This window comes from Rhinatrema bivittatum, chromosome 2 (genome assembly GCF_901001135.1).
Source record: "Rhinatrema bivittatum chromosome 2, aRhiBiv1.1, whole genome shotgun sequence".
Classification (NCBI taxonomy): Eukaryota; Metazoa; Chordata; class Amphibia; order Gymnophiona; family Rhinatrematidae; genus Rhinatrema; species Rhinatrema bivittatum.
In genome coordinates, this window is record NC_042616.1 from 500,789,597 (window position 1) to 500,921,879 (window position 132,283).

At 43.5% G+C, this 132,283-nt stretch overlaps 1 protein-coding gene across 1 annotated transcript; it reads right to left on the reverse strand.

Moving 5' to 3' along the window:
- Positions 1 to 63,287: 63,287 nt before the first annotated feature.
- Positions 63,288 to 119,030, reverse strand: GCM2 (glial cells missing transcription factor 2). Its single transcript, XM_029592679.1, has 5 exons — positions 118,932 to 119,030; positions 82,306 to 82,558; positions 81,345 to 81,457; positions 73,541 to 73,666; positions 63,288 to 64,581 (listed from the first exon to the last, which is right to left on the reverse strand). Exons 1-5 carry the CDS (start codon positions 119,028 to 119,030, stop codon positions 63,691 to 63,693), a joined length of 1,482 nt encoding a protein of 493 aa, XP_029448539.1. The 3' UTR covers positions 63,288 to 63,690.
- Between the last annotated feature and the right edge of the window lie 13,253 nt (positions 119,031 to 132,283).

The following is a 132,283-nucleotide window of genomic DNA, read 5'->3' on the forward strand; positions in this document are numbered from 1 at the left end:
GCACAGCGAAAAGGGCCTCTGGCAGAGTTCTTATCAATAACAATGAGCAATATCCTGACTATAAGATGTTTATCTGGAGCAGGAGCTGAACCAGCAGCTTCATGCCTCTTTAGGAAGACAGTATGTTTTAACTTTTCGTTCCTTAATAAGATAAGAGTTCTCACGAAAGGGTTTCTCTTCAAACCTTATCACCTGTGCGAATCGGCAGAACTACACCAAATGGACTGTAATAGGCTCTGTGTTTCAGAACTGTGCATAGTTTAGGGATGGGCCTGAATTCACATGATTGCTGATTAAGCTTGTTGGGCTTAAGGAATTTAGTTCTGTTCTTTTTCCATTAGTTTTCCATTTGATTCAGACAAATGCTGAATACAGAAAAATGGAAAATACAGGGTTATCAAGTAAGGCGAGCTGAGAGCTACCATAATTTCTTGAAAATGAATACTGTATTATTTTTTTAAATTCCAAAATTATACATCTCTGTTTTTATTTTCTTTTGACCAAATATGTATTTGTGCACCACTATCACAACTAACCTCCAACTTGGAATGTGTGAATACCTGAATGGATGGAACTGAGGAAAAGCAAAAAATGTACTCAGTTCACTCAGATTCTCTGATATTTGACAGGCAAATATTGGAACACAGAAATCAAGCAGGTAAAGAAAGCAGAGGTATGGCTTCAGGAATGCTTTCCAAGATGGATTTGTAGAAGAGCTGTGTGTAGGGAGGTTTTGTTGCAGGGTGTGTTAGAGGAGAACAAAGGTGTTGTTTGTGGGGGGTTGTGCTTGTTTGGGGTGGGGGGCATAAAGATATGTAGGTCTGTGGGGGTAGGTGTGTGTGTGTGGGGAGATGGAGGTGTGTGGGATATGTGTGTATTTTTGGGGTGGGCGTGGGGTTGCATGTGTGTGTGTGTAGGGGTGGGGGCTGTATGTGTAGAGAAGTTTGCTGGGTGTGTGTTTATTTTTACAATTTTTACCCATCTTTTCTCAACATCTCAAGAAAAAGAACAAGCAACACTGGGTCCATGTGTGTGTAGATAAGAGATAGAGTTGTGAGGGTGTGTGAGCATGTGAGACTGTGGGTGGGTAGTGGGTTACGTGCATGGGTGAGTGTGTATTTAGGGATGTTGAAGATGTTGGAGGTGTGTTTGTGAAGTATATAAGGTATGGTGGGTGAAGGTGAGTGTGTGTGTGGGAGATGGATGTGTGTGTAGTATAGTGAGTAGGGTTTATCTATGTGGGTAAGAGTTGTGTGTGTGTGTGGATCTATGTGGCACAATTATGTGTGTAGGGGATCGTGGGATGCATATTTTGGGGAATTTGCATGTATGTAGGTGGGGGTGTGTGTGCTTGCCGGGGGTTGCATGTGTGGATTAGTTGAAGCAGTGTTTAGATATTGTAGTATTGGGGATGTATGTAGGAGGTATATTTTTTGGGGTGAATGGCTGAGTGTGTAGATAGGGTGTGTGGTTGTGAGGGTATGCTTGTGAGATGTGTGTGGGTTATGTATTTGGAATATGTGCATGTGGTGACCTTGGCTAAATTGGTCCTTGGCAAATGACTCACAAGTTTTAATGGTGACTTTTGGAACAATGATGTAAGCAATAGCAAGGCTCAAGGTGCAGTGGGCCTTATGGTAAGCACCATTCCTCACAGGGAAAGCACAAATGGCTTACCAAGCATTTTCGGATATAAAACCCTGATATTATTAGATGTGTGTTGATAAAACTTTTATTTTGTTTTGTTCTCCCCCTCCATTTTCTATTTGTTTTATTAAGTTTTCTTTCATTTTTAAAAATTTAACTTTTAGTGTGCAATGTTTTGATTTAGTGCACACTATGGGGTAATTTTCAAAAGGATTAACACATGTAAATGTAACTATTATTGTAGCAATTTTCAAAAGCCATTTACTTTCATAAAGTGCAAATATGTGCGTAAAATATATTAACTGTTGTGCCAAGAGGTGGACCCTTGGCCTAGTGCAGGATTGGTAGGCTCCCTGGTCGGACCCAGAGAGCGCCTGCCACCAGGTGGCGGAGCACAAGAGGAGACAGAGGCTAGCTGGAGCTTCGCCACTAGCGACCCTAGATATCCCCGGGTTGAGCCCTTGGGTACCCAGGCCGCCTGGTCTTAGGTGTGCTTCACAGGATCTCCTTGATAGGAAGTTCAGGGGTGTGCCCACCATGATCAAGGGAGCACGGTCAATACTCAGGCCAGAAGTCCTGGGTGCCTGAGGAGGCCAGAAGAGAGCCTCTGAATGTATAGCAAGGATCAAGGCCAGATTCAAGGAAGCGTGGTCAGCCAATGCAAGAGTCAGATCCAGTAATCAGTCCATGGATAGTCAGGCAAAGCAGGGGTCCGTTACCAGTAGTCAGTCCATGGGTAGTCAGCCAAAGCAGAGGTCAAGTTCCAGAAGACAGTCAGACATGGTCGAGTTCAGGCAGAGGTCAGTTCCAGGCAGAGTGCAGACATGGTTGGTAATCAGGCAGAAGGTCAGAGGCAGGCAGTGATCAACGTAGTCAAAGGGAAGCCGAGGTCAGTACCGAGAAGACAGTCCGAAAGGTACTACCTGGGGAGACGAGGAGACAGAAGGACGCTGGAACAGAAGGACACTGGAACAAGATTGGAATGAGACTGGAACAAAGGCTGGAACAAGGCTGGAACACAGACTGGAACGCAGAGGCAAACTAGAAATCACTAGGATCGACCCGATTGCCAAAGGCAAGGAAGTGAGGGTAGGAGCTTCCTGTTATACTGTGTTCAATCAGGGTGCTCCGCGGAGCTGGGATCTGCCCCATGCCCTTTATGGTGCCAGGTGGGGCTGATGCCAAGGAGGACGCCGAGCCCTGCTGTGAGGCCTGGCTGGAAGATGAAGGCCCGGCGACTGATGCTGCGGGACGCCGAGGCCTAACTGTGCTTGCCACCGCTGCAGGGGAAGACAACCCGGGACCCTTGGAGGTGCTGGAAAGGTGAATAGGCCTGGGCGCAGGCCGAGCGCAGATGGGACACGCAACATTAACAATTCAATGGCATATATTATAGGAATTTTCAAAAGCCCATTTACACAGGTAAAACCCATTTTACCTGATTTTGAAAATCAGGCCTATTTTGAGTTAGTGTACACTAAGGGGTGAATTTTTAAAACCTGGCACACACCAAAACTGGGAGATACGTGAGTATGTCTGGCTGGGACGCACTGAGCAGATTTTAAAAGCCACCGGCGTATGCATGTATCTCCCGGTACGTGCACAAATAAGTTGCATAAAGGAGGCAGGGCATGAGCATAGTCTGGGCAGGCCATGAGCAGGACATGGGTATTCTGGGACTTTAACATGAAATGTGCGCCAATGTCCCCTGTCGCGTAACTTTACTGCTGCTATAGATGGCGTGTAAGTAATAAAATAAAAGGCTAGTCAGAGGGGTTTATAGGGTTGGTGCTTACAGGGTAAAAGGGAGACTATTTAACTAGGGGAATCAGGAAGTCCTATCTCTTACCTGGGGAAACTGCTAATTGCGTCAGTGTGCATGTCTACTAAAATCCCTCCACTTATATGGTAGAGGTGGCATTTGCGCGCATCCATATAAAATTATGCGCACATGTTCGCATGTACAGCCTATTTTATGCCATGCACCATATACGTACATATGTATTAAAATGGCCGCCTCCTTTCGTGCGAGCCAGCAAACATGTACACCCGTGCGCCGGTATCAAAGTTACCATTCCTATCAAACTTTTGTGAAATCTTTTATTTCAGTTTAGAAACAATATAAAATGAAATAGGTAATGTTAATGATATTGCCTGTGTTGCTAAAAAAGAAAGCACATCCCTAGAAATTATAGGATGAAGGAGATAGTATTGGATGGACTGGAATTCACTGCAAAGGTATACCGGCATCATTTCTGCAGCACCCACTTTAACCTGCAGATTCAACCCCAATTATTCAGCCAGAGGTTAAAAGGAGGCCTGCGAGTTGGAGACATTACGAAGGGTAGAATACTTGCATGAAGTCCTGCCACCTCAATCCCCGAAATGAATATGGTGAAAGATACTAGTGAATTTGGCAAAGATCTTTAAATTAACCAAACGGTTTATAGTGCTGAACTAGACTTTTCCCATGCATGGATGTATCCCAAGCCAAAGGGAGGAGACTGCCACAGTGGAAGTAAGGAAGCAGAACCAAGAAGCTGGAAGATGGGACTGTAATGTTTGGCCGGCCATGGGATGGCCCCACGATCAGCTGCACTTACCCCTGGTGCCGAAGCGGCATGGATGCCGCCATCATGCCTCCTTGGGTCCCCCTAAGCGTGCGCACAGCGGGCCTGATTTTCAAAAGCATTTACTCAAGGAAAACTGGATGCTTTTGAAGTATGCTTTTGAAAATTGCTACAATATATGCCATTGAATTGTCCATTGGATTTACTCAAGTGCACATTAGAGTAAATGGCTTTTGAAAATTGCTACTATAGTATGTTACATTTACGCGTGTAACTCCCCCCCCCCCCCCCCCCCCCCCCAATGTGCTGAACTACAAAGGCCCCTTGGTGGGAAATAGCAGCGGAACCAGCAGATGATGATCAGCGCTCCCTGGGGATTTATTTATTTATTTATTTATTTATTTGTTATTTTTATTATACCGAGTTTCATGATAGGAATCACATCAACCCGGTTTACAATTAACAATGTGAGTAAAGGCAGAGAGTAACAAAGTAAAGAACATTTCCCAATACAAGAACAAATATAGTATGAAACTTAACAAATATTATAACAATATTTTGGATGTGAGAAAGTTACAAAAAACATGGAAAAATAACTTGGATATGAAAGGGGAAGAATTGTAGAATGACTATAAGCATTTTAACCAGCTGTATCAATTAATAAATATGTATAATATTATAAAATGTAGATGTGTAGCAAAATGATTAGATAAGATATTGTTGTGAAGTATAATAAAAACCCCAGCAGTGCTTCCAGCCTGTACCTCAGCAACAGGTCCTCCTGCACTGCAGTGCATGTTGCTACCCGTCTCTATGCCTTTTGCCTTGTCTTGCATCCTTGTTCTGCCTTACCTGATTGTTACCTTCCTGCCTTGCCTTGCCCTACCTCTCTGTTGCCTTGCTTGCCTGTGTCTTGGTCCCCTGTGCCTTGTCTTGTCTTGTCTATCCATCTCTGCATGATTCCTGGTTCTGATCTTTGCTACAGATACCGATTACTTTTCTGGACTGCCACCTCCCGTGAGCCCAGCTTGGACTTTGATCCGCCTTCTCACTGCCTGCCCTGGACCTTAGTCTGGATCCAAATTCCGTTACTTGCTGCCAGCCCTGACCCCTGCCCGAAACTTGACTTCATCTGACCGCTTCTTATGGGACTTTTGCCTAAGACCTGCCTGTCCCTGAAACCCAAGGGCTCAACCTGCGGGGAACTGGGCTGGTATAGATGAAGCTGCAGTTCCAGTCCTTGTAAGAGCGAGTCCACCATCTGGTCGGAGTGGCCCTAGTAGATTCGCCACAGCCCAAAGGCTCATGTCCATGATGGGGCAATTCAGTTATATTCTAGAAATATTTCTACTCCAATATACCCAAAGAGGAGAATAGAGATATACTGGGAAATATCTTTTATTTTATTTTTTTATGTTTCTCATGTCTTTCATATTTATTTTCATCATTTCATTTTTCTTACAATCGATGAGAGTCTCAGAGGCACTCATTGACTTTAATAGAAAGTAAAGGCACAAATGTACCCCTCCACCATTTTTTTTCTCAGCATATTCCCCCAACCATCATTTTTCCCTTCCATAGGAGCCTGACCAGTGATTGCTGATTCCCTCCATTCCCAGTAACATCTGTGCCTCTCTTCCCATGCCCCCCCCCCCCCCCATTATCAATTCCTCTCTCTGGTTCCCCAACTGGGGCAGTTCTGGACCTCTCACTGTCTTTGGCCAGTGGCAGAATGAGCTCTGCAAGCAGCCCCACTTTCTCTTGTGCCTGGTGGCTAGTCAGTCATTCTGCCTTCTGACCTTGTCTCACGAGTTCGGCTGGCAGAAAGTGCTGGTCACAGGTTTTAAAAATAATTTCAGTGCCAGAACAGAATCTGCAAGGGCAGCATCCTCCAAAGGGTTCCAGCTGCTCTTTCCAAAGCAGCATACCTGATTCACAGGAAAGAGAAGAATTCACTGGGCACCCTTGCCTCTGGTTTGGATTGGTCCAAACTTTCATGGCTCACTCTGCTGGAAAGTGCTAGCAGGTACAGGTGTCTGGGAATTATGTTCCTGTGAGAGGTCAGGTACCTGGAAGTGAGCAATCCTCTGGCCTGATGGAGAATAGGATCCAGGACTGGAATAGGAATCAAGAGAGGAACCAAGGTCCATGACGAGCAGGAACTAGGAGCCACAGAACTGGAACACAGGACCAGAGACAAGCAGGACACTGGACACTGAACGGTTAATGCATGAATATTTATAAGGAAAAAAGAACTGGAACCCACTACATCCCAGGAGCATGGAGTACAGGACAGAAAAAATTGAATAGACTAGTTCTAGAAGAAGGATGCAGGCCAGAGCAACAGATAAACCTATAGCACTTCCATGTCAGATGCCATGTAGGCTATTGGACCAGCACTGTGTGACTTCTGAGCATGCCCCATATACTGCAGGGAATAAGGCACACCCAGTGCTGGTGCAATCGGTAGACTGTAGGGGTGTCTGACTCTCGCAGAAAACAGGACAACTATAGTAGAACTGCTGGGAAATCCATTTGTCTCCACATTGTTGAACTTGTGGCAGGTTCATGGCCTGAAAGTCCCAATGTTGTGGGTTTGAACTCCATTGATCCTGACACAGGACAACTTATGAAATGCATTTACTGTAAAAATCTACAGAGAATCATCTGTAGCAAAGATCAGAACCAGGAATCATGCAGAGATGGATGGACAAGAAAAGACAAGGCACAGGGGACCAAGACACAGGCAGGCAAGGCAACAGAGAGGTAGGGCAAGGCAAGGCAGGAAGGTAACAATCAGGTAAGGCAGAACAACAAGGATGCAAGACAAGCCCTTACTACACTCCCATGACTTCCGGACAGTAATCCAAACCATATTAACATCTAAACTGGATTATTGCAACTCTCTGCTCTTGGGTCTCCCGTACTCCACAATAAGACCTCTCCAAATGCTCCAAAACGCTATGGCAAGAGTCATATCAAATGCCCGTAAAACAGACCATATAACCCCCATTCTCAAAGACCTCCACTGGCTCCCCATCCCCTCTTGCATTCTTTACAAAACACTCACTATCATCCACAAAGCCATTTACTCCCACCACTCCAAATGGCTTGACCTTCCTTTCACCTCTGCACACCTTAATCGTCCCACTAGAACAATCAACAAAGGAACCCTTCACGTGCCCTCTCTAAAAACAGCACACCTTTCCACCACAAGGGAACGTGCCCTCACTATCGCAGGCCCCTCACGTTGGAATACCCTGCCCTCAGCACTCCGTCTGGAATCATGTTCTCTCAAATTTAGGAAGAAACTAAAAACATGGTTATTTAAACAGACATTTCCTGACTAGCAAACCCCCCTGCTATAACCATCAATCATCTTCTTCTACCATCGTACACTGTGATCTTTATGTTCTATTAATGTATATAATGTATATAATAACTAGCATTCATGATATTATCCAACATGATATGTTCCAATAGTTACCTATGTTAAGAACTCTACACCAGTTGTACTATCTTTCTATGCTGCTTTCCCGCGTTTCTCTTCGCCTACCTGTTTTATTCCCTTGTTAATTGTATTTTCTATTAATTTTGTTATATTGTAAACCGATGTGATGTTCACACTAACACCGGTATAAAAATGTTTTAAATAAATCAGGGCCTACTGATTTGCTTTTAGGAAAATTACTAATAAAAAAAGGAAACTCTGCTGCATCATTTTCCTTATCACCAAAATGGCCCATTTGGAGCCCAGCTATAAACTTTTACATATCTTCCTCCATGTATTTTCCATCTGAGGAGTATAAAGTTTGATAGTAATCATTAAAATATTGCATTATACCCTCACTAGATTTGTGCACATAGCCATCCTTATCTTTAATTTCTAGTACAGCTTTGTGCAACCTCCTCTGATGTAATTGTCTGGCCAGCATTTTGTCTGTTTTACCTTCCATAACATAAAATGCCTGACCTGATTTTTCTTCATCAGATTTTCAGGTTACTCAACCAATAAAGCATTAATCTTTTCCTTAATCGTAATGTGCTTTTGTGTATTTTCTTTAGTCTCTACTTTTTTATGCTGGTGTTCAAGGAAGACCAGTTATGATTGGAGTTGTGTTAGTATCATGTTTTTTCTCTTTCTTAGTTCTTACAATTTTACTGTGAAGCCACCAAATTGGTGGAGTAACTTCTTTATTATCATTAATTTCCAAATAGTCAAGAAGGACTTTCTCAATATCCTTACAAAATTCTTCCTTCTTAGAAAGGGTACTATTTATGGATCAATTTTGCACATCCTGGTGTAGCTTGAGATCCCTTTTAAAAAGTAGATGCAATGGAGCATGGCCAGAGACCACTTTATAGAGTCCATATTATTTATTTATAAAACATTTCTAGACTGCCTTCCTAAACCCAAAGTGGTTTACAATCTTACATACATAGCACTCATAATAAACTTCAAAACACACAACACAAAACCCCTAATGCACTGCCATCAGCGTCCTTACTTCTAATAATCTCCCTATTCGCTTATTACAATATTTATTTATTTATTTATCAAGTTTTATATACTGTCATTCGGTTTTGCCATCATAACGGTTTACAAAATACGAAGGTTACAAGGTTAAGGGGGGATAACAAGGGTTTCAAAAAGGTACAAATTATTGTTAACAGAGGGGTATCATATACAAGTTAGTTATATCATTGGAATAATCAGATGAAGACCATTAACCAAGCTCTGGACTCACGAGGAACAGATCTATGAGAGAATAAGGGTCATATACTAGGGAATAACAAGTATAATCCTTCCTAACTGGGTGCAAAAATCTCAATACCTTCATTAATGAATAATCTGAAATGATGTCATGAAACAACATGCTCTCTTTCCCATATCATTATAAAGATGGTCCAGATCTTAACTTGGGACTTGTATTAAATTTGGGTTTTTTATTTTGTTATAAGTCACCTAGTTCCATTTAGTATAGGCGTTGCATACTTATTGGACATAAATAAATCAATCTATTTATTGCAGCATTAAGTGTGCAATTAAAATCGTCTTCTGCAAGTAAAGATGAACATTCCAGAACCTGATTCAGTGTCTGAAATTAATTGTAGGTGGCCTTCATTAAGGGCATATATATTGACTGAACAAAATTTCCTTCTATCAGTTTTCAATTGTAAATAAACAGCCCACCCTTGCTTATCCTTCCCTGATCTAACAATGTTAATATTCTAAAACAGCTAGCACAGCACTGTTTGACAGGCCTAGAGAAAAAGAGGCCTCTCCAACCCATGATGCATTCAGCTTGTTGCAACTAGAGGAGTCTAAGTGAGTCTCTTGTATGAGGTGGATATCAGATATTAATTCCTGTAATACTTTCTTTTTTTAGGACATTGTAAGCCCCTGCCATTGAAAGATGTGAGTTTAAGAGAACTTGTAATAACAGCTTGCATCATTTTACATTAGAAAGAAAAAGAGTGAGCTAATAGTTTTTGAGCCCATAAATATATCTTTGCATAAACTGTCAAAAGGAAGAAATAAAAGGTCTTAGAGGCTGATATTCAGCACTGTTTGTCCAGGTAAGTTTGGATTTAGCCAGATAAATGGTGGGATTTGAAAATCCTACTACGCTGATGGACTCCAGTACAGCCAGAGAAAGTATTATCCAGCTTAAAGGTTATCTGGCTTGCTCAGGGCATCCTGGGGTACAGCCAGTTATTTGGCTAAGTGAGCCAGAGAAATGGCAATGTTCAGCAGTATCCAGCTAACATAGTTGTTAACTTTAGGACAGCCGAAGAGCAGCCCTAAAGTTAGTTGGATAATGTTATTCAGCTAACTTTATAAAATCAGGGCTGGTGCTAGCTTTGTTGCTGCCCTGTGTGATCAATTACTGTGCTGCACCCCTCCTGCTCATCATTCCTGGGATCTTTTGATTTCCCATCACCCTGAGATTTTCGTGGATTCGGGGAGATAGAGCCGCACAAACTTTATCTTCTCCCTCTCTCTCTCACACTCAATAACAAATTGATTCTCTCACACACCCCCTGTCTGAAATACATGTCTATGCTCTCACACATACTCCCTCTCCCTCAGATACATAATGTGTGTATGTGTGCACATGCCTGTGAGTGCTTATATGTGATACATAGGCTCTTACAGGCGCACACACACATATATACACAGGCTCTCACAGACATACACACACATGCATACAGGCACTCACAAACACACATACAAGCACATTTATTTAAGGTCTCTTCTACACCGATGTCCGTTCGCACATCGCATCAGTTTACAAAAAACAGGAACTGTTGGGCAGTGCCCTTACATATAACGGAAAAATACAAATTAACTTTTGGGCGGAGCCCTTACATGTAACCGAAAAACAATGGCTAAAACCGGGAGAGGGGATAATACTGACTAGGCAGCGCAGAGTCAATACTCAAAAAATAGATTTAACCGAAACTATAAACATAACTATCAACATAAATAGCAATGTACAAATTACAAAATCAGCGGGCATAAAGGCAATTCTTAATCATAGATTCTTAGTCATAAAGGCCATTCTAAGTCATAGATCGAAGGTAAAAGCAGGGGAGTAATTATGTAATGGGGGGTGACATGGGGTAGGCTTGCAGGAAGAGCCAGGTTTTCAGTTTTTTTTTGAAAGTATGTCTCCAGGCGTATATCATGAGGCAGGGAGTTCCATATGGAGGGGCCGGCGAGAGAGAAAGCTCTGTTTATAGTGGAGGAGAGTTTGAAAGGTTTGATGGATTGGGCACGTAGGGTTCCTTGGAGGGCTTTGCGGGTGGGTCTATTTGAGGTACGGGGGAGGAGAGGGGGGTTGATCCAATTTAGATTGGAATTTAACAGACTTTTGTGGATGATGGAGAGAGCTTTATAAAGAATTCGAGAGTGTATTGGGAGCCAATGAAGTTCGATAAGAGTGGGTGTGATATGGTCTCTTTTTTTTGGAATTTGATAGTATCCTAGCAGCGGCATTTTGTAGTAGCTGTAATGGCTTGGTGTGTGTTGCGGGGATGCCAAGAAAGAGTGCGTTACAGTAGTCAATTTTAGACAAAATGATAGACTGGAGTACAGTACGGAAGTCAGAGAAGTGTAGCAGTGGTCTGAGTTGTTTTTTATAGTTTGGAGCTTAAAATAGCAATCCTTTATGATGGATTTAATGAAGGGTTTAAAGGTAAGATGATTATCAATAAGGACACCTAAGTTGCGAATGTGCAATGGGAATGAGGTGGAAGAGTATGCAGGTGGGATGTCTGGGAGTGGTTGCCTATTAGATATGATTAAAAGTTCAGTCTTGTTGGGATTTAGAGCCAGGTGCATGTCATTAAGGAGTTGGTTGATGGAGGAAAGGCAGGATTCCCAGTTTAGAAGAGCAGTTTGGAGAGAGTCAGAGAATGGGAAAATGAGTTGCACATCGTCAGCATAAATGAAATGCTTGATGTGAAGGTTAGTGAGGAGAGTGGGGAGGGGAAGCATGTATATATTAAAGAGGGTAGAGGATAGGGAGGAACCTTGGGGAACTCCTTGGGGAAGACTGATGGGGTCGGATTCATTGTTATCCACTAAGACGGTAAAAAATCGATTTTGGAGATACGATTGTATCCAGGCGAGGGCATTGCCAGTGATCCCGATACTCCTGAGGATGTTAAGGAGGACATGGTGATTGACTGTGTCGAACGCAGCCGAGATGTCAAGCATGGCAATCAGATAAGAGGATCCTTTCACACGGCCACACACAAGCTCTCACACAGCCAAACACACACATACAGGCTGTCACACAGCCACACACACAAGCTTTCATACAGATGCATACATGCATATAGGCTGTCACACAGCCACACACACACAAGCTCTCACACAGTCACACACGAGCTTTCACACAGAAACACATGCATACAGGCTGTCAAACACACACACAAGCTCTCACACAGTCACACACGAGCTTTCACACAGAAACACATGCATACAGGCTGTCAAACACACACACAAAGCTTTCACACAGCCACATACAAGCATACAGGCTGCCACACACACACAAGCTTTCTCACAGACATAGATAGGCTCAAACACAGACATACACACATACATAAATTCTCACACAGACTCAGACACATACACAGCCTCCTGTTCTCTTTGGGCCTGGTGGGATGAATTCCACCACCGCCCCGCGGCGGGCTCCTCTTCTCATTGGCCTGCAGGGGAGGGGGAGTTGGCATGAAACAGGAAGGAACCCTGCGGCAGTGCAGAAGTTCAAACTGCCAGTGTGTTGAATGTTACTACGGCCCACAGCTGGCAGCCTCTCTTCCTCTTCAGCCACCAGAGGGTTTGGTTCCGCTGGCGGCCCTGGTGCCTCTTCTGTTGCTGCCACTGCCCCCCTGGATGTGCCACCCTGTGCAAATGCACGGTATGCACACACAGTCACGCTGGCCTGCTTAAAATAGCCGGGTATATTCAGTGGTGTGCCTGCACTGCTGAATATCCTGGCTAAGTTAGCCAGATAAGCCTTTCTAGGTAACTATCCTAGTTGGCCAGCAGTTGAATATGGACCTGTTAATATGAACTCTCCAAATATTCAGCCTTACATGTCAGAACGTTTTCAAGAACACTGTGAATCCTGTTCCCTTGTGTATCAATTTGATAAATGCAGGGGTGCAGTGTGCTCTATTACACAATTCTCTGCAAAGCATCAGCTCCTCTGAAAAGCCATTTCAGGGGTGACCAACTCCTGCAGTGGTATGAATTTGCATGAGATAGATTTGCATACAATGGAAGCAATGCATACAAATCAATCTCATGCATATTCATTGTGGATATCCTGAAACCTAGCCTGTTCATGGCTCTCAAGGACCGGAATTGGCCATCCCTGAGCTATTTGATAGGTTTTTCAACGTAGATTTCTCCATAATCCTGGTCTGACCCTTCTGGAATTCCTACCACTCTAAGGTTATTCCATTAAGATCGGTTTTCAAGATCGTCCATTTTTGTTGCTAACCTTTGTATGATTTTAGGGTGACTATGGGAGTCTTTTTAAATATCAGCTATATCATCTTTTTATTAGAGGTTATGTGGTTTCTGGCAGCCTCAGTTCTATGTACATCCTCTCAGAGATATTTCCTCACAGCCACCAAATCAGCTTTAATTTTTCTAATTGAGTGGACACAAGGGGAATGTCTGAATTTAAGAAAGCAATAGACAAGCTCAGGGGATCTCTGAGGGAGTGGCAGGGACTGTAAAGCTGAGCAGTTGTGTGATTGAACAGACTAGAAAGGCCATAATGGTCTTTTTCAGCCATCATGTTTCCTTGTTTCTGTAAAAGCTCAATGTATTATTACCTGCTTTTATTGAAGAAATAATCACCATTAGATAGGTCAACTGTCTGCTGTGACTGAGACCTGTGCCACCTTTAATGGTTATAAATGCTGCAATAGTTTGCTGCGGGGACGTTTTCACTGCTGCCCCTACTCTAAATTACACCAGTAGCTTATTTCTTATGGTGTTCTTTAATTGTCCAGGATACAATTTATTTGCATTCTGACTTACTAGATGTAGCCTATGGGCCTGATTATCAAAAGAGATTTGTGGCAGGCGCAGAAGGAGAGCAGCCCTATTGACAATAGAGCCCTATGGTTCCTCCCCCCCAGCATGTCAGTTCAATGTCATCCGATGACACCCAGCTGCAGTTCTTGATTTATTATGTGTTGCACCACTGAAATACCTAGGAAGTGACCTTGAAATTATTTTCCTGGCATGCATACAGCAGACACAGGTCACTGATTACCTTTTTACTCAGTCACTCTAGGTTACTCACTTCTGATTCAGCGAATGCCTGGTGTCACATTACTCAGATCCTGGGTCACCTTCCTGGTCAGAGGTTGAAGCAGGGCTGGTCTTGCTACCGGACTGCCTGTCATGGGAAATTTCTCTAATGTTTCTTTCTACCTATAGTGTAGATGTGTTCTAAGATCAAAACGACTACTACTTTAAATAATTAAAAAAAAAAAATCACACGTTTTTCTGTCCTTGTTTCAGTTATCCAAATGTAAATTGCATAAGCATTCAACAGTTTCAAACATGATAAAACATGGAGTTTTAAAAGAAACATGAACTCAGATGTATGAATAAAAAGGGACTTCCAAGGATCCAGACATCCAGATGAACTGTAAGTTAGAATTGCAGACTCACTAAATGATGGAACATATTAAACAATAGCAATCCAAAACGGAGAGGGAAAATGTATATTCCCAAAAATATTTAAATATTTATTCAATATATGTAAATAAAGAGAAAGGTATCATAAAGTTAACGTGCCTATTAGTGTCAATCCACCGTCTCCCGCCCTTACAGGGCCTCAGACGGTATCAGCTCATATGGATTGCTATATATTGGGAGAGGAGTTTGACTTCTGTGGTGTGATTAACATATTAAACAATCACACTCCTCCCTTGAACTTTAAATTAAACTGCTGTGCACACCAGAGGCATTGTTTACATTGTGTATTCATCACCTGGGGTGTCTATTGATTAAACTTAATGCTCATGCTGAAGGATATTGTATATATACAATTTCAATGGCATCTTGACTGATTTTCTAGAGTTAAAATAAAGTATCTATTTTGACCCTATTTATTTCTCTTTCTGGTGTCCTCTCATTTCTTTTTTCATTTGTCACTGGAATGATTTTTTGTAATTACTTGAAATATACAGTAATCAATTTGTTTTTAATATGTCCTTAGCAAAGATGCAAATTTCTTTAAAATAGGTTTGTCAAGTAATTCCATGAACCTGGAAAAAGTTTGAAGAAATGGTGAAATTGTTCAGAAACCTTTTCGAAACAAAGGTTTCAGTCCTGTTTTGGATTTTTGAAAAATCCAAAGTAGAGTTCATCAAACTGTCAAACTTGCTTTGTAATGTTTGATGATATGAAGTGCATTTTTAGCCTCTGTTCCTTAACGAATAAAGGTTATGCATCACTGGTTGAGTATCCTTGTATCTGTGTGTGTGTTCCTTACAATTTTTATTGAGCTGAACCAAACTTTGAGTGGAGATAGGCCCTTGGAAGGAGATAGATCTTTTCAAAGTTTGCAAGTGCGGGAGGCATAGGAATTGGACATCGTCAACAATTAGCCCCATAAAACATGGAGGGAGGACCAAATTTAACTCATATTTTGATAAATACTGAGCCAATTTCAACAAAATTTCATAATTGGATATTGGATAGGCTTTTTATTTGGAAAAACTCAATGATACTCCCTGTTGTATATTGTTTGACTGAGCAAAATTGTGTATAAAGCTGGGGAGATATCTGACTTTTGTACCTTTCGAAAGTCGCAAATATTTGCAGGGAAGGGGGACCGCATTAGACAAATTTGGAAATTTTCATGTAAAAAATGCATGGGAGACAAATTCATTGCATGATATCATGAGAATCACTGGTCCAGGTCTCATGGAATTTGGTATCTGGGAATGGGAATTCATCACAATGGCCTTTATTTGGAGTGATTAGAATATTGGTAGGCCGTTAATTACCGATCATTGACATGACAATGTGGTGGTTTCTATCTCCATTGTTTCTATGTATAAAGAGGAAGCAGCAAAACACTGCATGGAGTAGCAGTAGCCACAGAAGCATTCACAGAGCAGGATGCCAGTGGTTGATGTTCCACCTTCACGGAGCGGAAGGATGGAGGGCTGCCTTCTCCAAAAAAATAAAATAAAACCAGGGGTGGGTAAGAGTATGTAAAATTAACGGTGAGGTCATAGGCTATAGGTATTGCCAATTATTAGGCTTGTTCAATATTTGTTGATAGTTAATGTGGCTCTCGTGGAAATGGGGCTACTACCTGGAGATAATGCCCTTGTTCAGTGTACATGCACAGGGTTGATGAGACTCCATCATGGCTCTGGGCTTCAACGGCAAGAGGTAATGTGGAAGAAAAATTTAAAAAAAAATAAATTTTGTATTCACAGGGAAGCGAGGTGTAGCTGGGCCGATACTTTACTTTCAATGCATGTCCAGTGTAGCTCTCTGCTTCGGTGAGGGAGAGAGTCTGATACTTCTCTTTCAACGCATGGCTCTCTGCTTCAGCGGCAGGGGGAGTGTGGAAGGGAGGATCTGGGTGTGGACGGCAACCAACGAGGTCTGGATCGTATAGTCTGGGTGGACAGGGGCAGGGGTGTGGCCTGCTTGTTGCAGAGGTTGCTACCCCTAATTGATCTGGATGTTCACTTGGATGCAGATCCAGTGATGCTCTCTACATTGGTGGTGGGGTGGAGGGGAAATAGGGCTGGAGGGTACTGGAAGCCAAGAGTAACAGGTGTGAGAGAGAAAAAGGAAGGAAAAAAAAAAAAGGATAACGTGCGTAGCTTGCTGGGCAGACTGGATGGGCCGTTTGGTCTTCTTCTGCCGTCATTTCTATGTTTCATTTCTGGTTTCTATCTCCATTGTTTCTATGATGTAGCATTTCTTATTAAATTTTTCTCCATATACTTCCTTGTACTTCGGTTGGTAATTAGTGCTAGCAGAATCTTAATTAGTATTGACCCTATGTTGCTAAAACAAAGGATAGTGTAATTTTTGGAACCCAATGGATTGTAAAATCCGAGGCAGCATGGTTTTTTACCAGAGGTAAATCTTGTCAGATGAATCTGATCAATTTCTTTGACTGGGTGACCAGAGATTTGGATCAAGGGAGAGCACTAGATATAGTGTATTTGGATTTCAGCAAGGATTTTGACACAGTTCTGCAAAGAAGACTTATAAATAAATTGAGCGGCCTTGGAATGGATCCTAGAGTGACTGACTTGGTTAGAAACTGACTGAGTGGGAGGCGACAAAGGGTAGTGGTAAATGGAGTTTACTCCAAGGAGTTACTAGCGGTGTGCCTCAGAGATTAGTCCTTGGTCCATTTCATTTAAACATTTTTGTGAGTGGCATAACAGGATTGTTGGGAAGGGTTTGTCTTTTTGCCAATGATACAAAAATCTGTAACAGGGTGGACAGCCAGAATGGAGTGGAAAACATGAGCAGGGATCTAGTGAAGCTTGAGGAATGGTCTAAGGTCTGACAGATAAGATTTAATGCTAAAAAATGCAGAATAATGCATCTAAGTGGCAAAACCCCAAGGGAAAGATACAGTATTGGAGGTGTAATTCTTCTAAGCACAAAGGAAGAGTAGGATCTGGGCGTAATTGTATCTGATGATCTTAAAGTGGCCAAACAGGTGGATAAAGTGATAGGGAGAGGAATAGTCAGCAGAAAAAGTGAGGTAATATAGCCCCTGTTTAGGTCCCTGGTGAGACCTTACTTGGAATACTGTGTTCAATTCTGGAGACCGCACCTGCAAAAGGATATAAAGAGAATGGAGTCGGTCCAAGGGGTGGCTACTAAAATGGTCAATGATCTTCTTTCTAAAGATTATGGGGATAGACTTATAGATCTAAAGATGTATACCCTAGAAAAAAGGTGAGATAGGGGAGATATCAATGGAAAGGAGTCTCTAGAACAAGGGGGTTATGAGATGAGGTTTAAAAGGGTAGCCAGGAGTAATCTTAGGAAATATTTCTTTACAAAGAAGGTGGAGGATGTGTGAAACTGCCTCCTAGTGGAGTTAAGGAGACAAAATGGTATCTGATTTTAAGAAAGCATAGGATTTATACAGGGGATCTCTAAGGAAGTGATGAGATTTATAATCCTAAATTAATTGGATGGATGGGCCGACTGGATGGCCATATGATATTTTTCTGCTATCATGGTTCTATGTTTCTATACTGGGTTATACTGGGGGGATTCAGTGAGTGTATCAGGGAAAGACAAGTCTATACTGAAGTGCAGATGGGACATAGTGAGTTATACTGGGATGTGGGAATGAGTGTATCAAGGACAGACTGGACTATTCTGGAGTGTAACTGGGACAGACTAAGGATAACTGGGTCAGATGGGGTCATACTGGAGGGTGTGAATGAGTGTATCTGTGTCAGACAGGGCCATATTATGGTGTGGAAGTCATTCGTAGAGAATCCATTTTCAAAATGACTCACTGTACAACGGTTGAGGAGGGAGAGAGAACAGAGGAGAAGGAGGAGGAAGAGGAACCCTTTACAGAGAGTATACAGGACTAGGGCATAGTTTCTGAATCTGTCAGAGAAGCAAGTCATGAGCAGGTTCAGATTCAACAAGGAAACCATACTTTACCTATGCCTGTTGCGTTGGTGGTGGACCCTTGGCCCGAGGTGGGATTGACGCTACCCGTAGGGCAAGCCCTGTGGGTTTCCACCGTCGGGAGGCAGAGCAGGCTAAGAGACAGAGGCTGACTGGTGCTTCACCAATACCAGCCCACATTTCCTGCAGGTTGATCCCTTGGGTGCCGGTTTTAGGCTGGTCTTAGGCGGGCCTCCGTATGACGACTCTCAGTTGGTGTTGACAAGGGTACACCAGGGACCAGCAGAGGTATCAGAGGACTGAGGATGGTCCGGACGAGGCAGGGTTCCAGAGACCCGGATGCCAACAGGAACGGAGTAGAACAGGAGGCGTCCAGGTAATGATAGGCCGAAGCCTGAGAGGCCAAGTCCATAGGATACTGAAGGAGAGTTCAAGGCAAGCTGGAATCAGGGCAGGTGGCAAGCAAGCAAGGTACCAGGAAGTAGAGCAAGGGTCAGAGCCAGGAGATCAGTTCAAGCGTAGTCTAGCGAAGCAGGGGTCGATACCAGGGGATCAGTCCAAGTGTAGTCCAACGAAGCAGAGGTCACTACCAGAGGATCAGTCCAAGGGAACAGGGAGGAGATGAAGGAGCAAGCAGGAACAGGAACCAGGAACAATGACAGGAACAGGAGCAGGAACCAGGAACGATGAGCAATGAGCACACCAGCAATCTTGGAGACCTGTTGCCAAGGCAGGGAACAAGTGGCTGGGCCCTGCCTTATATACAGCAGCCCAGTGATGTCATCATCCGGGGACGAGGGCTACTTTCCTGCCAGGGCCCCTTTAAGAGTGCGAGGGTTGTGCACGCCTAAGCCAGGGCCTGGAGGAAGCAGGACAGCAGTGTCACTCTATGGCCCATGCGGGGAGGTCCGCCGGGCACAGGGAGCAACCACGGAGGAATCAGAAGTGGCAGAGGAGGCGAGCAAAGTTGAACCAGGGCTTACAGCCTGGGGTGACTAGGCCCAGGTGTGGGCCTACTGCGGTCAGGACGCGTAACAGTACCCCCCCCCCCCCCCCCCCCGTTTACGCCCCCTTCTTGGAGGTTTGGGCTTGCCCAGATGGGCACGGTGGAACTGGAGGAGGAGTCCCTTGTCCAGGATGTTATAAGCCGGTTCCCAGGAGTTTTCTCTGGACCGTAACCTTCCCATGAGAGAAGGTGCTCCCAACGGTGACCTCTTCTCTGGACATCAAGTACTTCTTGGACCTGATAAGTGGTATCGGTTTCGGTAGAAACTTGGGATGGTGCAGGAGCTCTACGAGAAGGCCAAGAGAGTATTACTGGTTTGAGCAGAAATACATGGAAAGAGTTGTGTATACCCAAGGTGGGCTATAACCAGAGTTGGTACGTAACTGGCCCAATATGCCGGGTCACGGGAAAAGGATCAATGTACCTGGGTGCAAACCTCTGAGATGGTAGCTTCAGCCGGATGAAACGGGTGCTCAACCAGTCCTTTTGGCCTGGCTGGAACTCTGGAGCCGGGCGACAGTGTAAGTCAGCGAACTTCTTTGCTCATGCAGCAGCCTGGCGAAGATGTTTATTCGCTTGAGACCGAAGAGCTTGTAGAGCATTGGCAGTGGCCTGGGCTGCCAGTGAGGGCACCGACAGTGGAACTGGTAAAGAGAGCTGAGGTTGTCTGCCGTAGACTATAAAGAATACAGAGGATCCAGTAGTTGCTGCAACATGGGAGTCGTAAGAAAATTTTGCCCATGGTAAGAGCTCCGCCCAGTTATCCTGCTGATCATTGGATTAAGACCGCAGGAAGTTCTTCAGAGAGCAATTGGTACATTCGGTCTGGCATTTGGCTTGCGGATGGTATGCGGTCGTCAGGCTGATGTTGATACCAAACCTCCTACATAAGGAGCGCCAATAGCGAGCAGCAAACTGAGGCCCCCTCTGAGGCAATATCTGTGGGCAAGCCATGGAGGTGAAACACGTGTTGAAAAAAGAGGTGTGCGAGCTCTAGCACTGAGGGCAATGCAGGCAGAAGCACAAAATGAGCTGGGCACAGATGGAACATGAGTCCACGTAGGCACAGGTGTCTGAGACCATGGTGGGCCACCAATAGTAACGCTGGAGCAACCCTAGGGTTTGAGCACGTCCTGGATGACCAGCAAGTTTAGAGTCATGCGCCCAGCATAAGACCCTCTCTTGGAGCCCGGCGAGGCACAATAGTTTTCCCAGCTGGAACCCTGATGGTGGCGGAAAGACAGATGCAAGCAGGGTCAATTATATGACTGGGTTCTTCTTGGAAGCCATCAGGGTCAAAAGAACGAGAAAGGGCATCCGCTCGGAGGTTCTTCTCTGCCGGATGGTATCGGAGCTCGACATCAAATTGAGAAGAATAAAGGCCAGTGAGCCTGGCGGGCATTTAGATGCTGGGTGTGCTGAAGGTGTTCGAGATTCTTGTGGTCAGTATAGATGGTAAATTTGAACTGAGCGCCCTCCAACCAGGGGCGCCATTCTTCGAGGGCGAGCTTAATGGCCAATAATTCCCGGTCTCCAATGCTGTATCTTTATTCAGTACAGGAGAACTTATGGGAAAAAAAAAGAACATGGGAGGAGAGTTCCTCGAGTAGAGTGCTGACTTAGAACGGCCCCAGCCCCAATAGCTGAGGCATCCACCTCGACAACAAAAGGGGCGATTTGGGTCCGGGTGGCACAGACAAAGGCCGGTAAGGAAGGCATTCTTGAGATCTTGGAAGGCAGCCAAAGCTTCAGGGGACCAATTTCTTGTATCGCTGCCCTTCCGAGTCATGGCTGTAATGGGTGCGGCCAACATGGAGTAATTTGCTATGAAATGACAATAGTAGTTGGTGAATCCAAGGAACCTTTGGAGTGCTCGAAGCCCCACAGGCTGAGGCCAATCACGGATACCCTTTAACTTACTAGGGTCCATGGTAAATCCTTGATGGGAGATGATGTAGCCTAGAAAAGGCAAACTGGTTCCCACCATCAGGAGGTGGAGGAGGCTAGGAGACAGAGGCCGACTGGAGCTTTGCCAATACCAGCCCACGTTTCCCGCAGGTTGAGCCCTTGGGTGCCGGGGCTGGCTGGTCTTAGGTGGGCCTCCATATGACGACTCCCAGTTGGTGTTGACAAGGGTATGCCAGGGACCAGAAGAGGTATCCGAGGACTGAGGATGGTCCAGATGAGGCAGGGTTCCAGAGACCCAGACGCCAACAGGCACGGAGTAGACAGGAGGCGTCCAGGTAATGATAGGCCAAAGCCTGAGAAGCCAAGTCCATAGGATACTGAAGGAGAGTTCAAGGCAAGCTGGAGTCAGGGCAGGCAGCAAGCAAGCAAGATACCAGGAAGCAGATTAAGGGTCAGAGCAGGGAGATCAGTTCAAGCATAGTCTAGCAAAGCAAGGGTCAATACCAGGGGATCAGTCCAAGTGTAGGCCAACGAATCAGAGGTCAATATCAGAGGATCAATCCAAGGGAACAGGGAGGAGACAAAGGAGCAAGCAGAAACAGGAACCAGGAACAATGGCAGGAACAGGAGCCAGGAACGATGACAGGAACAAGAACCAGGAATGATGAGCAGCGAGCACATGAGCAATCGTGGAGACCTGTTGCCAAGGCAAGGAACAAGTGACTGGGCCCTACATTAATTACAGCGGCCCAATGATGTCATCATCCGGGGTCACGGGCTACTTTCCCGCTGCAGCCCCTTTAAGAGTGCGAGGGTCGTGAGCGCACGCTCGCCTAAGTCAGGGCCCAGAGGAAGCAGGATGGCGGCGTCACTCTGCGGCCCACACGGGAAGGCCCACCAGGTGCAGGGAGGAACTGCGGAGGAGTCAGAAGCGGCAATTAAGGTTTTGATAGGCTGAGGTTTCACACTCTTTCAGAGGTTTTGTGACTTTCTCCAGGTTCAAAGAGGAGCCAGGATATCAACTGCCAATTGTTCATGTCTGACAGTGAACTGAAATGTCCTGCTCTGGGGATTGGCACCAGAGTCATAAAAAGAAGCCCAATGATTCCTGCTGTACATATTTACACATAACAATATAAGATATGCCATACTGGGTCAGACCAAGAGTCCATCAAGTCCAGCATCCTATTTCCAGCAGTGGCCAATCCAAGTCACAAGTACCTGGCAAGTACCAAAATATTAAATAGATTTCAAGCTACTATTGTTTATTAATTAATAGTAGTTTATGGATTTTTCGTCTAGGAACTTATCCAAAGCTTTTTTAAACCCAGTTATACTAACTGCCAAAACCAAATCCTCTGGCAAAGAATTCCAGAGCTTAACTATGTGCTGAGTGAAAATAATTTTCTTCAATTTGTTTAAATGAGATACATGCTAATTTCATGGAGCCGTCCCATAGTCCTTCTATTATCTGAGAGAGTAAATAATCGATTTACATTAACCCATTCAAGTCATTTCATGATTTTGTAGACCTCTATCATATCCCCTTCAGTCATCTCTTCTCCAAACGGAACAGCCCTAACTTCTTTAGCCTTTCCTCTTAGGGAAGCTGTTCCATGCCCCTTATCATTTTGGTCACCTTTCTCTGCATTTTCTTTAGTTCAACTATATCTTTTTTTGAGATGTGATGACCAGAATTGCACACAGTATTCAATTGTCCTTATGTTTTCTCTTGCGCTCACAGGGTGCCTTTCAGGCTTGCAGGGAACTGTAAATCTGTAAAGCTGGTCTTTAACACAGCAATTGCAAAGTATCTTATCTCTGCATTTGGCTGCAGATTGCCATAAAGGCCAATGTCCATTTTTTATGATGTCAGAGAGTCCATCTTAGCTGCTTATCTTGTTAACAAGAATTGGGTTTTCTCTACAATGTGCTTGCCCCAAGCTTGAACTCGTGTTCACAGAAAGTAAAAACTGTGGGTCCAATCGGGCTCCTTAGACTATCGGGGAGGGAGATTAAAATTTTTTATCATCCAAATAGTGGAATTAAGGACCTGGGGAGTATGATCAATTATTTCTATACAACATTGAGCACCTAGCTCATCATGCAAAACTTTACAGACTCCACCAGGAGAAAATCAAGGACCATACGATTATCATGGGAATATCATCGGTTTTCCACTGCTTGGTGCAGTAAAGCAGAAATATTGTCTTGAATCTGGTTTTTCAAGGCTTCCACAATAGACTGGATGTGAAGGATGATAGTGGATAACCATCCAATAGCATGGATGTTGGAGAAAGGAAACCACAGGGACCCATAAACCTATGCCTTTCTTCCATACGGGCCGATACAGTAAAAACGCGGGAGAGCGGGCCACTCTCCTGTGCGCACAATACAGTATCTTAATTTATTTAAATTAGGCCCAGTGGTAAAAAGAGGCACTAGGGACACTAGCAGGTCCCTAGCTCCTCTTTTTTGACGGAAGCAGCGGCTGTCAGCGGGTTTGACCACTGATGCTCAATTTTGCCAGCTTTGGTTCTCAAGCCCGCTGACAGCCATGGGCTCGGAAACTGGACATCGGCAAAATTGAGCATCCAGTTTTTTACCCGACAGCCGTGGGCCCATTTTTTTTTTAATTTTTTACTTTTTTAAACTTTCGGGACCTCCGACTTAATATTGCCATGATATTAAGTCAGAGGTGCACAGAAAAGCAGTTTTTACTGCTTTTTACTTTCCTGGTGCCCGGAGAAATTTGCGCCTTCAGTTGGGTAGGCACTAATTTTTAAAAATAAAATGTGCGGCTTGGCTGCACATTTTGCTTTCTGAATCGCGCGGGAATACCTAATAGGGCCATCAACATGCATTTGCATGTTGCGGGTGCTGTTAGGTTCGGGGGAGTTGGATGCACGTTTTGGACACGCTATTACCCCTTACTGAATAAGGGGTAAAGCTAGCGAGTCCAAAACGCGCGTCCAAATGCCGGCTAACAGTGCGTCGGAGCGCACTGTACTGTATCGGCCCAATAGTAACTGGGGAAAAATTCAGGGCAGGAGTGATATCAGATAGATCAAAGAAAAAGGTTTCCCACTGTTGGCAGGAGGAGTGGTGACCAACAGGAAATACGGACATAGGTTTGAAAGCATAGTCAAGAGTACAGAGTACAGAGATCTGTCCACTTAAGAGAGACTGGTATAGGCCAAATCTCCTCCACAATTATGGTAAATGGGGCAATAGAATTCAGGAGGCCAAAATTAAACACTGGGTCTAGGGAGAGAAGGTATATTTACATTTACTTTTTATTAATTTGTGAATCGCCTAACACAGACAGGATTAGGCGATGTACAAAAGAGAACATACATAATAATTAACATAAAATAAAATACACTTTAAACAAGAATAACAAAAGAGAAAAATATAAAATCAATTAAAACATTAAATAAATCTATATAATAAAATTATAATAAATTCAAAATAATGTGTACACCGAACAGTAAAAGAAATCTAAAAATAAGCATGATTAAAAAGGTATGTTTTGACTAATTTTCTGAAATTCTTGATGGAATCAGATTACCTAATTTCAATAGGAAATGAGTTCCAGAGTGTAGGCCCCACAACTGAAAAAGCACACTCTCACATGATATGGAGTCTGGCAAGCCATGGAGATGTTACATCCAATAGACCACATTGGGAGGAATGCAGAGATCTTGTTGACTGATAAAATCATAGGATGGCATTGGCCCACATACTTGATTCATCATTCAAAAGTTTAAAAATAATCATAGCAACCTTGTATTTTATCATCTCATGAATGGAAAGCTAGTGAAGTTCAATCAGGATAGAAGTAATGTGATCAGCCACTTCAGACCAAAAAGCAAGCGAGCAGCCGCATTGAGTAGTAACTACAAAGGGCGAAGAGAAACATGAGCTAAACCAATGTAGAGAGAATTACAGTAGTCTAAGATAGGAAAAAGAGAAGCCCGAAGGACAATGCAGAATTCGCAAAGATGGAGAAGCTTTTTGAGGCCAGACCAAACACAAATTCTGTAGAAGCCATGGGAAATGATGTGTCTGATTTGGGGATGAAATGACAAGGTATTGTCCAAAAATAAAACCAAGACTTTTGATTTGCTTCTGAATAGTGAAGTTGCAGCCGTGAAGTGGAATAGAATTGAAATTAACAGCAGTGTAAGAACTATGGATGGCAAGAAACTCAGTTTTGGCTATATTTAATGATAATTTATGATGTTTTCGCCATTTTTGAATAGCAGAAAAGCAAATGTTAAAGTATTCAAGTGTGTCATCCCATGATGGGCGTATGCGCAAAACAAATTGAATGTCATCTGCATACAGTTTGTAACAATCAGATAAGGTGGCAAGAAGAAGTTTACAAATTGGAGCAAGATAAAGATTGAAAAGGGTGGAAGAAAGTATAGAACCTTGTGGAACTCCAGCTTTTATAGAGGAAGTAGAAGAGTCTCTTCTGTGGTGTTAAGAAAAGAGCTGGCTGGCATTATACATCAGGTTAAAATAGGGGTGCTGATTCCTAATCTGGATGTTATTCCAACCTACACAATAGTATAACAAGGTAGTACTCAGGTTCCAGATATTGGTGGCAACAGCTTAACAACCCAAGAACATTAAGAAGTTGCCATACTGGGTCAGACTGAGGGTCCATGAAGCCCAGCATCCTGTTTCTAACAGTGGCCAATCCAGGATACAATCACCTGGCAAGTACCCAAAATTAAATAGATCCCATGCTACTAATGCCAGTAATAACAGTGGCTAATCCCTAAGTCAACTTGTTTAATAGCAGTTTAGGGACTTCTCCACAAGGAATTTGTGCAAACCTTTTTTAAACCCAGCTACACTAGCTTCCTTAACCACATCTTCTGGCAATAGATTCCAGAGCTTAATTGGGCGTTGAGTGAAAATTAATTTTCTCTGATTTGTTTTAAATGTGCTACTTGCTAACTTCATGGAGTGCCCTCAGTCCTTCTATTAACTGAAAGAGTAAATAACCGTTTCACATTTACCAGTTCTAATCCTCTCGTGATTTTGTAGACCTCTATTATATCCCCCCTCAGCCGTCTCTTCTCCAAGCTGAACAACCCTAACCTCTTTAGCCTTTCCTCATGGGGAGCTGTTCCATCCCCTTTATCATTTTGGTCGCCCTTCTCTGCATCTTCTATAGTGCAACTATATCTACAGTGTTATATTACCTTCCACCCCTCACTTGGAGACAAACAGTCTCAGGGAAACCCTATAGATCCCTGAAGTGCTCCCAGTGGTACTAAAGGCCCCTAAGGAGGCATGGGGTTCTGTTAAAACCTTCAGTTTTATTCAATAGATCATAAGAATACAAGGTATAGATGTATTACTCAAGCATTGCCACAAGGTGGAGGGCAGTAATAGCAGACAGACAGGAGGGTAGGATTTGGGGTCTTATAGACAGTCAGGATTGTGTTGTTCCTTAGTAGGTGTGTTTCAGAGCACAAGGAGGAGAATCTGGGGTTCCGGGAGGCACTAGAACAATTAGACATAATAGCCAAAGGTCCGGCTTCATTTGAGATCATAATATAGAGGGTACCCATGGCAGGGAGCAAGCGATGACATATAAAACATTGTTCAAAAAAATTTGTAACTATTCATAAAGATGAGTGAGAAATAGACAGCAAGGTTCTGAACAGGCAGGGAGAGATTTCCCTAACAAAAACAGTGGGGGTAAAAGGGGATTAAACTTGGATTCCCAGGGGTCAGGTGAGGGCAAACATCTATTTCCCACACAGCAGACATTATCTTGCATGAATGCAAGCCCATAATAAACAAGAAACAAGTGAGAAATGCAAATAATAAGAACATGGTACAACAAGTCCATCGCAAAGGTGGTAGCTTGTATTGCTCTCGGAAATGCATCCACCGTCCAGTGGGTTTCTTTGATATATCTGCACCTCTCATGTTTCATGCCACTTGCCACTTGCACGAATCAGCTGGTAGGCACACACAATGATCAAGGAAAGCAAGGCAAGCTCAAATAGTATTTCCCAGTCCTGGGGCAGCCACTTCTTCCTGCTGTTATGGAGACACAGGTGTAGGATAGGAGAACCATACCTTTCTACCTTCATAATGTACAGGTGTCCCTACATTCTCTTCATCATCGGAGGAAGCATGATTTACCTCCTTGTCCTCAGTCTCACTCTTGGTCCCTGACTTGGACTCATTTAGCCCCATAGTTTTGGCCCTTCACCACTCATGGAATGGCAAGAGGTGTAGATCTGAAAGCTCAAGGAAGGAACAAATATTTCTTACTGAAGGCCTGGCATTCAGGTTATGCTTTGTGGTGGGTAAAGAGACTTAACCCAGTTCTTAAGGGACCCATCCCCTGTCAGGAGGCACAGTTGATCCTTTGGCTCATGGATTAACACCTGGAATGACAGAACCCAATTTACTATCAATTATAAATTTGAGAAAATGTATTTTTTAGATGTATTGATTATTAAAATGGAGATGAGAATCAAGACAACAATTTTTAAGAAAAAACAGATAGAAATACCCTATTACACTATATCAATGCACATCCCTTGCCATTGAAGAACAGTTTACCTGTATCTCAATTTTTGAGGTACAGGCGAAACTGCTCCAGTGTAGAAACTTATAAAAGCGAGTCGGAAGGGTTAGTCAGTAAATTGAAATCAAGAGGATATCCACCTAAATGTATCAGACATGCTTATAAGAGAGCACTGTATACAGTTTTAGAGAAGCAATGTTAATGGGAACAAAGAATAAAGATGATTCAGATGTAGCAACTTGGTGACAAAATATTCTCCAATATCAAGGAAAATTGTGAGAAGTATCTGTTCACATTGGCACATAGATTGAATGATACCAGATTTAGAGGATATTGATTTCAGAATGGCATTCTCACGATCTAGGAATTTGAAGGAATAGTTATGTCCTGCCACATTACCTCATTTAAAGAAAGAAGATGTACCTATTAAGAATGGTGAACAATTCATGGGGCAGTTCGAACGTGGACATTGTGTGATCTGTAATCAAACTTTACAGATTAAAGAATTTACATGTCCCAAGACTCAACATGTTTATAGATTACATTGTTTTACTACATGTACATCTACTTCTGTTGTGTATATTATCCAAAGTCCATGTCAGAAAATTTACATTGGAAAAACAAAAAGATCATTGAGGTTGCATCTGGGTGAACATAAGAGCTGTTTACGCAATGCCAGAGAGACGGCGCCTACTGTACAACATTGTTTGTCAGAAAAACATTCAGTAGAAGATTTGTGATAGATCATGTGATACAGAATGTAAGAGGTGGTAACAGTGATAATGTGAACAACATGCACCGATGACGCCTAGTATGAAGGTCATTCAATTCATTAGCAACTGAAGGAATATAAATACATTTCAAACCTTGTGCTTACATTAATATGAATTACAGTAAGAGAAGAGGAGGACTTTCATTTTGCTTATATAAACACATTTATCTTCGACATCAATTTTACGGAAGAGAGTGGGGTTTTTGATTTATACATTTATGTTTGACATTTCCAATATGCACAATATATTGCCAACCTTATAAAAATCTGCATGGCCTGTGCATGGAGTCCAATTTTACCTGCATAAAAACCACTTACGTCTTTGAAAATTCACCCCTTAAATAATACGTGTGTAATGTTCAGAGGGAAGAAAAGGAGGGGGAGAGGAACATCTTAAAAATAACTTTCTTATCACATCTCCAAAACACGAGAATAAAAAATGCAGTTGATTGAACACATTTCAAAGTTATAACCACTTCTTTCTTCTTTTGTTTGTAGGTACGTTACCACTTTTCCTTACTGGTTCCTATGAAAAAGGAGATCTGAGATCATGTACTCTTTGTACTAAAATGTTACACAGCACAGAGTTAGAGGGAGGGGTTATATTAGGGTGGAACAGCATGTGCAGATCAATTAGCGTTTCTTTTTGTTATACAGACATAACAGAGCTAAGGTACTTTGCTTCTTCTATGAACCAGGATGCCAACAAAAAGATAGCAGAATAGGGGCACAGTGCTACAATAGGAACAGTGAAATGTGTTAAAACTTTGAAGTGGTAAAGAAAGGTTTGTGCAAACCTGTCATCCTTCTCATTTTTCTACAGATACTGTAATATACCTGCAGTCATATTTCAGCGTAGCCTGTTTCCAGCAGCCTGGGACAGCTCTGCACTTGGCTACAGAATTGCACAGTGTTTTAATGGTCAGCGCTGTAAATGTTGGCTATTCTTTCTATCCCAGGTATTCCCCCATTTCTTTACCCCTCCCCCCCCAGTAGCACAGTCATTGCAATAATAGTCCTCTTTTGGCCAGGGCCTATAGACAGCAGGCAGCTGTTCAAGTAAACAGTTATTATTATATATAATAGCAAGAACAAATATTTAGATTTTTTTTGGAACAAACCAACTTACAGTCATAAATCAAAAAATAGTAATAGTATGATGGGGTTTATAACCCTCACATAAGAACCTCAAGAGTAAAGTAGCTGCATAAGAACATAAGAACATGCCATACTGGGTCAGACCAAGGGTCCATCAAGCCCAGTATCCTGTTTCCAACAGTGGCCAATCCAGGCCATAAGAACCTGGCAAGTACCCAAAAACTAAGTCTATTCCATGTTACCATTGCTGATGTCAGTGGCTATTCTCTAAGTGAACTTAATAGCAGGTAATGGACTTCTCGTCCAAGAACTTATCCAATCCTTTTTTAAACACAGCTACACTAACTGCACTAACCACATCCTCTGGCAACAAATTCCAGAGTTTAATTGTGCATTGAGTAAAAAAGAACTTTCTCTGATTAGTTTTAAATGTGCTACTTGCTAACTTCATGGAGTGCCCCCTAGTCTTTCTATTATCCGAAAGAGTAAATAAGCGATTCACATCTACCCGTTCTAGACCTCTCATGATTTTAAATATCTCTATCATATCCCCCCTCAGTCGTCTCTTCTCCAAGCTGAAAAGTCCTAACCTCTTTAGTCTTTCCTCTTTAGTCTTTCCTGCATGAAAACTGTCAACGCAGTTCTCCAAGGGAGTGGCTTCAGGACTCTGCCCAAGAACAGCCATAGGCAATAGAAGCGCTTTTAAAAGCCATGCTAGAAGGTAGTTTCAGAGAGGAAGCAAGGAACCCCAGAGGACCTGGTTGCTTGTGTCAGCCTGCTGAAATCAGTCAGTCCTAGTGTGAAGCTGAGGACTAAAAAAAATCACAGTTAGAGGTAGGAGACACGAGAACGCGGATAAAAATCTGAAACTTTACTTTAGCTTACCCCAAGCACAGCTCTATTCCTGATCTGCATAGCCTCAGAACTGAGACCTGGCAATAAAAGAAACATTAACTGTGAAAGTCTGGATACTGGATTTAGGGCTAGTCTTTCCCCAATAGTGAAGGTCTGCAGGACAACATATGCAAGCAGTAGGAAAGTGCATTTGCTCAAAATGAATGTGACATCCAAAAGAAATGGGTCCCATTTCTTTCATTATGGGGTCAATGAAACAAATGGGGATCATCCCACAAATGAAATGTATCCTATTAGTTAAATTTGTTTTGTCCCCCATTCATTTTTATGCACCATTGAAGTCTATGGGCCATAATAATCTATCGCAGAACAGCTGCACTGCAGTTAGAAAGTATTACTATTGTAACTAAAGCAGCCAGCCAGCACTTCCCTGTAGGCATAGCAAGCAACCTTTCCCTGGGAGTCATGTATGACCTTGAAGTCTTGTCATAGACTGGTGGCACTGGGCAGGACTTGTTGTCAATAAGACCACAGAGACAACATATCAGAATGAAGCATTTTTCTATTTCAGCCTATCACTGCTCTCTGGATCTAGTGACTCTGATCCTCAAGACTTGGCATGTGCAGGAGTACTGCACATTTCTTCTGAGACTTGTTTTGGAAGGAGTATATATTGAGCTCTGGTCTCACAGAGTGTTCAGAACTTTCAAATTCCCTTGTTCTTCAACTTTAGAAAAAAATATTTTTGGCTGCCTGCTGCTACAGAACTGCTGCACTGGTCTCATCCACCCAGAAAGGAAAGCAGCATTGGTACTTTGCTGCTGATTTGATTCTACCCTGGGGGAGGGGGCAAGCAGGAACTGTGTTTGGGTGGGAGACAGTGGAGAGTGTTGCAGCGGACCAGCAGTGCCAATACAGAGTGTTTTTTTCTTTTAGGTTGGCATTGCTGCATTAGTCCTATCCAGTGAGTTGAGCAATGCAGTGCACAGTGAGACTGCAGTACACAGACTGCCAATGTTTGTTTTATGCAGCCTGTGAGCAGAGCAGTATCAGCTGTGCACTAATGCATACCAGCACACCACTTATTGTCTGTGGTACAGTCAGTGGTGTGCTGGTATGCATTAGTGCATACCAGCACACCACTGGTACATTAGTGCATACCAGCACACCACTGGTACAGTCAGTGGTGTACACACAGTCAGTCATAGAACTTATAAAGAATCAAATCCTGTTATTATCCAAATCCCCAGGGGGCAGCGACTATGCAGAGACTGAGGGCAGAGGAGGCGCTGAGACAGGGTCCTGCAACTCAATTGAAAAGGGGCTTTTTGAAATCCAGATTGGAAGGAGATCCAGGCAGCTCCAGCCAGAGGAAACTGAAGTTCAGAGAGGATGTGCCAACAACACCTGTTTCTCATCCTGTTGTTTTTGGGAGCAAGGGAAAGAGTGGCAGAGCCATCCAGGGCAGACAGTAGCAGGACAGTAGAGATAGCAGTAATGTGAGACCCCAAACCAGCAGTGCATTCTTCCTTAGTTACTGCTGTTGAGATAATGCAGTCAATAGTATTTGCATCTGATTCTGAAAATGAATATTTTGTACAGGATTTCCTGAAGAAAAATTAGGGAACTATTAGCTTAATTACCATCATCTTAGCCTCCACTTCAGGGATGGCGGAGACAGGTGGTGTTGATGATGAAGAGCAGGCAGTGCAGGTAGAGAGTGTGACTGATGCCTCTGGCATTGTTTCTCAGTGTCCACCCTCTACCTTAGCTCCAGTGCCAGCATCCATTCCCAAGGATATAGAGAAGGATCTGGAGACACTACAAAGTCAGGGCAGACCTGTGTTTGGCTCAGTGCATTTACTGTGTCAAGGATATCAGCCAAAGGAAGCAAGCAGGGCATCTCACAAATTCTGGTATGCTGCATCACCTGCAGAAATAGCATCCATTAGCACTGGCATCTGAGGAGGGTGGCAGTACTTGCCAGGGGATCCCTTCTTCCAGTCAGAAGAGAGTGGTTGAAAATGGGAAGAGTGTTTCCCAAGCTGATCCCATGCCCTTGGCTCCTTCCAGCAGACAGATGGCAGATCATCAGCCCCCTGCCATATGTCAGAAGCGACAACCGACCACAGAGGGAATGTGTTTGGTAGCACTGTCCAGGATAGGAGGCAGGCACCGTCAAAAGTTGTAAAGAGCAGCATTGGGGAAATGATGTCCCTTGATGACCAGCCCTTGCAAGTAGTGGAGAATGTGGGCTTTAAGCATCTGCTGTAGATGTTAGTGCCAAATTACAAGGTCCCCTCCAAGGCCACCTTTAGTAGGAAGATCATCTCCAGCCTGTACAAATAGTGCCATAGTCACATCTAGGTGCTGCTGGCTAATGCAGAGGGGAGTAGCAATCATTTTACTAGCAACATCTGTACCTGCACAAACATTACACATGCTTAATATAGATGTGATTCGGCCAAACCTTTCGGTTCAGCCTTCGTTATCGGCCCGCTGCAGGAAATTTCATTTCCCGCGGTTCGGGACGATTTTTTTCGGCTTCCCGAACCAAAAAAAACAAAACCACCCCAACCCTTCAGATTTAATTAATTACAACCCCTCACCCTCCTCACCCCCCAAAACTTTCCTAAAGTCCCTGGTAGTCCAGCACGGGTCCCGGGAGTAATCTCCTGCTCTGGCGCCATCAGCTGTCAGTAAACAAAATGGCACCAGTGGCCCTTTGCCCTTACCATGTGACAGGGGCTATCGGTGCCATTGGCCGGCCTCTGTCACATGATAGGAGCAATGGACGGCCAGCTCCATCTTAAAAAATGGCGTGGGCCATCCATTGCTCTTACCATGTGACAGGGGCCGACCAATTGCACCGATAGCCCCTGTCACATGGTAAGAGCAAAGGGCCATCGGTGCCATTTTGATTAGTGGCAGCCGATGGCCCAAGAGGGGGAGATTGCTCCCGGGACCCCGCTGGACTACCAGGGACTTTTGGTAAGTCTTGGGGGGGGGGGGATCGGGCAAGTCTTGGAGGAGTCGGGAGGGTGGGGGTTGCAATTAATTAAATTTGAAGGGTTGGGGTTTTTTTTTTATGTGCCCTTTCTCCCCCCCAAAAACAATAAGAAAACCACATGAAATTTCGTGGGTTTTCCTATCGTTTCGGCGACCCCCCCCCCCCCAGAAATGCGACGAAATAGGAAATATCATCTATATTTCCTATTTCGTCGCAAACGAATGCACATCCCTAATGCTTAACTCTCCCTGATGGCACACTGGTAGGACCTAGTGGAAACAGGGACAGCTCTAGCAGGAACAGAGCATCAGGGTGTAGATTGTCTTTGCTGAACACCCAGTCAATGGATGAGTCCCATACATTGGCAAATATTCTATCAGCGATAAGAGTGATGCTGGATAGTTGGCAGCTAGATCGGATAATTAGGAGTTTAAACACAGGTTTCTTGATGACAGACAGTGGCACAAATATAGTAAAAGCAATATATGATGGGGGCTTTCAGGATATCTGATGTTTTGTACACATTCTACACCTAGCAGTGAAGGATGACCTGGGCTGTGGTCTATGGACTATGAGAAAGAATACTTGCCAGGGGTTTTAGAGAAATGCAGAACAATAGAAGCACGCTTTCATAGAAGTGTGAAGATGGGGAATCTACTCTGGGAATAGCAAGAAGAATATGGGATGCCTCACAAGTGTGTTACTGTCAATACTGGGAGCACCCACCTGAATTTCACCTACATGGTGCTGCAGAATGCACAGATGTGGAGAAGCAGACACTTCTTCATGATCTGTCTCAGGCAATCAGTATAGCTGTGAATTAATTGCCCCCTGGGTCATCTTGATCAGGCAATCATGAGGCAGCTGATAGAAATCCAAAAGCCATTGAAAGATGCCACGAAGACCTGAGTTCCAGAAGTGCTACCATGGGTGGTATTTATTTATTTATTTAGTTACAGTTATTTATATACTACCCCTCTAGGCAGAAAGTGATCAAGATGGTTTACAATAAATATGATATCATTCCTACAGTACATTTTCTGAAGGAAAAGTTAGAGAGCTTCTGTCAGGATGAGAAAATGGAAGATGAGGAATTGCAGTTTATGGACTCCTTGCAGCATAAGTGCAAACGAAACTGAACCCTCTGACCGACAATAATGTATTCATGCTTACAACGTTACTTGATTCCTGGGTAAAAGGGAATCTCGCCCTCCAGTCTCAGTGTCTCACGCGAAGGAGATGCTGGAATGGAAAGTTTGTCAGGAGTGCCAGAAGCATGGGCAGAGTAGGGATGAGGCGCAAGAGGAAAGAGTGGCCACCTCAGAAATTAGTGCAAGCAAGAGCAGCACCCAGAAGATTAACTTCATTTTGTGGAATTTGGTCTCCTTTTAGAGATTACATTGTGTGAGTTTTATGGTTCATCTGTTTTCATTTCAAGACTTAATCTTACATATTGAGGATAACTTTCAAGCAACTTTGCGTGGTGGCATATATGCATGTGTTTGCCTGCACATAGATTTACTATAGTATTTTATACCATGCACATATGATATACGCATGTCTTATAAAATACATGTATCTCTACCCTGCAGCATACTCATGCCTGTAGGCTTCCACATGAATGCATGCAATGTACTGAAACCACATATATTAATGCATGACTTGCTTTGCAGGTTTCAGGCCCATACATTATGTAATATTGTGAATATTGTGTGACATTGTTGTGATAGGGTTATATTACTTGATATATTTATTTATTTTATTTATTTGTACAGTTTTTCTATACCGTTGCATAGTAAAATTCCATCGCTACGGTTTACAGAAAGTAAGCATAAATTATTACATAAAAATTGTTAAAATCTCATATCATATTATTAAAATTAACTTAATACAAAGAATGTTAAAATCTTAATATTACCCCTAAAATAAGATAAGCTAAAAGTAAACATAAACAAGTTAAAAATAACAAATAAGAACAGAATATGTGGATTTCAGCTTCCTTTTTTTTAGCTGCCATTCTCATATGCCTGACAGAAAAGCCACGTTTTTAATTCTTTCCTGAACCTCTTTCTATCATGCTGTAGCCTCAGCTCTGATGGTAATTGATTCCATAATCTTGGCCCTGTGATCGATAAGGACCAATCCCTCACCTCACTACTAACAAGGCTTTATTTGCTGCCCATAGTTCTCGTTGTGGCACATGCAGTCTAATTGTTATATTTAGCCATTCCGTCATTTCATCATATAGGATTTTATGAATAATACATAATGTCTTGTATATTATTCATTGCTCAATGGGTAACCAATGTAATTCTTTTAACACTGGGGTAATGTGATCTCTCTTTCTTGTGTTCGTTAAAATACGTGCCACCGTATTTTGTAAAACATTTATAGTGCAATATTACAGGTCGATACTGTAAGACCGCGGATGAAAAAAAAATTAGATTCTATCTGTTAATATCGAATGTCACCTGTTTGCAGATGGCATCTGACCAAGCCTCTCCCATTCCTAATCTTAAAAACTGTCTAACAGCAATAGCCCAATGGCTTAACAACCACAAACTCAAATTCAGGCTCTCCAAATATGAACTCCTCTGGCCAAGCCGCCAAGGTTATCCCCTACGATACATACTTATCCTAACAGGACCCCCCTTCAGTCCAAAGACTCTGTATGAAGTCTAGGGATGGACCTTGATCCTAATCTTACTATGGAAACTCACATCTCTACGCTAGTGAGAACCTCCTTCATGTGCCTCCGCCAGATTTGCCAACTATTCAACTTTCCTTGATCAGCACAACTTCGAGTCCATCATCCATGCACTGATTTCCAGTGGACTAGATTATTGTAACTCTCTACTGATTGATATCTCCCTGACCTGCTTGAAAAGACTTACAACTCATTCAGAACATGGCAGCTAGAATCTTATCATGGACCAAATCTTAGGACCACCTAAGGCTGATACATTACAGGATTGTAGCAGCTACCGAATGAAACCAGGATTAAATTCAAAACCCCCTGCTTCATCTTCAAACATGTGAACAAACAGGCCCCAGAGTATCTTTCCCATCTCCTTTTTTTCACAACCCTGCTACAGGGCTCCGATCCTGACAAAGGCCCTTCTTACCTCCCCACTCCTGACCTATGTCAAGCTGAACAAGACTGAGGGCCTTCACGGATATGCCCTCAAGATCTGGAATGAGGTTCTACTTCCTATCCACCTAGAACCAAGTTACCTGACTTTCTGGAAAGAAGCAAAAGGTTGGTATTTCATCCATGCCTGCCCCCAGTGGTCTCATTAAAAAGAACTAAGCTCCTGACCCCTGGACTCTATTGCTATGAAAATGACATATACTGAACATAAGACATGCCATACTGGGTCAGACCAAGGGTCCATCAAGCCCAGCATCCTGTTTCCAACAGTGGCCAATCCAGGCCATAAGAACCTGGCAAGTATCCAAAAACTAAGTATATTTCATGCTACTGTTGTTAGTAATAGCTAATCAGTATTCCCTTTATCATTCTTGTTAATCCTAAATTGACTGTAATCTGCTTTGACATCTTCTTTGGCAAAAAGCAGAAAATCAAATGTTTGCAAATAAATAAATAAATAAATATTGCCCTTGGATTTCTACTTCCAAAAAGCATGATTTTTCCTTTTTTCAAACTAAAGTACAGTCACCAAACCTTTAATGATTCATCTTATAATTTCTGTTTCCGCTCCCTGGCTGGCTATATTTCTCATTTGTCTTCTGCATGGGAAAGTGTCGAAGACCTTACTGTAATCCAGATAAGTCATACCTGCTATGCCACCTCATCCCAGAGCACGAGCGGTCTATGGCAGCTGGAGTACACAGTCACAGCCTTGACTCCAGTTTTCCCTCTTACATAACTTTATTCTTCATACAATAAACAGAATTCTGACTGCTTACCTTGCAGTACTTCAGCAAAATGACTTCAGTAGATCAGTTATGTTAGAAGGAGCTGCCTTTTCCTCCTCTCCTGTACCTGTCTTGCTCTCTCTGATCCTACACTTTATTCTTGCTCAGAAGATAAAATATGCATGTAGCTGCATATGAACACAATAATGAAATATTGTTTATGTTGGCATCTTGTGTTTGTCAATTTCGCTGTTTTTGTTTGCATGTAGCCTTGCAGTTAGGTACACTACTGAAAATGTACCCTTTTATGTTCCATTGTACCTGAATGAAAAAAATATGAGGCTTTATCTAACTGATCATATTCTTGGTCAATGTTAAGCCACCCAGTACCACCAGAATGCATCGCTGCTTTCAAAATAACAAAGCACTATAGGAATCAAGCACAAAATGTTACCATCTCTTATTTTTAAAAAAAACCCAGCAACTGAGGAGGGAGTTTTTGCATCATTGAATGTGTGTTCCTAGCAAACTTCTTTATAAGCATTAGCAAGGCATCCCTTGGAGCAAGGAAAAATAAAAACAGCAAAGACTGAGGGGAACTCAGCTGGCTTGCAGCAGCTTGCTCCAGTAATGTAATGATTAAGCTGAGATCTCTGGGTAGAATCCATTTAAAAAGGGAACTTTAAAACTTTTCCATTAAGGACTGATGGTCGTGAAGGCTGCCCTGTTTCTTCCAAAGGGTGGTCTTGACATGGGGACAGGTGGCTTCTTACGCAGTAGTGCCCTCTCTTAATACATCTAAAACAGGAGCCACAGCTGGCCAAGGCCTGAGAGCTTCCCATTTGCAGGGGCTTTGTTGCAGTAACTGGGAACTGCTAAATAAAGTGGTAATACAAAACAAGATGTAATGTGGGCTAGCAAGGCAGTTATCTTACCTACTTGAGAAAGAACTAGAAACAAAGCTTTAATGTGATGCTTAATAGGGAAGAGGCAGCAGACACTTGAACCGAAGAGGAATATTTTGGTAGGATACTGCTATGACTGAGCTGCTTTTTTATATTAAGAAACTGGTACAAATTAATAAAGGGAGAAACTTGGTTTGGACTTGTGGTGTATTTTGAAATGCATAAAACATATTAAGCTATTGGGTTTGTATGCTGTGTTTTCCCCCAGAGTTACTGACATTATTATGCATATTTTTTGGAGGTAAAGGGGGCTATGGCAACTCCCTTTCAGGCCAATACAGTAAATCCCGTGGGAGAGCTCCGAGGCGCGCACCCGCTCTCCCAACACACGCCCAGGCCATTCTCCTGGGCGTGCGATCAAGTATTTAAATGAGGGCCCGCGATAAAAAGAGGCACTAGGGACACTAGCGCGTCCCTAGTGCCTCCTGGCGGCTGTCAGCGGGTTTGACAGCTGACGCTCAATTTTCCAGGCGTTGGTTCTCGAGCCCGCTGACAGCCACGGGTTCGGAAAACGGATACCAGCATAACTGAGCGTCCGTCTTCTGACCCACAGGCCGCGGGCACATTTAAAAAAAATTTTTTTTTATTTTAAATTTGTTTTTATTTTGGGGCCTCTGACTTAATAGTGCTATGATATTAAGTTGGAGGGTGTACAGAAAAGCAGTTTTTTCTGCTTTTCTCTACATTTTCCCGGTGCTGGCAGAAATTAAAATGTGCGGCTTGGCTGCACATTTTACTTTCTGTATCGCGCGAGAATAACTAATCAACATGCATTTGCATGTTGCGGGCACTATTAGTTTCGGGGGGGGGGGGGGGGGGGGGGGTTTGGCCACACGTTTTCGACGCGCTATTACCCCTTACTGTAAAAGAGGTAAAAATAGCGCATCGAAAATGTGCGGCCAAACGCAGGCTAACAGTGCGCTCCACCGGAGCGCTCTGTATTGTATCGGCCTGATTGTAACTGTTGTGGTCTTTGTAACCTTGCTGCTGCAGAGAGATTGACACAGCCTATGGGGCAAGCTCTGTAGGCCCTCACTAACAGCTGGCAGAGGTTCTGGGCTGAGAGACTGGTCTAGGGTTTTACCTTTACCAGCCTTTCACCACAGGTTGAACCCCCGGGTTCCAGGGGCTGGCAGGACTTAGACGAAAGTCTCTTAGAGGACAGGGATGAGAGTGGTCCAAGCCAATCAAGGGTCAGAGGCAGCTAAGCGTTGTGTGTGCGTGCATGCCCTAGGAAGAGCCAGGACATGGGCAGCATGGCGGCATGTCAGGCTGCATTTGGTGATGTCTCTGCCGCACTGGAGTCGGAACTTTACGATGGCATTGGAGAGAGACTGGCAGCTTGCTGGGCCCTGCAGCAATCTGTGGTTCCTAACAGTACCCCACTCCCCCAAAGCCCACTTTCCCATCTTCTGGGCTTGGGTTTCCCAGGAAGCCTTCTGTGAAACTTGGAAACAATTTGGGAGGCTTCCAAGTTGGAGGCTGGTTCCCATGAGATCACTTCAGGATCAAAGTTATTCCAGGAGAAGAGGTATTGCAACTAGTTTTGTACTCTACATCAGTCCAGGATTTCTTGTACTTCAAATTGGGTATCTTCTTCAGTGGCCAACTCAGTGGTCCGGAGGGGTGGTCTGCCTGGCCAAGAGAAAGTCACTGGTTTCAGTAGAAAGATGTGATGTTATGTTTTTTTTTTGTTTTTTTGTTTTAATATTTTATTTCTCATTTTAAGTATAGTACAAACAAAACAATAAGTTTGCATATGAAATACATGATCTGAGTATGAATACAACATCAAAAGAAAAACATTCTATACTTCCACAACTGTGAAGTTAAACTTATACATAGAAAAACAAATTAAGCATATCCAGACTCATTAGTATTAAGCATAAGTGAGGGAGGCACTGCACATTGCTGAAACTCATGGGGAGTATAATATAACAAGAAATTTGTTAAGCTAGGGCTCATATTAACTGCTTATTTTATTTTATCTTTCCTTTATTTAACTTAACTCAAGATTGGGGAGGAGGCTGGAATTTTCTTTTGTTCTATAAAACTCTTAAGTTGTTCTGGCGAGAAAAAAATAAATACATCATTCTGTTTTTTCAAGACGCACTTGCACGGAATCCTCAAGGTAAAGGTATAACCCATATCAATCACCTCTTGGCGTAAAGCCAAAAAGGCTTTCCTCTGTAATTGTGTTGTGAAAGCTAGATCGGGAAATATCTTAATCTGCTTACCCATAAAATTGACAGGATATTTTTGGAAATAAGTTTTCATTATTAAGTTTATATCCTCATATATAGAAAAATTTACCAAGAGAGTTCCCCAATCAATTATTTGGGCACTAGATTCGAGAAAATTCGTCAAATCTCCTTGAAAGGGCTGTTCTAATCTATCGCTTGAACTTCTTTTCTTAGGAATAAAATAGCAATTTACTATAGATATTTTATCACTAGAGACAGCGCCAAGAATCTCCGTAAGTAAAGTTTTAAGAGTGATATAGGGTAGTTCCCCAATCACTCTAGGAAAATTCAAGATTCTTAGATTATATTTCTTGGCGGTGTTCTCCAGTGATTCCAATCTTCTTGAAATTACGTCTCTGTCTTTGACAACAGCCGCATGAAATTCCATATTATTCTTTTGGGACTTCTCTAATTCTTTTGTCCTGTCATCTAGTTCTCTAATTTGTTTCTGTGTTTGTAGTTTGTCTTGTTGAGTTCCTATTATTAAACTATCTACTTTTCTTTCTAGCCCCTTAATATTAAAGAACATTCCTTCCATCATTCCCCAAAGTGAGTCAAGAGTAACCACTGCAGGGCGGGGGGGGGGGGGGGGGGGGGGGGTAGGCCTATACTGCCATCCTGGACTATTTGATCTAAATTTCCTCACAGAGGAGTTTCCACATTCAAGACTCCATCTCCTACACTTCTTGAAGTTGTGTCCAAATTAGCAGAGGCCCCCTCTATGATAGATTCTACAATAGTCCCGATAGGGCTTGACTCCGCTGGTCTTTGTGCAGGGGGTATGGCGATGTCAGGGCTCAGAGAAGCCTTGTCTGGTGATGTTATGTTTATGTGAACCCAATGATAGAAAGACAGCCTTACCTGAGCCCAAGCCAAGGTCAGATGCCGACGGGAAGGGTACGGATGCCAATCTAGCCCAGATTGTAGATAGGCAGCAAGCAAGAGAAATCCAAAGTCCAGTCCGGGTCAAAGGCAGGCAGCAGGAAAGAGGAATCCAAGGCAATCTGGGTTGCAGGCAAAGGAAACTCCAACAGAGAGACAGCACCAGCACAAGCAAGCCTGTAGCCAAGACAAAGTTTGTGTCTGCAGGTCAGGTTTAAATAGCCCATTTCCCATGCTAGTGCAGGGACCGTTGGGAGGAGCACCGAAGTGCCGAGGGGGGTGGAATCAAGCTGACGCTTGGGTCAGCCAGCGTCGTGCGACTGTGACGTCGTTGCTGCTCCATACTGCTCCGGTGTTTTGCAGGGTAAGCCCGATTCGCAGTGGTAAAAGTACCTACACCACAAGGCTCTCCCCCCTGTCTTTTAGGTCCAGGTTTAAGAGGGAAATGTAAATGAAAGTCCCGGATTAGCTGGGGGGCCTGAACATTGCTGGCTGGTTCCCAGGAGTTCTCTTCCGGGCCATAGTTTTTCCATGCAATTAAATATTGAAGTGTCCATCCCTTGTGTCTAGCGTCCAGAATCTCCTGAACTTCATATTGTGTGTCCTCCTCTAATATCGTGGGTGACAGCTGCTTAGATTTCCTAGATGGCCAAGACAAGACTGCTGGTTTGAGGAAAGATAAGAACATAAGAACATGCCATACTGGGTCAGACCAAGGGTCCATCTAGCCCAGCATCCTGTTTCCAACAGTGGCAATCCAGGCCATAAGAACCTGGCAATTACCCAAAAACTAAGTCTATTCCATGTTACCGTTGCTAGTAATAGCAGTGGCTATTTTCTAAGTCAACTTAATTAATAGCAGGTAATGGACTTCTCCAAGGACTTCTCCAATCCTTTTTTTAAACACAGCTACACTAACTGCACTAACCACATTCTCTGGCAACAAATTCCAGAGTTTAATTGTGCATTGAGTGAAAAAAAACTTTCTCCAATTAGTTTTAATCGTGCCATATGCTAACTTCATGGAGTGCCCCCTAGTCTTTCTATTATCTGAAAGAGTAAATAACCAGTTCAATATCTACCCGTTCTAGACCTCTCATGATTTTAAACACCTCTATCATATCCCCCCTCAGCCTTCTCTTCTCCCAAGTTGAACAGCCCTAACCTCTTTAGTATTTCCTCATAGGGGAGCTGTTCCATTCCCCTTATCATTTTGGTCGCCCTTCTCTGTACCTTCTCCATTGCAATAATATCTTTTTTGCGATGTGGCGACCAGAATTGTACACGGTATTCAAGGTGTGGTCTCACCATGGATCGATACAGAGGCATTATGATATTTTCTGTTTTATTCATCATTCCCTTTCTAATAATTCCCAACATTCTGTTTGCTTTTTTGACTGCTGCAGCACACTGAACCGACAATTTTAATGTGTTATCCACTATGATGCCTAGATCTCTTTCTTGGGTGGTAGCACCTAATATGGAACCTAACATTGTGTAACTATTAGGAATGTGCATTTGTTTCATTTGTTTAATTCATTTCATACGTTTCCATTACATGTCAATTAGATGTGCATTCGTTTCATATGTTTCATACGTTTCATATTACATGCTTGTATAGGAAACGGATGAAACGGATGAAACGAATGCATATCCCTAGTAACTATAGCATGGGTTATTTTTCCCTATATGCATCACCTTGCACTTGTCCACATTAAATTTCATCTGCCATTTGGATGTCCAATTTTCCAGTCTCACAAGGTCTTCCTGCAATTTATCACAATCTGCTTGTGATTTAACTACTCTGAACAATTTTGTATCATCTGCAAATTTGATTATCTCACTCCTCGAATTTCTTTCCAGATCATTTATAAATATATTGAAAAGTAAGGGCTCCAATACAGATCCCTGAGGCACTCCACTGCCCACTCCCTTCCACTGAGAAAAGTGTCCATTTATTCCTACTCTCTGTTTCCTGTCTTTTAGCCAGTTTGTAATCCACGAAAGGACATCGCCACCTATCTCATGACTTTTTACTTTTCCTAGAAGCTTCTCATGAGGAACTTTGTCAAACGCCTTCTAAAAATCCAAATATACTACATCTACTGGTTCACCTTTATCCACATGTTTATTAACTCCTTCAAAAAAGTGAAACAGATTTGTGAGGCAAGACTTGCCTTGGATAAAGCCATGCTGACTTTTTTCCATTAAACCATGTCTTTCTATATGTTCTGTGATTTTGAATTTTAGAACACTTTCCACTATTTTTACTGGCACTGAATTCAGGCTAACCAGTCTGTAGTTTCCCGGATCACCCCTGGAGCCCTTTTTAAATATTGGGGTTACATTTGCTATCCTCCAGTCTTCAGGTACAATGGATGATTTTAATGATAGGTTACAAATTTTTACTAATAGGTCTGAAATTTCATTTTTTAGTTCCTTCAGAACTCTGGGGTGTATACCATCCGGTCTAGGTGATTTACTACTCTTCAGTTTGTCAATCAGGTCTACCACATCTTCTAGGTTCACCGTGATTTGATTCAGTCCATCTGAATCATTACCCATGAAAACCTTCTCCAGTACGGCTTCAACCTCAACATCCTCTTCAGTAAACACCAAAGCAAAGAAATCATTTAATCTTTCCGCGATGGCCTTATCTTCTCTAAGTGCCCCTTTAACCCCTCAATCATCTAACGGTCCAACTGACTCCCTCACAGGCTTTCTGCTTCGGATATATTTAAAAACATTTTTACTGTGAGTTTTTGTCTCTACTGCCAAAAACTCACAGTCATAAAACAAACATTAAAATCTAAAAGACATAAACTGAGATGAATAAGAAATTCAGCAAGTCCTAAGAATAACATATAAAGCCCCTGGACCACCAGGGATCACCTTCTCAGCCTTGGGGAGTGTTAGGGTCAATCTTCCAAGATGGGGTAAACATCTCTGGGGCCGTGAGTTGGGGGTAGAGTAACCAGCAGGGCTAGTACTGAGCCAGTCCAGTCAATAGTTGTGCAGTAAACTACATAAAAGTAGTTTACTGCTGTATCTTCAGAATAAAAGATATTGACAAACACCAGTAGTAGAGATAAATAAACAAAAAAAAATCACAGTTCTTGATCAGCTCTCACTCCACAAAATACAGAAAATACTTCTTGCTTCTTACTCAATTCCTCTCTTCTGTTAGTAGCAGTTTCTCCTCTTTACTCAGTATCTCTTTCTACCTTTGTTCCTTTCTTCTAGGGATGTACAGAGCAAAATTTTATGTTCATATTTTTTATGTCCGAAAGGGGGTCCCACTTGCGGCCAATATGGACATAAAAAAAATCCAATGAGTTGGGTATATGTACATATGTGCAAAAAAAAAATTTAAACCCCCTCACCCTCCTTAATCCCCCCCCCAGACTTACCACAACTCCCTGGTGATCGAGCGAGGAGTGAGGACGTCATTTCTGCAATCCTTGGCGAGAAGCATGTGACGTCGGTGGCACGTCGAGTGACGCGGCGTCACGTGATTCCCGGCTCGTTCGCGCCGGATGGCTCGTTCGGCCCAAAAAGAACTTTTGGCCAGCTTGGGGGGGCCTCCTGACCCCCCCAAGCTGGCCAAAAGTTCTTTTTGGGCCGAACGAGCCGGGAATCACGTGGCGCCGCGTCACTCAGACGCGGCGTCACGTGATTCCCGGCAAGTTCACGCCGGACGGCTCGTTCGGCCCAAAAAGAACTTTTGGCCAGCTTGGGGGGGTCAGGAGGCCCCCCCAAGCTGGCCAAAAGTTCTTTTTGGGCCGAACGAGCCGTCCGGCGCGAACGAGCCGGGAATCACGTGACGCCGGCGTCACTCGACGTGCCGCCGACGTCACATGCTTCTCGCCAAGGATTGCAGAAATGGCGTCCTCACTCCTCGCTCCATTACCAGGGAGTTGTGGTAAGTCGGGGGGGGGGGGGATTAAGGAGGGTGAGGGGGTTTATATTTTTATTTTGGCTCAACAATCGCGATTTCCCACATATCGAACATATCTATGTTCGATATGTGGGAAATCCGATCATTTATGTCGAATCAATTTTTTAAGTAAAAAAAAAATATGAGTTGCGTTTTACTAATGCGGTCAATCCGAATGCACACCCCTACTTTCTTCCCTCAGTATCTATTCAGATCTATCCAGGCCCTCTTTTCCATTATTAAACTGTTACTCACAATGTCCTGATCAGCTCAAAGAAATCCCTCTGGGTCTGTAGACAGGATCCTCCAAGCCCCAGGGCAAGATCCCTCTGGCACAGTTTGGCTTCCTGGATCCGCTAAGTTCCTATTCCAGTTAAGCACATGTATCTTTAAATCTTTACAACAGTATTGCAAAGTCCTTAATTCCCATCTCTTCAGGCTTCCTGAGACTCTAGTTGAGAATCTCTGCCCAACTCCTGCTAGTCTACCCCTGTAATCCTGGGAGAGGATCACAATTACATTCATTGTCTGCCCATTCCCTCTGTAGCAGCCCCAGACTCAGTAGAGTCGGGGGTTTTATTACCTTTCCTATTGACCGAGCCTATAGGGGCTTCATCCCACATGTCAGTCAAGAAAGCATGTAACACCCTCTGACCAACAGACGACCTGTAATCTCTAGAACACTTCCAATGCAACCTTTTGCACTCTCTACATCCTATGTACCCTTTGAAACTTTTATAGCTCTTTCAGACTTTTCATAGGGGGAAAATCTCCATTTTACACTGCACCTCTTTAGAATATAAAATCCTATACACTCTGTGACATAGGGGTGCCACACATAATTGACAGAACTAAGCGCAACCTGGTCAGTATTTTCCCAGCCATTTATTTTATCCTATGTGGTATTTTGTATGGCAGAGCATCATCAAAGGTGCTTTAACTGTTCTAGCAAAAACAAGGATGATACACTCCTGGAACAGCATTTTAACTCATCACAAAAGCTTAATGCATCTGGCCTTTAGACAATTATGGTGGTTACAATGATATACTTAAAGTAATATTTGGACAGCTGGTTGACCCATCAAACGTCAAGAGCTGCAAAACGGTTGTCTGAAGCAAGAGAAACCTTTAGGTAGCTGGTATGGGTGCAATGGCGCTTCCAGGACTTTAGAAACAAGAAACTGCAAAAAAAAAACCACATCATCCTGTGTTCATTGCTTAACAAGGCATGCCTCTCTCTCTCGTGTGCTAGTGGCTAGCATGTTTATGAATTCGGCCCTTATGTGTATCCCCTGCATTGTTTCCCATATAATCGATGCCAAAGGGACTTGTAATCTAATTCCATAATTGGTCTGTCATTCCACTTTGATGAAAAAAAGACTAGAGGATGAGTTTGGAAAGGTGTCTTTTTTTTTTTTTCTAAGTACCCACATCTGGTGAACTTGGCAGCTCCTATGCAATCATTTTGTTTTCTTCTTTCCATTCTGTTTAATCTCATAAGGTATGGACACATGGAGATCCACACCTTTGTTCAAGGAACTCTGTTTCTCTCTTATCAGAAAAGGATCACTGTGCTCCTTGCTGCTCAAAGAAAAGACAATGAGTCTGAGAATTATCAAAGACTTTTCTTTGGCAACCACAGGAGAGATATCAAGATAGTTCATAGCAGTATCATTTTTTTCATCTTTCTCTTTCATGAAATTGGGCAAAGTCAGAGATCTTTTCATGATTAATGAGGTCCCCAGTTCCAGAGGAAAAACATTACATCAAATGCTATTTGCTTGTGTTGAATAGACCCACAAATCAAAACATAAAGCAGAGCACCCATAACTTCGCAAGATTAGATAGATGAAGCCACCAGGGCAAAGATACAGTTAAAATGTTTATTTGCTCGGAAATCACCATCTTTATGAATTCCATAGCCTCAAGGCCTGTCCAGTTGCTTCTGAAGTAGGCTTCATGTGTCTTGTTGTTGCTCTGTCAGGGACCTGCAGGAATTTGTTCATGACAGTGAAAACAAGTCTGTTTATGTAGTGAACATAGTATGTATCTGTCATCAAAGCACAAATTAAGCCTTGCCACTTCTTTTCATTGCTTTATTACTTCACAGTATGCACCAAACATTGCATTGTTCTTTTTTTAATTTTTTGTTTATGCATTTTAAATATTTAATACAATAGTCCACTTGTAATGTAATTTGTTAAGTACATAAAAGACATATAATAGATGTTCTCAAAAACAGGAAATCAAATAGTTCTACAGACACATTTTCATATTTATGTACTCAGTCTAATAAAGGAAAATCCTGGGAGAGCTAGGAAATTTTGGAGCGGAAAACAAAAAGAATCAATTCTATCTAGCTAGACATCCTGAACAGAACCGTCACTTTTACATTCACTATCACTCATACACATGGTTAACTAGGAGGGCTGTGGGAGTTTAGGAAGGACCTTAACTGTAAAGGGTCCATAAACACATACATCTGTTGTTGATATTGCATACAAACATTTGCATGGAAAACAAAGTTTAAATTTGGCACCATTTCTTAATACCTCCTCTCTCATATTCAGGAACTGCTTCCTTCTAAGCTGAGTTTGTTTAACTAAATAAGGATAACACCAAATTCTTTGACCAAAGAATAGTACATGGCTGTTTCTGAAATAATTTTTAAAAATATTATTTCTGTCCATTAGCAGTAGGGATGTGAATCGTTTTTTGACGATTTAAAAAAATCGTCAGATATTTTTAAAAAATCGTTAAGAGTCGCGATACAATAGAAATTCCCCCGATTTATCGTAAAAAAATCGTAAATCGGGGGAGGGGGAGGGTGGGAAAACCGGCAGACCAAAACAACCCCTAAACCCACCCCGACCCTATAAAACTAATCCCTTACCTTCCCCCACCCTCCCAAACCCCCCCAAAACTTTTTTTACGAGTACCTGGTGGTCCAGTGGGGGCACGGGGACAGATCTCCCGCTCTCGGGCCATCGCCACCATTTTTGCTGCCACTCAAAAATGGCGCCGATGGCCCGATAAAAAAAAAACCCACCCGACCCCTTAGCTTCCCCCACCCTCCCAAGCCCCCCAAAACATTTCAAAATTACCTGGTGGTCTAGTGGTGGTCCCAGGAGCGATCTCCCGTTCTCGGGCCGTCGGCTGCCACTCATAAAGATGGCGCCGATGGCCCTTTGCCCTTACCATGTGACAGGGTATCCATGCCATTGGCCAGCCCCTGTCACATGGTAGGAGCACTGGCTGGCCGGCGCCATCTTTAAAGATGGCCACCGCCATCATGGCCGCCACCATCTTTAAAGATGGCGCCGGCCATCCAGTGCTCCTACCATGTGACAGGGGCCGGCCAATGGCACGGATACCCTGTCATATGGTAAGGGCAAAGGGCATTCGGCACCATCTTTATGAGTGGCAGTCGACGGCCCGAGAACGTAAAGATGGGCGCCGCCATCTTTACAGATGGCCGCTGCCATCGTAAAGATGGTGCCGGCCATCCAGTGCTCCTACCATGTGACAGGGGCCGGCCAATGGCACGGATACCCTGTCATATGGTAAGGGCAAAGGGCCATCGGCGCCATCTTTATGAGTGGCAGCTGACGGCCCAAGAATGGGAGATCGCTCCCGGGACCACCACTAGACCACCAGGTAATTTTAAAATGTTTTGGGGGGCTCGGGAGGGTGGGGAAGCTAAGGGGTCATTTTTAAAGGGTTGGGTGGGATTTTTTTTTTATCGGGCCATCGGCGCCATTTTTGAGTGGCAGCCAAAATGGCGCCGATGGCCCGAGAGCGGGAGATCGGTCCCTGCGCCCCCACTGGACCACCAGGTACTTGTAAAATGTTTTGGGGGGGTTCAGGAAGGTGGGGGAAGGTAAGGGGTCAATTTTAAAGGGTCGAGCCTCACTAAAAAAAAATTAACGATGTGAATCGGAACCGATTCTGATTCACATCACCACCGATCAGATTGTTTTCTCCCTCTAGCTGAACCCGATCGTTAAGACGATCGAGCACACAATTCACATCCCTAATTAGCAGAGCAAATGTGACTAATAGAGGTCTTCTTTGAGTAACCACAAGTTCACGTGATGATTCCAATAGTAAGGACAGATCAGGTAAAGATTGTTCATCTTGACTTTCAGCACTTGATTGTCGTGAATAAAGGTAATAGGCCTTGGTTACCACCGGTTTAATTTCTTCAGGTATTTTCAAAACCTGAGCGACGTAAAACTTGAACATATCAAGTGGTGTAACATTTTTTATAACAGGAAAATTTAAGAAGTGCAGGTTATGAACTCTAACATTGTTCTCCAATTTTTCCAGCCTTTTATTCACATCGTTATGACTTTGAATTACAGTTTAGTGAACTTTTTCCATTTCACACATCCGGTCCTCCATTTTGTCCAGATTTTGTTTCTGCATAACTATTTCACTTGCATTTAGATTAACTTGATGTTTAACATCTATAATTTCTTTAGTGAGTCCCAAAATTGCTTTTTCAAGCGATTGAAGCGCTCCCCATATGGTTGTTAGGGATATTTCTTCAGCAGGTAATATTAGCATTAACAGTTTCGGTTCCTCCCAAACTCGAACCGCCCCTCCTCCACCCGGTGCAAAGCCTGCATTCTCCTCCAAATCAACGGGACCCTGCCCAACAGCAAGACTCTGTCCCTCACCTCCTACTGCACCCTGGGCCATTACCTTCCTCTGAGGCTCCAAAATATTCAGTCCTTCAGACGTTTTGGATTTCCCCATCACCACTTTCCCATTTCCGAATCCCTCGGTCAGTTCAGCGGCCATACTTTCTCTCATTTCCTCCACTTGCATTGGAGGCACTGGTCTCACTGGTGATCCAGGACTCAACGATGTTTTGGTCAGGGAGAGCACGTCCCGCTCCACGGACTGCTCTCCAGCGACCAGGTCTCCCGGCCGGTAACAATGGTGGTATTGCGGGAAAGAAGCTGCCAATGCGGGGTTGTGATGTTTGAAGAGGTGTAGAAGTTGTTTCTGCACCTCTAACCCACGCTTTCCGGTTAGTATGGGGCATAGTGGCAATGTTAATAGTCAGAAATAACGGGAGCTTCTTCCAGCACGTCTGGTCAGAACGCCATCTTGAAAGCTCTCCACATTGCATTGTTCTACATCAGAACTGTACTTTATGGTTCACCATTGAACCACTGCTGAAGCTGCTCCTGGCATTTTGATGTTATGACTCGTCAGATTATTTTCATTGCTTTGATAAATTTGCTTTTCACAGTCTCATTTAGTTAAAAATAATGGTTCTGGCAGTGATTACTATCCCTCTAATAATCTCACTATTCATGCAATTTACATCAATGTAAATGAGGTGCTGATGGAAATGGAGCTATGGCCTGACTCAAAACCCCAACCTCTATGAGAGATGCAAAGGGAATTAGATACCTTTTAACTGCTGGATTGTCTTCTAAAACATACAGCCCAACTTAACTGCTTCTGCAGATGAAGCCGGGAATATTACAAATCCTAAAACAATGTTTTCTTAATCATTATTTCCAACTGTATGTGGCTGAGACGTTTCCCATTTGTTAATCAGTATTTGAAGTAGCATGGGGACAGTTCAGAAACTCATTCTAGGGCAGCAGTCCTCAGGGACTGCCTGGCCAGGCTGGTTTTGAGGATAGCTACAATGAATATGCCTCTACTGTATGCAAATATAGCTCTTGCATATTCATTGTGGCTATCCTGAAAACCAGACTGTACAGGCAGACCTCAAGAACTGGGTTGAAAACCACTTCTCTAAGGCAAGAATGGAGGTGCCTTCTGACCTGAAGAATCTTCTTCTGCAAGTGTATTATACTAAAAACTAACATGGCATTTTATTATTCCAATATAAAACTACAAAAGAATCAAATATACCATGCTTATTAACAAAAATGTAAATAACAATTTAGATGTCTATCAAAAACTTAACAAATATGACTTGTGGTTCATTTACATATTAAAAACCTATTGACGCAGCACAATACACGACATTACATCAAACCGTCATTAAAACCTACGCACTCGTTCAATCCTTTCATATCACATTCAACTCACTCAACAATCAGGGACTCATACTATCACATTATCCATAACTTTGCCCATTACCTAACATCTAACAGAATCCAATATGTTTAACCCATATAAGGCTTCTTCAGGGGAACAAAGTTCACTGATGATTTTTATAATTTCACATATAAGCTGCGTCTATCAATCATCCCATCACAATTTGAAATGTAAAAATGGTGATTTTCAATAGGAGCATAAGGTAAATTTAATCTTGTCAGCAGTCCCATCTTATCCCAATGTGTGCTCTATATTGATGCACTGATGTGGTCTCAAGGTTTATTTCATAAATGTCTCGGTTGTCACTTCACCAATGGAAAGAATAGGACATTCATCTCACAATAATGTCACTCTATCTTCTCTATGCCAGGCAACGATCAAAACAATTCGTCATTTCCCCAACCAAATAGGCTTCACAATCTTTCCATAAATGCTTCACTCAGAGCCGTATTGTGCCTATGGCCAATATGGCCATAGGTGCTGCTACCAAAAGGCGCCATAGTGCCACCATCACATGGGGTCTCAGTAAGTGGAAAAGCAGCATGGCCCACTGGCCGTGCTGATGATTCTGGCAGAGCCATGCTGCTTTTCCACTCATAAGCATCAGAACAGTGGACCGCCAACAACAGGAGAAGCCTCATTGTTGGCAGTGGGACGGCGCATGATTTCATGAATGCTACCACGATCTCCTCACTCACCCTCCCTGCTCCTGAAGAATGGAAGGATCGGGCCTTGCAGAGCGGGCTGCTTCTTCCTCTTCGGCTGTCGGTACCTGATGACGTCGTTCAGACACTGGCATCTGTGAGGAAGGAAGCAGCGCACACTGCAAGGCCCGATCCTTCCATTCTTCAGGAGCAGGGAGGGTGGGTGATGGGATTGCGGTATCACTGTGGGGGTGAGCAGTGTTAAGGAAATCATGCACTGGCCACCTGCGGTGAGTGAGGGGATTGTGGGTGAGAATGGGGTGGGAGGGTAACAAGACTTCTGGGAAGTAGGGAAGCTGGGGAACAAGACTGCTGGGAAGTGGAGTTCTGGGAGAGGAGGCCCTGTTGAGCAAGACTGCTGGTGAGTGGGGTCTGGGTGAGGAGAGGGGGCTGTGGAGTAAGACTTCTAGGGAGTGGGATTTCTGAGATGGGAGAGGGGTCTGGAGAGCAAGACTGCTGGGGAGTGGGGGATCTGAAAGGGGAGGGGGGCTGGGGAGTAAGACTCCAGGGGAGTGGGGTATCTGAGAAAGGAGAGGGGAGCACAACTGCCTGGGCATCAGGGGTCTGAAAGGGGAGAGGGGTTTGGGACCAAGAGTGTTAGGGAGTGGGGGGAAGAGGAGCAAGACTGTGTGGGAGAGAGCAAGAGCTTGTGTATGAGAGTTAGAGAGCATGCATGTGTGTATATGTGTGAGGGAGACAGAGAAAGTATGTGTGTGGGAGACTGACCCCACTTCCTCTCTGCCTGCTAATCCATGACAATTTTAGGGTAACAGGAGATTTTTTTAAAATCCTTATAATGGGTGTTATTTGATGTGTTATTTGAAATATTTTATTGATGTTTGGGAAATTTGAATGTGAGTTTTTAATTTGAATGCTATTCTATTCATTAGTTTCAAATGATTCTTTTTATTGGTATGGTTTTACTAATTTCATTGTTTTATGAGGGGTGGTAATGCTTCTGTTTTTCCATTGTTGCAGTTCATATAGACTTTGGCTTGTTGTGGTTTCCTGTTCAGTTTTTGTCTGTACATTTCTATTTCTATTTTATGGTCTCTTTATTCTGTATTTGAGGATCTGTCTGTGCTTTGCATGTGTGACTGAAGTGAGGTATTCCAATAGTGTGTAGTTTGTATGTAGGGATGTATAGCAGCTTGGCTGGTTCTGTTTTCCTAATAGGGGGTGTATTGGTGTTTTAGGCCTGGTGTTAGGCAGTGTTAACTTTCATAAGCAGAGTTATTGCTGTTGCTGGTAGTTAGTATTGTGTTGATATAGAAAGTTTATTGCACTGTAATTCTGTTTTCTCGTGGTTCTCTGAGGGTCAGGCCCGTGCCCAAGACACACATTAGTAGAGCCTAATACCATATGCGTTCCAAGTGCCTCTTGCTTTTTTGCAGGGTTTTCTGGTTGACACCACAGCAGTGCATGTAAATATAATATAAATATTGTGATATTTTTATCTCAGAAGACTGTGCTTTGAACGTCCTTTTTCATGTAAAATGTTATAAATGCATACATTTTGATTGTGTGTGATGGGGTGGAGGGCATCTAATACCCTTGCACTGGCCGTGGGCTTTGCTGTACAAACATTTAACAGAGTCTCCCAACTCATGGTGTCATGTGTTGCGTAATGGGTAAGGGTGCAGTTTTTCACGGCCATAGGCGCCACATTGCCTGGCTACGGCTCTGGCTTTACTAACTGGGAGAAACAAAAAACACTCCTATAATGTTCACCCCAGAATTCACTGTCAACATACAACCCTAATGTATAAACCCCTTGGTTTCCTTACCAGAAGGAGTGTACTAACTAGCTGGGGAGATTCAGAGAGATTTTAAACAGTGGGTTGGATTTTACTCTGCCATGTGGGAAACTGAGATGGTCTTGCCTTATTCTTTTTCACCACTAGGCACCATTTTAAGTCATGGTATTTTTAGTTAGATTTCCTGAAGGCAAGAATTTTCTGTCTCTTGCCCTTTGTTTTGCTAACTTATTCCAGAAGGGTTGCCTGTTTACCCTGTGAGGGGTCAGCCTGTTATTCTGGCCTACTTTTAATTGCTTTTTGCTCTTGTAATCCGATTTTGAAGGATTCCCTTGTGAGACTCTTGTGTGAATTGTTCACAGAGGATTGGGGAGTCCCTGTGTGTGGTTAAATCAAAGGTAGGGAAGATTCTGGCAGAGTTCTGTCACTCTTCCCAGGGATAGACCTGTCAGTGACCCAATGCAGAGGAGTTCCATCTTTAAAGGATCTGTCTTTTGTGCTATCTCCTCAGTTGTGAGGCAAAGAAGTTTTTTTCTACCATTCCTGTCTCTGGTTTGTTTTTGCCCCTTTTTTTGTGAAAGACTATTTTTGTTCCAACGACCTGACTGCCTTTGGTACCAGGGAATCAGTTTCCATTATTTTGGGAAGAGGTGACTCTCACCTAGGAAGAGCCTGAGGAGTGAAGGTTATACTTAAGAAGTGGAGTCTTGTACCTTGCTACAGGAAAAGAGCTGAAGGTTTTTGAGAACTGTATTTACTGCTGACTCAAGAGAGCTGCCCTTGAGAGAATAGCGCCAGGGTTGGCGCATCCCAGTGGCATACTAGGCAGTCGCCTAGGGTGCCAGCCATTAGGGGGAAGCAAAGAGCAGCCTGTGGGGCTACGAGCAGAGCCCATCCCACTCATGGCTGAGAGGAGTAGAGACTCGGTGGGCCACAAGCGATTCCTCTGTGTGTATGTGTGAGTGAGAAGAATTGTGTGGACGAGAGAGAAATGGTTTTAGTGAGAGAAAGGGAGGTTGTGTAAGGGTGCATGTGTGAATGAAACAAGGAACCTAAGTGTGGGGGCCTGTCTGAGTGAATGAGGTTGGGGCTGGAGCCAGGCCTGGACCAGGGAGGGCAGAGGGGAGGAGGGCGCAAGGCAGAAGGTTCGTCTAGGGCACCTAATACCCTTGCACTGGCCCTGGATAGCGCCCACTGGTACTGCCATAAGGAGATCTAAAATATTTAAGAAGACTTCAGGAAAGGTATGAGAATTGGGACTTGCATTCTGATAAATTATTGGGACTTTATTCTAACCATTCTACAGTGGGGAGAAGATGTGATAAATTTGGGAGTAGAAGTAGGATTTGACTATCTTCAAATCTGAGTAACTGGAAAGAGAAAGATATCAAGTGTTAAGGAACTGACTTCCAAAGAAAATCAAAGGCTTTACTAATGAAGTGAAGTCACAGATCTATTAGTTTTTCTTCTGCCTATATGTTCATTGACTTTATTTGAAATCTGATTTGAGTACTGTAAATATTATTCTTCAATCTTCTAATCAACTATCAGAAAAGAAGTTAGAAACCACATTGTTTCTCAGTATGATTGCTGGATGCAAAAGACTGACTATTATCAGTGCCGTTTACAAAGATAGAAAAGGGGCTGTACTGTGGTTAATGCAAAAGGGCCTTGAAGCTAAGCTGTCCCCCCACAGGGAGCCCTGGAACTCAGATGTGTAAAGTTATTCGTGGAGAAACTGAGAGCAGATAGGGTCCACCTCTCTTTCTATGTGCCCTGGGTTCAGTCTATGGGAGCCATCTCGCCCACAGTTATATTTATGTTTCCAGACCTGATACAATTTGTAGGCAATTTTTTTGGATGCTACAACTCAATGTTATGATTCCTACAGTATAACACTGTGTAATATTGTTTGAAAGGAGGAGATGGTTCCCGCTTAGGTTTCTTTGCAGAGATCCCAGGAAAAGGCTTCATACCTTCCTTGCGGAATTGAGATGTTCAATCTCCTCCTTTAAAAACCCCCCAAAAACAAAAGGAAACAAAAAGAACGTTGCCTACGATACAATACAATACTGTCTGATGCTATATGAAAGAAGAAGATGGCTTTTGCACTGGTTTCTTTGCAGAGAACCCTGGATAAAGCTTTGTAGCTCCCCATCAGGGAATCAACCCCAAATCTTTTGCATGACAGGCAGGGATACTCATCACTGTACTAATAAGGATTAATGACTTAGACGTTAATAAGGGCCCAGGATGGTAGAGAAACATGAACTGTAATTAACCAATGCTGACTAAAAGAAGAGAAAATCCATTGAAAGGTTTCCATTCCTTTTCTCAATTTGGTTGTCGTGCAAAAGTGTTCCCAGGCCGCCTGGATGAAAACCAGGAATCCTCACCTCTAGACCAGATGGGACCAGTGTAGCAAGATTGCTGCTTCCGCATGCCAGACAATTAATCAGGGTGCATCTGTTGAGCATGAATTGCTCTGTAGAGCAACAGAAGGAACGTTTGCAGGATTCAAATTGATTTCTTGGGTGTTGGTCTCCCACTTCAGATAAAGAGTTGCTATTCCTTTGCAGCTTTTTCATATACTAACCACTTGGTGTCAACTGTTTTGAATGCAAACATTGCTTTCCAAGTTATGTATTTGATGGACTTCATTTACAATCTCTTTCAAATCTTGAATTATGAATTATCCTAAAAGACACTGAGGGTCTGAAGAATAATCAAGGCTTTTGATATCTGCTTTGGTTAATATAGCATGTGTAAAATATACACAAATGTTTTTTTCTGTATTAATTTGAAACTGAAACCAGTTAGAGCACTGGAATGAAAAATAGAACTGGTTTAATTGTTTTAACTGTACATTTTAGCTAAGAACATTTGCTACATGTAGTTCTGCAGATGCTGTAATATGGTTTTTAATGCCGTACTGGTAAACAAAATTCCTTCTATTTACATACACAAAGGGCCCTTAGTTGCAGAGTATGACAGACTAATTCAGGACAGTCTGACAGTCTAATTCAGCCTTGTGACAGCCCAGTAGGCAAGCACTATCTGCCAAAGTGGATGGGCCATGTGGTCAATATTTACCCACATCTTAGTTTCTATGAGGATAGAAATACCAGCACATGTATTTCTTAAAAGAGCTCACGGATGCATGATGCGGATTGGTGGTAGGTTGGAAGCATGCTGTACTACACTGCTCCTCAAAAATCCTTCCTTGGACTCTTCCTGCCCTGTTCCAACACTCTCCCTCCTGCCCTTTGCTTCCAAACCACCTGAACGAGTCCTTTAGCTTTGCTGCCTCAGCGTTTTTGCATCTGTAGATATTCTCAACCCAATCCAATCTGCATTTAACCCTCTATGTTCCAAGGAGATGGCCCACACCAATGTCTCCGGTAATTTGCTATGAACAAGGCCAAGAGTCTTTACTCTTTCCTTATCCTCCTTGATAACATTGACTTGAACTTTTAGCCTTCCTACACACCGCCTTCTTGGCTTTAGCCATTTTCTAGGTACCATAGCCCCTAGAACCTCCTATTTGTCTTGTCTGTGCATCTTGGCTAGAGGGCTGTGATATGTGTCTGTACAAAGCTTCGTATGCCTTGTAGCGCTATAGAAAGGAAAAGAATAATAATACGGAAAGTAGTTTGGGAATGTTTGCAAATTCCATGGGGCTGAATTTGAAAGATCTTTCTTGGAAGTATGTTGTATGGAATAAAACAAGAGGCCTGAAGAGTTACCAATGAAGAAGATGTCTGAAGTATTTAATAGATTTCTTGAAAGGGGACTACCAACTGGATCAATGTTTCAATAAATTCTCCCTAATATTTTGTTGGAGATATTGGTGAATATGTTGCAACCATCACATTGAACATGTTCTTATTCCTTCTCTTGCATGTTTCAGTTAAATACAATTTTAATAGACAGAGTTCTAAATCTGCCAGAATCATACATTTTTATGTTAAATGAGGTAGAATGAGGTGATTAACATTCTAAGCATAGGGAAGTTACAAGTTATTTTTTTGTTCTTTTAATGAGGTATATACTGTATCTCATACAATCAGAATCAGACTGGAAATGGGGAAAAAGTAGCCAGCCAGAGATGCAAAGGGTCAGGTCACTTTAAGAAAGAGAGTAACAGAAAAGATGACTGATGTAAACTGCCCAGGATAGTGGTTAACAAACCTGTCCTGCCAGACCCCCAGCCAGTCAGGTTTTCAGGATATCCACAATGTTGTGTTCATGGACCCTTAGGCCGAGGCATGGTTGACGCAATCTGCAGGGAGGAGCCCTGCAGGTCTCCACCATCGGCAAGCAGACCCAGATGAAGCAGAGGCCCAGTTGGAGATTCGCTTTTATCAGCCCACTTTCCCCTCGGATTGAGATTTTGAGTGCCAGGGCTGGCAGGTCTTAGAAAAGGGCCTCTGCTGAAGGTGGAGAGATCCGTTGAGGTAGCTGGGTCAGAGTAGATGTAGGTCAGGCATATCTGGTAGCAGGCAATGATCAGTGGCAGGAGGCAGTCAAGCGTATCCAGAGGCAGGCAGCAGTCAAGAATATCCAGAGACAGGCAGTGGTCAGTGGCAGGTGGTGGTCAAGCATATCCAGAAGTCAAGATGAGGTCAATACCAGGTATCCGTCCAAAGGAAATGGCAGGACAGATAGGCAGGGCAGGAAGGTGAGGAGAAGAACAGGAAGTCAGCGAGGGAGACCTGAAGAATTGAAGACAAGGATGCTGGAACTGAAGACAAGGACACTGGAACAGAAGACAGGAATGCTAGAGTAGGGAGACCTGTTCTGAGGCAAGTAAGAACTAGAGCACTGCCCTTTTATAGGGCTTGAGCACTGACATCATTGATAGGTCTTTCCTACCATAGTCTCTTTAAATGTGGGGCAGAGATGCACTGCACAGGAGTCATCATCTGCATATCACCAGATTGAGGAATGTCAGTTGGCTCGACCTAGAATTGTTGGCTGCCTCTTGGCTGCCTCTTGGCCCGCGCCCAGAGGTGAGCGTCAGTCCATGGGGGCAGCCTGCAGACCACTGATCATAACATACAATTAAATGCAGTTTAGGTATTTAAAAACTTTATAGCAGTATAAATAGAATAAAAGCAGTTTACAACTTTACATACATAATACAAACATTAATACAACACCAACAGACCCAAAACTGCCTGTTACCATCCCTTCCATATCAAATCACAACCATGGCACACCGCCCTCACTTTCTACATGTTAGGTTTGAGGACCCAGCTTGGCTGGTGAACCCCCACGGGAACAGTCCAGGACTCCAGGGACAGGCTAGACTAGGGGATCTTCTGCCTATACCAACCACCTTCCCCGCAGGTTGAGCCCTTGGGTTTTTGTGGCCAGCAGGACTTGAACAAGGGAGGCTAAAGCTGGACTGGAATCTGGAGTGGAGGCAGAAGTCAGGCAGGCTGCAGGGCTGTAGGCCGACATCGGAAGGGACATCGGAAGGGACTGGAGACAGAAGCCAGAGGAGCTTTGGGATGCAAGCTGGAGGCTGTCTGGTGGGTCTGGAGCTCAGGCAGGAACCAAGGTCTGGGATGGAACACTGGAACAAGCCAGGGGTTACGAATACTGGCAGGCTTTGCTACAAACAAGACTGAAGGGAGACCGCTGTGGCCACAGGGATTATGGCATGCTGGGCATGCTCGGTGTGCCAGTCAAAGTTCTAGAAAGTTTGACAAAAGTATTCCGTGACAGGGCTCCATCTGATGATGTCACCCACATGTGAAGACTACATCCTGCTGTCCTGGGAGAACACCTGTTACAGGTAAGAAACTCTGCTTTATGATTTTTAAAATTCATGTCGTATTTTTGACGGCCATAAGCAACGTAACGTGTAACAGAAACTCTGCCTGATCATGCCAGAACTTGCTCGGGCAAGCCCCAACTCAGCTGCAAGATTCCAACTTGTTTCCATGACAATGCATAAAAGGTGTTTTCGTTGGCCCACAAATCTGAGCTGTGATTAAGGACAACCACTTTGATGGTTTTCTGCAAGGTACAGAAGGTGTTGCCTGGACAGCCTACAAGAATGTTGTTTGTAAGTTTCTAGGCAACTATAAGGCAGCAGACTATGTCGAACAGGTTGAAAATCTGCTTCAGGCATACAAATTGATGAAGTGCAACATGTCATTGAAGATACATTTTCTTCATTCCTACTTGGACTTCTTCCGACAACCTTGGCGCTATGAGTGACGAATATGGTGAAAGGTTTCATCAAGACATTGTCAAAATGGAGAAACGGTATCGAGGCAAGTGGAACCCCTCCATGCTGGGTGACTATTGTTGGACTCTCATCTGCAAAGTGTCGGACAGTGATTACAAATGAAAATCTGCGGCAAAACATTTTTAGTTTTGTTTTCTGGTGCCAACATTGTAGTGGCATAAGCTATAATGGCAGACACGTAACAATGCTTAATGTATATTACACTTTTCTGGCAAACGGTACGTGCATATTTATGTTCAGCTTGTTAAGATCTAGTTGTTTCACCGAAGGTTGTGGAGGAAACAAAATGTTCCCAGAAATGTGTTTACCAGTGAAATTAGCAGATTATTTTGCAAACAAATAGCTATTTCAAATTAATTTTCTCACCTTCCACTACCAAAAGAAAGTGACTGTGACTCTGATTATCTCTGGGATTCCTTTGAAACTATTGGCACAAGAACCATTGATCAAATAATATCCAAAATGAAATCCATTTTGTGTCCCCTGAATCTCTGTCCAACATTTTTGTTGAAGTCAGCAAAAAATGAAGTTTCCCAAAACATTGCAAATATTGTCAATTTAAGCTACCGATAATACTCAAATGTGCATCTATCACTTCAGTTCCTAAAAAAAAAAAAGATGGTGATGCTACTGACCTCTCAAATTTAGACCTATATTATCTTTACCATCACTTGCAAAAATCATTGATTCAGTAGTATTACATTAACTGATAGATCATATTACTGATAACTCACTTTTGGATTCACAGCAACATGGTTTCTGAAAAGGTTATAGCATTAAAACTTTATCATCTTCATTTGACACAATTATCCATGTCACATGTATGAATTTTTACCCACCAGTGAGAAATTGTCTGTCTCTCAGGGAACAAGTCTGATCTTTAAAGGCTAGAATGGCAGACCTGGAGGAGCTGAGGCAGACAGAGAGGTATATAGATGAGACCTTCAGGAACATAGTAGCCAAATCCCAACTCCAGTCTGGCAGCCCTGGTGCTGCCTTGGAGGAGAAAGATCTCATGATTGGAGAGCATCAACCTGGTGCAGCAAGAAATAATCCTGTAGCAAGGATTTTCTCTCCAAGTGGTGCATTATCCTCTCACAGAAAGGATGTGTCTCCCAGGGCTACTGCCCAGGAAGGAAAGGTTAGGTCAGCTGCCATAGCTGATGATTCGATTATTAGGAATGTAGATATCTGAGTGGCTGGTGGGCGTGAGGATCGCCTGGTAACATGCCTACCTGGTGCAAAAGTGGTGGACCTTAAGCATCATCTAGATAGGATTTTAGACAGTGCTGGGGAGGAGCCGGCTGTCGTGGTACATGTGGGCACCAATGACATAGGAAAATGTGGGAGGGAGGTTCTGGAAGCCAAATCTAGGGTCTTAGGTAGAAAGCTGAAATCCAGAACCTCCAGGTTCCCAGAGGCAGGCAGAGCTCTGGAGTCTCAATGCATGGGTGAGACGATGGTGCAGGGAAGAGGGATTCAGTTTTGTAAATAACTGGGGAACCTTTTGGGGGGGGGGGGGGAGTCTTTTCCATAGGGATGGACTCCACCTTAACCAGGGTGGAACCAGGCTTATGGCGCTAACCTTTAAAAAAAAGAGAGCAGCTTTTAAACTAAATCAAAGAGAAAAGCGCACTGTTAACCCGCAGTTGGACACGCGTTTTCGACGCGCTAGCTTTACCCCTTATTCAGTAAGGGGTAATAATGCGTCAAATGCGCGTCCAACCCCCCCCCGAAACTAATAGCGCCCGCAACATGCAAATGCATGTTGATGGCCCTATTAGTTATTCTCACGCGATTCAGTAAGTAAAATGTGCAGTCAAGCCACACATTTTACTTTCAGAAATTAGCGCCTACCCAAAGGTATGCATTGATTTCTCTCAGCTTGTTTTATTTATGCCTATTATTTTATCTATTATGTATACTTTTTTTTATCTGTAAACCGCATCAAACAACCCATGGAGAAAGCTGTTAAGAAATGTTTTAAAATAAATAAATAATAAATAAGATGGGGTACTTTTATGACTAATATGGTTGCAGCTCAGAGAGGATATAATGAGTGGCATAGAAGTTAATGGAACACCTCCAGCAAGAAGAATGATTTAAGAGGAACTTGATGGTGGAGAGACGTGGGACCCGACATTTGCACAGAGAATCAATTCTACATCTAGGGTACAGCAAGCAAAAAGGAATGGAGTAGAGAGCGATCTGTAAGCAGTTTGGTGAGCTACCAAGTCAAAATAAGGAGGAAGGTAGGTCTGAAATTTCTCCCTTCACTTTAGAAGCTGAAAATATGCCTCAGAGGATAAAGCAGAACACTCATCTTCCCCAGGAGCTAAATACAAGCTAATGTGATTGAGATAAGTCAGGACTTATACTACAGGCTTTGGGCCATCACTGGAGCTAACCTGTGTGCAATGACAGTAGATGTGCCATGTAAAGGTGGCTATCCTATGTGTAAAACTGTTTGCTGATTGGTTGAGCTATATAGAGAATGAATTTTAGAAATTTCAGCTACCCTTGCTAATTAGTCTCTTGAGCAACTTACCACTGATTCATTTCAATTAAGTTTTAAATGGATCACCACCTTTTTATTTCTTTTAGTTTTGACATATCAATATTACTTCAAGTTCTTATCAAATATTTTTAAAATGTTAAATCTTGCAATGCTTTTCTGTAATGGTTTTAGTCCCATTCATGCAAAAGTTTGCATATGCCATACAGTAAACATTGTTCAGTTGATATACTTCAATACAGTATTATGTTTTACTGTTTACAAGTTTTTTTTTAATTCCTCCCTCCCCCCTGCAAAAAAAAATAAGAGCTTGAATTGTATTCATGAGGAAAATGAAATGTCATTTAAAACCAAAGTAAAACTATGTAAAAAATAATTAATTGTACAGAGACCTTAGTCTACAACAAACATTTGACAGTTAGAATATTTGGAAATTGTGGGAAGTAGCCAGAATGAGAACTGTAATTCATTTTACATTTCAGTTCAATCACATAAATCATGGATTTCATTCTATTTCAGATAAAACATATGCCATGAGCCTTAAAATATTAGTAATTTAGAGGTCAATTTTCAAATGTATTTGCTAGGGCAAATAGTGATTTACTTGAGTAAATTGACCATAGGTAACTAGTTTGAAAATTGATGTCTTAATTACTCAAATTAAGATACACTATATTTATAACCACAGAACTGACCTACTTGAAACCATAAAACTGACAAAATTTCTATATCCTTTAATAAAACAGTCCATTTATGTCCATTGAAACTACAAATCTTAACAAAAGCAGATAATTCATAGGTTAATAATAAATTTCTACCTTACAGTTCTGAATATACATTTCAGTAGTCACTGTTTTCATATCGAAAAGAATGTCCTACACGGTCAGAATAATTGCTTGTTGTATATCCTCCATATCGATACGAATCCAGGTTTTCTACTCGTTCAGATTTGGTTGGGACTATGTCCTGCTGGTAACCCAAAGCAGATCTGATTACTCCAAAGTCTTCCTGAGCTTTTACCTCTGGATAGATAGTTTCTACGATATCGTCAGACATATGGTTACAGCTCTGCAGGTTTTTGATGTCACATGCACTATCACTGTACTTTACCATGGATGACTTGTATGGTTGGTATGACACTTTGGTAGTTGTGGTTATCACAGTTTGTAAAGTGGGGGCCGTTGGAGAGGGTGTGCTCCCATACCTGCAAGGGTAATCCCCATTATAATAAGGATGAGCAGCATTCATCTGGACTTGTCCATAGTCACTCCTATCTCCATATCCAGTTTTCCCCAAAATTTGTTTCCATCCATGATGTTTGATGGTACCATCAAAATTCCTGTCAGAAACATTCAATGCACCAAGACTCTGTTGAGGCCCATTCAGATGCACCCGCTCAGCATCAGGTGAACCATTGCTTGAATCTTTGTAAAGTGTCGGATATGAGCTGGAACTTATATAACTAGGCACTGCAAATTCATAGCCACAAGGAGGCCTGGGCATGTAAATTCTGGAATTGGGACATTTCTGAAATGGAGACACTGCTTCTCCGTCGAAGCTCACTGAGTCATAGGAGGCCTTATAAGGTTCTGTGTTTTGAAAGGAAGGGTAATGCTGAGCTGGGATTGAAAAGCTGGGGTCTGTAATTAGGCTGAACCGCTCTGGGGCTTCCATGCAAGACAACTGCTGAATGTTAGTAAGAAGGCCGCCACTGTCATGGTATCTTCCCGCCTGAAAATAAATTTGAGAACAGGTTTAGATATCAATTGAAAAAATAATTTACTTTTGTCCAGGCAGGTTTAGCCTCTTCCTTTGGGTTTCCAAAGCAATGGAAAACATCCTCTGCTGAGGCTATAGTATCACAACTACACAAGGTTTTTCCATATTAGTAACTTAATCCCATCTTTCTTCTAGCCAAGGGATCACTGTGACAGTCCTTGGGCAGGGTCCCCAATCTTCAGCTCCCTCATGAACCTAATAGATCTGGACCCAAAGTCTGGCCAGTAAGTGATTGATACTGAGGGGTGGCAGAGCAGACAAAGTTAACCGATAAACTTTAACAGTCAGTTTTGTTCGGATATCCAGCCCCATTTACCTGGGATTAAATATTTGGTTGACTATTTGGTTAAATGAAACTGCGCAAACTCATGTGATTAGATTTAGGACAAAATTTGTGTGGATGGAGCTATCTGCACAAATTTAAACAGTGCTGAATATCATGCTAACCAGTTTTATTAAATAAAGCCCGCCCCAAGCATGCAACAACCTGGCTTTTCTTTTTAACTGGATAAATTTATTCCCACAATGATTTTGCGCACATAGATTTAGCCTGTCAGTGGGGCGAAGTACTAATTAGATTTATATAGTTAAAAGCAGGATTTTAACTACTTAAATCTTTTGAATATCAGCCCCTAAGAATTGCTGTTCTGCAAAGGCCGTGAGTGCTGCTTCTGCAGCAGTCTAGCCTGATCCAGCTCAAGGAGCAGAAACTGGGATCAGAAACCGAATTCAGGTCTTCCGCAGAGCAGGCCTACCCCAGAATGATTCCTTCATAAGAGAATAAAACACTGTTTTGATTCTCATACATTTACATTGTGATTAATATTATAAGTCTGTTACTAAAACAGCAGCGTGAGAAAATAAATTTTCATTCTGATGTTTTCAATTTCATTCCTGCAGAGATAAGAGCTTTATTAGTTTTGTAAGGTTCCCATGTGGCCACGCCCACCATTATGAAGCTCATCAAATGTCCCATTTAATCCCTCCCTCCTCCCACAACAGCTTTCAAGTCAGAATGCACATTATTTATATTTGATGTTCCTGCTCCTCCCCACATATCTTCTTGCATGATTTTTTTTTTTTATACAGCACCAAATTTGGCAAAATTGAGGCTAAAGATTTGTCAAGCAAAGTTCAGACTTAGCCAGACAAATGGCAGCGCCTTTCTCTGGTGCAGCCAGTGCCATTATGATGCATGCCTGTACACCAAAATGAGGCCATCCATACTGGAAGCACTGGCATCATCCGCTGAGTGAATGGCAGTATTTTTAAAGGACCAGAACCTAGGTGAGAGAGAGTGGATATTGCACTTTTTTTTTTTTCACTCAGAATCTGGGAAGGGAGTAAGTAGAGGGCTGGGGTGGGAGCTCGCCAACCCTGGCATGTTTAAACTGCAGTATAATTGTCACTTCTCACTGCCCTCTGATTCAGTCATATAGTCTATACTGTGCCTATTAATATCCCGTCAAAGTTAGCCAAATAAGTTTATACTGCTAAACTTTGCAGGTTGGACAGTGGCTGAAGATAGACCCGATAACTAGTAGGCATGTCTATGGAGCATCTGCATTGGCCGACAACATGACTTGTAAAATATATTTATCAAGCATGAATAAAATCAGCAATTACTGGCTATCAGTCATAAATTTACTGAAAATTCATTTAAGAGAAGGAAAATGGCTCTTCCCATTATTCAGAACCATTGTTCATGTTCTAGAATTTTAAAAAATCATGTCTGAAGCACTTTGGGAGAATCCAGGAATAGAAAGGATGGTGAGAAAAGCTGTGTGCACAATGAGAGAATACAGGTAGGTGGGTGGATTAAGAATCACAGAGAGGTGCAACATGATGGGAGATGGATAGCATGAAGGGAAATTATTGTCAAGGATTATTAATCTACTTAGACTACATTCCCCTCTGCAGATTTTGTGATGTTTATTTTTCACACATTTTTTCGAGAGTGATGTCTCCATCTTAATTCACAACATGAGCAAACATGTATCTCACCTGCCTCTAGTCATCATTTTCTGCATATTTCTCTGAGGCTTATCACATGTAATGGTAAATAATGGCTGCATCCAAGCAAATTACTCTACAATTTCACGGTAGCCCAAGAAATTAGATATTCCATTTATTTCCACATCTACTTTCACTCATTTTTAAAATGAAAAACTAATCGTGCAGGATTTTTAACTAACAAGCAAATAAAAAAATAAAATATATCTTTCCCCACCTCCATTTTTCTGATTTCTCAGTGCGTGCAGCTAGGATTGCCAGCTTTGAAAAAAAGAAATGCAATTCCTCCCTTCCTCACCTCTCCTGCTCCTCCACAAACACCACCCTCCCATCCCTGAGCTTCTCCACAGCATTTCCTCCCTCACCGACATCATCTTCCTGAAGCAGAGGCCAGTCTGAGTCCTAACTATAGTGGAGACAGCAAAAGCAACAGCAGTAGTAACACACTGCAAAGGTACATGGGCCAGGAACTGAGCCAACATGCACTTTTTTATTCCCAGGTTCCATCTCCCTGTGGAAGCAAGTGGTGGGGCTGCTACAAAGTCTGGAAGCAGTTTGCATACTAGCTCAGCCCCGTCTCATGTGCCTTTACAACAACATGTTGCTCCTTACACCTCCACAATCTGAGGCCCTTTTGGGCAAGTCTTGCCTGCTGCCAGTGAGGCTCTTGGACTATCTATTTAGTTCTCATAGCTTTGTGGCCCACACTTCCTGTGGTGGCCATCTTGTTTCTGTCTAGACACTCTGCTGAGTCCTCCCAGCTCTATGGCCCACACTTCCTGCTGATGGCCATCTTGATCCTGTTTGGAAACAGTTATATTCCAGGTTCATAGTTTACACTTTGCCACGGACTGGTTCTAGGCTCAGTCCTGTGTTTCGTGTTCCTGTTTACTTCTAAATCGTTTTATGTATCCTGTGTTTTCCCAATTTTCTTTGTGTATTCTGTGTCACTGATCCTGCTCTGCTTCTGTGGGTGGGTGCCTTTGTCTCCAGTTTTTCCTGCAGTGGCCCTACCCCACTTCAGTGGGCACCTTCATGTGTCCAACTTTGGATTCTACTTTGCCTTGTGTTTCCTGTTTCTAAGTCCAGCCAGTCGCCAGCACCTAAGGGCTCAAACCAAGGGGAAGGAGGCCATCACAAGCAGATGTCCAGGTCTTGCACTGCCTGTTTTTGGCTTGGGGGGGGGGGGGGGGGTGTCACAATTCCAAATGACAAATCCATTACACAGTTGAACCTGGGACCAGCCCCTGCCACAAGAAGAAAAGGTCCGAAGATATGGGGGTTTGTGGAGAAGAATAGGTCTGTGGTGAGGGGAGAGTAGCAGCTGTGGAGGCTGCGGGCTGAAAGATTCCCAGCACTTACATTTCCAATTTAAAAGATCCTGCATCATAAATGGCCTATGTACAGCACATATTGATGCTCATTTTCATGCACATGCAGTGCATGCTGGCAAAAATCTCTAATAAGCACTGTGCAGCAGCAGCTTCAATATTTTACTGCTTGATAAATCTCTCATCTAAGATTGATAATGAGGCTTCCGGCAATTCCAGTGCAAAATACCATGGCACAGAGATAGCTGTCACATATGATCAATGAGCCCCATGTATATTTAGGTAAAGTTAAAGTGATAGTGTCATAGCCTGAGGTTCGGAAAAATTATTTATTCATTTAAAATAATTTATATCCCACATGAGCCAATGCACTCAGTGAGAAACAAGTTATACATACATTAAAAAAAAAACCCGAATACATATGAAAACTAATAACATTCCAAGATAAATCTTAAGCTACTTACAAACTGTAGTCAAACAAAACACAACATATCAAGACAAATGCATGGGAACAGAATAGAAATGAGCATCAGGGTTTTAGAATGCTCTCATTTACGAGACACAGATTATTAACCCTAAGGTGGCCGACTGTCCGGTTTTCAAGCTAACTGTACAGTGTCCGGTTACAGAGCCAATCAGAGCCTAGTATACATGACTCTGCCATCAGTCCTCCAATCAGCTGCCTGTTCTTCGTCGCAGGCTGCTGAGCTGACGCAGGCACAGAATGAATGTGAGAGGGAAAGGTGTGCAGAATGTGTGCCTGCACGTTGGAGTTGAATCCAAAACAACCTTTCACTGCCTCTTCTTCCTGCAACTTAGTCAGTCATGCTGCCCCCAGCACTGCCGCTATCCCTGCCAGACCGGGACCTTCGTCACCTGCCACCACAGCCGCTTCAGCCCATCAGAACTGCAGCCTTTTCTTCCCACCTCTGTTTGTGAAGTTGCTCTGCCGGTGGCTCTCTCTGCTACTCACTGCAGACTGTGACTTCTCCTCCCTCCAGTCTCACTCTGACTGCTTTAGCCTCACATCACTATAGGTTGGCAGCCCCCCCCCCCCTCCCCCGCTTTATCTGTTTTATTTGGGGGGTTTTTTTGTTGTTGTTCTACTTCCTCTGCTGGCACTCCTCTGTCAATGGGATGGCTGGCTGCTATCTCTTCCCCTGACTGCTGCTGTGGCAGCCAGAGCCAGACAATTCAGCTAGGTAATCAGTCATTTTTGGAAAGAAAGGAAAAACCAAAACAGAAACCGTCTTAATTTGCCCCTTAACAAGTTGGAATTACCTAATGTTAAACAAAAATGTAGTGTACTGCAGTGACCCTCCCTCCCTAACCAGCATACCCTCTATTTCCTCCTCCCTTCTCAGTATCTATAACCCTGAACCCAGTCTCCCACTTCCCTACCTAGTACTGCCCTGTTTTCCTGAGACCTGTTGCTGGGCTGACCTGTGCCTCAGGTCATGTGAGGTGCCTTCCTGGGTGACATGACTGGCCAGCTGAGTCAGTAGTTGCATAGGGACTAAAGAGGTCTAATGCCATTACAGTGATGGCATGCAGCGCTGGCACCCAGCCCCCTGATGAGTGCCTCAATTCCTCCCTCTAAGACTTTGTTCATTGTACCCTGTGCGGTTGCCCAGTGCCCACCCCTTCTGACAGTCCTGGCTCACTCTATTTTCCTCCTTCCCTGCCAAGCATCCCCTGGACCCTCTGAGTGCATGTGTGAGTGTGTGTGGAAGGGAATATCTGCGAGAGAGAGTATGTGAGGAAGGGAGCATGTGTGAATGAGTGTGTCATGAAGGAAGCATGCATGTTTTTGAATGACAGCGAGGGAGTGTGTGAAAGTGAATGGGCGTGTATAAAAGAAGTGACACCCTCTCCCCCACACACATATATACACACACATCTCCAATAATCCACAACAATCTCAGGGTGATTGGAAATCAAAAGTTCCCAGGTATGGAGAGCAGGGGACTTTTTTTTTTAATCATTAGTTTTAATTACTGTGTGTTAGTTGATATGTTAGTTGTTTTGAAATACTTTATCGGTGTTTAGGGAAGTTTAAAAACATTTTATATACATTTTTGATTATTGGATATGCTATTCATCAGTTGTTTTGAGATATTTTTTCTGTTTATTTGTATGGTTTTACTGTTATGATTGATTCTTATTTCTTGCATTTCTTGTTGTATTATGAGAATTGGTGATGTTTCTGGTTTTCAATTGCAGTGTACACAGTCCAGCTTGTTGCAGTTTCCAGTGTAGATTTTGTCTGCATGTTTGTATTTGTACTTTATGATCTCTTTATTCTGCATATGCCTGTATGTTATGCATGTCTGACTGAGGAATTCTGCTAGCTTGTAATTTCTGTGTAGGGATCTATATCATCCTGCTCCATGGAGCTGAACTAAGAAAAGGGGAGCAACTGAGTGGCAGGGGATCGCCTTCATTGCTCTAAGAGACAAGAAGGTAGTTCACAGGCAGAATGTAATTTATGTAAATTTATTAAAATTTATGGAAATTGGTAGTGCAGTAATGCAGTAATAATGGGAGACTTCAATTACCACTAGAAAGACGTCATGTAACTATGATTTTCTTATGATTTATCTTAATGTGCTATTATTTATGGAGCCATCATAACACCTGCGGGCATACCAGCATATTTTAGCTTAAGGTCTTGCCAATTCAGGTCGTGTTTAATCATTGGCCCAAGTCAAAGGATGGATGGAATAAATGATAGCTTTATGGAGCAATTGGTTCAGGAACCAACCAGAGAGGGAGCAATTTTAGATCTAATTCTCAGTGGAGCACAGGACTTGGTGAGAGAGTTAACGGGGTGGGGCCGCTTGGCAATAGTGATCATAATATGATCAAATTTGATTTAATGACTGGAAGAGGAACAGTGTGCAAATCCAAGGCTCTTGTGCTAAACTTTCAAAAGGGAAACTTTGATAAAATGAGAAAAATTGTTAGAAAAAAACTGAAAGGAGCAACTACAAAAGTAAAAAATGTCCAAGAGGCATGGCCATTGTTAAAAAATACCATTCTAGAAGCACAGTCCAGATGTATTCCACACATTAAGAAAGGTGGAAAGAAGGCAAAACGATTACCAGCATGGTTAAAAAGGGAGGTGAAAGAAGCTATTTAACCAAAAGATCTTCATTCAAAAATTGGAAGAAGGATCCAACAGAAGAAAATAGGATAAAGCATAAACGTTGGCAAGTTAAATGTAAGACATTGATAAGACAGGCTAAGAGAGAATTTGAAAAGAAGTTGGCTGTAGAGGCAAAAACTCACAGTAAAAACTTTTTTAAATATATCCGAAGCAGAAAGCCTGTGAGGGAGTCAGTTGGACCGTTAGATGATCGAGGGGTTAAAGGGGTACTTAGAGAAGATAAGGCCATCACAGAAAGATTAAATGATTTCTTTTCTTTGGTGTTTACTGAAGAGGATGTTGGGGAGGTACCCGTAATGGAGAAGGTTTTCATGGGTAATGATTCAGATGGACTGAATCAAATCACGGTAAACCTAGAAGATGTGGTAGGCCTGATTGACAAACTGAAGAGTAGTAAATCACCTGGACCAGATGGTATACACCCCAGAGTTCTGAAGGAACTCAAAAAATGAAATTTCAGACCTACTAGTAAAAATGTGTAACCTATCATTAAAATCGTCCATTGTACCTGAAGACTGGAGGATAGCAAATGTAACCCCAATATTTAAAAAGGGCTCCAGGGGCGATCCGGGAAACTACAGACTGGTTAGCCTGACTTCAGTGCCAGGAAAAATAGTGGAAAGTGTTCTAAACATCAAAATCACAGAACATATAGAAAGACATGGTTTAATGGAACAAAGTCAGCATGGCTTTACCCAGGGCAAGTCTTGCCTCACAAATCTGCTTCACTTTTTTGAAGGAGTTAATAAACATGTGGATAAAGGTGAACCGGTAGATATAGTATACTTGGATTTTCAGACGGCGTTTGACAAAGTTCCTCATGAGAGGCTTCTAGGAAAAGTAAAAAGTCATGGGATAGGTGGCGATGTCCTTTCGTGGATTGCAAACTGGCTAAAAGACAGGAAACAGAGTAGGATTAAATGGACAATTTTCTCAGTGGAAGGAAATGGACAGTGGAGTGCCTCAGGGATCTGTACTGGGACCCTTACTTTTCAATATATTTATAAATGATCTGGAAAGAAATACGACGAGTGATATAGTCAAATTTGCAGATGACACAAAATTGTTCAGAGTAGTTAAATCACAAGCAGATTGTGATAAATTGCAGGAAGACCTTGTGAGACTGGAAAATTGGGCATCCAAATGGCAGATGAAATTTAATATGGATAAGTGCAAGGTGATGCATATAGGGAAAAATAACCCATGCTATAATTACACAATGTTGGGTTCCATATTAGGTGCTACAACCCAAGAAAGAGATCTAGGTGTCATAGTGGATAACACATTGAAATCGTTGGTTCAGTGTGCTGCGGCAGTCAAAAAAGCAAACAGAATATTGGGAATTATTAGAAAGGGAATGGTGAATAAAACGGAAAATGTCATAATGCCTCTGTATCGCTCCATGGTGAGTCCGCACCTTGAATACTGTGTACAATTCTGGTCGCCGCATCTAAAAAAAAATATAATTGCGATGGAGAAGGTTCAGAGAAGGGCTACCAAAATGATAAGGGGATGGAACAGCTCCCCTATGAGGAAAGACTAAAGAGGTTAGGACTTTTCAGCCTGGAGAAGAGACGGCTGAGTGGGGATATGATAGAGATGTTTAAAATCATGAGAGGTCTAGAACGGGTAGATGTGAATCGGTTATTTACTCTTTCGGATAGTAGAAAGACTAGGGGACACTCCATGAAGTTAGCATGTGGCACATTTAAAACTAATCGGAGAAAGTTCTTTTTTACTCAACGCACAATTAGACTCTGGAATTTGTTGCCAGGGTCTGGCCAGGACAGCGCCATCACACCCTGTCCTGGGGAAGTGAGCGCCAGCAGCTGACCAGCGAGTGGAACTTTCTACTGCTCAGGAGAGCAGGTAAGTTCTATAAAAACAACAAAAAAAGGGTAGGTAGGTAGGTCAGATTTAGGGGGTCAGGGAGGAGAGGGGAACAGGGAACAAGGTTAGTTAGGGGGACAGGGAAGTTCCCTCCCAGTCCGCTCCTTTATTGCAACGCATGCATATTATAAAACTGGCGCGTGCACCGGGAACCGCGCGCACATGGACACCCGCATGGCCCTTTAAAAATTTACCTCTAATTGCATTAAAACCAGTTCTTAAATACTGTAGCTTCAACAAGCTAGAGAGCATGCTGACCCTTCATGCGTGAGGCCAATTCAGCTCTGTAGGTTTCAGACAGGGGATCTCAACTTCAGTTCTTGAGTGCTACAGGCAGGTCTGGTTTTCAGGCTATCCACCATAAATATTCAGATATATTTGCTTACTTTTGATCTCAGAGCAAGGCTCATTTGCACAACTGGGTCACGCTGAAAACCCAGATGTGCTGACATCCCTCAAGAGCCTCTAATCTAATGTTTTCCTTAAAGAGAATGAACTACAGAGTTACCTCAGATTCTAGAAGCCTTTTCTTCTGGGACAGGTGGGATGAAGACATTTGCCTTTTCACTGCACTTCTTCTGGCCTCAGTCTCAGATTTACTCTCTGGTCTCGGGTGATCATGAACTCCTTTAGCCTTGAACAGGATTAAGCAAAGCGGCATGTAAGCAAACATTTACAAAGTATCCATCATTAGAGCCCATCCCGCCAGTGATGGAAGACTCCCCGAGCTGCCAGCGGCCAAATTAGAAGAAGAAATGTGGGGCATTGGCAGCCAAAGAATTCAGAAGGACCTGGCATTAGAAAGGAGGAAAGAGAGATAGAGAGAGAGAAAGGAATGATGGGCAAGTGTGGAGGGCTGGCGAGCGTGTCTATGCTGATTGTGCAGGAGGTGGGGAGATGATAGTGTGTGCTGAGCACGTGGTGGGAGAGAGAAAATGAGAAGATGCTGAGTGGGGGTGGAAAGAGGAGCCTGGCAAGTGAGGGTGGAGTGGAGAGAGAGGATGCTGGTACTGAGGAAAGAGGGCAAAAAGATTAGGGTGATGCTGCTATTGCTAGGCATGGAGTGGAGGGGAGATAGGCAAGAAGAGATACTGAGCAGGGAGAGAGAGAGAAATTATGGGCAGAGGTGCTGTGCCAGCCAATGCCACCACAGAAGGGACTAATGTGCTGGAGCTACTGCTAATAGCAGGGGGAGGGGGTGCAAGACCAAAGTTCACCCAGGGCTCTTAATACCCTTGTATCAGCCATGTTTGTTTCACTTGTGCAGCGACATCATCAAGAATAATAGACTACTCCATGAAAAATAATCTATGAAATCTTGCGGTATATCACATGCTATTATTTCCTATTTAATGAGATGCCATCTGTTTAGTCTACACATTTTTCTCCTATACATCAATTTCTGGAAAATATGTGATTGCTACTAAATTCAGTTTTGTTGATCCCTATAGTCAACTCTATATCCAGTTTTGGCAAAAACCTTGTTAAGGGAAAACAAATGGTAACACACCAAACTTTTGACAGTTTGTATCAAGTTGTAAGTTGCACCTTATAACCAGCTACAAATATTCACAGGGGGGATTTTCCTCTGGTCTCCATTTAAATATCACAATGCGGTGTTCCAAAGCTCTTGTGTTCCCAGCATGACGCTCACTACGAGGTGTTCCCACCTCCGTGCTCACAGAAACTCTAATGCCATCTTCACTCATTGACTATAGAAATAGCATTAATGAAGCCCTAAACTACAAAAAAAAAAAAAGTAACTTGCGCATCAAAAACTCCCTTTACGAAAGGGCCTTCTTCTGCAGCAAATGTGTCAATGCATGAGAACAGATTTCTGACATTCATGCTTTCCGATGTTCAGATAAATTGAGAGGGACTAAAGATAAAACCTCATTTTTCTCAGCACTTGCACAATCTTGTTATTATGATCCAAACTGGAATCTAAAACAAATTTCCAGTCCTCTAGACCATACAGACTGAAGCAGGACTTATATTATTTATGTATTTACTTATTTATTTCAGCACTTATTATCTGCCTATAATGAATCATGCTAAGCGGAGTACAGACATATTTCAAACAATGAATCTGCAAAATACGTCAATATCATAAAATTTAAAACAGAATAAAATAAAATAGAACCAGAACAATTGTTACATACAAATTATCTAATAAAAGCTTCTTCAAATAGGAATGACTTTATTTTTTTGTGAAAAAACCCAAGGTTCATAAGGGCCCTGAAGTCTTCCAGTAGGGCATTTTATAATTTTGGCCCATAATTTTGTTAAGTATCAGAATGAAAATTAAAAAGGGAACCAGTGCAGCATTTCATAAACAATACATCAAATAAGTAATAAAAGACAAGGACCCTCAGTAATGTGAGATCACTGGGGAAGTTGTTTGCTCCTGCTGTGAATTAGGGCTACAAAAAATTTGACTGATTTGATAAGAAATTCTGTATAGGTTTTGTGAATATATTCCAGATCTAATCAATGGGAATGCCATGGAAATAGTCATGTATATAGTGACCCAGTCAGGGAAGAAAGTTCCAACTGTTGAAAATCCGGCCCGCGGGACTCCTTGGCCGGTCCCCCTACTTGCTGCGTTGCTCTCCGGTATCCCCAGCACGCATCTAGCCTGGTCATGGCCTTCTCGCGGCGTTCCCTGTGCAAGGGAAACGCTGCCAACTTCGAGCACTTGGGCCCGCCACTTTAGACGTGCGCGCACAAGGGCAGACGATTTAAAGGGGCCAGCACGGGAAGGATGGCTCCGCCCCCAAGATGACATCAGATGCCCGCCGGTATTTAAAATTGCCTGTCAGCCTTTTTCCTTGCCTTGCAATGAGGTTCGCTCCCTGGAGTATCTAGTTGCTGTCTTCCGTTCCTGCTTGTCCTGTTCCAGCTCCGTCATTTCCGAGTCGTCTTCCTGGCTCCTGACTTTGGCTCACCCTCTAGAATCCTGCTTCGCTGTCCGTTTTGACCTCAGGCTTGTCTTCGGTCTCTGTTGCTTCCGCCTGCCCTGACCCCTGGTCCATCTTCACGGCTTGCCTCTCCGCTGCCTGCCTTGCCTCGGACTTCTCTTCGGACTCCTGCTTTCCGCAGAACCCACCTAAGTCCAAGTGGCTTGGATCCTCAAGGGCTCCTCCCGGGGGATCTCGGGTCTCCAGTGGTGAAGATTCTATGGGTCTCCTGTTTCCAACTCCTTGCTCGACTCACATCCTCTGGAACTCTCTTTGGACACTTGTCCCCAGGTGACTGCACCTAAGTCCAAGTGGCTCAGATCCTCAAGGGCTCCTCCCGGGGGGATCTCGGGCTTCCAGTGGTGAAGATTCGGTTGTTCTCCTGGGTTTGATCCGCCTCCCGGCTACGACCTCCATTGAGGGGCCTTCACTCGTTGCAGCATCACCATCTTCTAGCCGGCTCAAGGGTCCACGATCTCAACACCAACTTGTAGATTATTGTATTTTTATATCTAAGCAGCTTTGGGGCAGTTCTATCAGTTTTTTTTTGATTTTCTAGATCTTGCCCTTACTTCAACAGTTCCATGTAACTTCTATTTCTTAACAATGTTTCTGACAGCTGAAATTGCTAGCTGCATGATTATACAGAGCTGCTTTTTTTTTTAAGCCTTCACTGTTTTGTAAGAGAATTATCTTCATTTTAAAATGCTCAGATAGTTGCTTAGAGAAGCTCATGGTTACTGAAAGTAGACAGAATAATCTAATTGTCTTTGCCTAACAATTCAATCAATCTTTTGGGCCTTAACTTTTTTTTTTTTTTAAAGTTAATGAATTAACTGGAAGGGTATCCAAACTTTTGCATATACCATATTCACTTTATTATTTTTAATCTATTAAAATCAGCAAATAGTAATTTTGCATAAACATTGCAGAAAAATGTCGAGGTTGTGTCAGCTTCTGTTCACATAGAGATTCATTGAAACATACAGTTTGACCAGGGGAGCCTACATTTTTGCAAACAGCTGTAGATGACTGGTCCCTGTTAAGCTCATGCCAACTGCAGTCACCACTTGGCTAAAAGAACATCAATTAAAACGTAACCCTATTAAGACAGAAGCACTAGGAATCAGTAAAACCAGTTGTTCTGTAAATAGTTTTCCTGTTCTAGTGGGAATAATGATTCAACCTAAAAATTAAATAACTGTACTTTGCATTATACTTGATTGTAAATTGTTAGGATTCTCAGCACTCACCCGCTCTTACACAATAGGAACGGCGCCAGATCCAGCCACCATGCTGTCGTGCCCGGCCTCCCTGTAGGTGCATGCGCACACATAATGGTCCAGATTTTAAAAGGGTTATGCACATAAAGTACACGCGTAACCCTTTTAAAAACCCCCTGCATGTGCCAGCCTATTTTGCGTAGGCTTGGTGGCGCGCGCAAGCCCCGGGACGCGTGTAAGTCCCGGGGCTTGCAAAAAGGGGCGGTCGGGGGCGTGGTGGAGGTCCGGGGGGTGTGGACGAGTGCCCCGACACAGCTGCCTGTGTTGGGGCCTGCTGCGCCGGCACGCGTACGTTACTACTGCCTCTTGGCAGTAGTAACTTTTCAGATAAAGGTGGGGGGGGGGTACTAGATAGGGCTGGGGGGGTGGGTTAGGGAGGGGAAGGTTCGGGGTGGTGGAGGAAACGGGCAGCACGCGCAGGGCTCGGCGCGCGCAAGTTGCACAAATGTGCACCCCCTTGCGCGCGCCGACCCCGGATTTTATAAGATACGCACGGCTACACGCGTATCTTATAAAATCCGGCGTACTTTTTTTCGCGCCTGGTGCGCGAACAAAAGTACGTGCGCGTGTAGAATTATAAAATCTAGCCCAATATACACACAGTGGTTGGAAGAACCTGAATAGCGCCTCCTGATGATGTCATTTGCCTGTCCTACTAAAGTCCAGGCCCTGCAGTAGCTCCTTACCTCAGCAACAGATCTCCTCATGTGCCTTGCTTGTCAGTGCGTGTTGTCTTATTCCTGTATTCCTGTTCATTCTATGTTCCAGTGTTCCTGCGTTCCAGTTCTGCCTTTGTCTCCTGCCTTGTTCCTGAGTTCTTAATTTGCTTGTCCTTGTCTTGCCCAGTCCTGTTCCTGTCTGTGCCTTTCTCCAGTCTTATATTGTTGTCTTGTCTCAACCTCTCTCGGCTTGACTTCCTGGATTCTAACCTTGGCTGTGGATTCTGACCATCGTTGTCTGCTGTTTTTCTTTCCCTTTCAAACGTTTAGTGCTAGAGCAGAGGATTTACTTACTGTCCTCCTTCCAGTCATTAATTCAAAATTTGATCATATGATCACCCACCACTGTTACCTCTCTCACCAAATCATGCACTCCACTGAGAATTAGATCTAAAATTGCTCCCTCTCTTTTCAGCTCCTGAACCAATTGCTCCATAAAATTGTCATTTATTCCATCTAGGAACTTTATCTCTCTACCATGTCCTGATGTTTCACTTACCCAGTCAATATTGGGGTAATTGAAATCTCCCATTATTACCACACCACCAATTTGGTTAGCTTCCCTAATTTCTCTTAGCATTTCACTGTCCATCTCACCAACTTGGCCAGGTGGACGGTAGTATACTCCTATCACTATACTCTTCATCAACCACAGGGATTTCTATCCATAAAGATTCATTTAGTCTCATGCAGGATCTTTATCTTGTTGGACTCTATGCCATCCCGTAGATAAAGCACCACCCTGCCACTAAGATGCTTCTCTCTGTCATTGCAATATAGTTTGTACCCTGGTATAGCACACTCCTATTGGTTATCCTCTTTTCACCATGTCTCTGAGATGCCAATTAAGTTTATGTCATCATTCACTGTTAAACACTCTTATTGCTTAGATTTCTGGCATTAGCGTACAAACATTTCAAAGTATGTGCTTTGTTTGTATTAACATTCTGCTTTTCAATTGACAGGGATAAATTGGAATCTTTTAGCTCAGGTGAGTTTTTTATTTATAGGCATTTGGATTACTTTTCTTATTTTTGTCACCTCTGGGCCGTATTTTTAAACATATGCGCGCGCTACCCAGTGCGCACAAATGTAGGCCCAATTTTATAACATGCGCACGCAGTCGCGTGCATGTTATAAAATCCAGGGTCGGCAGACGCAAGGGGGTGCACACTTTTGCACCTTGCGCGCGCCAAGCCCTAGGGGAGCCCCGATGGCTTTCCCCGTTCCCTCCGAGGCTGCTCCAAAATCGGAGCAGCCTCTGAGGGAACTTTGCTTCGGCCCCCCCCCACCTTCCCCTCCCTAACCCACCCCCCAGCCCTACCTAAATCCCCCCTTACCTTTATTTTGTAAATTACGCCTGCCTATAGCAGGTGTAACTTGCGCGCACCGGCCAGCTGCCGGCGCATGATCCCCCAGCACGGCCGCTGTGCCGGAGGCCTCAGTCCCGCCCCCGCCCTGCCCCTTTCACAAAGCACCGGGACATACGCACGTCACCTGGCCTATGCAAAATTGGCTCGGCGCGCGTAACCCTTTTAAAATCCGCCCCTCTCTGTTGGGATGCCCTAACTCTAATGCTTCATTAGTATCCTTCGAAGAAACCTACCTCCGAACCATGCTCTGCTGAGTGAATGTCTGCTTTCCCCTTGAGGACAAACTCACAAGGTCTATGCCTGCAGCTGGCAAACATGCCCTGTAGTGGGACAGTATTGAGCTTTACCTATACCAACCATCTCTCCTACAGGTTGAGTCTGAGTTCTGGCAGCTGGCAGGACTTAGTCGGGTCGCTAGGGTGGTGAAGATAACTAGTCTAAAGGCACATTGGAGTCAGAGACAGGCCAAGGTCAGGGCTGGTGTCTAGCAAAAGTGGTCAGATTCAGGCATGAGGTCAGGTCTAGGCAGGGCTGGCGGAAGCACTAGGCGAGCTAGGCCTCTGCCTAGGGCGCTGACAGTTAGGGGACACCACCACCGCTTCAGGTGGCAGAATTTTGAAAGGGCAAAAAGTGCCCCTTCAAAATTCTGCTCCCCACCCCCCCGTCGTGCCACTCACCCGATACCACACTGATAGTCCAGCAGAGGGCCTGGGAGCGATCTGCCGCTCCCGGGGCCTCGGCTGCCACTAACCAAAATGGAGCTGGTGGCCTTTAGCTCCTACCATGTGACAGGGGCCAACCAATGGCACTGGTAGTCCCTGTCACATGGTAGGGGCTGGAGGCCACCAGCGCCATTTTAGTTACTGGCAGCCAATGGCCCAGGAGTGGCAGATCGCTCCCGGGCTCCCCGCTGGACCACCAGGTGATTTTATGAGTTTTGCGGGGGTTTGGGAGAGTGAGGGAGTGAGGGAGTGGCAGCATGTGGTCCTCGCCCCTAGAGTCGGGGCTGCGACCTGGGGCGGGGCAAGGCTGAATGTGCCTAGGGAGCCCAATCCCCTTGCCCCAGCCCTGGGTCTAGATGGCAGGCAATCATGGTCACGTCCAAGAAAGAGGTCAAGATCTGGAGAGTCAAGGGTGGACAACGGCACACAGAGGACACCGGAGTATGCAGATAGTATAAGGCAAGGCTGGACAAGGAAGGCTGGAGAAGACAAGGCTGGAAGGCAAGGCTGAATGAGGCAAAGCTGGAGAGAACAAGGCTGGAATCAGGAAGACAGGAGAACAGGAACCAGGTACACGCAAACAACATGTACTGAAAGGCAGGAGACCCATTACCGAAGCAAAGTAATGCTTCAGGGTCCTTGCTTAAATAGCTGACACCATCAGGAGGCACCTTTCAGTGTTTCCTGCTGCAGGGTCTATATTATGTACACACACATGTGCCACTTAAGGGAAGATTGCAGCCTGGTGGCATGAACGGTAGTCAGCAGCGTGTGGCAATGGCGGCATTCTGCCGTGACAGGAAACCTCTATGAGTGTCCATCAGTGGTGGGGGTGAGTGTGGCGACTCGTGGGGCAGTCTTCTGAGCCGCCAAAGGTAACAGTAGACAATAATTTGTGAGCCAGCACCATTGAAACTACAGTCGTATTATTGACATTACTAAATCTACACTGGCTCATTAATGGCCCCAGTACTCTGAACCTATTGCTGAAATTGCATTTAAATAGGCTAAGCCTCACAATACATCCATTGGTATTATATATTCAGGCTTGTGCAATGCTAACCTGCAATAGCACTGAGTTGCACTGTGCTAGGCTGATACATGAACCCTCATTATTGGTTTGACCTCTAATTGATATTGGATAAGAAGTGAAAAGGCTCTTCCAATCACATGGGCACTGCTACCTGCACCCCTGGAAAAAAAAATGTTCGGAACACAGTTGGGGTTTGAAAGCTTCACTTGTGCTTTGACTTACCTGGAAGAAAATTGCCTTGCAGTCAAGTCTCCAAAAATTGGTGACTGGGTAGCCACTGTGGCCCCGACAAGGGATTAGCTCCAGTGCTGAATTACAGTTATTGCACGGCTTCTCTGCAAAAGAAATGGCAAGGGTGAACACCATTAAGAAGAATCTGCTATGAAATCTTTTCAGTACTGGGGGTGCTTGGGAAGGAGGTAATAAGGAGTCTCAATGATCTGATCTCAGGAAGGAGCGTGCTTGGAAGTATGGAATACCTCTTCTACTGCACGCCCAGCTAGCATATCAAAACCAGCAGTGCAAGCATCTGAAGATCCTTAAAGGGGGGGGGGGGGGGGGGGGGAAGGAGAGCAAACTGAATTACTAAAGCTTTTCTCCCATTCTGTTTCTTTGGGGGGAAAAACAGCTCAATAAATTGGGCCTTATGTGCCAATAATTCACTGTTACAAAGCTCTCTGTAAATGCTTCCAGCTAACAATTTCAGCTGCCAGAAACATTGTCCGCTACTAAAATACACTAAAGTAAATCTTAGGATGGAATTTATGACTAGTCAGTAAACTGATCAAATAAGAGACAACTGACAGCATGGCAAGAGAATTGTTCTGCAAAATGCCCCCATTTATCTATGGCTCTCAAGCATTCCTGCCCCCATAGAACAGAGAAACAAGACAGCAGAAAAAGACTATACGGAGGACTATCTTGTCTGCCCATTTACAACTACTCATCTATACAATTCCTTCCAGTCCCCCAGAGATTCACCATAAAAACAGAGAAAAATGTCTGATTTGAGTTGGAGGGTTTCACAGACAAGATAAAGAAAATCTCTTTTTAAATTTCAATGTGTTTCATCCACGTCGGGATTTAATCATGTCTTCCCAGGCGGCGGGTGTTGGAGTTAAAGAGACTGTGCACTGTTCCCCCCCCCCCCATGAGGAATCCTCTCATCCCGGATTCTTCTTACTTTGCTGCTTCTGACGGGCCTTGTCGCAGATGGCAGGCCGCAGCTGCAGCTTGGTGCCATCAGGGAGGGAGCAGCTCCGGCTGCAGACCACCACGCCCAAGCAGGACTTTTTCAGGATCTGGCAGTTGTGGTTGTTGGTGTTCCGCATGGCCCAGCCGCTGAGATGGCGCTGCGCATGCTTGTCCTCCGAGCTGTAAATGAAGCGCACGTAGCCATCTGTCCACTCCTGGAAGCCATCAAACTGTTTCAGCTCCTGATGCACCAAGAGAAGAAAGAGAGACAACCCCAGCAGTTAATTGGGGGAGGGGGGTGTGCATCTGTCCCTCACTTTGCTGATGCACACATCACATCCATACACATGCCAACCATTGAAATAAGTATCATGAAAACATAGCACTTAATTCACCCACAATACAATTGGAGAGTAATGTATCAAAGTATAGTGCCGGTGCAAAGGATTCTCTAACGCCCCCGTTCAGTGCTAAACTGTAGGAAATACGTAAGAACTGGAAGAAGCAGCTGATACTGGTGCAGTCTTGTCCAGAAGCTAAATATTAATTTTATTTTGGCATTTATATAGTGCTCCATACCAGGTCCTTTTAGAAGATACTACAGACAGGTGCAACAAGTGCCTGCCCTGAAAGCTTAATGTAGGGACCCTATAGGTCCCCACTATTTAATTTTATCTCCAGTTTGAGGTAGGAGAGAGAGGAGTTGGCAAAATATCCCTTACAAGTGTGTGCCAGTTTTGGTTAGAGTCTGCTGGAAGAGGGAGAGTGTTGGAGTGGCTCCCATGTTAGTCCCCATAGGAGAGAGAGAGGCAGGTTTTCCTTGCCCAGGATCAAACTGGTCTGGCAGAGAGTGTTTCGGGACTTGGAGAAGTTTTGGAGAGTCTATTTTTGGAAAAGAGTCTTTGTTTATTTTTTGTGTATCCTGATGCTGCCCCTTGGAGGATTATTCCCCTGCCCGGAGGAAGTCAGGGAAAAGATCTGCATTTTCCTTCCTGCGATACAAGGAGAGACAGCAGTGTTCTTGCCATCAGGGAAATAGAGTCTCATTTTTAAGATTTGGTTCCTATTTTGGGAGGAATTGTTGTGCCATAATTCCTGCCCATTAGGAGGAACAAGGACTTTAATTTATTGCTGTAATTGTTTGGTATTTTCTAACACCAGAAAAGAGACAGGATTTGCCAGTCTCCACTAGGGGCCCAACTATCACTGGGAGTGTTGGGTCTTTTCCCTACTGCCTGCCCCCTTAAGGGACCCTAGAATCAGCTGTGCAGGTCTGGAAACACATATTTGGAGTTTGCAAAGATCAGCTGAAGAATTGTTGCTGATCAGTTTGAAGTTATTTTTGATTGCAGTAAATTTATGTTGGAACACATCACCAGTCTATCCAATTAGTTTGGGTTTGTTTGTTTTTTTTAAGAGTTAGAGGTAACCGTAAAGCTAGGACATCCCAAACATGAGTACTTTTGTGAGAGAAAGATGAGAGACTGTTCTCCCTGTGGGCCTAGGGCCTTGGAGTGTTTAAATAAAAAAGGAACCAATTATTAAATTTGGGCACAAGCAAAAGATTACATTTGCATTTTAAGGTGCATTAGGACCTAACCCACGAGTATGAATTTTTTTTTTTTTTTTTTTTAACATTTATAAATTGTTCATCTTTTCATTTACAACTGCATTCATATATGGTAGCTGGTACTAGGCTTGATATTGCCTTAGAGAGGAATATTCATTTGTTCATTTATACATCACATAATAGTATAAACAAACATATCATCAGCAACCTGCTCACACTTTCTTTCCTACAATCCTCCCCATCATACTATCTCGTTAACAATTAAAAATCATCCTTAATTCCCATCTCTTTCACCCTTCTTTCCAAACTGTATATTCTTACCACCACCCATACATCCCACACTACCAACCACTTCAATAGCTGGCCATCACACCATGAATTCATCTGTAGCCATGGACTTAATTACCCTCCCAACTAAATCACCAGTAGATTGACAACACTCATCCCTGTCAACTAACCATGAAATAAGACAGTTAAGTTTAAATCATGCATTCTGTGACTAGGAGCAGAGCAAGTCAGGGAAATGCTTGAGTGGAAAAACCACACTATTAAATTCTTATGAAGAGAGAGGTAGTGTGTCATCTATGAACATTTAATGGTAACAAATTATATAAAGATGTTGTATATTAGCTAAAAGCAGCGGGTCAGATTTTCAAACGGTTACGTGCACTGGGCCTATTTTCAAAAGGCCCGGCGATGCGCATAAAGCCCCGGGACGCATGTATGTCCCGGGGCTTTTCTGAATGGGCGGGCAGAGGGCGGGATGGGGGCAGGGCAGACAGGGGTGTGGCTAGGCAGTCTGGGGGCAGTCCGGGAGGCATGGCCGAGGACTCTGGCACAGGGGGATTGCGCGCCGGCAGTTAGCCGGTGCGCGCAAGTTACGCCTGCCTCTAGCAGGCGTAACTTCCAAAACAAAGGCATGGGGGGGGGTTTAGGGCTGGGGGGAGGGAACGGGGAAAGCCAGCAGGGCTCCCCAAGGGCTCAGCACGTGCAATTTGCACTAGTGTGCAACCCCTTGTGCGCACCGACCCCTGCGCGTGCATGTTATAAAATCGGGTGTACATTTGTGCATGCTGGGTTGCGCGCACAAATGTACGCCCGCGCGTATGTTTTAAAATCTGCCCCAGTCTGCCTAGTAAAATCTAATTTTGCTGAATTGAACGTAAGAACATAAAATTTGCCATACTGGATCAGACCAAAAGGTCCAGCAAGACTAGTATCCTGTTTCTAACTATTGTAATCTGGTGTGGTTGTGGACTCTGGATCGAAGTGAGAGCTGACTCCACCCACAGGGTGGCCCCAGCAGAGACAGACACAACTGTGAGAGACTTTATTGTACTGGAATCGTGGATGATACCCACAGTATGGAGAGAAGACAGTCCAGAGTAGAAAAGCTGCTCAATGCAGATGTCCCTGGTAGTGGTCTGCAGAGCAGGGTATGCCAGGGAAATCCTCTCGAGATGATATCCTTTAGAATAGATCCAGTAGAGGCCCTCAGTGCAGGGTATGCAGAGGATCAGCGAGTTGTTGATCAGAGAGGTGCAGAAGGTCAGCAGAGCACAGTAGATGATGGTTCTTACTCCGGAGCCAAGAAAGGTAGCTGGGATGAGCACGGTAGTGGCCCGAGGCACACCGGTGGTTCTGTCAGCAAGATGGTGGAAGCGACGATAGTACTCACAAGGCTGAACTGGCAGGCAGGAAGGCCCTTCGAGGAGCGGATAGCCAGAACGTTACAAGGCCCCTGAGGAGTGGGTACCTAAGGTGTTCTAAGTTCAGCAAGCAGTTCAAGTAGTGAAGCGAAGCATCTCCGAATGGAGTGGAATTGCAGGAAGGAAGTCCTTGCTAACTCGTAGGAAGCATGGTTTAGCTGGGTTAATACTTCTGGTGGGTGAAGTCATACGGAGGTTACGCCACCGAGGATCCCGCCATGATGTGGATAAGAGAGGGCCTGGTGCATGCGCGTGCCCTAAGTAATTCCTGACTCAAGATGGCAGACGGGATGGCCCACGCTGTCCCAGGGACGCCGAGGGAGGCGGTGTTTGCAGGCTGAGGCCACCATGGCCTTGAGAATTGCTGAAGCAGGGAAAAGAGTGAGCAGCAAAGGTCGCAGTCGTCTGTGACCAACGGGCACAACACTAACAGTGGCCAATGCAGGTCACAAGTACCTTGCAGGATCCCAAAAGGTCAATAGATTCCAAGCTGTTTATCCCAGGAAAAGGCAGGGGATTTCCCCAAGTCCACCTTAATAATGGTTTATGGACTTATCTTCCAGGAATTTAAACCTTTTTGAAATCCAGCTACGCTAACAGCTTTTACCACATTCTCTGGCAATGAATTCCAGATTTTAATTATGCGCTGAGTAAAAAAAATATTTTCTCCCATTTGTCTTAAATATCACCTAGTCTTTGTACTTTTTGAAAAAGTAAACAACCAATTCACGTTTATTTGTTCCATTCCACTCATGATTTTATAGACCTCTATCATATCTCCCCTTAGCTGTCTCTTCTCCAAGCTTAAGAACCCTAACCTCTTTAGGCTTTCCCCGTAGGGGAATCATTCCATCCCTTTTATTATTTTGGTTGCCCTTCTCTGTACTTTTTTAAGTCTGCTATATCTTTTTTGAGATGAGTTGACCAGAACTGCACACAATATTCAAGGTACGGTTGCACCATGGAGCAATACTGAAGCGTAAATGATATTCTCTGGTTTTTTTTCTCCATTCCTTTCCTAATAATTCCTAACGTTCTGTTTGCTTTCTTGGCTGCTGCCACTGCACACCAAGAGAAAGATTTCAACATTTTATCCATGATGACATCTAGACCCATTTCCTGGGTGTTAACTCCCAATGTGGAACCTTGCATTGCTATAATTTGGGTTGCTCTTCCCTACTTGCATCACTTTGCACTTGACCACATTAAATGTCATCTGCTAATTGGATGTTCAATCTCCCAGTCTTGCAAGGTCCTCTTGCAATTTCTCACAAACCTCTTATGATTTAACAACTTTGAATCATTTACTATCATCAACAAATTGGATCACCTCATTCATTGTTCCCATCTCTAAGTCATTTATAAATATGTTAAAATGCAGCAGCCTAAGTACAAATCCCTAGGGCATTCCACTATTCTTTTCTCCACTGAGAAAATAGACCATTGAGCCCTACTCTGCTTTCTACCTTTTGCTTGAGCAAAGGAATAGCGAGCAAAGCCTCCTGAGATGTAGGAAGGACTCATGCTGGTGAATACTGTACCAGGAGCTCAGTCAAATATGCTAGACCATTAGTTATCAAATATAAATTAGGGGACTCCCAGTCAGGTAGGTTTTCAGGATAGCCACAATGAATATTCATGAAATAAATTTTCATGCAGTGAAGGAAGTGCATGCAAATCTCTCTCATACAAAATTAAATGTGAATATCCTGAAAACCTGACAGACTGAGGTTCCCCAGGACAGGTATTATAACCATTGTGCTAGACCTATATGGTGGAGCACAGCAACCAGCAACCAATGTAATTGAGTCAAAATTGGTGTTTTGGTATAAAAATAGCTTGGGCTTTTCATAGTGTAGTTTTGAAAGCACTGATGCATTATGGGGTCAATATTCAGATCCTATCTGTTTACTTAAGATAGCTAGATAGACATATCCGGCTAACTTAAATAGGACATTCAGCAGCACTGCTATGCTGCTGAACATCCCCGTATTTGGCGCTGTTTAGATGGATAAGTCTTAACTGTTTAAGTTTAGACCAGCTATTGAGCAGGTCTAATTTAGCTGGATAAGTTATCTGGCTAAGACTGAATATTGCTACTTAACTGGATAACTTATCCTGCTAAGTTGCACCACCCCAATCTGCTCATTATCCGCCCACATGTTAGCCAGCTAACGAGATAGCCGGATAAGTACTACATACTCTGGCTATTTTCCATTTGAATATCCACCTTTATATTGTATATCATTAGTTTACTATAACAGTAGTAAATTAATGATTAATGCTTGCACTATTATTTTTAGCACAGTTTTAGTACATTTTCACCTATATTAAAACACAACAATAGTAGCCACTGAAATAAAGGGAGAACAGAGAGAAGCTGAACTGCTGTTGGTTGGCCTGAAAAATCTAAGACATTAGGTGTACATGGGAGTATTATACAGACCTCCAGCACAGGAGGAGGAGAAGGAGGTGGACTTGGACATCCTAAGATGCATCAGCAGAATGGCATAGAAAGGGGAGGTCCTGCTAGTTTATATGACATGTACTGGAGCTTATCAGCTACAACATTAGAGATAGGAGTGGAGAAGTTTTGTATGCCTTATAAGGGACATTTCTCAGGCAATTAGTTGAAGAGCTCACTCAAGGGAAGGCCATGCTGGACCTAGTACTGACAAATGGCAAGAGTGTCATTAACCTTAGGATAAGAGAAAATACTAGAGTCTAGTGATCATTGTACTATGTGGTTCTGTGTTACACGCCAATCTGAACTGAAACTTACTAAGATCAGGGTCTTTGACTTCAGGATGGCTGACTTCAAAAAAGAGGAGCCTTAGTATTGAGGATTCCCTATTGGAAAATCAAAAGCTGAAAGATACAGAGAAACTTTGGTCAGCAATCAAGGGAAGCATGGAGAAGGTAACAAATCATTGTGAAAAGGAGAAAGAGATCAATATGGTTCTTTAAAGAGGTAGAAATGGTAAGAGCACAGAGATTAGCATTCATTATTCCTCTTACAGATGTCTACAACGCAGCAGTATATTGTTATTGTTGTAGGTTATTGCTGCGATGTATTTACTACTCCTATGGTGCAATGCATTTTATTGCATTTTTGTTTTGATACTATATATGAATTGTACTGAACTTGATTTATTCTTGTATTTGCTTGCTGTATTGTTACATTAGTTTGATAATGTATTATTACTGTATCATTTTGCTCTGAACCACACTGGATCAAACGTCTGTTTGAGGGAGACAGTATACAAGCATATCATAACATTCAAAAAATACAGAAAAGTCATCCAGCTAGAGTATCTAATAAAGACATTAACATGGCAGAGCATGACCCCCCCCCCCCCCGGGAAATTTAACAAGTATGCTCAGTTGCATAAGTAGATATATCATAGGAAAAAGGAGATAATTTTGCTCTTGTAAAATTCACTCAGGAAACCCCAGCTGCAGTAGTCTGTTCATTTTTTTAGAGGCCATGCCTTCAAAAGGAAATTAAGAGGCTGGACCCGGGTTATAAAAGGGCTACAAAAATTATACAAGACGTGAAACATATACCATTCAAAGAAAGGTTTTAGACACGCAAAATATACTCTCTGGAGAAAAGAAAGTAAAAAGGGGGAAATTATATAAACATTCAAATATATATTTTTACCCTGCATTTTCTTTCTGCTTTTTTGGATTTCTAGCTCAATTGGAACCAGGGCAGTAGTCTGGCATCCTGAGCCTTCATTCACAATTACCTGGGGATTGTTCTCCTATTTTACTTTAATCTAGTCATTACAACTAGCATCGCCATTACACAGTGTGTATGACTTCCTTCACCCCAGGGATTATGAACACTGCTTCTTCAGCATCCCTAGATCTGGCTCACCCAGGGAGCAGAAGACCTGGGCCAGGAATAGCATTCAAATATTTAGCAGTCTTCAATAAATCACAGGAAGGGAGGTGTTTTTTCCCATAGAAAAGGCATTTTAAGGTCATGGGGTCAAGATATGAAGTGGGAAGGTGGACGTTTCAGGAGAAATGAGAAATACTTCTTTACTTATCGGATGGTAAATGCCTGGAATAACCTACCACTAGAGGTATTAGAAACCAATACTGTCTTAGAAGTGGAACACCCTTGGGACAGATCTGCATGATAGGCTTGAGAGGCTGCAATATTGCAAATAACCCATCCTTCAAAGCCTTAAGAGTAAAGGCAAGTGTAGAGGTAATAAGAAGGAAACAAAAGGTGGACAAAGGAATCACAAAATAGCAATACTGCAGGCCATCTTAGAACCAACAGACTATGACTCCCCAGAAACCAATTAGGTTGATGTCAACAGGATGGTGTTGGCAGGACACTGTCTAGCAAGGATATAAGGAGAAAGCAAGAAGTGGATTAAAAAAACCCCCCAAAACCCCACAACCTAGTGAAACAACAAGACATCGGGTGCCAGGTTGATAACTAACAGGTTACCACTTCCCAAAAACAGACTGGATTGTTGCAGGTTGATGAAGGCTGAATGCTGTTCATGAAATTGATTAGGTGAAAGCAAGGAACAGATAAATACATCATGACCTAGCAACACTGTAGTTCATGGGGTAGGAGGGCTGGTACCAGCAGACTACAACTACTAGCTATTTTTATAAAGCAACTCCTTAGAAACCAACTGGATCAGTGGCAGAAGATTAATGGAGGCTGGATGTTCAAGTAACAGCCTAACAATGTTTGGTTGCTGTTTAGATTACTATAAAGCTTGGTGGCAATACATGGTTGGAGAGCAGGAAATAAGTTAGGGAATTTTCATGCTCATCTACCCGGCATAGTAGGAGATCAAAAAAGGAAAACAATAAGATTGATTTGAATAAGGAATGATATCCTATGAGTGCACAGACATCTATGACTGGCAGCTAGGATAAACCCTTAGCAGAGGGGACAGGGATAACTGAGTAGACTGAACAGAATAATTGGTAGAGTTGTGCATTCATTTAAAACAAATGCCCAATCTACAATGAATATGCCCCTTTTGTTTGATTTGTTGGCCCCAAAAATGAATGAGCACGTCCCACAATGAAACATATGCCTTTAGTATCATTTGATTTTGTTTTCCCATAGAAAAGCATTCACTGCATTTAAAGAATAAAGTCTCGCTGTCTGAGCACAGGATGAGTGCTGTCTGAGCACAGGTCATGTGGGAGTCTCCATAGCAACCAGCCCTAATGCCTATGACTCCTGTGAGGGAAGAAAATAACTGGGATCTGTTGTCAAGGAAATCAGACTGACAAAGTAAGGGAACATATCAGAGTGAAGCATTTTTCTAAATCAATGAATTACTGCACTGTATATTCTTCTTATAGTATCTGCAGACTGTTTCAACCTGCATTTGAATTTTTCTTCCAAAAGAGACACTTACTTAGCAGTTGAATTGAGCTGTGTGGGTTACACTCAGTGTTCTGAATCAACAATGTGCTCTTGTTCAACATTAGAAACATTTCATTCTTTTCTAATCCTTTTGGCTGCTGTCAAGCTTGTTCATTAGCACAGGTTTTTCATTTTTATTTAACATCACGCTACCATTGACCAAGAGGAAGGTTTATGTTTTCCAGCCCCCTTCTGGGGAAAGGCAAAGGCAGTGGCTGGCTGCAGTGATTTAATCTAATTTTAAACCTGTTTCTGTGAACCAGTCCAGTAGTAGTGTCAGCACTAGAAGTAGCTAGCTGTGCCCCAGTGCCCAAGATGGAGAGGCTTTTTTTGAACTCTGTGTCTGGGCCTGTGTATACCAGAGTGAGTGCATCCACAAAGAAAGCAGTCTGTGCCAGTCACCAGCACAGCCAGCCACTTTGTGGATTACTTTTGATGCTGCATTTAGTTTACTAGTGTACAGCTAATTACCCGGCTAGAATTTAGCTAGATAAGATGGGGGAGTTCTGGGGTGGGCAGGAGGTGTTTCATGGCTGCCCAGAGTTACCCACATAAGTTATGTGGCTAACTCCAATATTCAGACTTAGCCACTTAACCAATGCAGCTAACTCTGGTCAGCCCGTAGGGCTGTCCCAGGTTAGCCAGTTAGACATAACTGGCTAACTTTAAGAGAGCCTGGTATAATTAGTGGTGAGGCCACACCACTGAATATACCCTGCTAGTTAGCTAGATATGTTTATCTGGCTAACTAGCCAAGCCACACAGTGGCTGAAAATGGACCTCTCTGTGCTTTGTGTGTGTGTGCAGTGCACTAGTCTGAAGAGCAAAAAGTGCATTTTCGCTGTGTGTTGCTCAACTCTACGCACAGAGTGATCACTTTAATCAGTGTCATACACATATGTACTTCATTGAAAATAATAAAGATTCAGACATCTTTTGTCCATCATTTAAATCCCAGTAAGCAGGTCCTGCACCTGATAAAATCCCATCATGTCAGGCAAAGGTACTAGAGGCTGTGGCAAGCCCGCAGTTAGTAGTGGATTTTTTATTTTATTTTATTTTTTTTTACAAGGCAACAACAGTGAATCTCCCAACCAAAATAGAGGGTTGTTTCAAACCCAAAACATCATCAAGAGAGGTAGATATGTGAAGCCATAAAAAATTGAAATTTGGAGAGGATACACCAGCACCAGCTGTGTCTCAGCCGGACACTATTGTGTCAGAGGATAGGGAAAGAGCAGGCACTGGTACAGCCGCAGAGTACAACCATCAGTGTATTTGGAAGTAGAAGTGCAAGTGAAAAATCCTAAAGCACTAGTAATGCTTAGGTGCAACACAGGCTGTAAAAACAGTTTTGTCCTCTTCCTCCTCTGAAGCAGAGGTAGAAGAATCTCCCTTGAAAGGATATCCTGAAGCAGAGATGGTAAAGGCATTAGCTGAAGCCCCTGTATTAGGAGGAATAATTAGTGTGTTAGCCTCCAATTCAGTGATGAAGGAGCGAGGGGCAGGAGCTGATATTGGTGAGAGAGAGCAGGCCACGACGACAGTGCAGGAGCAGAGGATGAGGGAATGCTCTGCCACAGTTTCTCAAGGTCCATCTGTCTCCACCGCCACTTCAGTGTAGCATCATCCACCCCCAAGGATACAGACAGAGGCAAGGGATCATGAAAGAAATCTGTGACCTGGAGGCATTTTCAAATGAAGGAGGTCCCATACTTTGCTTGTTGTAACTAGGGGTGCTGGCTCCAGATTTTCAGGACAGGTTGATCCAGTCCTGGTTTTACCCCATCACATGCAGGGACTTGCAGTTCTGATTTCTCCTTAAGAAAAGTAAGACTACAAAATCCCTGCATGCAGTGGGGTAAAATCAGGACTGGATCAACCTGTCCGGAAAATCTGGAGGCAGTTGGCAACCCTCGTAACTATTGCATGAAAGACATCAGGTGAGGGAAACAAGTGGCCCATTTAAGTAATTCTGGGATGGAGCATCATGTGAAGAAGCAGCATCCCCTTCAATTTGCAGCTGGGGGTGGTAATAGCAGTAGTCAGAGGACCCGTTCTGCAAATCAGGTGGCAGGCCAGCAGCAGCAGTCCCCAGCTATACTTAGGAAATGACAGCCCACAATGGTATAAATGGGGTGGTGTTCAGGGAAAGAGACAGGCAGCATCCAAAGTGGTGACTAGGGCTATTGGTGAGATTATCATCCCCTGCAGGTAGTGGAGAACTTGGGTTTTAGGCATTTGCTACAGGTGTCAGCACAAAACTATAAAAGGGCCCTCCAGGATCACTTTCAGCAGAAAGGTCATCCCCAGTTTGTACCCTCAATAGTGCACTACAGATTAGAGCATTTGTCAGTCCAGTGGACAATAAGAAGTATCCAATGAAATACTTCACTACATGAAGTTCTGACTATGTGATAGATGTTGTACTATGTCTGTGCAACAAGGTGGATGTTGGAAAAAGAAAAATATCTTTTAAAACACGCATACTTGAACATAAAAGCTGTCTCAAGTGTATGAGAACTGAAAGGCCTATGGTTTCACATTGCATAGAACACAAACATGAATTTTCCACTTTGAAATACTGTGCATCAGACCGCTTAGACTAACCGATCAGGGGTGGTGACAGTGACAGAATGTTAGTTCAATCTGAGCAACAATGGATTTTTTATTTGAAGAGTATTGAACCATCTGTCTTTAACAGTTCTATTGAGTAGGTCTCATTTTTTTTAGCTTGTCTATTAGAATCACAGAACATGCATACTGTTTAATCCTGTACTGGTTGAATTAATAGAATAATTCATTTAGACAATATTTGCCCCTATAGTTAGTACCAGTAGAACTTTGAATATTTCTCTGGCTCATGAGCAGACAGACGACTGGAAGGTTGAGAGATAAAATTATATTATATGTGAATATGTTGCTTTAAGTAAATTCAAAAAAAGGGCATCAAGAATAACACAAGCAGAGGGAGAAAATCATCAGATTTAAAGAGAGCTCATTTGTTACAACATCTAAACTGGTCTAGTGATTAAGACATGCTCCGATTGCTTTTTTATTTTATGAGGGCTACTTCGAATCTCGTTATTTCAGTCAGATGAGAATATTGGGAATCACTTTTTATTAATTTTTTTGTGAAAACAGAATGTGGAAACTATTTTGAAAAGAGAATTATGAAATAGCTCTTTATAGAAAAAAGAAAAATATATAAAAAAAGAAAAAAATAATCCAGTTTGCTCTTTGTATTCACATGCATATAAAAATTGGGCATGTGTGAAAACTGGGCTATATATATCTAATTCGCATGCATTGGCGTTTTTTTCAAAAAAGATTTATTGGGAGAGCATTTAGCTCCAAGCAAGACTAATGCTGGAAGGATTATAGAGTGAGTATACTGCAATTTTTTGTTGTTTGGAAGACACAAAATATGAGTATTGCTGACTGATCATATTTTATTTATTGCAGAATTCACCTTATCTAATAATCACCCTGAAGCAGCAGCAATGTGAAACGCTGGCCATCCTCGTCAGCATGGCAGGTCTAGCACTAACTGTTCATGATACTTAAAGATGCATTTTTGATCAATTTTATTAAAAAGAAAAATATTAAAAATGAATTTGCAGCAATAAAGAATAGGTTGGTTTGAGAGGTTTTTGGACCTGTGATTATAGTATCCGAAGCAAGTTTTTCAGATTTTGTAAAATCTTTCTTGCTGGATTCTGAGGTCTTTTTCTCCCTGTTACAAAATGTATAAATCATTTTTCAGCATTAAGTATATGAATTAAAATTAAGAGATTAGTTTGGGAGAGTAATTTTATCCTTTGTGATCCATATAACTCTCCCTTTACCTGTTTTTGTTTTGAGTATCTTGGTGGGACCTGGCTGAGGTAGAGGCAGGCAGCAGCTCCATAGCGGCTGGAACAACAGAGCACAGGTGGCTTTGTCGCATACTGCCTATATTTTAGGAGCCATTAGAGAAATACTGGAGGTCTGGTAGCTGGATCAGAGAGCCAGAAGTGAAAATGCAGGTTCTTTGACATTTATCATATTAGAGACATTGTCAAGGCAGTATCCGATGAGGGACATCAGGATGTACGATGCTTTGCTCACACCCTACACTTAGCAGTGAAGACGGCGCTAGGGCTGGGTGTTACGCTTGGGCTGAGTTCAGGGGTAGTGAACACCACCCAAAGGGGTGGCTCCAGGTGGAAAGAGACAGGGATGGCTGGAAACCGTGGCTGGGTCAGGGCAGACAGCAAGAAGCAGTGTCTGGGTCTAGGCTGGGTCAGGGCAGGCGGCATGTAGCAGTGTCTAAGTACAGGCTGGGTCAGGCCAGGCGGCAAGTAGCAGTGTCTAAGTACAGGCTGGGTCAGGGCAGGCGGCAGTCAGCAGTGTCTGGGTCCAGGCTGGGTCAGGGCACAGTAAGCAGGGCAAGGCAGGTCAGAAGGCCCGTAGGCCACACACACACAGACAGAAGGCCCGTAGGCCACACACCAATAGCGGGGCAAGGCAGGTCAGAAGGCCCGTAGGCCACACACACACAGACAGAAGGCCCGTAGGCCACACACCAATAGCGGGGCAAGGCAGGTCAGAAGGCCCGTAGGCCACACACACACAGAAGGCCCGTAGGCCACACACCATAAGCGGAGCAAGACAGGTCAGAAGGCCCGTAGGCCACACACACCCAGAAGGCCCGTAGGCCAGGTAAGGAAATCAAGGAAGAAGGCCCAAAGGCCGCACAAGGCAAGGCAAGGAAAGGCAAGACCGAAGGCCCGAAGGCCAACAAGACTAGGCTAGACAAGACAAGGTAGAAGGCCCGAAGGCCGCGCAAGGCAAGGCAAGACAGAAGGCCCGGAGGCCGCGCAAGGCAAGGCAAGACAGAAGGCCCAAAGGCCGCGCAAGGCAAGGCAAGACAGAAGGCCCAAAGGCCGCGCAAGGCAAGGCAAGACAAGACAGAAGGCCCAAAGGCCACACAAGGCAAGGCAAGACAGAAGGCCCGAAGGCCGCGCAAGGCAAGGCAAGACAGAAGGCCCAAAGGCCGCGCAAGGCAAGGCAAGACAAGACAGAAGGCCCAAAGGCCACACAAGGCAAGGCAAGACAAGACAGAAGGCCCAAAGGCCACACAAGGCAAGGCAAGACAGAAGGCCCGAAGGCCGCGCAAGGCAAGGCAAGACAGAAGGCCCAAAGGCCGCGCAAGGCAAGGCAAGACAGAAGGCCCGAAGGCCGCGCAAGGCAAGGCAAGACAGAAGGCCCGAAGGCCGCGCAAGGCAAGGCAAGACAGAAGGCCCGAAGGCCGCGCAAGGCAAGGCAAGGAAAGGCCCGAAGGCCACGCAAGGCAAGGAAAGGAAAGGCCCGAAGGCAGGGCAAGGCAAGGAAAGGCCCGAAGGCAGGGCAAGGCAAGACAAGGTAGAAGGCCCGAAGGCCACGCAAGGCAGGCTAGAGCAGGGAGCCCAGGTGAGCTCGATGCCGAAGCACCGAGGCAACTGTCAGGCAGGGTTATAAGGGCACACCCAGAGCATAGAGTGGACAGAGGAGATGGACTGGGCCTGTCAGGAAAGCCAGCTCTAGAGGGGCCCCTGGTGGTGAGGCGGTTGCACAGCAGCCACAGCCGTAACACTGGGGTCCAGGTAGTCACAGAATGTCTACCTGCATGGTTTACTAGAAAAGTGTAGAAAAAATAGCTGGGCACTTCTACCGAAGTGTGAAAGTGGGGGAGTTTCTCCGTGAAAAGCAGGAGGAATTAGAGATGCCTCACAAGCATGGGTACCCGCTGGAATTCTACCTGCAAGATGCTGCAGAGGCTAGTGGAGAAGCAGACACCCCTGCATGATCTGTCTTGGGAAATGGAGAAGTATGTGCAGGCTCCCCTAGGGCATCTGTTATGCTGGTGGACTCTTGGACCGAGGGGGGAGTTGGCGCTGCCTGTGGGGAGGAGCCCCACAGGATCCCACCATCAATAGGCGAGGCAGATAAAGAGCAGAGAACCGTTGGAGCTTCACCACTACCAGCCCACGTTCCCCTTAAGTTGAGCCCTCGGGGCCGGCTGGACATACATGGGGCCTCTGCAGAGATGGGGGTCCAAGAGAGGGACAAGAAGCAGTAGCGCAGGCCAAGTCGGGAACAGGCGGCAAAGCTTGTGGTCGGTATCCAGGCACGGGTCATGGCAGGCGGCGTAGCTCGTAGTCCAAATCTGGTCCGACGTCAAAGCCAAGGTCAACCCAGAGACAAGGAAGGAACTCAGGAACTGGCCATGCACATCTCTGGAGCGAGAAGACCTATATAGGCCATGAACAGTGATGTCATCAATAAGAGCCGCTGGACTTTTCCTGCCATGGGTCTTTTAATTGAGCAGCGAGATGCACACACACACACACATGCCTAGGGGAAACCAGGGTGCAGGAGAATCGGTGGCGTCCTGGCTGTGAGGCAGTGTGGAGGCAGCAGCAGCGTTCAGCCACGGAGGAGGGAGAGATTGTTGTAAGGAGCCAGTGGCATGGGGCCGCAGACTTCAGCAGCAGCCAGAGGAAGGTGGCCATGGTTCCCCACTATTACCAGGTGGCCCGGGGTGAGTGAGGCCAACTGCGGGAACCTGTGGTCAGCAAGCATAACAGCATCATGATTGGTCAATGATGAGTCAGCTTGTGAACATCCTGAAGCCCTTTAAGGATGCCACAGAGGAGCTGAGTTCCACAAGCGCCAGCTTGGGAGATGTCATCCCCCATAGTAAACATCTTGTTAGAAAAGTTGGAGGAAGAGGGAATGAGAGCTCAGGAGCTGCGCTGTCTGCTGTCCTTGGAAAAACAAGTGACAGAGAGACTATGACCTCTGACCAAAAACTGCCACATACATGCTCGCTACATTATGTGATCCATGCGCAAAAGGGAGACTCACACTGCAGGCCAGAAATCCGAGGTTGAGGCAGAGGAGGGATGTAGTAGAGGAGAAAACACCATTATTGTACATGTTAGACAATAGTGCAAGTCAGAGCAGCACAATGTATTCGACACCTAGCACTCCCTCCTCCACTGTAAAAGGGAAACATTCCTCACTCTTGTCCCAGATCACAAAAATAGCTGGGAAGAAAGACGCATGTCCAACACAAGCAAAGGAGCTCAAATCTCAGTGACACTATCTCACAGAAACCGTTGAGAACATAGACACAGATCTGCTGACATATTGGTCCCAAAAGTCTAGTGTCTGGCCAGACCCAGCAAGAGTGGCTCAGCATTATTTCTCTTGTCCTGGAACGAGTGTGTCCAGAGAGTGTTCTCGATGTTAGGAGACCTCTCCGGGCTGTTACCACACTTGATGGAAAAGCTAGTGTTCCTGAAAACTGATTTTCCTTTGCTTGGGTTTCCAGAATTGCCATGCAAGTGGCAAGACAAATTAAAGAAATCTGAAGTTCCTGATGCTGCTTTGCTTGGCTGCCTGCTATGCCTCAATACCAGCAATGGGGCCTAGGCTACATCCACTTCCAGCAACATCCAGTGACCGACTGAATCTGCCTGCTGGATCCTCAACACAGTCAGTTGGGCCACACTTCCAGAAACATACTGCTGCTACCTCCCAAGCCTGAGAAGCCATTCTAAGGACCACAACACTATAATGCTGATTCCTGCTGTGTTCCTAATACCGCCAGTTGGGGCCACACTTCAACAAAAAAAGTGATGCTGCCTCCTAGGCCCAACAATCCATTCCGAGGACCTCAACACACCAATGCTGTGTCCCCAACACTGCCAGTTGGTCCACACTTACAGAAACACACTGCTGCTGCCTCCTAGGCCCAAGAAGCCTTTCTGAGGCCCAAAACAAACCAATGCTGAATCCTGCTGTGTCCCCAACACTGCCAGTTGGGCCACACTTTAACAAATGCATTGCTGCTGCCTCCCAGGCCCAAGAAGCCATTCCCATGGCCACAACACACCAATGCTGTGTCCTGCTGTGTCCCCAACTCCATCAACTGGGCCACATACATCCTGCATACTCCTGCCATGTCTCCAAAAACACCATTGTAGCCAACATGCACTGACACCTTCTGCCTGCCTTGCCTTATATACCTTCACTGGAGCTTGACCAGTCCTGCTGCCTCCCGACACGTCCCCGTCAACACCACTGGGATCTTTCACGTCCTGCTGCCTCCCGACACGTCTCCATCAACACCACTGGGGTCTTTCACGTCCTGCTGCCTCCCGACACGTCCCCATCAACAACACTGGGGTCTGTCACGTCCTGCTGGCTCTTGACACTGTTGTGTTTGTGGCACTGTGGACTCTTGGTCACTGCAGTGATGACTTCGCCCACAGGGAGGGGCCCCACAGGGAACTGCTGTGACAGGCTGGAGTTAAGGAACAGACACAGAATGGATGGAGGCTTTACTGTACTGTGGTAATAGAAGATGTAGGCAGGTAGGCAATGAGATCCGTGAAGTGCCAATAAGTTCAACAGGCCCCGGATGTAGAATCTCACCCAGATGATATGATAGGCAGTGGCCCACAGTCCGTCAATACCGTAGCTGGTAGGTGGAGTTGGAGCACCGGATCGTAGAGGTACTCACAGGAATAGGTGACTTCCTGGTGGTGGTATGGAGGGACCGAAAGTCCGAGGTGCAGGATACTTAGCAGATAGGCCCTCGAGGAGCGAGTACCTGAAGTCCGATATCCTGTAAGGTAGAAAGAGAGAAAAGACCCCAAGGAGCAGTTGTCTTTGTTAGTGGAAATCCCAAAGGGAAGTTGGAAGCGAGAGACCCCTCAGGAGCAGGTGTCTAGAGCTTCTTGAGGAGCGAGGCCCTTGGAGCGAAGCTGCATCTAAGCGAACAGCTTAGAGCAGTCAGAGCAGCTTAAACCGAAGTCTTTGCTAACTCGATTTGGTATCAGAAATGGAGGCTAGATATACCCAGAGGTACTGATGTCATACGGTGGGGACACCCCCGAGGTTCCCGCCATGACGTGTATTTGAGCACAGGAGATGTACACGCATGCGCCCTAGGAGGCCACGGGAGTGAGCATGGCAGACTGGGATGCCCATGCTTGTCGGGTGACGCCGAGGCACTCGGCACTGGAGGCAGCCATCTTGCCCAAGGATGAAGAGAGAGGAATAAAAGAGGTAAGACAGAGTGGTCACAGCTGTCTGCGACTGATGGGCACAACAGACATGTCTCCATCAACAACACTGGGGACAATCACCACCACTGAGGCATGCCTCCACTGACTTCCCCTGCCTGCTTCGCCTTAACAATTGTTTGGGGCAAAGTCAGTGGAGGCATGCATTAGCGGAGGTGTTTGCCAAACATTGGGGCATGGCTCCAGTGAGATTCTCTGCCTCCTTTTCTCTAAAAACCACCACTAATGCCTTACCTATCGTGTCTTTCATATCACAGTCTTGCTCCATCCATGCCACTATGGCCCGACACTTCCTGGTAGAGATTACCATGCTCTAATCATAACCATAGTAGCCTGACAATTCCAGCTGTGGAATGCCATGCTCCACTATATCCACTGAGGCCTAACATATCCTGCAACCTGCATATGCCGGTCTTACTCCAGACATTTATTTATTTAATTTAACAGTTTTTATATACCGACGTTCATCAGTGATATCACGTCGGTGTACATTGAACAAAAACATTACGCTGAAGTGGCATTTGACAAGGAACGTAACATAACCACAGTGGCCTGATATTTCCAGCTGTGGCATGCCATGCTACAACCTTAACCACTGTGACTTGTTACTTCCAGATGCAGGATATCATACTCCAATCACCATATCAAAACAGTCTTAGAGAAGCTCATGATCCTTAGTATTTTCCAATAAGCTTTGCAGTCCCTAAGAATGTTGCATTTTCTACCTGCATAGGTATTTTTACAATTGCTCCTTGAACCCGACACTGACAACACCACTACTTAAGAGCAGAGCAACACAGTGAGAAGTATAGCTGTAACTCCAATCATTCCAGTTTTAAAAAATTATTAACCAACACCACTTCTGCCACTGCTTCCCCTAGCCATTCTTGAAACATTACAGTACCCACTCGTTCCACTCTTCTGTACATGTGCAAGAACTGGCAAATGCCATTAGGGGTGCTACAGCTACTCTTCTCACTGCGTTGCTCTGCTCCTATCATTCCAGTTCTTACAATATACCAGCACCACTGCTGCTGCTTCCTTTCCAAGCCAGTCTTAGTACCCAAGGGTGCTTCCTCCACTACTCCAGCTGTGTTCAAGGTTCTTGCCAAATTCCCTTCCCTTACAGTACCTGTCTGCTTTTTGTCTTTCCTTGGCCATACATTGCTTTGCAAACTTACAGAAACACTCCTCAGGCTTTTCATACCATTCTTCCTCCATGATACTCACCTTCCTGTCTTCTCTTGCTCTTGCCATGGCTATTAGTTTTTCTGCACACTTGCTGCATCACTCCATGAATTGTAACTGATTTCATGGCCCATTCACAGTTCCATTGTACTGCACACATAGGTACCTATGACATACGTGGCTTGGCTTACTTAATGTCACGAACATGTTCTACTGGACTGGTGGATCAGCCACGTACAGCCATACTTCAACAGGGAGAGGCACCCCCTTCTCTGGTTATCTGTATAATTGAATGGAATGACTGGCATCTTGCATGCCACTCATCCTACACTTTCGGATCCCAGTGCCACTCAGCCTTGCTGCTATGTGCAGATTTTATACTTTGGGATTCTTAACTTTTTTCTGCCACTGTATCTTCCTGGCATACTCCAGCTCTTACACTTTGAGGTCTTCTTGCCAATCTAGGGTGCTGCTGTGCACCTCTCATAGGCTTTTGAACTCTTGATACTGCTCTGATTTTTCTTGGTCCCTTTATCTGTATCTTTGGATGTTTCCTGCCATGTTTTCTATTTCACTCCACCTTCAAGGTGCTTTATGATGCTGATGCCACTTTCAGTGCCACTGATGCCATTGAGTGTTCATGTCATTATTGCTGGTGTCCTCATTCTCCACCTTGAGATGTTCTTCCTCCTCTTCCTGCTTCTTTGCTCCTCTCATGATATTTTGGAAAACTCCTGCCAATGCTGGAAAAGCCTGGTACCCCTTTGCACAACCTTAGGCTAATTTATGCCACTTTTTTTTTTAAACCACTTTGCCATATTCCAAGTACCTTGCAGCTCTTTCCCACTTCTGACGATGTCTTCTCACAAGTGTCATTAGATTTAATAATAAAATCACTATTCTGGAGGCCAGAATAGACTGCAGAGCTTTCCCCATAGTTTTTAAAGGCAAATGAATACACTAATGAAATGAATAAACATTTCTTTTTTCATATTGAAACTAACAAAACAAATTTGGGCCCCAACAAAATTAATGAACAAACCAAAACATTTTTTTTCCTTCTGCACATCTTTCTGCTCTCATTTGTTGTTACTGTATGGGAGAAATTGGGAGATATAATGATGCAATACGGGGCACTCAGCTGAGCGCACTGTTTAACCAACAGTTGGACGCAGGTTGTATATGCAATAAGGGGATTAGCACCTTCACAACGCTCGTCCAGTGCACGGCAAAACTAATAGCACTCATCACAAGCAAATGCATGTTGATGAAGCTATTAGTTACTCACCTGAAATATAAAAAAAAAAAAAAAAGTGCATCCATTACACAGTTTTGCGCTAATTTCTGAGAACTCCCAAATGTTGTAGAGAAAAGCAGAAAACACTGCTTTTCTGTACATCCTCCTACTTAGCATCTTTGTGATATTAAGTAGGAGGAACTAAAGATAAAAAGAAAAAAAAAGTTTTAAAAAAAAGTGCCAGCAGTCAGGTTCAGAAAACAGTCACTAAGTTAACAAGTGTCCATTTCCTGAACTCGTGGCTGTGCACTGATTAGGAAAACGGATGCCGATAAATTCAGCATCCATTTTCGTAACCAGTGGCTCCAGTTGTCAAGGAGGCACTAGGGGCACACAATCGACCCCAGCACCTCCTTGACACTGCGACCCCTAATTTAAATATTGCATCACACCCCCAGGAGAGGTGGGCACTCAGTGCCCCCTTTCAGCACTTTTGTTTTTTTTTTTTGCATCAGCCCTGTTTGTGTTAGTGGGAGCAGCAGGATTCAAACCATGGTTTCATCGTTCCAATTCCATTATTCTGGACCAGACCATCTTCTTTCTCTAGTGCTGGCTTTGGTAGTGATTGCCCTATGTCTGCATTATATAAGAAATCATGGAAAGCTGTTAATGGATGCAGAGGAACACAAATATGTTGGGCTTGCAATACTTGCCCCATGGGATGTATGAAGGGAATAGTGCTTGAAAGGATCCCAGATGGTGCTGAAAATTAAACAGGGGCAAACTTATTAGCTCAGTTTTTAAAGTTTCCCCCATGGCACTGTGGACGGTCTTAGCCAGAGGACAGATTCAGGCTGGATTTTGGCAAAAATATTTCACAAACTTCTTTATTAGTGCCAAGAAACAAAACAAAAGCAGCTCTGCTTTGCTTCACAGTTCAACAAAATAAAAGTAGTGTTACAATTTACAGTTCAGCATTATTCTTTCTCTAGGCTTCCTTCTCTCCCCTAGGTCTCCTGTTCCCTACTGGGCCTGGCTAGTTTTAACCTTCCCAGGGACCTCTGCCCAGACCAGGATTCTCTGCTATCTTAGACTTAAGGTGGACCAGGCTAGATCTCTGGATCCAGTCCTTTTAAGGTGTTTTGGGGTTTTATCCTGTATATTCCTTCAAAACCTCATTAAGATGGCTAAGCACATTAAGTACATTCTCAAAATGAGCTTGACAGAGGCTGGCATTTTAAACAGAGCTAGCAAGGGCTGAGTTTTTGAGGGACACAGTTGAAATAAATAAAAAGTAAACTTCGTTTCCATGCATCATTGTTCAGGTTGATTGTCTTTCATATGTTTTCTAATTTTCATCTATTAACACAGATATGCTTTCACATAAAAGAAAAATAATAATCCAAAATATAGTAATATTAAGATAAATAGTCTATATTTAAAAGACTAAGGGGCTCCTTTATCAAACTTTAATGTTAGCACCAGTGTTTTTTTAAATTTAAATTAAAGGAGAAATGCTAGTCACCCTTCATTAGCAGTTGTTTGCCCAGTGCCTTGCTTTAATTACTGCAATTATTGATAATGGTGTAAGTGCTATTGTTTTAATTCATGTTATCTGCCACAGTTTTAGCAATAATTAATATTAATTATTGCTAATTATTAATTAATATTAATTATTGCTAATTATTAATTCTGACTTAGGCATATACTATTTATTGGTATTATATACATGACAGCAAGCAGTTTTACATGTTATACTTTCATATAAAATGCAAACTTAATGTTCTGCATTTTAGATATATTGATAAAAGAATTATGAATAAACTATTGCTGTTGGACTGCAACTCATCATATCAAACCAATACTATAATAGTATTAACAATACAGGAAGCATAACAATCCAACATAAGGCATTTCTTTTTGGAAGCTCCTTACTTTCACTTTAAGTCAAATACTGTATGAGTATTTATACCTGAGATGTATCTGTAATAAATCTAGCAAAATTCCCTTAGTCGTCCCCTCACCTCTTGCATATTTAGAGCTGCAAGTTTTCGCCAGGGTTATCCTGGAGTGTCCAGGAATCAGAGACAGCCTCCCGGACAGTGCTCCGTGCAATCCTAGAGAAAACTCCTAGGGCAACAATTCTCAATAAAGGAGAAAATGCCCAATCAATTAGAGCCCTTCAATGAGCAGCTTATCACCAATTTTATATATTCCTGGAGGCTATAATGCAGTCGTCATTTGCAAGGTCTGGTTTTAAGAAAGCAAAATATAACAGCAAAAACACTCAATTACAGGAGACCCAAACTTTGTTGGGAAAAAAATAGAATAACTTTTTCTTTGCCACAATGAAATCATTTTGGATTATCAGTCCTTTTGTGACCGTGTATTACTTTCTCTGATTTTTAGTTTTTTGAAAAATATAAAATGGAATAAACACGCTTGCATGGCATTGATATGCACTAAGCAATAAAGTAAACTGCTCCACTCTTACAAATAAGAACCATAGGATTTCTAGTGATTTTTCACTATTGTTTTGTGTATTTAACATGCTTGGACTCTGAGTGCTCCTGAAAATTCCTAACACGTACACACTGATTAGTAAAAAGCAAGCAATTCCAACAAAACTGGATAGCAGCTGAGAGTTTCACCACTCAAGGAAAGTAGTGTACTGTATAAGAACTTTCTAACTCTCTTTTCCTCAACTCTGCTAAAAAAAAAAAAAAAATTATATTAGTTGCTAAAATAATATCTGGACAGTAGATGTTTTAGGGGGGTTTGTCCAAAACTGCATTTTGCAGACCTTAAATTTGTTTCTTGGGCAGTCCTTGCAAAATCTTAAGATAGACCCATTTATATACCAACTTTATAAACTTAAGGTGAATAGGATGATATGGTTTAGAGAGGTTTCAGAATCTTTTTTCCAACATTGCTTAATATTAATTTAAATGTGGAGAAAAATGAACAAGTCTAAAGGAGGGGTTTTGAAAAAAGCAGTTATATTGCATAGAAATGTGTTCAAATATTAGAGATGTGAATCGTGTGATTGATCGTCTTAACGATCGATTTCGGCTGGGAGGGGGAGGGAATCGGATTGTCGCAGTTTGGGTTTTTTAAATATCGTGTAAATCGTGTAAATCGAAAACCGGCACACTAAAACATCCCTAAAACCCACCCCGACCCTTTAAAATAAATCCCCCACCCTCCCGAACCCCCTTTTGGCCAGCTTGGGGGGGCCTGGCCCCCCCCCCTCCAAGCTGGCCAAAAGTCCCTGGGGGTCCGGAACGATCTCCTACCGCAAATTGTTTTTCCGTACGGCCGTACGGCCGGCGCCATTTTGCGCAAAATGGCGCCGGCCATACGGCAACACAATTCGACTGCAGGAGGTCGTTCCGGACCCCCGCTGGACTTTTGGCAAGTCTTGTGGGGGTCAGGAGGCCCCCCCCCAAGCTGGCCAAAAGTCCCTGGGGGTCCAGCGGGGGTCGGGAACGACCTCCTGCAGTCGAATCATTTTTCCATACGGAAAAACGATTCGCGGTAGGAGATCGTTCTGGACCCCCGCTGGACTTTTGGCAAGTCTTGTGGGGGTCAGGAGGCCCCCCCAAGCTGGCCAAATGTCCCTGGGGGTCCAGCGGGTGTCCGGGAGCGATCTCCTATGCTCCTGACGTCGGGGGACAAAAAAACAAAATGGCGCCGGCGCTATTTCTACAACGCACAGAGGTCCGAGAGTAAAGGATCACACCGGGACCCTTCCTCTGGACCCCAGGTAATTTAAGGCATTTTGGGGGGGTTCGGGAGGGTGGGGGATTTATTTTAAAGGGTCGGGGTGGGTTTTAGGGTTGTTTTAGTGTGCCGGTTTTCCCATCCTCCCCCTTCCCCTCCCCCTTCCCCCGATTTACGATTTTTTGACGATAAATCGGGGGAATTGTTATTGTATCGCGGCTCTAACGATTTTTGACGATTTAAAATATATCGGACGATATTTTAAATCGTCAAAAAACGATTCACATCCCTATCAAATATCCGCTTGCAACAAGCTCACAGTTTGTCAATTTGATGGAGGCTCAAGTGTTTTGCGTATTTCTATGCACCTGAAATCCAGTCAGAATTCATCTCTCCAAGCCTCCAATAAATGTAAATACTAATTTAATTATACCATTGCACTAATGAGCTGGAGTTAACTAAAGGGCTTGCATATAGGAATAGAGAGATAATTACACCCAGTGTTTACATTCTTATCTTAATTCACAGGGTAGTGTAAAGAAGGCAGCTGCGGGAGGGTTAAAACGAGTGAAGAAGCCAAGGAGCCAGAGCCCGCAGCGCACACCGCCGGACTAAGGTTTACCAAATGCTGCGCCACTGCTTTCATCTACAAGTTAAGTGCTGAAACGTTAGCCCCCCCTGGCTACTAGAATATGAATTTTCTAGCCCCAAAGCTTGCTGCTCTGAGGGGCAGAGCGGAAGGGTAGGAGTGGAAGAGCTGCGGTGTCCCTCCCGGAAGCCACCGAGTGAATCACTTACACTGTGGGTTTCTTGATGAGTTTGGGAAGTTGAGCAACACAAAGGGGCGCTCTTTCACTTATTAAAGTTAAGGCTGGCGCCGTCAAATGCTAACTTACCACGTCCACCTGAATTGTCCCAGATGATAAAAAGCAGCCAGCGCTAAAATTACTCCTGCTGGCACAGCGCGGGCCGCTTGCTGTCAGCATGATTAGCCTTGCATTGATTTGATAAATGAATCTCAAATTTTTTTTTACACACACACAAATTTGCAATCCTTGGAAAGCCTTTCATAGATCGCTTTGTCCCTGGTTCTCATGATGGGAATGAGATCCCGCCGCAGCCCTAAGGGCCAATTATTTTTCTATTTTAAAAAAAAATTGCTTAGTACATATGGCTTTTAATCGTTAATACTTTGCATTCGGCGATGATTAACTTTCACCTCCCCACACCACCCTCTTTTTTTGCATATGTTTTGTTCTTATCTTGCCTTCTTGTACACAATGTAAACCGATGTGATATGTAAAATCGAACACCGGCATATAAAAGTAAATAAATAAATAAATAAATAAATAAATAAATAAATATAATGAAACTGCAGAACAAGCATTGGCAGTTTCAGTATTATTAAGCAGAGCACCGGCACTAAATAACAGTAATCTGTAACATTGCACCCACACTTTAGCGCCATGGCTGCAGGGTGCAAAGCCCTTAGCTCTGGCGCTAAATTTTTGATACATCAGCACCCAAGTGATTCATATACATGCATATAAAAAAGCACACTCTTATGCTCTTGCTGCTTCTCCAAACCGAAAATGTACCACTAAAACAATCCATGCTGCCCAGCTATTATTCACGAATGGAGGAGCGCCACCTTCATGAAAGCACTAAGTAGATTTGGGGGCTTTGCTAAGAAACACTATACAGAACTTCAGAACATGGTCAGAGCATTAGGAATTTTCTAAAGCAGTTAACTCTAGCAGAGATCCGCTACACACATCTTAGACGCCAATGTAATAATTGCACTACAAAAACACAATACCTAAACACAGATCCTGAGTGTGTTATCAGGAGCAGCTGTTACACTTCCAGATTTTGTGTACTTACAATTTACTTTAAAACGAGGGCATTTATATAGCCCGCCACTGCACTAATGCATGGCAGAATGTACTGCATTATCTTCCAGTCTGTGTTGCATTTAGGTTTGTGCAGAACTACTTATTGACATAGGGCTGTGCATTCATTTTTTAAACGAAATGAAAAACAAGGCAAAACTCATTTCATTTCATGTCCTTTTAAAATGAAATGAATCCCCCCCCCCCCCCAAAAAAAAAAAAAAAAACCCAAAATGTGGGTTTTCTTGTTGATTTTTGTTTGAGAGTCAATTTTTTAAAAAGCTCGTAACAGACCTGACATTTTCCCGGGCCATTGCTTACCCCTTCCAGTTTAGAAAGAGACGGAGTCATCACAGTCACTCCTATTCTGCTGGCTTCCAGTTCATAAATGGTGCCAGCCAGCCCTAAGGTTAGCACCATTTTATTTTCCTATTGTAAAACAAAGCAAAATGGCAACAGTTTCAGGGCTATTTTTTGAAGCAGAAGCTGGTGGGGCTGGATGACTGGGGAGTGGACAGGAGTGACGGCCCCTTTTTCTACATTAGAGAACCCTGCAGAAGGGGTAAAAATGGTCCATGGGGACTATTTGGGATTTTTGTTTTTCTTTCTTTCTTTCTTTTGGAAAAAGGAGATAATTTAATGATTATTTTGGTTGGAAAACAAAATAAACTGAAATAAACATTAAATGAGCTGAAACTAGATGTTTTTTTAAAGTCCTGAACTTCTCATGCACATCCCTACTTGTTGTACTAGTTTGGAATGCCTGTTTCCAGAAACTGCATTTCATATCTTTCTAGAGTAACCACAGTAAGAGCTCAGTGTCTTGTCATTTCTAAAAGAACATCCCATGTCAGTGGTATAGAATGTGTAGCCGCCCTAACACAATTGAGGGACTCAATTTCCAGACATGCTCCACGCAACGTCAGACAGATGGCGTTTATCCCGAAGAGTTCTAGAAAACTCTGAACATGCTGATGTACTGAAAGGAAATACATTTTGTGGGGGTGCCTTCACTGGCTAAATCAGTTATTTGTGATAGTGCAAGATGTTTGCAATTTAGCACATGTGAGGTTTATCTCCTTCACAAAGTAAAATTATGTGTATGAAATTTTATTCAGATTCATAGTTAATGAGCTGCTACTATGCAAAATCATGCAAAGCAGCTCATTATCTATGAGCACTGTGAAAAAATGTATGTGAACTTGGCTTCACAGGCCTTATTTGTCCTGAGGATGGAGATATATATATATATATATATATATATTTTTTTTTTTTTTTTGTTGAGGTGAGGTGATATTTATCACCTGTATTTCTTTTGTGGAATTTTGCATAGCTAAATTCCATTTCCTATTTTTCTATCTGGATGATTTGCATATCAATCCTGGTTGCAAAACAGTGCATGCAATGCACTAAACTGTGTGCAAATTTTGGTGCATTTTAGTACAGCAAAATCTGTGTGGCATGGAATTTGGTTTGTAATAAAGCCTGGTTTTTAAAAGCTCTGGGAGTACAAAATAAGAAGTCAGTAAGCAGCATGATGGGGGGGTTTTTTTTTGGATGTAAGCATATAGACACACTTTGTATTATTCTGATAACAAATGACATAGGAGTACAAGTCCCTGCCTCAGAGAGCTCTATATAGCATCTTAAATCAAAGTATTTACAACACAAATGACATTCAGACTGCCTCAAAAAGCCTACAGTCTAATTAGGTAAACAATTGCAGATAAAGTGACTTGCCCAGAGTCCTAACAAGTGGCAGAAGCAGAAGTCTCTTGGGTTTCAGTCTATCTATTATTCTAACCACTTGTTTTCAAGGCCACCAGCTGTACATAACACAAATTGATACCACCTTTCAATATCAAGGGCATAACTGTCTGATCTATCTATTTATATGACATAACAAATAATGAGAGAGAAGATAAGAGGAAGGAGGTGTCATGACCAAAATTTCAATTTATATTCTAAACGGTAAATCCCAATAAAGATGGCTGTTCAAGCTTTAGGAGTCTTTTTAGATAATGAGCCTGGTATGCAAACACAAATCACAAAGGTAGTTAAGATGTGCTTCTCTCAGTTATGCCAAATTTGGAAACTGAGACCATATTTGTTCCATACTGAACCAGCTGTTTTAATACATGCCTTGATTACTGCCATTTGTTATATGCTCTCCTTACTAGAGATGTGAATCGTGTGATCGATCGTCTTAACGATCGATTTCGGCTGGGGGGGGGAGGGAATCGGATCGTCGCAGTTTTGTTTTTTTAAATATCGTGTAAATCGGGGGAGGGCGGGAAAACCGGCACACTAAAACATCCCTAAAACCCACCCCAACCCTTTAAAATAAATCCCCCACCCTCCCGAACCCCCCCAAAATGTCTTAAATTACCTGGGGTCCAATGGCCGGTGCAAAATGGCAACACGATTCGAGTGCAGGAGGTCGTTCCCGGACCCCCGCTGGACCTTTGGCAAGTCTTGTGGGGGTCAGGAGGCCCCCCCAAGCTGGCCAAACGTCCCTGGGGGTCCAGCGGGGGTCCGGGAGCGATCTCCTATGCTCATGACGTCGGGGGACAGGAACCAAAATGGCGCCGGCGCTACCTTTGCCCTGTCATATGATAGGGCAAAGGTAGCGCCGGCGCCATTTCTATCAACGCACCCATGGCCCGAGAGTGGAACATCATACCGGGACCCCCCCACTGGACCCCAGGTAATTTAAGACATTTTGGGGGTTTCGGGAGGGTGGGGGATTTATTTTAAAGGGTCGGGTGGGTTTTAGGGTTATTTTAGTGTGCCGGTTTTCCCGCCCTCCCCCTTCCCCTCCCCCTTCCCCCGATTTACGATTTTTGACGATAAATCGGGAGAATTCCTATTATATATCGCCTTTAACGATTTTTGACGATTTAAAATATATCGGACAATATTTTAAATCGTCAAAAAACAATTCACATCCCTACTCCTTACAAAGATTCGGTTAACCAGACTGCAGCTTCCAGACCACTGCGATACAGTTATTAGGCTCACATGCTAGGGACCATGTCTCACCAGTTTTGGAGAAGGTACACTGACATCTGGCAGCCAGTAGAATTCAGTTTAGAAACTCTTTAGTTATTAAAGTATGATTCTACAAGTGACTGGCTGATTTAGCAGATGTCTTTAGGGATATATCCCTGTGCCCTTCCAAAAAAGTTCCTACACTATGCCCCATCAGTGAAAAATGTTAGACTGACAGGCAATAGAATGAATGCCTTTTTCATGTACAGTGCCCACACTATGCAACAAAAGTCCTAAGGAATTAATTATGCAGAATGTTTTAGGTTTCAAGAAACTTTTTGTGGATGTCTGATTTATAATTGGATAATTTTTTTAAAATTTTTATGAAGACTAATACAGTTATCTTTGTACTTGCTGTGGGCATGTTATTGTTTGATTTCTGTCTGTTGTTTTTGAGATGCTATTTGTATTTATGATTTGTACCCTATTGCTTTTTGCTACAGTTTGCATTTATTGTTTGATGTTATAACTTGTAATTTGCTCAGCGCTTTTGGATGAACAGATGATAAATATAAGCAATAAGTAAAAAATATTATGCCTTAGGTTCACAAATATCACACAGCTGTGGAAAATAATCCAGAAGTTGCAGTCTACTTCTACAGATTTAGCAGCTGAATTTTAAAATCCCAGCACACATAAAAATTGGTACTTGCGTGTGTAGCTGGACCCTGTGCATGCCGCACACATTTTCGAAAGGGCCCGGCAATGTGATTAAGTGCCGATACGCGCACAAGTGCCGGGCCCTGAAAAGGGGGCAGGTCAGGGGCTGGCTGGGACAGTGGCCACAGCCGCTGTCCTGAGGGCAGCACGTGCCGGCAGACATAAGTAAATTACTTCTGATCCCCAGGAGCAGTAAGTAATAAAATTAAAAAAAATTGAGGAAAGGTAGGTTAGGTTTACAGGGTGGGGAGGAGAGGGGAAGGGGAAGGGGAAGGAAGGTTAGGCAAGTTCCCTCCTAGTCCGCTCCTTAATTGGAGTGGACTGGGAAGGAACTGGGGAAGGAATGATTGAGTCGCCGTGCGTACTTTGCAAAAAATTCACCCCCTTGTGTACACCTCCCGCACGGATTACAAGCTCTGGTGTGCACAGCCAATGGATTTTAGAACGTGTGCGCACTGGCACCCACATGTTATAAAATCGGCACATCCATGTGCACGTGCTGGAAACCGCACATGCATGGATGCATGCGAGCATCTTTTAAAATCTACCCCTAGGTGAGCAGAGTTTTTCTCTACACCTTCCTATTGTGAATGAGGAAAACCTGGGTGAGCTTCTGACATGATGGGGGTTCAATAAAGGCTTCCATAGGCTTGCTCAGTATAAGGATAGTGATGCCATGAAATCTCATGGAGTATCATGAGGAAAGACCAGAACAACTAATAGGACACAATTAAATCCAGTCATAAGGGGAAAGATATATTGAAAGTTGAGATTTGTTTATCGGAAATAGTATTAATTCTAGTGACTATTTATATCCCATCATATTTTTTGATTAACATTGAGAACATTGTCAGTTTTATTTTCCAGAATAAGTAATGCTGAAATTAGCCCTTTAGCTATGTCTGATCATGCTCCAGTGTTGATTGAGCTGTCATACAGAGATGATAAAAATCCAAAAATTTGGCAATTCCCTATTATCTACACTCAATCCAATCTATAAAGGACTATTTTGTTACCAAATAGAAAGAACTTGTAGAATTTAATGCAGCACATACTACAGATCCTATTCTGGGAAATGGCTAAAGCAGTAATGTGAGGTGAAATTATTGCCTTTACAGCTAGATGAAAACGTGATATTAATAAAAAGATGTTGGATTTGGAAAAACAACTATGTAAGACTAAGAGCAATTTAGCAAATAATCCTTCTAAGGACAATAAAGATGAATATTTAGCAATTCAAACTACCATTAATACTTTATTGCAGCAAAGAGCATAGCCTTCACTGTTATATTACAAACATAAATTCTATAGATTTGATAATGACTGGTAGATTATTAGCTCATCTAATTAGGGGGGGGGGCAAAGAAATACTAATTATATATAAAAAATTAAAGATAAAGATGGGCCACTGCATAATTCCAATAAAGAAATAAGTAATATGCTGCGTGATTTTTACCAGGAATTATATTCCTCAGAATTGGATAATATAGAATCTAGAGAGCACTTTTTTTTAAATCTGTCTCGCCCTCAAATTTCAGAGAGACAATTACAGAATGTGAATGCTCCTTTCACTATATATGAAATACAATTTGCAATTAGTGAACTTTTTAAATCTCCTGGTCCAGATGGCTTTAGTGCTGAATTTTATAAAATATTAGGTGAATGTATAGTGCCTTCTCTTATGAATGCATTTAATAAAGCAGTATTAATTGGTAGATTGCTGTTATCCACTAACAAAACCTGGATCAAACTAATTCCAAAAGCTGAAAAATACCCTGAAGAGCCACACTCTTATTGCCCCATTTCTCTTCTTGATCAAGAAGTTAAATTATATACAAAGATTATTGCAAATAGATTTAAACAAATTATACCCTTGCTTGTATCTAAAAATCAGGTTGGATTTGTCCAAGGCAGACATTCAGTGAGGAATGTGAGGAAAGTTCTGGAGACTATAGAATCTTTACAGATAACCAAAAGTGAAAATGTGCTGATTAGTATAGATGCCGAAAAGGCTTTTGATAGAGTATCATGGAGCTACTTGATGCATGCACTGGGCAAATTTGGTATATCAGTCCAAATAATGGACAGAATTAAAAAAAAGAACAGGTTATAATAATCCCAATGCTGCAATTCTAGTAATTGGTCTCATAACAAAGGAACTTCCTATGTCTGGGGGAGCAAAGCAAGATTGCCCACTTTCTCCTTTGCTTTTTATTTTAACTTTAGAACCCTTGGTGAGGAAGTTGCTTAGTTCAATGTATTCTTATAGGTAAGGAAGAGAGTAAATTAACTCTTTTTGTAGATGATATTCTTTTATTTATTGCTAACCCTAAAACTGGCAAATTTGGAGAACTTTGGCAAATTTTCTTGTTTTAAAGTAAATGCAGATAAGTCAATAATAGCCCTGGATCTAATTGGGACACTAGAAGAAGGAGAGATTATTTTCTATTTCAGTGGACAAAAGGATATATTAACTATTTGGGGGTTAACATTTCAAATGACTTGGAAACAATTTATGGCCTTAATATTCTTCCTGCTATTAAGAACTTGGAAAAACTTTTAACGAGTTGTCAAAATCTTTTAGTATCACTCATAGGGTGAATACAGCTAATTAAAATGGTGGTGTTACTTAATGGCTTTATTTATCACAATTGTTACTATTGGTAATATGTAAGATTGATATACAAAAGATTAATAAAGCTATGTCTAAGTTTATTTGGAAAGGAAAAAAAAAGTAGGCTTCTAATGAACACTTTAAAATTGCCTTATAGTGAAAAAAACCTATCTGTTCCTGATATCAAAAAATATAACATAGTGTGTCTGAGACATGCTCAATATTGAATTTTGAGATCATCAATTTATAGTACCACAAATATTGAATGACAAATGGGAAGTCCTTTGTCTCTTAGCTATGTTCTCCATACAAAAGTAAAATATGTTCAAGATTTAATAAAAAAAACAATTTGATGAAATCAGTCAGATGGGCTTGGTTTACAGCACGGAAAGTGGTGGGACTATTTCCTAATTATTCAATTTTCATACCTCTGCAAGTGATGATGAATTTGAATCAGGCCTTTCCAACAAAATATTTAGTAAATTGAGAAAGCATGGACTGATATTAGTGAAAGAATTTCTCTGCTAATGGACAAATTATTTTTACATTTAAAGATATGAAAAGTAAATTTGGTTTAGAGAATTGTGATTTTTTTTTTTTGCCTTTCTACAGGTTAGACATTTGAATTCCATTTTGGGAATTAACAAAAATACATTTGCATTCAGTTCCTTTGACCAATTAATTCAAAAGGATTGACATTTTCTACAGCTTATATTTTGCAATTTACAATTAGTAAACGCCTTGGATAAACTTGCAGTTAAGTGGTAGGTTGATGCAGGTATGGAGGTAAGTTTTTTGGATTGGGGTTTTACAAAAATGAAAATTTTGACTGAGAATATAGCCTTGAGAGAGATACAAATTAAGATGATGCACAGAATACATATTTATATACCCCCACCCCCAGTCAAGTATTTAAAGCTGGTTTAACCAATTCTGATAAAAGCCCCAAATGTTTAAAAAAATAAGGGCACTTATGTCCATTGTATATGGATGTGCACTAAGACAGAGGAGTTTGAGACCACATTATACATGACGTAAGTATGTACACATTAAATCATTATCACTCTGTACATACACGGGAATATCAGATAAACATTATCCTAAGGAGAAATATGTTAACCTTTTCCTTCAGAAATGTCTTCTAATAGCTAGAAAATGCATATTGTGCAAATGACTAGACATAGCACCTAATCAAACAATTACCTACAGAATACAACTACATCAGATGATGGCAATGGAATGTTGTGTCTGCAGGAGATGGTAAACCACAGGGTTGGGAGAAATTTCTGCAAATATGGCAATCCTATATTAATACTCTGCCAAATAAAACTTGCAATATGATCTGTAATAATTTTATTTTTCATTGGATAAGTATCTACATTTTTAGATTTAAATCATGAATAGTGATAGAACAATCTATTTAAATATAAACTAAGTTTTTATTTGTGGTAATGATTAGCATTTACATTAAGAATTGATAAAAAAAATTACCCTTTTATTTCTTTTTGGAGAATGGTGGGGGTGGGGTACAGGAGGGAAAGGAAAGAGAAGGCAATTCGTTTTTATAGTTCTTATATTAATACTTTTACTATTTTTTGAAATAGAACTTATAAAGGAGGAGGAAATATTGTAGTTAGGATTAATTGTATAAGTTATTCATATTTTTTGTAATTGGAGTAAATATTGATACTGTAAGTTATATTTATCATTTCATTGCAATTTGTACCAGTTGATTTAATATGTAAATACTAATAAAAATGATTGGATATAAATGCAGTTACATCAATGAAGATGGTAAATAAATATGATTTATGGGGGGGGGGGGGGCTGTTAGGGAGTGAAGAAGGAGGGTTTTAAAAAAAATGGCTTATGAATTAGCTTTGTCTGTGTACACATTATCTCCCAACCAAATTTTCAGGGTAGGTACATGTTTAGAAAACCTGCAAACTGAAATTATGTTTTTCCATAACACTTATGATCTAGCAAAATGTTCCCATCACCTTTATAGAAAATCAACATTCATAGGAATCGCACTGAATTTCTTTTCTTACTTGTTTAAATATTTCGTGCAGTAGAACTCAACTGCGGCCCCGGTGTGTAAAACATAGGGAGGGAAAATATTCTTTGCTCCAGTAGTTCCTTTCCCAGTTGAATGAAAATCAGCTGGAAATATTAAATTGTTTGTGTTTGATGTGCTGGGTCCTTAACTGTGATGGCCTACGTTTTCCACGTCTTTCAGAATGAAAGCGTTTTGCCAGGATATCCGAATGTGGCCACTTCTCAGGGATTTGAAAGGCTGGTGAGTTCTTCCCCGCCCCTCCGCTCTCCCCCTTGTTAAGATATTGTTATTTGGCATTGTAGTGCACAAATTGTTACGTTAGAATGCGGCTTGCCCTATTGTTTAGATCTTATGTTATAAAATGTGCCTTTTAGCTATTTAATCGTCGTGCATTACTGCCATTTTGTAATCTACGTTGTACCAGCGACTGCTAAAAAAGGCGGAATATAAATTTTATTAAATTATGTTAATTTAATTTAAACCTAATATCTTAAAATAGAATCATAACAGTTCCTTGTTTACTGACTCCTTTCCTTTTAAAACATTTTCTCTGCTGTGGGAGGAATATGTGCAAATGAGTTATGCCCTGAAGCAAGTCCTTCCTATTTTTCCTCCCTAAAGTGGCAACAACTTTGATAGAATTAGCATGGGGCACTGTCTGATTTGAAAATATTACCAGAAATCTTAGCAGCAGACTGGCCTTTCAAATTTCTCTTTATTTATAGTATTTTTTAAATTTCTTTCATATTTTTCCTGTGTCTTTTTTTTTCTCTGGAAATGTTGTTCTACTAGATGTTTATGACTGCAATCTGTAGAATATGAGTTTTTAAATAAATGCATAAAAATTCTTGAAAACCACCTTCCTGAACTGGAAAGCTGTATTGTACAAGTATTAAAATATTAATAAACTTCAAATATAACAAAGAAAGTTAATTTAAAGCTCCCCCTTAAAAAAAATAAGTCTGAATCCCAACACAGTCTCAACCACCCACAAAAATAATTACTCCATGTCTACCTAATGAAGGGATAAATGAATTCACCATATCCAGAGACCTTCATTTTCAATTTCTATTTTATTTTCTCCAGCAATATATGAGTGTTTATCATAACAGAATAAACAGGAGAAAAATCAGTGGGAAAAGCCTCATTTTTCCTCTCATTTTTCTCCTTCTTTGCTTGTAGTAAACACTGATAAATTCCCGGGGAAAATAAACTAGAAACTGAAAACAAAGTTCCCTAACCAGATCTTGAAACTGGCTGACATTTTTCAATAACTGAAATGAAGTAGGAGACCTCGAGAACTTGCGGGCAAGAAACCGGAGTCAATATATAAAGAGGGCTTAGGGTCTCATTCCGCGTTATGTATTATTCAGCGATACAGGTACAAATCGACGCGTCCGGTGTAGCAGCGCGGAACTGCCCGATCTCATCGGCTTCACTATTCTGAAGTCTGCCGAAAAAAAACAAAACAACCCAACATGTTTTTGTTGTTGCTCATCCTGTCTTTTATTTCTCCTATTTGTTCCTTGATTTTCGTACTTCAGTTTCAAAATCCAAAACTAACAATTTAACAAAGAGTTCATATGGCTTTTTTTTTTCTTCTAAATCTCAGAAAATGGATTCGAGGTTGTGGCATTTCTGCGACTGGAACTGGGGAAGGGCAGGTTCGCAGAGATCCCGCGCTCTCACGCCCGGGCTACGGAAAAGTATAGAAAAAAAAAAAAAAGGGAAGTCGGCAGAAATCTCTGGGAAGTTTCTCGTTAGTATTCGTTGCCTCCCCCGCCCTGCTCGGGTTGCTCGAGAATGGCAGCGATTTAACAGCTGCCAGACTGAAGACGCAAGGAAAACATTTCTGGTGCCGCACAATCAAAGCTTCTTTCCCAGAGCGGGTAAAGATTTTGTGCCCCCTGAACTATGCAGAAAGCTACAGCTTTGCTCCTCAAAGCGAATCAGTTCTTCCCATTCTATTAGTAAAAAAAAAAAAAAAAAAGAATAATGTCTTATCTGTCGGGTTTTTCTTTTTAATTTCCTATCAAATAATGAGCTATTGACTGGGAGGGTTTTTATAGGTTTAAAAAAAAAAAAGCACATTTGTCTAGTTTTAAGTCTGTTTTCAAGAACATAAATATGAACTGTACTAAAAGTGCATTTTTCTTCTTGTCTGCTTCCCCACCAGGGTGGGCTGGGACGGTTGAATTAGTGAGAATGCCTTTCCTCTATCACGGCTGTCATTGCTCTCCCCCCCCCCCCCCCAAAGTAAAAAAATAAAATAAAATATATGGCTCAGCTAAGCAAGTATTTATCGATACGGGCGACGGACAGATGGCTAACAAACTGTCAACAGGCTGCGTTTGAGCGCACAAGCTTCGCTGCCTACCTGCGGCAGTTTGGGGTCATTGATGTCCCAGGACAAGGTCATGCCATAGGAGCAGACACAATCCGGGTCCTCCAGCGCATCTGCCGAAGCCTTGGACATGATCAGCACGGGCTCCCGGCACTGGAAGCGGTGGGCGGCAGCTGGAGGAAGGTTTCCCCTAAAAACCAGAGAGAGAGAGAGGAGATGTCAAAAAGCCCCCACGCAGCTCCAAGAAGACAAATCGGTAAAGGTAAGGGAATGGTAAAAGTCCCGGATGTGTAAGGGGGGGGGGGACTGGGGGGGGGGGGATTTGCTGTGGCCGGCGCCTCGCGCCCGGGTACTCACCTGGGTGGGTAGAGGGTGCCCGGCAGGAGGGCTCCCTCCTCCTCGGATCTCGGGCGGTTTTATGCTGCTGCTCCTTCCTGACAGCACTAATGGGTCTTACCTGCCTCTTCCCCCTCCCTCCCTCGCTCGCTCGCACGGCTGATGATGATGATGACCCCCTCCCTCCTCCCTCTGTACCCCGACGCCAAGAACTGCAAGAAAGGATCCGAAGAGCAAGCCCGCGTGCCAAGGACTTTCCCCACTCATCCCAGGAAGGAAAGCAACGCTTGGAGAGGATTCCGGCTCAAGTATTCGTTTTTCTTGTTGTTAGAGTTTGTTTTTTTTTTTTCCCTTCTTTCTGTTTTCTAGAAGGGACATAGATAGGATTACAAAGAGCATGACAGATTCCAGTGGTGTTTGAGTACCCAGGGAGCCCGTCCGATCTCAGGCTTCACCTTCTCCTATGCTGTTATTGGGAGGCCATTTCATAATTCATGTACTCATCATTATTACATTTCTTTGAAGAAATGAATCCTTATATTAGTCTCGTATCCAACCCCTTTGGGCCTGGCATTATGATCTCTTGTTCTACAACTTCCATTTCCACTGGACTGAGGTTTGTTTCTCCTGCATTATTTCTACTCCTGCGGTACTGTAATATCTCTCTAGCCTATCTCCCCCTCTTCCTCCACTCCTTTAGGGCAGGGATGGAGAACTCCAGTCCTGGAGCGCCCCAAACAGAGCTGGCATACAATGGGGGCAGTGCCTGCACATCTTTCTCGTGCACATTCATTGTAGATATCCTGATAACCTGGCCTGTTTGTGGCACTGACTGGAAGGCCCCATAGGGACAAGATAAGGTCCTTGTCCCCATGAGGTCCCTGAACCATTTTGGGAGCTCTTCTCAAGGTGGAGGAGTGGCCTGCTGGTTACCAGAGTACAAATCACACAACACCCACTGACAAACCTTAGCCAAGTTACTTTATCTCCTGTTGCCTCCTGTACCCACTTAGGGCCTGATTTACTAAGGCTTTTTCTCCCATTCTGTGTTTATGGGGAAAAATGCTTAGTAAATAGGGCCCTTAGATTGCAAGTTCTTTGGATTTAATATACCTGAATACTAATGATGCTGTAAGCTGTCTTGATCATTACTTGGAAAGCTGGGCTGAACCTTAAATTCACCTGTCTATTTCTTTAGTTGAAATGGACCAGGTAAGGTCTCATCAGTGACCTGTGCAGAGAAATTATCACAGCCTATGTTCTAGCATTCGTCTGGCTCTGACCACTGCTCTGTCACACACAGGTCAATACAGTAAAGTGCGGCCGCGGTTACCCTGTTTCTAACCCGCCTTTTACTCACAATTTGGCCGCGTTAGCCCAACCCGCGATCCACTATCCCCTTTAACCCATTCTTACCGCCTCTTTAAATCAACAAGTAACCCTTTCCGCCCGCGGCATGTATATGAGATGTAAACGATCGGATTAGCTATTCCCCCCCATTCAGTAACGCGCGCCCCGACTATCGCCTTTTTAACCTGCAGTTTAGCCGCACGTTTAACCTGCTAACTTACCATCTACCCCTACCCCTGCGTTAGAGGCAGGGGTAAGGGTAGGCAGCAAACTTTCCCCCAGCCCTCGCTCACCTGCCCTGGCCGGTGAGAGAAAAAGGGGCAGCTCAGTCCTCTCTACTCTCCTCCCGAAGCAATGAAAGCGAAAAAGGAGGCAAGGCGCAGGGCAAAAGTTAAAACAAAGTGAATAAAGAGTAATAAAAGTAAACTTACTGGTGGGGAGCCGGCGGGCGCGCATTCATCGAGGGACGTCACGCCTTGAGCGCCCAAATTGCACAGGCGTATTCATTCGCCGCCGGCGGGGGCTGTTGGAGGCCGCTTTCGCCGCCGGCTCCCTCCGGCTCGATGAACGCGTGCCCGCCGGCTCCCACCTCCCTCAATGAACGCGCGCCCGCCGGCTCCCGCCAGTAAGTTTACTTTTATTACTCTTTATTCACCTTTGTTTTAACTTTTGCCCTGCGCCTTGCTTCGGGAGGGAGGGAGAGAGGACCATCCACTTCCTGGTACCTGTCATTTGAAATGACAGGTACCAGCGCACCCAGGTTACTGTATAGGCGCTGTATAAAGCGCCTATACAGTAAAATGGGTTGCGCGGGCCTAACGCTTCATGGACGGGGCTTGCATTTGCAAGCTATTTAAATACAGTATCGAGCGGTAAGTGAGCCGGACTGTGCATGCGGCAAACGTGGGTGCGCCTGGCACTAACGCAGCTCTTCCTACCGCTCCTTACTGTATCAGCCCGACAATTATTTTGCAACCTTGAGCTCATCAGACATGACCCATCTGAGATCTCTCCCATGATTGGTGCTCATCAGTGCCTACCCCCGCCCCCGTCAAGTACTGCTTGCTGTCGGGCGATACAGTAAAGTGCGCTCCGATGGAGCGCACTGTTAGCCCACGTTTGGCTGCGCGTTTTTCACGTGCTATTTTTACCCCTCATTTGCATGCAGGCCAATACTGAATCGCGCGCCCAGGACGTGTGCGCCCATCGGTAGAGTGTGCTCGCTGGCTCTCCCGCGCTTCTTTCTGTATCGTAGTCCTGTGCCCCCAAAGCATGACTACACGTTTTTGTATTAAATCGGAAGTGCCAAACACTTAACCACTCCTTCAACTTTCCTCGATCCCATCTCATTTTTTTTTCTCTTCCATCTGGAGTGTCCACCCTGCTACCGATTTCTCGTATCATCCAAACCTTCCCTACTTGCCCCTCTGAAATGGCACTGATAAAAATATTCTGAACAGAGCTGGACTCAGAGCCGGTCCTTGCCATCCATAACTCCACTTGCTTTTACCCTTTCCCGCTGTTTCCCACCACCCAATCCGTTGCTCTGCTTATTTATGCACGGCGCACACTTCCAAAAGGGGGCTTAGTCCCCTGCGTTTTCATGCAAGCTAAATAATAGAGACTCCTATTTTAAAGGGGGGAGCCGGGAGGGAATAAAAGAACAGCTCTGGGGCAACTATTATTTCTGCTTCTGGAAACAAAAAAAGCCACCCTCCAAGAGAATGCGAACCACAGAGGACAAAGTATTATGCAAACAAAGCCAATTGAACATGCGGCCAGGAATTGCTCTTGCCTAGTGTAAAGCTGTAAAGATTTTGGACAATGTGCACCTTGAATGCTTTCTAATCCCAGGTTAGACCGAGGAGTTTGTTTTTGTTTTTTTTTAGAGCATTGTGGAGAGCGAGTGTAGGAATGCTGTGGTATGGAGGGGAGTCCTCTTCACGCCCTGCACCCTCTCCTGTCCGCTGGAGAGGCAGGAAGAGCCAGCACTGCAGCCCCGGGGCCGGGGCTCTTCCCTGCTCATTGCAGAGGCTTTCGGAGAGCGCGAGCAAGCGGTGGCCAAGATGGCTCTGGGAGAATTGCGCACCTCCAGTCTCCCATTTGCTATGGAGAGGGTCCCGCAGAGAGGGGGGCGATTGCACAGCGTAATAGGGAAGGGCTGCTCTGGAGCTTTCTGACCGCTGGTGTCGCAAAAAGCCACAGCACACCTTATTCTTTTTGAGTCATTGCCGGTGGAGGTTAAATGTTTGTAAATTCGAATTTTCTGTAAAAAAAAAAAAAAAAAAAAGTGAGATCTTTACTTTTAAAGACATCGGGAAGCGAACCAAACACCGCTCCACAAACCAAACAAGCCCAATTGACTATTAATTCATAGACAAATGGAAACCCATGGAAAAAAAGAAAAGAAAGAAGCACCCAAGGAAATTACCAGGGAGGGGGCAAGCCCTGGGTAGCTGGGAATGAAGGCTCAGGCGAGATGGCTTCTGATTGAGCAGCACGGCTAATGGAGATCACTGCGCGGGCATCCCTATTTATCAGCCTCGGTGTAATCGGCAGCATCATTCCAAAGCAAAGGGTTACAATTCTTTACCAGTGGCCTAGCGCTGTCAAAATGAGTTTAATATCTTGTTGATCTCGGTTCTAAATGGAGTCAGGGCGACATGTATTCCAAAATTACTTGATTTCTTTCATTGTAAATGTAATAGAAATTTAATAAACTATAAAAAAAAAATGGAGTCAGGGTGAGAGCCCACCTTGCAGCTTCAGACTCCCCCCCGAGAAAGGGTGTTATCGGCACAGAAGTTGGGGACAGACCACCCACGTGCTGGGGTTGTAAAATCCAATAATGACATCTCAGATGAACTTTATTTATAGAAAATCTGTCGAAATAAGCCTCGGGCCTGAATGATTTCTGTGTCTCGAATTCTATCCATGGGCAGTGTCACGTTGGAAAATATCTGTTTCAGAAAGCCAAGCACTCCTAATACCTACAATAAAAAAAAAAATAATATTAATAAATAAAACCGCTCCCAAACAACTATAACAGCAAAGTTCAAAAGCTAATTGTTTCCCTCCTCTTTTCAAAACTTTTCACATTTTGGAATCTAAGAAAAACCCTCCTCCGCCCTGACCATCCTGACAGCGTCTGCCTCCGAGAAAATCCCTGATCTGCAACCTCAAATACAATCCTTCCTTATTTCGGCGCATTTTTTTTTTTTTTTTTTTTTGCGATTTGCTTTTTCTTTAGAGAAAAGCTGTGTCTTCCCGTTGCTCTACTCAGCCTGATTGCGGCCTCGGTGTGCAGCGCCTTCAGCCTTGAAGCAGATTCAGTTCCCGTGTCGGACCCCAGCACAGGGACCCTCTGCCACTGCCAATCAGAAATGTGGCGCTTGACCGGCTGATGCTTAATAATTTCAAAACGGTGCTCTCAAAAGAGCCACTGTGGAAAAATAAACTCATTGCCCGCTCCCCGATTTATTTAGTCCAAAGCATCTACAATCACACAAACGAAAGGCACAGGAATAATCCTTCTCGGTCAGACAGGCACCTGCACCCCTCTCATAAACACTGCACGGGAGGTCTCCAGACTTTCGTGGGCGGCTCTGGGATGTGATCGCAGGAGGGACGTGCATTTAATGGACGTAGACAAGTCATTGCAGTTCTTCCGCGGGTGAGAGTGCGATAATGTGCCGCCAAGACTTTCTGGATCCGGCTCTGGATCAGAGGAGCTCTTGCAGTTTGCGCTCCGATTTTCAAACGATCGCTGCAGTATTTAATTGGAGATCCGGCCCAGACTCCCGACCGCCACCTTTGCACGCCGGGCTTGGGGGCAAACACTACTTCTCCGCTGCGTGCCGATGCACAAGCTATTCTTAATGGTTATACAAATTCAGACTTGAAAATACAGTTTACCTTATTTACTGCAGGTTCCATAAAAAAATATATATATTATATATATATTGATCGAACATATAGAAAAACGAGGAGAGCTTTGAAAAACTAAGGGTCAGCTCGGATGATGGAGTTGAGTTACAGGACTTGCCTACCCCCGCACGAATACCCTTGCTAAATATACCTATGAACGTTTAAAGCAAACGACATTTCGAATCAAACTTTCAAAGTGCCATATTTACTTAAAAATGTGTTTTAAAATGTGCTTATTCGATACAATGTCATTAACATTAAAAGCAGGCTCCAGAAATGATTTGCTATATCCCTTTCTCTATTTGATCTTTTTTCATCTTCTGTTTGGAAGGTGCGCTGGTTATCTTGTTAACTTTGACTTATGGTGCTGCAGTAAATGCAGGCTCCCGACTCCCCGTGGCCTCCGGTGTGAAAAAGTATTGTGGCCCGCCAACCGCCGAATACCCGGAGAGAGTCGGCGGCTGTCATTCCTTCCCGGGTGGCAATAACCGATAGGCCAGCCCGCCCTGGGGGATGCTCAGCTCCGACCCCTGCACTCATCCTTACAGCATGGAGACCACGGTAAATGCAAACGCCAGCCTTCAGATTTTCAGAGAAGAGGCTTGCACACCGGACTCTTGGAAACGAAAGAGAAATCGCTGTCTGCTGGAGAGATTGGACCCTCTTCCTCGAGGAGAAAAAAATGACCTCTCTTCCAGCCCAGAACCCGGGAGAACTGTTAGCCTGCTCTTGGACGCGCGTTTCCCCTTCCCCTAATTCAGTAAGGGGCGGAAAATGCGCGTCCAACCCGTGGCACCGAATAGCGCCCTCAACATGCAAATGCAGTAGCAGGCAAATGCATGTCGATGGCCCTATTAGGTATGCGCGCACGGGATACTGTAAGTAAAATGTGCAGCCAAGCCACATTTTACTGTAAGAAATTAGCACCTACCCTACACCTTTCAGGAATAAATGTGTCCTTTGTATCACGTACCTGCACTTTTTGTGTAGTTACTCTTGCCTTGTAATGGAGTCACAGAGGTAAAATCCTCTTCCTCTGCAGTTTCAGTCCTGTGACTTTTACTTCCCGCTTCTTTTTTTCTCTCTCCCACTCTCTGTGTAAAGTACTTTCTCTTGCAGTTTAATGACGCCCCTGATTTTTCCACAGTAGCAGGCTGTTTGCATTTAATATGATATAGCCAGCTTATTATTATCAGACACACAATTTGCAGGCTTGTTTTTTTTTTTTTCACGTGAACATCATGGTGGTAAAAACATGGACGTACCTTGCCATCAGACTTCATTGACTAGGGTGTTGAATGTATCCATCTCTAAGGAATAGACCCCTACACGTCTGTGTGTGTTTTCTGTTGCAGAGGTTGCTGGGTGAAAGCGAGGTCGCAGTACCATGGGGAGGTCACACGCGGGTGTGGGGGTTTCGGCTCCACCCTGCAGGAAAGGAGGACGCTAGACGACATCGGGCAAGCACTAGCTGCCAGCTAAGGCCACTCGCCTGGGACAAGTGCATTCACGAGGCAGGCAGCAGGGACAGATTTCAGAACGGGGTAGGATAAGGGGCAAGGTTGAGCAGCAGGAAAATGAAGGCTGTGAGGCGAGGCGCTCTCTCCATTTTGTGGGTCAAACATAGATGGCGGACCTGAGGGGGAACACTATGAGGCGGTGCTGGAGAACCTGAGAAGCGATGGCAGGGGCGTGAGGCGTAGCGTTCGGGTATAGGGGTGCCAGAGGAATGGTTACAGCACCTGTGGCTGGAGGTGGGGATGCCAGAAGAGCAGTGGCTGGAGTGTGACTGGACTGGGGTGTGGCTGGAAGCAATTACCCGTGTGATCAATTAATATGGCTATCGTGGGGATTAAACTGAATGCTGCAGCTGAATGTAATCTGAAACTACAGGGAGCCTGCATGAGCTACTGCTGGGGGCTGCGAGTAGGACCCAAGAATCAAAAGCTGAAAAAAAGGCAGAGAAATAACAGTAACACGGAGCATGTGGAGATCTGGTGTGACTGCAGTGGGAATTTGAATTCTGAATTTATTAAAATGTACGATCTGCGTCATCCACAATAACAAAAAGGTCAAACAGGAGTAGATTCAGGAGGAGCATCATGAAATGGGAGATGGCAGAGGCAAAAAAAAGAAAAAAAAAAAAGTAATGGAACTCAAAAAAAGCATGGGATAAGCACAGAGCAATCCTAATGGTAAAGAGGATGGTATTTTAAATTGTTCACTTCAAGGTTGTGCTGCACTTAGGGTACTTTTGTAATGAATTAGATTGTAAATGGAAATAAATAGGTTAATTAATTAATTATTAAAGAAGCACGGGGGGAATCAGCAAGATGGAAGAATACTATAAAGGCAAGAAAAAGCATCCAGGACTTTCACGTGAACAGACTTTGGAAATCACTGAACATTATAAGCTGAGTGACGAACAAGATTATTTAATGACTGCCCTGGGTTGGCTTGTATAGAAATTAAACAAAAGACTGAAAATCCCCAGTCTGCACGGCAATGAACGTCTCTGCCTGTGCTTACAATGGAAATGTTACAGAGAGGTCACCAGGCCTCTATGCTTCCAGGTTTTGAGGGGAGAGAGGCTGGTGGTATAATAAGTTAGACAGAGGAATAAACTTCTGAGGGATAGATCCAAATCTCTTTTTATTTCCAGAGCCTATGCGCTGGGCAGTGAATGCCTGCAGGTATCCGGCCATGGGTGGGACTCAGGGATATTGCTGGTTGTTGGCTAAGGGGACAGATTCAAGCTCCTCAGGCTGTGCGCTAGGCAATGGCTTCCTCTGTAGCATTATACCTCATAAAATAACTACTTGAACTGTTTACTAACTCATGCAATTTGGTATTTAATACTTCATGTTCCTGGATCAAGGCCTGCATCACTGAGCAATTTTGCATTGTTTTTGCATTGTTTAACAGTTGAGGAACCAATGCACAACTACACATGAATCATCAGCTTCAATATTTACACCTTTGTCCTGATAACTTCCCAGGAAATACAACTAAGAGCAATTTTTCAGAGCCAGTTTGTACAAATAAATTCCGTTAAGGATTCCATTTTTTTTTTCGCCCAGGTCACTTGGAGCTCGGTGGAACCGAATGAGGGCACTTTAAGAAAATCCAGGCTCACCTCTGGCACCAGTCCAGGGTTTCCACGTGACGAAAAAGGTTTTTCCTGGCTGCATCACACATTCAATACGGATTGCCTCCAGGAACACAGAATGGGTCTTTTTTGAATAAGGCCCAAAGACCATGAGGCAGGAGGAGCTTGTGGCAGATGTGTGAGGCAACCAGAGTACAATCTGGGATAAAAATGGCAGACCATGAAAGAGTCTTTTTAAAAAGTTAGATCTCCCTTCATTTCTATTTCACATTTTCCTTCTGCCATTTTGTTTTAAAGAAGAATAAAAAGGCAGAACTATGTGTGAAATTTGATTAATAATAATTTTAATTCACTTCTTGTAGAGCACACAGAGTGAGAATCAGTTTCAGTTTATATGTTAAACAACTCTTGAAAAGGGGTGCGTACTTAGAATCTGCTTTCCCAGTTCTGCTGCTTTTTCCTTCTCAGACACACGGGGTCAGGGTGGATGGAAAGGGCAGGTGCGCCTAGTGCCCGCGTGCCCACATTAATGCTGTGCCAGCTTCTCTCCTGATGGGAGAGGGGTCAGGGGGGGAGGGGGGGAGTGCTGGATTAAGCGTGTTTCTGTCCTGGTTCCCGTGGGAACCGTTTCTATTTTATTTTTTAATTTCAGGGCTTCAGCGCCCTGATTGGCTATTGGGGGCTTGAGTCTGCTTCGGGGGGGGAGGAGTCTCCTGGGTCAAGGGGCAGGCTCCGGAGTTTCTTCTTCACTCCGCCACCTTTTTCCCGTCGTTCCCTCCCGCCCGCTCTGTTTTCTATCGCTGTTTGCATTGGGGATTTTTTTGTCACAGCTTGGGGGGGGGGGGGGGCCCGAGCCTATTTAGGGTGGCACCCGAGCCTATTTAGGGTGGCAGCATCGTGCTGATTGATTGTACTGCTTGGCAGGCGCCAGGTTCGAATACCACAGGGGTACAGTTGTCCCTGCACGACTCTTTGGGGATCGATGGTTTCGGCTCCTTGCTGGGCGGCGGCGGAGGGCGAGCGAGTTTGCCATTACTGGAATCTTTAGGTCGGGCGACCTAGTGGCGATCATCTTGCTGGGAGGTGGCGAATGGTTACTATTGAGTTCCTAATGGGGGGGGAGGGGAGAATATATTGGCCCGGGCACTGCTGTTTTGTTAAATAAAGCTGCGGCCTTTTGATTCCAATTGTTGTTCTGTATTGCTTGTGCGCTTATTTTGTGGAGGGAGGAGATAGTCCTGACTGCCTACATTGTAATTTACTAGGCACAGAATCAAAGCCTGCGCCTAACAAAATCTAAGGTGCATCTAACTCAATGGATGCTAATCCTTGTGTCTCACTTGTTACTGTCATGCCTGTCTGATGCATGTTCGCTGTTCAAAGGGAGCACGGTAAGCAGAGATAAATGGTAAAACCCTGGGCTTGTGAAGAAAGCAGACAAAAACCTCTGCTACTCATGACAGCACTAGCAACTAAAATGCTTCTCTTCCTTCCAGCAAACTGGAAAATAAAATCAACTCTAACATTTCCAAAATAAAAACAAAACTGTTTTGGATAGCTCATGTCTTGTTATGACCTCACACTTAGTGGGGCGCCATGCTATAACCAAATTAGGGGGTCGCTTGTATGACCTTAGCGTCTCCTTGCTAACACGACCCCACCGCGGCTGCCGGCTATGAAGACCGATGCCGGTAAACTCGGCGTCTGTATTCATAACTTGGTGGTCTGCCGAGGTTTTTTTTTTAATTTTTTATTTAAGAAAAGAAGTACAGAAAAGCATTTTTTTCTGCTTTTCTGTACTTCTTTTACCTGCGCTCAGCTATTAACGCCTACTCCAGGTAGGTGTTAATAGCTGAGCGCAAAATGTGCATCTGAGACGCACACTTTTTTTTTTTTTTTGCAAGCGGAATGAATGAGTAATAGGCTCATTCGCATGCATTTGCATGTGATGAGCGCTATCGCATTCACTCCGCGTCCGACGTGGGTTAAATAGGCGCTAATCCCCCTATTGCATTAGGGGGTGGATTAGCGCTTATTTAACCTGCGTCGGAGTGCGGGTTATACAGTGCACTGGGCTGAGCGCACTGTATTGCATCGCTCCCCCCGTGAAGGGTAAAAGACTAGCACTATGCCACTCCAGATCACAATTGTTTTCCTCATGTAACTCCCCTTCCCAGTGTAAGTAGTTGACTGGTAGGGGGCCACAATACCAGGGCTCAGTTCTGACTCAGTCCTAAATCCCTGGTGCGGATTCTCTGACATGGGGTGGGGTGGAAGATTAACCTGCAGGGCCCAAGGCATTATGGATGGAATAACTTCAAGGGAGACACAGGAGAAGAGGTAGGTAATAGGTTATCATCAAGTTCTGCCTCCCTGGAAGTGGCTCACTTGCATGGCTCCAGCTGGTCTGAGTCCCTTTAGTGGGTGTCAGAGGTCTCCAGCCAGACCTGGCCCCTAACGTGACGTCAGTATCATGTCCCCATCGGGAGGGGTGGTGAGAGTGGATAAAAGTACTGCACCCAGGTGAGGCAGGAAGCAGGAGAGAGGATCCCAGGATCTATTTATAAATGGAGTAAGTACCACTGGGCCTAGCCCCCCGCAGGGAAGCTTTGGGAAGAGGAGGAAAGGAGTGTTTCCGGCTAGGGGTGGGTGACTGGAACCCGATGAAAAGGCTAGCCAGGCCTCAAAGAAGAGAAACCCCGGGATCCCATGGTGTGCTGAGGGAGGTGCTGCTGCAGAAAGTCTAAGCCTGAGGAGCCACAGGAAGAGAGGGCTTCTTCAGAGCCACGTGGAGGAGTGGATCAAGGAAGAAACAGCCTGCCCAGGGGAAAATCCAAGAGTTGCTGAATGACCGAATAAATCATCCAGAGACTTTACAGAGTAACAAAAGTGTGAGGAACAGACACGAGAGAAGACGATTCTGCTACTCAAAAGGTACTGGGAGGACCCAGGTACCTGCCCCTAGAGCTTACCTTTTGTGGGGAGAAGTTTTGGAGAGTGTGACAAGAGATTGATTTTGTAGTTTTAGGGCTTCTGTTTTCTACAGGGTGCTATCCACTTGTGTACTCTTGGATTTCTTTTCCTGCCACCAGTTTGCAGTAAAAGGCTTTATTTGGAACAACGTTTGAGTGGAATGGTTTTCATTTTTAGTATTAACTGAACTGGTGTGCAGGAAAGAAAAACCGAAGGGCCTTGAAAAGACCGTCTTTCCCCCCCCCCCCCCCCTGTGCAGGAACCCCCGGGAGATCATGGGACCTTGCGTGGTCTGTGGTCTCCCATGTGCCCCCCCCTGTTCACCAGGAATACAGGTTAGAGACAGGTCCCGGGTGAGAGGTCTACAGGAGCCGTTTCTTACAGCTAAATCTCAGAGGTCCTCTTTACTCACTAGTTATAGTTAACACACTGGAGGAATGGAAGACAGGGTTTATCCATCCCCAAACTCCTAGCATACCAGAGGAAAGAGAAACTGGACTTGTATCTTTCCCAAACGCCTTCTTTCTGACCAGAATGAACTCTGACCACTGTAACCCAACCCAGGACTGCACCACTGTGGCCATTCCTAGGGGGGGGGAGTGCTAAAGCAAATGGTTTAGCTGAGTGGTTCCCAACCCTGGGGATCCCCCCAGCCAGTCGAGTTTTCAGGATATCCACAATGAATATGCATGAAAGAGAATGGGCATGCACTGCCCCCAGAACGTGCAAGTTTTCTCTCATGCATATTCATTGTGGATATCCTGAAAATCCGACTGGCTTGGGGGGGGGGGGGGGGGTCCCCAGGACAGGATTGGGGACCACTGGTTTAGTCCATGAGGCTACTCTGCCATTCACATTATGTCCACCTCTAGAAGGAGCATAGAGCTAGTGAAGGGACCAGAGATTTACATATAATTCAACATGTCATTGGACCCCTTCAGTTCTATTTCATTACATAATCTGGAGTGCATGGCAAGAGCCTATTTGATGATTCTACTGATGCTACTGATGACGAACTCCAGTCCTCAAGTGCCACAAACAGGCCAGGTTTTCAGGATATCCACAATGAATATGCATAAGATAGATTTGCATGCACTGCCTCTACTTTATGCAAATCTATCTCATGCATATTCATTGTGGATATCCTGAAAACCTGGCCTGTTTGTAGCACTCGAGAACTGGAGTTCACCATCACTGGCTTAAGTCATCACCTCACTCCAGGTCAACCAAATAGACTGATCCGGTCCTGCTATTTTTCCCCATTGCACGCATGGAATGGTACTGCTTAACTTAAGGAAATCAATTCTAAAAGTCAATGCAAGCAATGAGGGCAAGCCCAGGACTGGATGGGCCTGGGCCCTTACCTATGGTGAAGTGGCAGTCCTACAGGATGATGCCCATCATAACCAGCTTCTATTGAAATACCAGAGCAACAGTATGGATGATTTTTTCAATTTTTTTTTTTAGCTTCCATTCCAAAGGAAAATAGTCTAGGAGATCAGAGTGTGGGTGTGTGTTTGAGGTTTGGTGTCCTGCCACAGCAGATTTGCAGGACATCTTCAAAGGGAGTTTCAGTTCTTATCAGGTCCAGCATATGTCTGCACAGGACCGGAATTAAGATTTTGGCACTCATAGGCAGAGTGCCATGGTGGTGCCTCTTTGAAGCTGTGCTGGCACCTCTTTGACCTGG

Excerpts from the sequence above, each read along its gene's own strand:
- GCM2 (XM_029592679.1), bottom strand. The coding sequence starts at position 119,030 with ATGTCCAAGGCTTCGGCAGATGCGCTGGAGGACCCGGATTGTGTCTGC. Across the intron at positions 82,559-118,931 it reads ATGACCCCAAACTGCCGCAG|GAGCTGAAACAGTTTGATGG; the intron begins GTAGGCAGCGAA and ends TTGGTGCATCAG. Across the intron at positions 64,582-73,540 it reads AAAGGCTTCTAGAATCTGAG|GCGGGAAGATACCATGACAG; the intron begins GTAACTCTGTAG and ends ATTTATTTTCAG.